The sequence below is a fragment of the Temnothorax nylanderi genome, unplaced genomic scaffold (assembly GCF_030848795.1).
Source record: "Temnothorax nylanderi isolate EJ_2023f unplaced genomic scaffold, tnyl_v1.0 TNYL_tig0484_pilon, whole genome shotgun sequence".
Lineage (NCBI taxonomy): Eukaryota > Metazoa > Arthropoda > Insecta > Hymenoptera > Formicidae > Temnothorax > Temnothorax nylanderi.
In genome coordinates, this window is record NW_027249546.1 from 1 (window position 1) to 137,559 (window position 137,559).

A 137,559-nucleotide genomic window follows, 5' to 3' on the forward strand; every position below is an offset into this window, starting at 1 on the left:
TTACGGGAGAATGCATCCATAAGCACATACGTTATGTCGATGCATTATTTATTAATGCATCTAATGTTATTTGTATCGCAGAACAGGCGAAGTATACCAGTCGCCTGAAATTTATAGGCAATTATTTAAATTTGGCAAATATACACGGAGAAAAAATAATGTTGTATCAACAGCCTGAGTCTAATTGGAAATAATCTTGTTAATTCAATACATTATGCTTTTGTTTTAATAAAATAAAACAAGATTATTTCCAATTAGACTAATGCTGTTGATACAACATTATTTTTTCTCTGTGTATATTTTATTGAGGACGAGCATGGCCTAGTAGACAGCGCACTGGTCTATTGAGCCAAAGATCCCGGATTCGATTCCCGGTAAAGCTAGAAAAATTATATTCGCTCGTTCTCCTCTCGGAAGGCAATGGCAAACCACCGAAGAGTATTCTTGCCACGAACACTTCTCTGAAAAAAACATAGCCGTTCGGAATCGGCGTTAAACTGTAGGTCCCATATACAATGTGTATAATCTACGTGTGCAACACATGTATATGAAGAGAAGTCACCACGCTCGGACACGAGTAATAAGTAACGATGATGGTGATGTATATTTTATTATATATAAAGATATTAGTTTCTTGTGCAATATTAAAATCAATTATTTAGATTTATTACATTAATTACATTTTTTAAATTTATTTTTAAAATTATTAAGAAATACAGAAAAAGACAAAGAACTAAAATAAAGTTTTATAACGTTTTTCGAATATAAGATTTTATTTAAGTTTTTTGTAACTTTTATTTTTCGTGTAGAATAAAAATTTTAAAAATATTTATATTTTTTATATACAATTGAAATAAATAGAAAATAATTTTTTATAGATAGACAATAGATAGTTTAATTACAATTATGGAATTAAAAAATAATAAAAGCTATAAGTATCTGTAGATGGAGTACAGATAGGTTTAATAAATTAAATAAATTAATTGATTATATAGATAAGAAAATTTAAATGTGTTTCTTCATTTTCTTAATTCTCTCTCTTTCTTTCTCTCTATTCCAAATATTCCTCCAGGATTAAATATTACATAAATTGGTGCAAAGAAGCAAAATGTATTAATAAATTCAATGTGCATGCATTACAAATGAAAAAGACCAAAAGATATTTTGATTCACGTTGCATATATTCCACATGAACCTTATTGTACATACATATATAGATCACGCTAAAAAGTGTTAATCGTATTTATAGTCTTGGACGATATTTATAGTCTATCCATATGTAGCTTGGCTTTGTATAAAAAAACAAAATAAAATAACGTGAGATCCAGTGAATATTTTATTGCGGGACAGAATCATTTTTCATGTAGAATTATCTCAGAATTGATAGTTTTCATATCTCAATTACATTACATTAAAATATATAATATAATCGTAGATATATGTATTTTTGATATGTCATATTATAAATATAAATTTGATAACAATTTGCGTTATAATAACGAAATATTTATATAAATATGTATATAAGAATTTGTAAAGACAAATGTTACAGCGTAAGAACTTGATGAATTCATTATATTGATTGCGATATTAATTATATGGAGAAATTATTAATCCCTTTGGATCTCACGTCATTTAGTCTGAATATCTCACTTGATATCTAAAGTGAGATTAAGTAACGATTCGTGATTCGGTTCGCGGTTCGGTTCGCGATTCGGTTTATACTTTTATACCAAACATTGTTTGCCCATTCATTAATAAATAATTGATTGATCGAGTCATCGATTAATTTTTAAATTTCTGTTGTCTCGTGTTTCTACATTGTACTATTGAAATCCAGATATTTGTGACTAATTGTGAGATATAATCACGACGATTTTTATTAGAACGCGATTAACATAAAATTCTTTCATTTCTTGATAATATAATTCTGTTTTACTTTCCATTGCTGCTGTGTATTAATTCTTGGACGAATACATTAATTACGCGTATCATTGTAAAATTAAAAGCAAAATTAAGTCACTTAATTAAGATTTTATTAACGATCCAACGTGGTTGTTTATTTTTTTCCGATATGATTAATGCGCGCTTATTAACGATCGCAACGATTCGTAATCGACCGCAACATTATAATCGTCTACCGGCGCTGTTAATCAGCCGGCATTGAAGGAATTTATCGCCTTCTCATTTTCTGGCTGACATAGAACCAAAATGGATTTGGCCAGTAACAACTCAATAGGTGAGTTCAATCTTGGTCAGAAGAAACGACGGAAACATCTCATAAGGTAAGGTCTATATTAATGACCAGAATTGAAGGTTTGTAAAGTAGTTAACATACAAAATAATTTGATCTGTTTATTTGCCCAAAGTAGGACTATTTTCTTTATATTTTCTCGCATATGTGCGAGATTGGAAAATCCCCATCCCCAATTAAATTCCAATCGCGCACGTTAAAACTCTCAATTCTACGTTTCCCAAATCTCAAGTGATCACTTTGAGGTATGGACTAACAAATTCTAAATTGTAATACGGGTAGGTAGGACAACGGATAAAGTTAAGCGTGTAAAAAATGTCCCTCTCGTGGTGTGCCACCTTGCCGTGGTGAGAGGGGCTCCCTGTATCAACGATCCACTGGGGCAGTACCTTCGGCTTACCGAAGGGAGGGCCGGTGGGGAGGTACAGGGTCTACGAGCACACCGTACCCTCCTCCCAGTTCGCTGGGAGTGACGGGTACAATGGGGTCCGGCGCTCCGTCGCGTTGTCTGCCGCCGCGAGGCATTACGCTTCGCGTATACGGTCCGTCGCGGGTCTCTCCGCGCCGCGAGACTATGTCGTCGGCTTCCCTCCCTTATACGCGTCGTCGCGGGTCTCTCCGCGCCGCGAGACTATGTCGTCGGCTTCCCTCCCTTATACGCGTCGTCGCGGGTCTCTCCGCGCCGCGAGACTATGTCGTCGGCTTCCCTCCCTTATACGCGTCGTCGCGGGTCTCTCCGCGCCGCGAGACTATGTCGTCGGCTTCCCTCCCTTATACGCGTCGTCGCGGGTCTCTCCGCGCCGCGAGACTATGTCGTCGGCTTCCCTCCCTTATACGCGTCGTCGCGGGTCTCTCCGCGCCGCGAGACTATGTCGTCGGCTTCCCTCCCTTATACGCGTCGTCGCGGGTCTCTCCGCGCCGCGAGACTATGTCGTCGGCTTCCCTCCCTTATACGCGTCGTCGCGGGTCTCTCCGCGCCGCGAGACTATGTCGTCGGCTTCCCTCCCTTATACGCGTCGTCGCGGGTCTCTCCGCGCCGCGAGACTATGTCGTCGGCTTCCCTCCCTTATACGCGTCGTCGCGGGTCTCTCCGCGCCGCGAGACTATGTCGTCGGCTTCCCTCCCTTATACGCGTCGTCGCGGGTCTCTCCGCGCCGCGAGACTATGTCGTCGGCTTCCCTCCCTTATACGCGTCGTCGCGGGTCTCTCCGCGCCGCGAGACTATGTCGTCGGCTTCCCTCCCTTATACGCGTCGTCGCGGGTCTCTCCGCGCCGCGAGACTATGTCGTCGGCTTCCCTCCCTTATACGCGTCGTCGCGGGTCTCTCCGCGCCGCGAGACTATGTCGTCGGCTTCCCTCCCTTATACGCGTCGTCGCGGGTCTCTCCGCGCCGCGAGACTATGTCGTCGGCTTCCCTCCCTTATACGCGTCGTCGCGGGTCTCTCCGCGCCGCGAGACTATGTCGTCGGCTTCCCTCCCTTATACGCGTCGTCGCGGGTCTCTCCGCGCCGCGAGACTATGTCGTCGGCTTCCCTCCCTTATACGCGTCGTCGCGGGTCTCTCCGCGCCGCGAGACTATGTCGTCGGCTTCCCTCCCTTATACGCGTCGTCGCGGGTCTCTCCGCGCCGCGAGACTATGTCGTCGGCTTCCCTCCCTTATACGCGTCGTCGCGGGTCTCTCCGCGCCGCGAGACTATGTCGTCGGCTTCCCTCCCTTATACGCGTCGTCGCGGGTCTCTCCGCGCCGCGAGACTATGTCGTCGGCTTCCCTCCCTTATACGCGTCGTCGCGGGTCTCTCCGCGCCGCGAGACTATGTCGTCGGCTTCCCTCCCTTATACGCGTCGTCGCGGGTCTCTCCGCGCCGCGAGACTATGTCGTCGGCTTCCCTCCCTTATACGCGTCGTCGCGGGTCTCTCCGCGCCGCGAGACTATGTCGTCGGCTTCCCTCCCTTATACGCGTCGTCGCGGGTCTCTCCGCGCCGCGAGACTATGTCGTCGGCTTCCCTCCCTTATACGCGTCGTCGCGGGTCTCTCCGCGCCGCGAGACTATGTCGTCGGCTTCCCTCCCTTATACGCGTCGTCGCGGGTCTCTCCGCGCCGCGAGACTATGTCGTCGGCTTCCCTCCCTTATACGCGTCGTCGCGGGTCTCTCCGCGCCGCGAGACTATGTCGTCGGCTTCCCTCCCTTATACGCGTCGTCGCGGGTCTCTCCGCGCCGCGAGACTATGTCGTCGGCTTCCCTCCCTTATACGCGTCGTCGCGGGTCTCTCCGCGCCGCGAGACTATGTCGTCGGCTTCCCTCCCTTATACGCGTCGTCGCGGGTCTCTCCGCGCCGCGAGACTATGTCGTCGGCTTCCCTCCCTTATACGCGTCGTCGCGGGTCTCTCCGCGCCGCGAGACTATGTCGTCGGCTTCCCTCCCTTATACGCGTCGTCGCGGGTCTCTCCGCGCCGCGAGACTATGTCGTCGGCTTCCCTCCCTTATACGCGTCGTCGCGGGTCTCTCCGCGCCGCGAGACTATGTCGTCGGCTTCCCTCCCTTATACGCGTCGTCGCGGGTCTCTCCGCGCCGCGAGACTATGTCGTCGGCTTCCCTCCCTTATACGCGTCGTCGCGGGTCTCTCCGCGCCGCGAGACTATGTCGTCGGCTTCCCTCCCTTATACGCGTCGTCGCGGGTCTCTCCGCGCCGCGAGACTATGTCGTCGGCTTCCCTCCCTTATACGCGTCGTCGCGGGTCTCTCCGCGCCGCGAGACTATGTCGTCGGCTTCCCTCCCTTATACGCGTCGTCGCGGGTCTCTCCGCGCCGCGAGACTATGTCGTCGGCTTCCCTCCCTTATACGCGTCGTCGCGGGTCTCTCCGCGCCGCGAGACTATGTCGTCGGCTTCCCTCCCTTATACGCGTCGTCGCGGGTCTCTCCGCGCCGCGAGACTATGTCGTCGGCTTCCCTCCCTTATACGCGCCGTCGCGGGTCTCTCCGCGCCGCGAGACTATGTCGTCGGCTTCCCTCCCTTATACGCGTCGTCGCGGGTCTCTCCGCGCCGCGAGACTATGTCGTCGGCTTCCCTCCCTTATACGCGTCGTCGCGGGTCTCTCCGCGCCGCGAGACTATGTCGTCGGCTTCCCTCCCTTATACGCGTCGTCGCGGGTCTCTCCGCGCCGCGAGACTATGTCGTCGGCTTCCCTCCCTTATACGCGTCGTCGCGGGTCTCTCCGCGCCGCGAGACTATGTCGTCGGCTTCCCTCCCTTATACGCGTCGTCGCGGGTCTCTCCGCGCCGCGAGACTATGTCGTCGGCTTCCCTCCCTTATACGCGTCGTCGCGGGTCTCTCCGCGCCGCGAGACTATGTCGTCGGCTTCCCTCCCTTATACGCGTCGTCGCGGGTCTCTCCGCGCCGCGAGACTATGTCGTCGGCTTCCCTCCCTTATACGCGTCGTCGCGGGTCTCTCCGCGCCGCGAGACTATGTCGTCGGCTTCCCTCCCTTATACGCGTCGTCGCGGGTCTCTCCGCGCCGCGAGACTATGTCGTCGGCTTCCCTCCCTTATACGCGTCGTCGCGGGTCTCTCCGCGCCGCGAGACTATGTCGTCGGCTTCCCTCCCTTATACGCGTCGTCGCGGGTCTCTCCGCGCCGCGAGACTATGTCGTCGGCTTCCCTCCCTTATACGCGTCGTCGCGGGTCTCTCCGCGCCGCGAGACTATGTCGTCGGCTTCCCTCCCTTATACGCGTCGTCGCGGGTCTCTCCGCGCCGCGAGACTATGTCGTCGGCTTCCCTCCCTTATACGCGTCGTCGCGGGTCTCTCCGCGCCGCGAGACTATGTCGTCGGCTTCCCTCCCTTATACGCGTCGTCGCGGGTCTCTCCGCGCCGCGAGACTATGTCGTCGGCTTCCCTCCCTTATACGCGTCGTCGCGGGTCTCTCCGCGCCGCGAGACTATGTCGTCGGCTCCCCTCCCTTATACGCGTCGTCGCGGGTCTCTCCGCGCCGCGAGACTATGTCGTCGGCTCCCCTCCCTTATACGCGTCGTCGCGGGTCTCTCCGCGCCGCGAGACTATGTCGTCGGCTCCCCTCCCTTATACGCGTCGTCGCGGGTCTCTCCGCGCCGCGAGACTATGTCGTCGGCTCCCCTCCCTTATACGCGTCGTCGCGGGTCTCTCCGCGCCGCGAGACTATGTCGTCGGCTCCCCTCCCTTATACGCGTCGTCGCGGGTCTCTCCGCGCCGCGAGACTATGCCGTCGGCTCCCCTCCCTTATACGCGTCGTCGCGGGTCTCTCCGCGCCGCGAGACTATGCCGTCGGCTCCCCTCCCTTATACGCGTCGTCGCGGGTCTCTCCGCGCCGCGAGACTATGTCGTCGGCTCCCCTCCCTTATACGCGTCGTCGCGGGTCTCTCCGCGCCGCGAGACTATGTCGTCGGCTCCCCTCCCTTATACGCGTCGTCGCGGGTCTCTCCGCGCCGCGAGACTATGTCGTCGGCTCCCCTCCCTTATACGCGTCGTCGCGGGTCTCTCCGCGCCGCGAGACTATGTCGTCGGCTCCCCTCCCTTATACGCGTCGTCGCGGGTCTCTCCGCGCCGCGAGACTATGTCGTCGGCTCCCCTCCCTTATACGCGTCGTCGCGGGTCTCTCCGCGCCGCGAGACTATGTCGTCGGCTCCCCTCCCTTATACGCGTCGTCGCGGGTCTCTCCGCGCCGCGAGACTATGTCGTCGGCTCCCCTCCCTTATACGCGTCGTCGCGGGTCTCTCCGCGCCGCGAGACTATGTCGTCGGCTCCCCTCCCTTATACGCGTCGTCGCGGGTCTCTCCGCGCCGCGAGACTATGTCGTCGGCTCCCCTCCCTTATACGCGTCGTCGCGGGTCTCTCCGCGCCGCGAGACTATGTCGTCGGCTCCCCTCCCTTATACGCGTCGTCGCGGGTCTCTCCGCGCCGCGAGACTATATCGTCGGCTCCCCTCCCTTATACGCGTCGTCGCGGGTCTCTCCGCGCCGCGAGACTATATCGTCGGCTCCCCTCCCTTATACGCGTCGTCGCGGGTCTCTCCGCGCCGCGAGACTATATCGTACGCTTCGCTCGCTCATACGGTCCGTCGCGCGTCTCTCCGCGCCGGGAGACAATGACGCTTCGCTTATGCGGTTCGTCGAATCCTTCATTTGAATGTTTCAGAAAATAACGACGCAGAAGATGACATCGGGGCAGCGAGGGAATCCTGCGAAGCTGACATCCCGAGCAGCCTGAGAGGAGGAGGAGGCCTAGGATAGGCATCGGGCATCGGCGTACCAACACTTCTGGTAAGTGTTACTTTTTATTTTTTTTAAAGATATTATAGAATCCCTCTTTGTGCTTATTCAGTTCCTACATTAAACCGTGTTTCGGAATTTAAATTAGTAAAAAAAGATATTTTGAAAAATTTGATTCAAGTTGATTTTAACGTAGAAACCTTTTTCGAAGAAGTAATTTAAAATATAATATTAATCTGAATAACGAATAAGATGTTCGATGCGCGTGACACGTATTTAATCGATTCGATTATTTTTATGTTACAGAAAATATCCGCGCGGGAAGGAGCATCATCTTTGCATCGAGGGAACACGAGTGACATCCCGAGCAGCCTGAGAGGAGGAGGAGGCCTAGGATAGGCATCGGGCATCGGCGTACCAACACTTCTGGTAAGTGTTACTTTTCATTTTTTTTAAAGATATTATAGAATCCCTCTTTGTGCTTATTCAGTTCCTACATTAAACCGTGTTTCGGAATTTAAATTAGTAAAAAAAGATATTTTGAAAAATTTGATTCAAGTTGATTCTAACGTAGAAACCTTTTTCGAAGAAGTAATTTAAAATATAATATTAATCTGAATAACGAATAAGATGTTCGATGCGCGTGACACGTATTTAATCGATTCGATTATTTTTATGTTACAGAAAATATCCGCGCGGGAAGGAGCATCATCTTTGCATCGAGGGAACACGAGTGACATCCCGAGCAGCCTGAGAGGAGGTGGAGGCCTGGAAGAGGCATCAGGCGCCGGCGGAACAACATGCGGTAAATATAATTGGTTTATACATATTGTGTCTTTCGCGGAAAGTTTAACCAATCGGTTTTTCAATCGAATAGTAAAGATAGTCAGAGAGTAGAAATTAAAAAAGAGTTTAATTTTTTAAATTCTATTTTGAATTCTTGTGTTCAGTAAATAGATTATACTTTCAAGAAATTAAACGTGTTTTTTTATTAAATTTATTTAATTAAAAGAAATATAGAATTCCGTGTTTTACCTTCGGTAATTATTTTTCGAAATACAGACTGTCTCTTTTCTTCCCTGCTCTAATCTGGGTTATATGTTTGATTGTTACAGAATCATCGTAGCGACGTTGCAGATACAGCTCCGCTGCTGCGCATCGGTGTCGGTGAGTTTTAGCGTAGGGAAGTGTGGAGAAATAAGCGTAGGTAGGGACATAGTTAAAACGTAGGTAGGGAATAATTTTTAATTATTTTCAGTAATTACATTCCCATTAAGTGAGAAAGGTCAAGAAACATTTCGACTATATTGCAACAACGTCGTAAAATTAATGCAATATAGTCGAAATGGCTTCTTGATTTTTCTTGCTTAATGGATGAAGTCACACTGCATTGCCACAAGTCTCAATGTGGCTCGAGACTCCTATCTGACCCGGAGGTGGAGGTGGATTTTGCGGCCGGAACAGCAGGAAAGAAAGTGGTGAGTGTAATTGATTTTTACGTACTATGTTACTTATGTCCAAAAATGTTCTATCTCTTCTGTCTTTACTTAATCGAATCGTTCATTTGAATATTTCAGAAAATAACGACGTAGAAGGTGACATCGGGGCAGCGAGGGAATCCTGCGAAGCTGACATCCCGAGCAGCCTGAGAGGAGGAGGAGGCCTGGGAGAGGCATCGGGCGCCAGCGGAACAACTTTGCGGTAAATATTATTTTTTATTTCGTGTAAAAGTAAATTTTTCCTGTTTATTCTCGAGTTGTTTTATTTCCCCGTGATTTAGAAATAATAATTAGAAGAAAAGAAGTAATTTAATATTGTAGAAATTTATCCTTGTAAAGATCCTTTTCGTAAAATGTTTCCTTATTTAAATTAATATCTAATTGAATAATAAAAAGTTTGATCCACATAGGAATTATGTTTTAAAACATTAGGTTTTTTGAACACCATTTTAATATGAATTTTATGTTTGTATATTACAGATACAACGTAGCTACGTGGCAGATGTAATTCCGCTGTTGCGCATCGGGGTCGGTGAGTAATGAATTAACATATTTTTTGAGGTAACGGGGATGTGTGGCAACCTATGAAATATATACCACGAAAAATGTATTCCACATAAATGTATATGTGGTATACCTTAAATGTATACCACATATCTAGATAAACGTATGCAATTTGATGATAACATAAGTTTATAGCATTCCATACATCTGTTGCCTTAAAATGAATCAGTTAAAACAGATTAGGATAAGTTTAATCTTGGATGTCTTTTTATTATTATATTTATTGATTAATTTAGGATGTATACGAGAATGTACTCGTATGCATACACTGTGTATAAAGACAGAATTTTTCGGAAAATTGAGAATACCATGAGGACCAAATATTATTTATTAATAATTATATTAATTAATAATGTTATTTGGTTAATATTTAGAATCAAATAATATAATTTTTAATTATATATATATGTACATAACATAATTTTTTTAACAAATATAAAAAATAAAGAAAGTAAAGTAGAATACAAATAAAGATTTAAAAATTAAAATCTTTTTAATTTAATGCTCTTATTTAAGTTTACTCATGATATTCATATCTCGGGATCAACAAATAGAAAGAATAAAATATTTATATTGTTTCATTAATCATAATATTGAAAAATATTTATTACAAATATTGTATTATAAAAGTGTAATATTGTATTATTCCTTTTCTCATCTACCTCTTTCCTATTATATCCTATTAAATATTTATCCAAGATTAAACTTTATATAAGTTAGTGCAAAGGAGCGATACATATATGTATACATATCACGTAACATTTTATATAAGTTATTGATCTCGCTTTTTTATATAAAAGACATGCTTCCAGTTATTAATTATTATTACCTTTTTTTATGCATTGACTTTAGCCTAATCTGTTATAGCTTATTCATATGTAGTGATTGATAACTGGATTTTATACCAGTTAAAGTAGTAAAGTGACGTGAGATCCGATATCTTTTTTATTATAAAATAAAAGATTTTTAAAATAATTATCTTATGTATAGAATCTATCAGTTTCATCTCGCTTAAAAATTATTTTAAAACAATATATTGTATAAAAAGTAATTTTAATAATTTGCAAAGTACAAAGTGATTATTATTATCAACAATAGAAATATTAATCAACTCTACTGGCCATTATAATCGCCAAGACAATACGACCACAATTTGGTTTGATTATCGTCAAGACGCTCTTTTAACCAATATAAGCTGCTCTAATCTTTGATACTTATATATAAGCATCTCATTTAAATAATTAAATTTATTGCGAAAGATATTACCTCAGCCAGGGTTCGAATCTGGTGTCGTCACCCATCACGGAATGAGGGAGGTTCCAGGTTCGAACCCTGGCTGAGGTAATATTTTTCGCAATAAATTTAATTATTTAAATGAGATGCTTATATATAAGTATCAAAGATTAGAGTAGCTTATATTGGTTAAAAGAGCGTCTTGACGATAATCGAACCAAATTGTGGTCGTATTGTCTTGGCGATTATAATGGCCAGTAGAGTCGATTAATATTTCTATTATTACTTACTACGCCTTTAAATGTGACTTGACACCATACCAAAACACATCATCGGTAAGCACATGCTGCAGCATGCGCAATATTGAAGACGCTACAACAATTTATATCATAACATATAATTTAATATATTTAAAATAAATTAATTTTTCTTTATTCTTATTCGTAAGTTTATAAACATAACTTTTTGTTGAGATTACATCTTGTACGGTAAGCATGTCATCTAGAAAATGAATTTCAAAATAGGATTATTGTATATGTGCGCGCATATACGTAGGTATTCTAAAACTCCCATGAAAATTTCGGTTTTCGGTTTCAGCCGAAATTACAATAAAAGAGATTGTTTCAGTCGGATTCTACATATCTAAAATATTATATCATATATTTTCTTTTACATGATTTTAATTATTTCAGAGGTAATCAGTTTTGCGATTATGTGTTTCAAAATTCTAATACTTTTTGGAAAATAATTAAAATAGTTGTACATTTATACTTAAAATTTTGAAATACAAAAACTTATTCAATTTTGATATTGGTATCTTTAACTTGAAATATCTTCGGAACTACATATAAGAATGCCGCTTAGTTCAAAAAACGTTTTAATCAATATTTAACCTTTTATAACATATTAAATACATGGATGTCTTAATAATCGCTATGTACTTTCAGTAAAATCAGATTTCAAAAAGTTATCTATACATGATGTAAGCATTATTACATGTTAGGATATTTGTTTGAAATTCTTAACTGTTTTATTAAAAGCATAGACTCTTAGGATATTTTAATGTTGATTATTTTCATTATTCTTAAGTAAATTAATTATTTCCAGACATCTGACAGTGAAAAAGAAGTTGAGGATATCAGTACTGAGATTGTCCCAGAAAAGGAAAAGACAGTATCTTCACCATTCCCATCTTCGTACATCAAGAGCTGTTTTAAAACACAAATTAAGTCAACTATACTTGACCACACCTGGAGAATTGATCAATTTATACGTCTTTCTAGGATGATGAATACGATAACGTCTCCATCATTTCCAGAAACACATCAATACTCGATTCATATAGATATTAAACGTCAAGTTGGTTCGATAAGTGTAGTAAGCTTTCACATACGTACTAGTGAATCATTTAACGGTTCATGTTTTACTATAATAATGTTTCGTGAAACAATTTTATTTTCAAATTACATTTTTGGTCCTATGTTGGATATGACATTGTTAATTAGATTCTCAACAGAGAAGCTGCAGGATTATGCGAAAGATACGCTTGTAATAAATTTCAAGTTTGAAATTTTTCATACACTGATAAGTAACGCTATACACATAAATATACCATCATCTACAACGGTATTGAATAGAGTGAAATCTCTTGAAAACTCCACCGTTGAATTTAAGTCTGAGAATGAGAAATCAGTGAAATTTATAGTAGGAGAAGAACAGTATGTTGTATCAAAAGAATTGTTGTACGCCAGCAACAGTAGCTACTTCAAAATATCTGCCTTACACATGAGGGGAGAGAAAAAAATATGACAAAGGAATTGACGAATGATGAGTTACCAAATTTTAAACAGATTTTGATATTTATTTTAACTGGCTCAATAGATTAGTGTGATTATGACATGCTTAAAAAATTGTTAAAAGCAGTTGATACGTATGATGTACCAAATTTAAAATTAATGTGTGAACATTATTTGCTACGCCACATTACCATTAAAAATGCTTTGGAACTTAGGCAACTTGCGTCTTCGTGTAATGCAATGTTTTTAGAAACGCATTCGGCAAAGTTTATTCAGTTTCATATAAAAGAAATTGTAAATGCTAAAAGAATCGAAAATTGATCACAATCAAGCTAAACATTATAAGAATTAATGTAGGTTATAAAGAAAAATTCAGAGAATTAATGTAGAAGGTAAAGGAAAATGTGAAACACATACTTGAAATCAGCACTTACCAGTTGTTTTCGTCATCACTTATGATAGATATTTGCATTAGCCAATATCATTCTTTGATTCATAATATTGCTGTCTTAAATATAATTAATGAACCATGATAAAGATATTTTTTTTGTTTAATTAGTAAACATTTTTTCTTTTCTACAAATATATAAGTTTCAATTTTTATATATGCAAGAATTTATATGCAAATAATTATATACATATGCAATTTAATACAGGTTAAAAATAATTCGTGATTTGAGTTTAGATGTACGAATAAAATTATTATTAATTATCTGTAATGTAGTTTAGTTGTAATTTTCTCAAGTTTACAGATTGATCTAAGACAAAAGGAATAAATAATAAATAAGAATCTTTACAAACTTATATTAACTGGAAATGTTTTATTTATTTTTTGCAATAGTATATCTTATTAGAAATTTTCAATCTTTTTTTTTAGATCATCCTGTATAAATATTAATCAGAATCAGAATCTTATATAGTACGTGTTTCAGAATCTTAAGCAATTAATTGCTTTTTTCAGCGAAATAGCGAGTTATTTTCATTGAATTTAAAATTAATAATTATATGCAATCGATATTGTCATTAAATCAGGTTCAATAAAATGCGATTTAGTTGTAACAGAATCAAACTCATATTTCTTAATATATAGGAAAACAAATTTAATAAACTTATATTTCGTTATTTATTAATTCTTCTACCAGTTTATTTCTATTTACCAATTCTGTCTACCAATTTATCTTTATTTCTAACTCAGAGACGTATTTGATGTTGAGCAAACTATGTACAGAGATGTTAGATTTAATAGAAATATACAATTATTACGGTGAAACTTGACCGCATAAAACTATAATAAATTTCTAATATTTTAGAGTTAATCTTACAATCAGAAAATAGTCGTGAGTTATAAAGTTCTTCATGTAGATCTAGTTGTAGTTCCTCATTGCGTCTAATCATCTTAAGTTATACCTAAAGTAAATCTCAATCACATTAAAGAATCAGTGAGCTAATTTTTCTGTTGAACGTAGCTTATACTTATAAAGGATGCATTCCGAGGTGTATTAATAGTATTAAAAATCCATAATTTATATATTACGTTTGTTACAGATTTTCACTGCCGTCAGTACATTTCGGAATACACTCGACAAAAGAATAAGGTTTCTAAACGCTACGTGGCAAAAGGAAGCATCAGTGGTCCAAAGATGATAGATTTGAATCGTAGCGTCCGCGGCTCAACCGTAAGATAGACGGAGGCAGCACATATTCCAAGAATGCTTATGCACCTATGCAAGTTTGTCTAGATTAATCTTAAAAAAGCAGCGCCAAGTTTTTTACAAGAAAAATTTATTTATTTTATTTTAATTAAATATTTTTATTTTATAATGTTACCTTTTTAATTCTTTGTGATTAAAATGATTAAATGATTCTTTGTAATATTATAATTTTATCAAGGAGAATTAAAACTACTACCACTTGGGTTGATAGAAAGATCCTCAGGAATACAAAGATACATACCACTTGGGTTGAGTTAGGTAACACAATTTTGTTTTATTTTTTAAGAGTAGTTGCACTACAATTATTTTTCAAAGCAATATATATATTCTCTTTGTAGTTGGCGTAATTTAAAGATTTCATATATTTTTTTGAAATAACATATCACTTAGGTTGAGTTAGGTAAAACAATTTTGTGATATAATTTTGTTAAGGTATATATCACTTGGATTGAGTTTGGTAACGCAATTTCGTGATATAATAATAATTTTGTTAAGGTATATATATATATATATATATATATTCTCTCTTTGTAATTGGCGCAGTATTAAATGATTTCACGTATTTTTTTTTTAATAGATACCACTTGTTATTTAGGTTTTTTCGAGGTAGATATCACTTGGATTGAATAAAATAACAATTTTGTAATTTAATAATTTTGTGAGACAATTTTTGTGAGACAATTTTGTGAGATAATTTTTCGATTGAATTTACAAAATACATTGCGTGTACTTGGCACTTTTTTTTACCTTTTTTGAAAAAGGTAATTTTGTACTGATTATACTGACCCGAGTTTGGAATACATTCTCCCGACTTTGAATTGTCCATTTTCGACATTTTGTCCCTTCTCTATCGACCCTTCCGCATTCTTTCCTAAAAATCTCGGATACTTGCAATTCGTGCGTTCGCGTAAAAGAATCACGGTGCGGCCTCGCTTCGCGTGTACTTGGCGCGAGACACTACCGTGTCTCTTGATATAAAAAAATATATATAACATCAAAATGTATTAGGTATGAAATTACAAATAAAAGTTTTTCCTTAAATAACAGGAATTATAGATCATGTAATTTTTCCATTTCTACCAATGCAGATTAACTTTAATCTCGGTTTAACTGACTTTTTATCTTTTTCTAATTCTTAAAATTAGAAAGGCTAAAAAGTAGGTTAAACCGAGATTAAAGTTAATCCGCGTTGGTAGAAATGGATGTAAGACTTAGGCAAGAAAGCAATTTAGTAATTATTCTTGAAATTTGACCTAAAATGGCTATTTATTCAATTCTTTGAGTTGTAATTGTCTGACAAAATGTTATTTTTATTTAAAGAAAAACATATTAAATATAAGGTTGTCCCAAAAATCTCTACATATTTTAAATTAAATCCGATTTCAAGTGGCTCTTATCTATACATGATGTATACATTATTGCACCATGTTAGGATATTTGTTTGAAATTTAATCAATTTTATTATAAAAGGATAGAGATTTTCAGGACATTTTCATGTTGATCATTTTTATCATTCATCAGTAAGTTAATTACTTCCAGACGGGGAAATCTAAAGAAGGAGCTGACAATAAGATTATCCTGAAAAAGGAGCAGACAGTATCTTCACCATTTTTACCTTCATATAACAAGAGCCATTCTCAAACACGATTTGAAGTGACTACGTCTGACTATACATGGAAAATGGACGTCTCTCTGCAATCGTAGATACATTAAATTCTCCACCATTTGGGGAAAACAACCAATACAAGATTCAAATGAATATTTCACGTAAAGATTTCCTATGTGCAATACGAATTTCAATACGTACTAATACAGCATTTAGCGGTTCATGTACTACTACTATAACGCATCCGCCTGAAACAGATGAGGCCAGATCGGAGGCTACTTTTCGATATACTGTTAGGAATATATCTAAGATGAAAGACTCGCAGTTGTCCCCTGCATTTTACGTTCGCAATTTACCATGGAAAATAAAGGTGATGCCAAGATCTCTTGGATTTTACCTTCAGTGTAATGGAGAGAGTGAATCTACATCTTGGAGTTGTTACGCTGTTGCTGAGCTGCGTCTTCTTTCTTGCAAAGAAGGACAAGAACCATTTAGCAGAAAAATTCAACACCTCTTCAACAGTAAAGATAATGACTGGGGCTTTAAGCATTTTATAACATGGCAGGATGTTTTAGATCCTGATAGAGGTGTCATAAAAGATGATTCAATCACGCTTGAGGTTCATGTAGTGGCTGATGCAGTTTTATGGTCAAGATCGATTTCGTGTCGTATATCGGATATGACATTGTTAATTGAAGTCTCCGACTATTCGTGCATTTCTACAGAGGCGTTTATAATACATTGCAAGATCGAACATTTTCATCAACTGATAAGTAACACTATACACATGAATTTACAACCATCCACAACGGTATTTAAAGAGGTGAAATCTTTTGAAGGTTCAACTCTTGAATTCATATCTAAGAATGAGAAATCAATTAAATTTATAGTAGGAGAAGAACAGTATGTTATATCAAAAAAATTGTTGTGCGACACCAACAGTAGCTACTTCAAAATTATCTGTCTTACACATGATGGAAAGGAAAAAGATATGACAAATGAATTAGCAACGGATAATGAGTTACAAACTTTTAAACAGATTTTAGTATTTATTTTAACTGGCTCAATAGAACAATGTGATTATGATATGCTTAAAAAGTTGTTAACAGCAGCTGATAAATACGATGTACCGACTTTAAAATTAACGTGTGAACATTGTTTGCTACGCTATATTACGTTTAAAAATGTTGTGGAACTTATACAGCTTGCGTTGTTGTCTAATGCCAAATTTTTAGAAACACATTCGACAACTTTTATTAAATTTCACATAAAAGAAATTACAAATACTAAAGAATTTCAAAGTTTGTCGCAAGAAGATTTAAATAAGGTATTGGAATTGATTGAGAAATGCAAAACGCTTGAAAGCAGCATAATTCAATCTTTTTCGTCACCACCTAAGACACATAAGAAACATAAGAAATCTAAATTAACTTATATGTATAAGAATTTATATGCGAATAAGTATTAATATGGATTAAAAATAATTCGTTTTTTGAGTTTTGATGTACGAAAGAAACTATTATTAATTGTACTTAACGTAGTTTAGTTATAATTTTCTGAATTTGATTTTACAGGTTGACCTAAAACAAAAAGAAATAAGAATCTTTATAAGCCTACGTTATCTATAAACGTTTTACTTATTTTTATCAGTACTGTATCTTATTAAAAATTTTCAATCGTTTTTTTAGATCATCCTGTGTACATATTACGGTGTCGGAATCTTTAGCAAATCTTAGCTACCTTTTTCAACGAGCAAGTTATTTTTCATAAATTTAAACTTGATTTATGTCCTTTAATGTTTATCGTAATTATAATTATACGTTTTTGATATTGTTATTAATTCGCGTTCAATAAAGTGCGACTAAATCGGAACAGAATCAAATTTATAATTATTTCTTAATACATGTAGATAAAAAATCAATAACTTGTGTTTCGTTATTTGTTTATTTTTCTACCAGTTTATTTATCTTTATTTCTTATTCAAAGGCATGTATGATATTGAGCAATTTATGTATAGATATATTCAATTTAATACAAATATACGGTCCGATCATCTGCAGATAGAAGAAGAGAATACTTCACACAAATTATATGTCGGCTACAAAAATTTGAATTAAATTTGATAACTCATCATTATTTCTTTCTTGAAATCTAGATTTGTTTTGAAAATAATAAATATAAACGAAACGTGACCTTTTTGGTTGATTTTGTATCTTTTATTAATCTAGTTTCTGCGTTTAATTCGAAATGAAACTTTATACTATCACTTATTTAGGGGAAAATAATTTGAAAGTAAAGGATAAGGCAAAGTGTGAACAGTGAGAGCTCTGTAACTCGGTAGAAGAAATTTATTTCCAAACAATATGAGCCTTTATAAAGCAGTGGATTAATTGGATTTTTACACAGTTTTCAGAGTCAGATTAGTTCAGAATTCGGATAAGTGTTTTACACAAATCTGATTGATTGAAAAGCGTTATATTTTATTTGTTTACTGCAACTGACAATGAATTTATTAATTCGCGTGATGTCATCACAATTTACACGAGAGTTTAACAAGAAATTACATATGCAAACCGAATTCGGGTTTTATGCCGAATTATGTTTTTATATGAAACCTCAGAGGAATCCTTGTATACGAATTACTCCATTGAGTCTTTAGTTCTTTGTTGGATTTAAAGTAAATCAGTCATATAGAATCATTGAGCTGATTTTTCTGCTGAACGTAGCTTATAAAGGGTGCATTCCGAAATGTATTAACAGTATTGAAAATCCATAATTTACATTACGTACGCTTATAAATTTTCAGTACCGTCAGTACATTCGGAATATACTCAACAAAAAATTAAAGTCCCTAAACGTTATGTGACAAAAGAAAGCATCGGTGCCATCGGCGGCAGCCATGCCCGCCATCGCCGGCATTGCCGGCAGCCGGCATCACTGCAGCCAGTCCAGAGTGCAGCCATATTGCGTGATTTTGCAGTGAGTGACTGCGTCTGCGTTGTCCGCGTTCATTTGTTGATTCTCATCTTTTTTCATATCTGCACCGGTTAACGTTGTATTCGCAACAGGTAACAGCTTGAGAACTCGTTTTGATAAAAGGAAATCAGAGAGATCAGTTGCCAAATTTCGTTATACACGCATTGATATAATATCATTATCTAGAGTATCTAGACAGTGTTCGAATATCATCGTAGCATATTGATAAAGAAACGCAAGATCTTGGTTCGACTGATTAAGATTTACGAAAAAGTAAGTACGCATAATGGCAAATCGACTAAAGTTCTTAACAGTTCTTTTCTCAACTTCATTGACTACATGTTGTTAGAACATTAAGGTCTTTCTACATAGAGGTCGTAAGTCGTAAGTCGTAAGAATTGGCCAATCACAGTTCATTATTCTTCGACCGCAAGGAGAATAATGGACTGTGATTGGTCAATTCTTACGATTACTTACTTACGACCTCTATGTAGAAAGACCTTTAGAGAACACATAAGACTTGAAGTATAACGAATTTAGGTCAATCCAGACAAATTTGCATAGGTGCATAAGCATATGCATAAAGAAATGGATTGGCCTATTTCCTTATGCACATGTATATGGACCAATCAATTTTCTTATGCTTATGTTTATGCGCTATGCAAGTTTGTCTGGATAGACCTTTAATCATGATTGATGAATTTCCTAAAGTATCAATTCTATGCATTCTACTACTACATAGCAAAGAAAATGCATATATTTATACGATATCGTATCAAATCTATTTTCTACTAACAGGTGAAATTTCAGTGCGATTATTTATCAGTAAAATTATTAATGCAAAAAGTTCACTTCAGATAAATCTATTGTGTCAGAATTCAAGACGGTACTCTGTTTATATGTAATATAAAAAAATATTTAAAAAATTGGACTTGTATACATATACATCAATGTGCGTGAAGGAAGATAAAATTTTAACCCTTCGCAGAACATGTATAATTTACTGCTTCCGTCGAAAATGTGGGTCATTTAGGGCAGTTAAGATTTTCAAGCTGTAATAGTGCCATAAAAAATCTGAAAAATCTTAAGTATACTTTTGAAGGCTTGAAGAATCCGGTAGCATATTTAACGGCATATTTATACCGTTAAATATGCTTGACTCTTGTTTGAGGTTTTTGTATGAGTCCGTAAAATCTCCGAAAAATTCAAAATATTGACCGGGTCCCTAAAGACCCACTTGTTCTGCGACGGGTTAAATATAAGTATCTCCTTAAATTTAACGGGATTTATAGATCGTGTAAGACTTGCAAGAAAGCAGCTCTTACTAATAATTCTTAGAATTTGACACAAATATGACAAAAGTCATCTACAATTTAGCTATTCATTCAGCTCTTTTGTGATTGTCTGACATACAATTTATTTTTATTAAAAAAAATATATATTAAATATAAGGTGTCTCAAAAATCTCTATGTTTTTTAAGTTCAATCCACAGACTTCTATATGTTTTCACTTTATTATATTTGTTATATCTACAGACTTCTATACAATATTACTGTATTTTTAGACAACGGTTAAATGAATTTCTATTCCACAATAAAGACAGCTGCTATACGAGTTAGCAGTCTCAAGTAATATATGTAGAAGTCTGTGATTAAACCTGATTTCAAATGGCTCTTACCTGAGCGTATAAGCGTATTCCATGTTAGGATATTTGTTTGAAATTCAATCTATTTTAGTATAAAAAGTATAGAGACTTTTAGGATATTTTGATGTTGATTATTTTTATTATTCATAACTAAGTTAATTATTTCCAGTTGTGGAGATCTAAAGAAGATAAAAATACTTATACTGAGACGAAAATGGAACAGAAAGTATCTTCATATATCAAGAGCTATTCTCAAACAACGTTTGAAGTGATTACGTCGGACTATACATGGAAAATTGATCAATTTGGACGTCTCTCTGCAATCGTAGATACATTAAATTCTTCACCATTTGGAGAAAACAACCAATACAAGATTCAAATGGATATTTCACGTCAAGATTTGCTATGTGCAATACGAATTTCAATACGTACTGATACAGCATTTAGCGGTTCATGTACTACTACTATAATGCATCCGCCTAAAGAGGCCAGATCGGAGGCTACTTTTCGATATACTGTTAAGAATATATCTAAGATGAAGGACACACAGGTGTCCCCTGCATTTTACGTTCGCAATTTACCATGGAAAATACTGGTGACGTCACAGTTAAGTCAGACACAGGAGAGACAGCGATCTCTTGGATTTTACCTTCAGTGTGATGGAGAGAGTGATTCTACATCTTGGAGTTGTTACGCTGTTGCTGAGCTGCGTCTTCTTTCTTGCAAAAAAGGACAAGAATCATTTAGCAGAAAAATTAAACACCTTTTCAACAGTAAAGAGAGTGACTGGGGCTTTAAGCATTTTATAACATGGCAGGATGTTTTAGATCCTGATAAAGGTTTCATAAAAGATATTTCAATCACGTTTGAGGTTCATGTAGTGGCTGATGCAGTTTTATCGTCAAGATCGTTTTCGGGTCTTATATCGGATATGACATTGTTAATTGATGTCTCGGACCACTCGTACATTTCTACAGAGGCGTTTATAATACATTGCAAAATTGAAAATTTTCATAACCTAATAAATAATACTATACACATGAATTTACAACCATCTGCACCGGTATTTAAAGAAGTAAAATCTCTTGAAGACTCAACTTTTGAATTCGAGTCTGAGAAATCAATCAAATTTATAGTAGGAAAAGAAGAGTATGTTATATCAAAAAAAATATTGTGCGACACCAACAGTAGTTACTTTAAGAATATCTGTCTTACACATAAGGAAAAAGAAAAAGATATGACAATTGAATTAGTAACGGATAATGAGGTAGAATCTTTTAAACAAGTTTTATTATATATTACAACTGACTCCATTGATCAGGGTAATTATGAGAGGCTTAAAAATTTATTAACAGCAGCTGATGAATATGATGTACGAAGTTTAAAATTAACGTGTCAACATTATTTGTTACGCAGTCTTACGATTGAAAATGCCGTAGAACTTATGCAGCTTGCGTTGTCATCTAATGCAAAATATTTAGAAACACATTCGGCAACTTTTGTTAAATTTTACATGAAAGAAATTAGGGACACTATAGCATTTAAAAGTCTATCGCAAGAAGATTTAAATAAGATAATGGAATTGATTGAGAAAAGTAAATTTGAAGTCAGCACTGATCAATTTTCTTTGTCACCACCTAAGGAATCTAAGACATAATTACCTTTGTCACCACCTAAGAAATCTAATTATAATTATTAACTTTTATATGTATAAGAATTTATATGCAAATAAGTATTAATATGGATTAAAAATAATTCTTTTTTTTTTTAGTTTTGATATACAAATGAAACTATTATTAATTATACTCAATATAGTTTAGTTAAAACTTTCTCAAGTTTACAGGTTGATCTAAAACGAAAAGAAATGGAAAATATAAGAATCCTTACAAACCTATGTTATCTATAAATGTTTTATTTATTTTTATCAGTACTATATCTTATTAAAATTTCCAATTGTTCTGTAGATCATCCTGTGTACTATTGTATCAGAATCTTTAACAGCTATCTTTTTCACCGAGCAAATTATTTGTCATGAATTTAAACTTGATTTTTGTTCTTTTATGTTTATCGCAATTATATGTTTTCGATGTTGTCATTAATTGGAGTTCAGTAAAATGCGATTAAATTAAAACAATCACATCGGTAGATGGAAGAAAGTGCTTCGCAAAAATTACAAATGGGAGTTAAATTTGCTAACTCATTATTTCGAAATCTAGAGATCGGTTTAAGAATAAAAATATTACAAATATGATCTTTTTGGTTAATTTAGTATCTCTTGTTAATCTAGAAGTTTATGTGCTTAATTCGAAATGAAACTTTATATTGTTGCTTTGGGAGAAGGTAATTCGAAAGTAAAGGCTAAAACAAAGTGAATTATGAAACCGGAACTTTATAACCGAGTAGAAGAAATTTAATTATTCCTAAATAATAATAATATTATTGAAATGTAATGTCGGATCTGTCAGGTAAAGTGAGAATTCAATGTATTCTATTTAATGTATTCTCTGTAATAAAGAAGTTCCTGATGTATCTCTCATCGAACCTATTTGTTTATTCATTATTTTGCTCTCATATTTTTAGCAATTAACAGTTATTAATGCATAAATAAGGTAGTCGACTCATTAATTATTATAGTAGAACTTGACTGCGCGAAACTTTAATAAAATATTCTAGTATTTTGAAGTTAATCTGATTGTGTGTGTCAGTGAAAATAGTCGTGAATTATAAAAGTAATTTGTGTAAATCTAGTTTTAGGTCCTTGTTGCATCTAAGTAATACCTAAGTTATACCTAAGTAATACCTAAGTTATACTTAAGTTATATCTAAAGTAAATCAATTATAAAGAATCACTGACAATAAGCTAATTTTTCTGCTGAACGTATAGATTATAATGGGTGCATTCCTAAGTCTATTAATAATTAAAAATCCATAATTTACATTTACATATGCTATAGATTTTCAGTACCGACTACCGTCAGTACATTTCAGAATACGCCTAACAAAAGAATTAAAAACGCTATGTGACAAAAGAAAGCATCTTTGGCACAGAGATACGAAGGCACATATTATAGAACTTTTCAAGATGGATTCCGATCAGAATACTTTCGTTTTTTTAAAGAAAATCTTAGAAATCTAGGAAATAATTAAGGTAGTTCGATGATGAATGACCAAAGTCAAAACAATGTTTATGATTTTTTTATTTATATGATTATAAAAAAATAGAATAACGCATCGCAAAGCTTCGTAACGACGTAAAAAGACCATTAGTAAGTAATTTTTACGTTGTAGAATAATATTTTGCCTGAAATAGATTAAAATAAAGTGTGTGTTAACGCGTCGCTTGACTAGTTTTCAATTTTAATTATTAATTAAAAAAAAACTACGGTGGATGGTGTTCACCTTCAACTATAGGCTTTCTCACAGTGTCCTCTTTCCATCGATATATATATTGTTCGGACATTTTTGGCAAAAGATTTTTCGCAAACTCGTGTTATTCATAGGAAACTATACCTCTTTTCCTATTAGACCAATGTTAAAATCATTAAAACCACTTAATTTTGAAATTTAATATCTTGAGAACGGAACGGTGAATTATCTTTTTTCTAGGCTTAATCGATTCAGGAGAGTTCCTTCTTTCGATATAAAAAATAAAACCTATCACTTTTGGCAAAAGTTGTTTCATCATCGAACTACCTTAAACAATTCCGATTGGAATTCATTCCGAAAAGTTCCATGATACGTGCCGAGATCTTTTGGCGCCCGCGATTTATCCGTGACATAGATGGAGGGGACAAGCACCCTAAGAAAGAACCACGTACATACATATAACACATACGTATGTGGCTCCTTCTTAGGTCCGTGCCCCCTCCATATATTTTACGGATTAGCCGGGGCTTGAGGCGCCTCGAATCTATTTCATTTTTGCAGTGGCTACGTTCATAATCATTTGTTCATTCGCATTCGTTTCTCGCATCATCTCGACGTAAGACGGAAGACGTTGTATTTGCAGTACCTTGGATACTTGATTTGACAAAGGAAATAAAGGAAATCAGTTGCCACATCCGTACACGCATTGGTCTAATAACTGCTTCATCTGGACGGTGTTGGAAAATTATAGAAGCATGTCGTTAGAAAAATTTAGTATGTTAAGTTTAACTGATCAAGATTCAGCGGAAAAGCAAATACGTAAAATGGAAGAGAAGCAAGTAAGTTCTCAACAGTTTTTTTCTCAACTTCGTTGACTACATGTTTTAAGGCCGGACGTTATTAGAAAACACATGACATCATATAGCGAATCAATCTTGACATTTCTCAACGAAAATAGCTGTGTTTAAGTCTTCTCCTCCTATTTGTCAATTCACATTCAACTCTTTTATTCCGATTGTATGTCATAATAAAAAAAATATAAGGTGTCTCAACAATCTCTATGTATTTTAAGTTAAATTCGATTTCAAATGGTTCTTATCTATACATGATTTATAAGCCTTATTACATGTTAGAATATTTGTTTAAAATTCAATCTATTTTATAAACCCTGCAACCGTACATGTGGGTCGTTTGCGTCCTCGGCATTTCGACTATGTGGTATTTTCCAGAGGTTCAACAATTAAATTAACAATTGCAAAATTAATTTTATAATATTATTATTGTTTAAACTTATAGTTAAGATCTCAAGAAATACCTATGAATTTTTTCAGAATTTTTGGTAGAGTTTTAGGTTGTTTAATATATCGCCGTGAACGCAAATGTTTTTATATACCGTTAGTGGGGGCCGAATAAGAGTGTACGGTTGCAGGGTTAAAAAGCAAGAAACTTGAGGACATTTTGATGTTCGTCTTTCTCATTATTCATAAGTAAATTAATAATTTTCAGATTTCTGATAAAGAAGTTGAGAATGTCTCTACCGAGAATACACCGAAAAAGGAGCAGACAGTATCTCCACGATTTTTATCTTCGTATACCAAGAGCTATTGTCAAACACATATTGAATCGACTATACTTGAACATACATGGAAAATTGATCAATTTATACATTTTTCTAAGATCAAAAATATGATAACGTTTCCGTCGTTTTCAGAAATAGGTCAATGCGAGGTTCTAATGAGTATTTCACGTCAAGGTAGTTCGCAGATAAATGCAATAAAATGTTATATACTTACTAATAATTCATTTGGTGGTTGATGTACCACTACTATAATGTATGCGACGAGTCAATACTATGATGAGACGTTGTCATCAAACTTTATTTCAGGTCATATATCCAATATGACGTTGTTAATTGAGTTCTCAGAGAGGTTTTTGTTTAATCGAACAGGTGCGCTTATAGTACATTGTAAGTTTGAAATTTTTCATAATCTGATAAATAAAACCATACGTATAAATTTACTGCTTTCGACAGAAGTTTCAAAAGACGTGACTCAATCAAATTTATAGTAGGAAAGGAACAATATGTTCCATCAAGAAAATTGTTGTGTGACTCCGACAGTAGTTATTTTAAGGGGTAACGCCACTCTAGAATTTTCAAAAAATCGATTTCTTTTTTTTGCTTAAACGATGCTTTAAGGTCTTAGAAATAAGGTACACTTGGTTTCAAAGCTCGGAAAAATCTCTATTATCCCTTTTTCGTAATCCGTCTGCCGGCGCGGAATGCATCTGTGAATGTTAACTGAAACTTTAAACGCGTTTTTCTCGAAATCGCTTTTTTAAAATCGGGCGGAATCAGAACTCGAACACCTTTTATCCGATTGACTTGAAATTTTGAGTGAAACTTTACAATAACATTATCTTTAGAAGTACCTATGGATTTTGCGATAAGTTGAACAAAATTTTTTTTATAAACAATTTTGTGCGAAATTTTTTAGCGAAAAATAAAACGTTTTTTTCCAACATGCACCATTCTTACAAAAAATGATATTTCGCAATTCCCATAGGTACTTCTATAGAAAATCTTATATATTTTTCAAAAATCTTTGAATTTTTGTTCCAACTCAAAAATTATAGGAGCTTCGATTCCGCCCGTTGGACGACTTCCGCAAAAAGGCACTTTGGATCAATGGCTCTGGCGCCGCCATTTTGTCAATAAAAAATTAATAAAACTTTTTTTTTATACTTTAATATATAGATAATAAATAGAATTAAACCGATTTTCATTTATGATTATTGTATTTCTGAAAAAAATTATCAAAAATTGGCTTTTTTTTGGGACTCTAGAGTGGCGTTACCCCTTAAGTATATCTGCAAACATAAGGAAAAAGTAAAAGATATGACGAATAAATTAATGGATAATGAGATACAAACTTTTAAGCAGATTTTAATATACATTTTAACTGGCTCAATAGAACAATGTGATTATAATATGTTTAAAGATATATTAATAGCAGCTCATACGCGTATGATGTATCAACTTTAAAATTAATGTGCGAACATTATTTGCTACACGATATTATGATTGAAAATGCTGTGGAACTTATACAGCTTGCGTTGTTGTCTAATGCCAAATTTTTAGAAACACATTCGACAACTTTTATTAAATTTAACATAAAAGAAATTATGGACACTAAAGAATTTCAAAACCTACCGCAAGAAGATTTAAATAAGGTATTGGAATTGATTGAGAAATGTGAAACGCTTGAAAGCAGCACAATTCAATCCTTTTCGTCACCACCTAAGACACATAAGAAATCTAATTATAATTATTAACTTTTATATGTATAAGAATTTATATTCAAATAAGTATTAATATGGATTAAAAATTATTCGTTTTTTGAGTTTTGATGTACGAAAGAAACTATTATTAATTGTACTTAACGTAGTTTAGTTATAATTTTCTGAATTTGATTTTACAGGTTGACCTAAAACAAAAAGAAATAAGAATCTTTATAAGCCTACGTTATCTATAAACGTTTTACTTATTTTTATCAGTACTGTATCTTATTAAAAATTTTCAATCGTTTTTTTAGATCATCCTGTGTACATATTACGGTGTCGAAATCTTTAGCAAATCTTAGCTACCTTTTTCAACGAGCAAGTTATTTTTCATAAATTTAAACTTGATTTATGTCCTTTAATGTTTATCGTAATTATAATTATACGTTTTTGATATTGTTATTAATTTGCGTTCAATAAAGTGCGACTATATCGAAACAGAATCAAATATATAATTATTTCTTAATACATGTAGATAAAAAATCAATAACTTGTGTTTCGTTATTTGTTTATTTTTCTACCAGTTTATTTATCTTTATTTCTTATTCAAAGGCATGTATGATATTGAGCAATTTATGTATAGATATATTCAATTTAATACAAATATACGGTCCGATCATCTGCAGATAGAAGAAGAGAATACTTCACACAAATTATATGTCGGCTACAAAAATTTGAATTAAATTTGATAACTCATCATTATTTCTTTCTTGAAATATAGATTTGTTTTGAAAATAATAAATATAAACGAAACGTGACCTTTTTGGTTGATTTTGTATTTTTTATTAATCTAGTTTCTGCGTTTAATTCGAAATGAAACTTTATATTATCACTTATTTAGGGGAAAATAATTTGAAAGTAAAGGTTAAGGCAAAGTGTGAACAGTGAGAGCTCTGTAACTCGGTAGAAGAAATTTATTTACAAACAATATGAGCCTTTATAAAGCAGTGGATTAATTAGATTTTTACACAGTTTTCAGAGTCAGATTAGTTCAGAATTCGGATAAGTGTTTTACACAAATCTGATTGATTGAAAAGCGTTATATTTTATTTGTTTACTGCAACTGACAATGAATTTATTAAGGTAGTCGTCTCGCTACGTGCTAGTCATGTGACTGTTTGTAGGTTTTCACGTTCAGAAATATATTTCAGGCAATTTTTGCTAAGGGAAAAATAATTTTATGAATTATGGTGTAAAATTTCATACGTGACAAAGTATGTTACTTTTTCCAAATTCTGTGATTTTTCTCATTTGACTCCGTTTTGATCAGCTGATCATGCGAGTCGTCGAGAAAGGTTACAAGTGAGAAAAATACTTGGCAACGTCGCATTTTACGTCAATTACTGAGAAAGGGTTTCAAAACGTATGACAGGGGTGTCAATCACTATCCAATTCGGCTAAGAAAGACGAGCCCCATAACCTGCAACTACAGTGATTAGCCAGCGGCGTTGCCAAGTCTTCCCAACCTAACCTCGACCAAAAAATGTCTGCTCGATTACCGCATTTTCACTAAAATAAACTAAAAAATTAGCAGCGAAATCTCCGGTAAACTATATATTTTATGGTTGCATCGGATTCTTCGAAATCTAATGTACAAAAAGCAATGTTTTTTCTCACTTCATCTAATCGAAAAATGCGAAAATATGTGATTGAAACCGTGATAGAGCCTTCTTTTTCTGGCCGTCTGTATGAAGTAATGCAAAATTTGTGATTTTCGAGATCGATTTTCTAGAGTAAATAGTCGGTAAGGAGCCACAGAAAAAATCGACTGCAAAGCTGATCATATAATTTGATATAAAATCCGAAATCGAAAAACTTTATCTAATACATGCCCTGACGAGACGACTACCTTAATTCGCGTGATGTCATCACAATTTACACGAGTTTAACAAGAAATTACATATGCAAACCGAATTCGGGTTTTATGCCGAATTATGTTTTTATATGAAACCTCAGAGGAATCCTTGTATACGAATTACTCCATTGAGTCTTTAGTTCTTTGTTGGATTTAAAATAAATCAGTCATATAGAATCATTGAGCTGATTTTTCTGCTGAACGTATAGCTTATAAAGGATGCATTCTGAAATGTATTAACAGTATTGAAAATCCATAATTTACATTACGTACGCTTTATATATAAATTTTCAGTACCGGCAGTACATTCGGAATATACCCAACAAAAAATTAAGGTCCCTAAACGTTATGTGACGAAAGAAAGCATCGGTGCCATCGGCGGTCGCCATACCCGCCATCGCCGGCAATGCCGGCAGCCGGCATCACTGCAGCCAGTGCAGCCATGCCAGCCATATTGCGTGATATTGCAGTGAGTGACTGCGTCTGCGTTGGCCGCGTTCATTTGTTGATTCTCATCTTTTTTCACTTCACCAATTAACGTTGTATTTGCAACAGGTAACAGCTTGAGAACTCGATTTGATAAAAGGAAATCAGAGAGATTAGTTGCCAAATCTCGTTATACACGCATAGATCTAATATCATCATCTAGAGTCAGTGTTCGAATATCATCGTAGCATATTGATAAAGAAACGCAAGATCTTGGTTCGACTGATTAAAATTCACGGAAAAGTATAATTCTATGGATTTTCAGTACCGACTATCGTCAGTACATTTCAGAATACGCCTAACAAAAGAATTAAGGTTTTTAAACGCTATGTAACAAAAGAAAGCATTTTTGGTACAGAGATACGAAGGCACATATTATAGAACTTTTCAAGATGGATTCCGGTCAGATACTGTATTAACAGTATTGAAAATCCATAATTTACATTACGTACGCTTTATATATAAATTTTCAGTACCGTCAGTACATTCGGAATATACCCAACAAAAAATTACGGTCCCTAAACGTTATGTGACAAAAGAAAGCATCGGTGCCATCGGCGGCCGCCATGCCCGCTATCGCCGGCAATGCCGGCAGTCGGCATCACTGCAGCCAGTGCAGCCATATTGCATGATATTGCAGTGAGTGACTGTGGCTGCGTTCGGAAACGTCACCCGAGTGCACACGAGTATACTCCCTTCTCTTTCTATCTCAGCGAGTTAGAAGGAGAAATGAGTATACCCGTGTGTGTGTACCCGGGTGACGTTTCCGAACGCAACCTGTGTCTGCGTTGTCCGCGTTCATTTGTTGATTCTCATCTTTTGTGAAAACAACCATCCGATTAACGTTCATTCGCTCAATGTGCGCGGACCTGTTCGGACGTGTTTTTTCCGGAACGAGAAAATTTTTTAAGTGTTGCGACTGATCCTGTCTGCATTGATTCTCACTCAGATTTTTGGTGATTTCCATTTAGTCTTTGCTACGCTAACAGTGATTCAGACTTTTACGCAAACAGTGGCAAATTCTGGCCATATTGACCTCGTATTAGAGGCAGGAGCCAATGCAAATATAAGAAGAAGAAGAAGATCCGATTAACGTTGTGTTCGCAACAGGTAACAGCTTGAGAACTCGATTTGATAAAAGGAAATCAGAGAGATCAGTTGCCAAATCTCGTTATACACGCATAGATCTAATATCATCATCTAGAGTATCTATAGACAGTGTTCGATTATCATCGCAGCATATTGATAAAGAAACGCAAGATCTTGGTTCGACTGATTAAAATTCACGGAAAAGTAAGTACGCTTAACAGTTCTTTTCTCAACTTCATTGACTACGTGTGGTTGGAACATTAGAGAACACATAAGACTTGAAGTATAACGAATTAAGGTCAATCCAGACAAATTTGCATAGGCCCGAGAAAAAATAATTTTGACTAATTATATATGATCATACATTATTGTTTATATGATCAGATCCGAAAATTGGCCAGGTCTGACCATGCATGCTCATACAAAATCATATAGACGGTCATATCTATTCATATTTGACCATTAAAATATAAAAATATAAAATTTATTTTTTTCGTTAAACATTATTTTATTGCCGAAAATCTTTATTATGTGCAAGCTTAATTAATTAAATTTATATTGTACTTGAAAAATTTGCTGACCACCGCTGGATTTGAACCTGGAACCCCTGGATCTTGAGTCAGTCACCTTACGTACTGTGCTACAACGTTAATTAATAAAGACGTTTCGTATTGTACTACATATGTTACACGTATTGTTAGCAGATGTACGGAAGGTGTCAGACATAGATACTGTATAGTTATCTAACAATATAATTTAATTCCACAAAAATGTAACAAATAATTGGATTAAAAATTATATTTTTCCGTAGTTTTTTCCGTAGTAGTAGATTGTTTTGTGTGCCGCTGATTGATATTGGAACATGTGTTTTACCTGGGTTCATGCACTCGGTTCTTCTTGGGATAGTAAAACAACTTATTAAATTGTGGTTTGATAAAAAAGGTCCTTGGAATATTAAAAAAAAAGAGTAAAGATATTGATAATTTTATCACAAGTATACGACCACTTCAATCATTTTGTCGATTACCAAGACCTTTAACATATTATCAATTTCATAATGCATCCGAAAATTACAATTTTTTGTTATTTTATTCTCTTATAGCTCTTATTGATCATTTGCCTAATGAATATTTTCAGCACTGGATGATGTTAGTTATAGCATTGTTTAATTTATTTCAAAATCAAATTACACAGTTTGATCTTAAACAATCAGATATTTTACTTAAATTATTTGTAAAACAATTTGAAAAACTGTACGGCATGGAACGGATCAAGTTCTTAACTATAATAGGCTTATCGTATAGCTAATTGGACCAATTTTATATATAGTAAAAGTGTTTTTATTTTTTCGTATATATATATATATATATATATATATATATATATATATAACTTCGTTGTTTATTGAATATATATATAAATATAAATATGAGCGCCGCGTGTGTGTATGTGTGTGTGTGTGTGTGTGTGTATGTATATGTATATATGTGATATATGTACATGATACCCTGAAGATATATATATTATATAGTCATACATGAATTCATATATACAGTCAGGTATGAGTCAGGCTTGATTAGGTCTAATCATATATGAATCTGTACCTACTCATACGAATTAGAATATATTAGTCATATCAGCATAGAAATGGTCAGATCTAAATACGAACAATTATATATAGATATATATCTAGTTATATATAAATTTACATATAGTCAGGTGCGAGTTCATATTAGCCAGTCATGATTAGATAGAATCATACATAGATTTAAATATAGTCATATATGAATTCATATACAGTCTGGTATGAGTCAGGCTTGATTAGGTCTAATCATATATGAATCTGTACCTACTCATACGAATTAGAATATATTAGTCATATCAGCATAGGAATGGTCAGATCTAATCATATATGGATCCATATATAATCATACAAGGAGCAAGATGTAAATATACATGATCATAAATATACCCATATATATTCATTTATGATTCTATACATAATCATATACAATTATATATGATTAGTCAAAATTATTTTTTCTCGGGGGTGCATAAGCATATGCATATAGAAATGGATTGGTTATGCTTATGTTTATGCGCTATGCAAGATGCAAGTTTGTCTGGATAGACCTTTAATCATGAAATTTCCTAAAGTATCAATTCTATGCATTCTACTACATAGCAAAGAAAATGCATATATTTATACACGTATCAAATCTATTTTCTACTAACGGGTGAAATTTCAGTGCAATTATTAATCAGTAAAATTATTAATGCAAAAAGTTAACTTCAGATAAATCTGTTGTATCAGAATTCAAGACAGTACCTACTCTGTTTATATGTAATATAAAAAAATATTTTAAAAATTGGACTTGTATACATATACATCAATGTGCGTGAAGGAAGATAAAATTTTAACCCTTCGCAGAACATGTATAATTTACTGCTTCCGTCGAAAATGTGGGTCAGTTTTTAGGGCAGTTAAGATTTTCAAGCTGTAATAGTGCCATAAAAAATCGGAAAAAATTCAAGTATACTTTTGAAGGCTTTAAGAATCTATTTATATCGTTAAATATGCTTGATTCTTGTTTGAGGTTTTTTTATGAGTCCGTAGAATCTCCGAAACATTTAAAATATCGACCGGGTCCCTAAAGACCCACATTTTCTGCGAAGGGTTAAATATAAGTATCCCCTTAAATTTAACGGGATTTATAGATCGTGTAAGACTTGAGCAAGAAAGCAGCTCTTACTAATAATTCTTGGAATTTGACACAAATATGACAAAAGTCATAACTTTCAAGTATTTATTAAATTGATCTTGATCAACGAAAATAATCATGTTTAAGTTTTCTCCTACAATTTAGCTATTCATTCAACTCTTTTGTGATTGTGACATACAATTTATTTTTATTTAAAGAAAAATATATTAAATGTAAGGTGTCCCAAAAATCTCGATGTTTTTTAAGTTCAATCCACGGACTTCTATATGTTTTCACTTTATTATATTTGTAACATCTATAGACTTCTATACAATATCGCTGTATTTTTGGACAACGGTTATATGAATTTCTATCCCACAATAAAGACAGCTGTGCTATACGAGTTAGCAGTCTGGAGTAATATATGTAGAAGTCTGTGATTAAATCCAATTTCAAATGGCTCTTATCTGAGCGTATAAGCGTATTACATGTTAGGATATTTGTTTGAAATTCCACCTATTTTATTATAAAAAGTATAGAGACTTTCAGGACATTTTGATGTTGGATCATTTTCATTATTCATAAGTAAGTTAATTATTTCCAGTTGTGGAGATTTGAAGAAGATAAAAATATCTGTACTGAGACGAAAATGGAACAGAAAGTATCTTCATTATTTTTACCTTCATATATCAAGAGCCATTCTCAAACAACGTTTGAAGTGACTACGTCTGACTATACATGGAAAATTGATCAATTTGGACGTCTCTCTGCAATCGTAGATACATTAAATTCTCCACCATTTGGAGAAAACAACCAATACAAGATTCAAATGGATATTTCACGTCAAGATTTGCTATGTGCAATACGAATTTCAATACGTACTGATACAGCATTTAGCGGTTCATGTACTACTACTATAATGCATCCGCCTAAAGAGGCCAGATCGGAGGCTACTTTTCGATATACTGTTAAGAATATATCTAAGATGACGGACTCGCAGTTGTCCCCTGCATTTTACGTTTGCAATTTACCATGGAAAATAGAGGTGAGGTCACAGTCAAGTCAGACAGAGGAGAGACAGCGATCTCTTGGATTTTACCTTCAGTGTGACGGAGTAAGTGAATCTACAGAGAGTGAACTTTGGAGTTGTTACGCTGTTGCTGAGCTGCGTCTTCTTTCTTGCAAAGAAGGACAAGAACCATTTAGCGAAAAATTTAGCAGAAAGCGCCACTTTAACAGTGAAAGTACTGCCTATGGCTATAGTAATTTTATGACATGGCAGGATGTTTTAGATCCTGATAGAGGTTTCATAAAAGATGATTCAATCACGCTTGAGGCTCATGTAGTGGCTGATGAAGTTTTATTATCAAGATCGATTTCGTGTCTTATATCGGATATGACATTGTTAATTGATGTCTCGGACCACTCGTACATTTCTACAGAGGCGTTTATAATACATTGCAAAATTGACAATTTTCATAAACTGATAAATAATACTATACACATGAATTTACAACCATCTGCACCGGTATTTAAAGAGGTAAAATCTCTTGAATTCGAGTCTGAGAAATCAATCAAATTTATAGTAGGAGAAGAAGAGTATGTTATATCAAAAAAAATATTGTGCGACACCAACAGTAGTTACTTTAAGTATATCTGTTTTACACATAAGGAAAAAGAAAAAGATATGACAAATGAATTAGTAACGGATGATGAGGTAGAATGTTTTAAACAGATTTTATTATATATTACAACTGACTCCATTGATCAGGATGATCAGGATGATTATGAGATGCTTAAAAAATTATTAACAGCAGCTGATAAATATGACGTACCAACTTTAAAACTAACGTGTCAACATTATTTGTTACGCAGTCTTACGATTGAAAATGCCGTAGAACTTGTACAGCTTGCGTTCTCGTCTAATGCAAAATTTTTAGAAACGCATTCGGTAACTTTTATTAAATTTCACATAAAAGAAATTAGGGACACTGAAACATTTGAAAGTCTATCGCAAGAAGATTTAAATAAGATAATGGAATTGATTGAGAAAAGTAATTTTGAAGTCAGGACTGATCAATTTTCTTTGCCACCACCTAAGAAATCTAAGATATAATTATCTTTGTCACCACCTAAGAAATCTAATTATAATTATTAACTTTTATATGTATAAGAATTTATATGCAAATAAGTATTAATATGGATTAAAAATAATTCTTTTTTTTTTAGTTTTGATATACAAATGAAACTATTATTAATTATACTCAATATAGTTTAGTTAAAACTTTCTCAAGTTTACAGGTTGATCTAAAACGAAAAGAAATGGAAAATATAAGAATCCTCACAAATATTATCTATAAATGTTTTAATAATTTTTATCAGTACTATATCTTATTAAAATTTCCAATCGTTCTGTAGATCATCCTGTGTACAATAGTATCAGAATCTTTAACAGCTATCTTTTTCACCGAACAAATTATTCTTCATGAATTTAAACTTCATTTTTGTTCTTTTATGTTTATCGCAATTATATGTTTTCGATGTTGTCATTAATTGGGGTTCAATAAAATGTGATTAAATTAAAACAATCACATCGGTAGATGGAAGAAAATATTTCGCAAAAATTACAAATCAGATTTAAATTTAATAACTCATTATTTCGAAATCTAGAGATCGGTTTAAGAATAAAAATATTACAAATATGATCTTTTTGGTTAATTTAGTATCTCTTGTTAATCTAGAAGTTTCTGTGCTTATTTCGAAATGAAACTTTATATTGTTGCTTTGGAAGAAGGTAATTCGAAAGTAAAGGGTAGGTAATACAAAGTGTGAACTGTGAAACCGGAACTTTATAACCGAGTAGAAGAAATTTAATTATTCTTAAATAATAATAATAATAATAATAATAATAATAATAATAATAATAATAATAATATTATTGAAATGTAATGTCCGATCTGTCGAGTAAAGTGAGAATTTAATGTTTTCTATTCAATGTATTCTGTTTAATCGTTTCATGTATTCTGTGTAGTAAAGAAGTTCCTGATATATCTCTCATGGAACCCATTTGTTTATTTATTATTTTGCTAGCATATTTTAGCAATTAACAGTTATTATTGCATAAATAAGGTAGTCGACTCATTAATTATTATAGTAGAACTTGACTGCGCAAAACTTTGATAAAATATTCTAGTATTTTGAAGTTAATCTGATTGTGTGCGTCAGTGAAAATAGTCGTGAATTATAAAGGTTCTTCATGTAAATCTAGTTTTAGGTCCTTGTTGCATCTAAGTATCTTAAGTTATACCTAAAATAAATCAATTATAAAGAATCACTAACAATAAGCTAATTTTTCTGCTAAACGTATAGATTATAAAGGGTGGATTCCTAAGTCTATTAATAATTGAAAATCCATAATTTACATTTACATATGCTATGGATTTTCAGTACCGACTATCGTCAGTACATTTCAGAATACGCCTAACAAAAGAATTAAGGTTTTCAAACGCTATGTAACAAAAGAAAGCATCTTTGGTACAGAGATACGAAGGCACATATTATAGAACTTTTCAAGATGGATTCCGGGCCCAGTGCTGCCCAGTAAGTTGCCACGATTATAATCATTGCCAGTATATAGTCAATTAAAAATTCTTAATTGTGTTAATTATTCTCTGGCGAAGCAAATGTTACTTATTTGGTCAGGACTGATCAATTTTCTTTGCCACCACCTAAGAAATCTAAGACATAATTATCTTTGTCACCACCTAAGAAATCTAATTATAATTATTAACTTTTATATGTATAAGAATTTATACGCAAATAAGTATTAATATGGATTAAAAATAATTCTTTTTTTTTTTAGTTTTGATATACAAATGAAACTATTATTAATTATACTCAATATAGTTTAGAGTTAAAACTTTCTCAAGTTTACAGGTTGATCTAAAACGAAAAGAAATGGAAAATATAAGAATCTTCACAAATATTATCTATAAATGTTTTAATAATTTTTATCAGTACTATATCTTATTAAAATTTCCAATCGTTCTGTAGATCATCCTGTGTACAATAGTATCAGAATCTTTAACAGCTATCTTTTTCACCGAACAAATTATTCTTCATGAATTTAAACTTCATTTTTGTTCTTTTATGTTTATCGCAATTATATGTTTTCGATGTTGTCATTAATTGGGGTTCAATAAAATGTGATTAAATTAAAACAATCACATCGGTAGATGGAAGAAAATATTTCGCAAAAATTACAAATGTGATTTAAATTTGATAACTCATTATTTCGAAATCTAGAGATCGGTTTAAGAATAAAAATATTACAAATATGATCTTTTTGGTTAATTTAGTATCTCTTGTTAATCTAGAAGTTTCTGTGCTTATTTCGAAATGAAACTTTATATTGTTGCTTTGGAAGAAGGTAATTCGAAAGTAAAGGGTAGGTAATACAAAGTGTGAACTGTGAAACCGGAACTTTATAACCGAGTAGAAGAAATTTAATTATTCTTAAATAATAATAATAATAATAATAATAATAATAATAATAATAATAATATTATTGAAATGTAATGTCCGATCTGTCGAGTAAAGTGAGAATTCAATGTTTTCTATTCAATGTATTCTGTTTAATCGTTTCATGTATTCTGTGTAGTAAAGAAGTTCCTGATATATCTCTCATGGAACCCATTTGTTTATTTATTTTGCTAGCATATTTTAGCAATTAACAGTTATTATTGCATAAATAAGGTAGTCGACTCATTAATTATTATAGTAGAACTTGACTGCGCAAAACTTTGATAAAATATTCTAGTATTTTGAAGTTAATCTGATTGTGTGCGTCAGTGAAAATAGTCGTGAATTATAAAGGTTCTTCATGTAAATCTAGTTTTAGGTCCTTGTTGCATCTAAGTATCTTAAGTTATACCTAAAATAAATCAATTATAAAGAATCACTAACAATAAGCTAATTTTTCTGCTAAACGTATAGATTATAAAGGGTGCATTCCTAAGTCTATTAATAATTGAAAATCCATAATTTACATTTACATATGCTATGGATTTTCAGTACCGACTATCGTCAGTACATTTCAGAATACGCCTAACAAAAGAATTAAGGTTTTTAAACGCTATGTAACAAAAGAAAGCATCTTTGGTACAGAGATACGAAGGCACATATTATAGAACTTTTCAACATGGATTCCGGGCCCAGTGCTGCCCAGTAAGTTGCCACGATTATAATCATTGCCAGTATATAGTCAATTAAAAATTCTTAATTGTGTTAATTATTCTCTGGCGAAGCAAATGTTACTTATTTGGTTTGAATATACACCTTTGACTGAAAAGCGGTGTTCCATCTTATATTGTTTGTCATCTTAATACATTGTTATTGCGATAAATATTACCACATGCCTCGGTGGTCGAATTGGTACGACGCCCGCACGGAATGAGGGAGGTTCCAAGTTCCAACCCTGGCTGAGGTAATATTTTTCGCAATGAATTTAATTATTTAATTAAGACGCTTATATATATTATAAGCATCTAAAATTACATCAATTTAAATGACCAGGAATCCTTGGTCGAAACGCGGCGGCGATTCGTCACGACGATTATAATCGTTGCCACGATTATAATCATTGCCAGTATATAGTCAATTAAAAATTCTTAATTGTGTTAGTTATTCTCTGGCGAAGCAAATGTTACTTATTTGGTTTGAATATTATTATTGTTTAAACTTATAGTTAAGATCTCAAGGAACACCTATGAATTTTTTCAGAATTTTTGGTAAAGTTTTAGGTTGTTTAATATATCGTCGCGAACGCAAACATTTTCATATACCGTTAGTGGGGGCCGAATAAGAGTGTACGGTTGCAGGGTTAAAAAGCAAGAAACTTGAGGACATTTTGATGTTCGTCTTTCTCATTATTCATAAGTGTTAGAGAATGTGAATGCATTTAAGTCTGTATTTGAATCCGGCGCTATACTTTGATTCACGTTGTACCGTGCTTATATATATGTATATCCTGTATCATGCCTATTCGTTTCCGTAATACAATATAGATATTCACTTCCTTCTATTCAATGGATCTGGTGTGTACGTTATTTCATCCCCGCTCACAACAATAAGTAAATTAATTATTTTCAGATTTCTGATAAAGAAGTTGAGAATATCTCTACCGAGAATACACCGAAAAAGGAGCAGACAGTATCTCCACCATTTTTACCTTCGTATACCAAGAGCTATTGTCAAACACATATTGAATCGACTATAATACTTGAACATACATGGAAAATTGATCAATTTATACATTTTTCTGAGATCAAAAATATGATAACGTTTCCGTCGTTTTCAGAAATAGGTCAATGCGAGGTTCTAATGAGTATTTCACGTCAAGATAGTTCGCAGATAAATGCAATAAAATGTTATATACTTACTAATAATTCATTTGGTGGTTGATGTACCACTACTATAATGTATGCGACGAGTCAATACTATGATGAGACGTTGTCATCAAACTTTATTTCAGGTCATATATCCAATATGACGTTGTTAATTGAGTTCTCAGAGAGGTTTTTGTTTAATCGAACAGGTGCGCTTATAGTACATTGTAAGTTTGAAATTTTTCATAATCTGATAAATAAAACCATACGTATAAATTTACTGTCTTCGACAGAAGTTTCAAAAGACGTGATATGTTCTGAAGATTCGACTTTTGATGAGTTTCGGTCTGGAGATGAGGACTCAATCAAATTTATAGTAGGAAAGGAACAATATGTTGTATCAAGAAAATTGTTGTGTGACTCCGACAGTAGTTACTTTAAGTATATCTGCAAACATAAGGAAAAAGTAAAAGATATGACGAATGAATTAGTAACGGATAATGAGGTAGAATGTTTTAAACAGATTTTATTATATATTACAACTGACTCCATTGATCAGGATGATTATGAGATGCTTAAAAAATTATTAACAGCAGCTGATAAATATGACGTACCAACTTTAAAAATAACGTGTCAACATTATTTGTTACGCAGTCTTACGATTGAAAATGCCGTAGAACTTGTACAGCTTGCGTTCTCGTCTAATGCAAAATTTTTAGAAACGCATTCGGTAACTTTTATTAAATTTCACATAAAAGAAATTATGGACACTGAAACATTTAAAAATCTATCGCGAGAAGATTCAAATAAGATAATGGAATTGATTAAGAAAAGTAAATTTGAAGTCAGCACACATAAATTTTTGTCACCACTTACGACAGATGAGATATTTACATTGGCTAATAACCCAGAATAGAGTGATGTCAAAGGACGTATTAATTCCGTCTTAATGACGTCTTTAGACATCATCTTGCTACCTGGGGATTGATTCATATATGATTACAGTCTTAAGTATAAAGTTATAGATATTTTTCTTATTTAATTTAGTAAACATGTTTTCTTTTCTACAAATATAGTCTAGTTTTAAGTTTTATACAGAGTTGTTTAAAGAGATATTGTCATTAATTCGAGTTCAATAAAATGTGATTTATTTGAAACAATCAAATTCATAATTATTCCTTAATATATGTAGATGAAAAAATAAATAAACTTATATTTTATTATTTATTTCTTTACCAGTTTATTTATCTTTATTTCTAATTCAGAGACGTATGTGATGTTGAGCGAATTAAATACACAGATGCTCGATTTAATAGAAATATACAATTCGATCACCTGGAGATAAAAGAAAATGCTTCACAAAAATTTATAAATCGGCTAATTTGAGTTAAATTTAATAACTCATCATCTCGAAATGTAAACATTTCGTTGTAAATATTTTGAAATAATAAGTTATTCTTTAAAGAATGAATTTATTAAATTTATTCTTTAAAAAAATAAAAATAAAAGTTTTTTTGATTGATTTTGTATCTCTTGTTAATCTAGTCTCTGTGTTTCATTCGATATGAAACTATATCGTCGTTTTAAGAGAAGGTAATTCGAAAGTAAAGAATAAGAATTAAATAATTAAATAATATCCTAATAATTATTACGATACAAGTGTGCAAAACTTTAAAAAAGTATTATATTTCTAATTTAATTTCACGATCAGCGAAAATAGTCGTGAGTTATAAAAGTTTTTCGTTTAGATCTAGCATCTGATTATTCAGCTCCTTTCGGCAACTGCAAATTTTATACAAAATATTTCACCGGAAGAAATATTGACTGTTTTTAGTAATGATAAATGGGTTGATCATTTTCAGATTTCTCTAATAAAAATAAAAATATTCGAGATTGTGATAGCTTAAGGATAGCGATAGATTCATAGCAGGCGTTGCGACATTTTATCGATTTTCTTATCATAACGAAACTTGAGCTGTTCTCGGGGCTTCTTCGGCAATCGATGATTTAAACGCGTGTTGATTTCAAACGTAATCAAGACAGGACCAAACGTAAGCTGCTATCTCGCTGTGTTCGCGAACTTAGTCATAACAAATCGAATAGTAACATTTACTTCGCCAGTGAATAATTAACAGTAGACTTTTTAATTGACCTTATTAACTATAACGTTTTTTCAAGTCGTCGTGAAAACGATCATCGTGAATACGATCATTTTTGTCAATTAATTGTCAACACGTTTAATTTATTGCGCAATAAATTATTTAAATAGGATTCTTATATACATATATATATATATATATATATATATATATATATATAAGCATCAAAATTATATCAATTTAGAAGGACCAAAACTCATGGTCGAAACGTCTTGACAATTAATTGACCAAAACCATGCAATGATCGTATTTTCACAATAAAAAAAAAAATTATAGTCAGTAGGGTCGATTTAAAAAGTCTTTACTGTTAGTCATAACGATTCCGAGAAGCCAATAGATCTATCGTTTCCGCTCGCTGTTGCCAAGGGTTCAAAGTTTCTGGTATATTTTTTGTTCATTTCGAGTATAAAAAATCGCGGGACTTTCTTACGTCGGTCAATCATCAGTCAATTAATTGTCAGTCATTACCTACTTTTGGTCGCGAACAGTCTAAATTACAGTAAACGGAAATGTAACTCTAAAGGCTGATTTATACACGGAGAGAATTTTCTTTTAAAATTTACCCTGAAATCATGGTAGATGTGGGACAACATGTACCACCAAGAATTTTATGCGAGCTATTCTGATTAATATCCACCATAATAAAAAATATTAATATCTATATTACATTAAAATATAAAATATGTTTGATTGATTTTATTAAAATATATCTAGAAAATTTCAATAATTTTTCAAAATTTACCAATCTGCTTGGTAATTTTTATCACGTTGTTTGTAAAATGTCTTTTGTATATTTTAAAAATTCCTTGGTTGCCAAGTTGTCCCAAGTTTGTAGTGAATTTAAGGGTAAAATATAAGAAAAAATTCTCTCCGTGTAGAGGCCGTAATCGTTGATTTAAGCCATAATCTTTAAGAAATTGACCAATCACAGTCGAATGTGAGAAGAACAATCGACTGTGATTGGTCAATTTCTTAAAGATTACGGCTTAAATCAACGGTTACGGCCTCTATAAATCAGCCTTAAACGAATTTGATCCGGGACACTCGCCGTTCGGTCTACCTCTAAATTCTAAACTTCATGTAAATTTTTCTTTTTTCCTTTTGTATATTTAGGCTGTTTAGTAAAGTGACACGTTACGCTTATATCTTAATTTGCATCAGTGTTAGTACGTTCCTACATAACATCTACATAACTCGGCATCATCCATCTTCCTTCCTCACGCGTCACGCAAACAGATATCCCTACTAAAGATAAAAAGAGAAAAGAAACACACACAGGCTGTATTTTCATCATCCGTCATACGACAAGATTTATTATTGAACATTGTTTCAGTCGAGTATATTTAAATATATCTGGACATATTTTTTGATCGTTCTATGAGCCCTTATAATGCAGTGGGTTAATTGATTTTTTACACAGTTTCCAGAGTCAAATTAGTGCAGGATTGGAATAAGCATTTTACATAAATCTGATTGGTTGAAAAGCGTCATAAGATTTTATTTGCTAACTGAAACTGAATAAAGGGACAACCAACCCTTGCGACCCTTTAAATTTTGCTAAATTTCGCTTCCTCATAGAGGAAAATTTAATATGTTACGGTACACCTCATTCACTAATATAAGATACAGTAATTCTGTCCAATGCGTAACAGTTTATAAAATATTAATGTTTAAAATTTGTCGTGTGAGTAATTGTTTTAAAATTCTGCAAAATAAAGTTTATTTATGTACTATAATAATTGTATTATAAATAAGAAAAAAACATAATTATAATGACGTTGCAAAGTAGTACATCACAATTAACAAAAACACATTACATAACAATTAATTAAACTTCAGTGTCGGAACTTTCAATTTGAGCACAATCAATATCATGATCACATTGTATATACGTTTTTGGATGCTATCTATCATAGAAAATAGAAACATTTCAAACACATAATTTAACCGAGCGCATTTTATGAATGCATCTTCGCTTTGTATAAGCATAATTTATTTATCATTGATATTAAAAAAAATACATATTTTGAACATTAATATTTAATAAACTATTGCGCATTGGACAGAGTTACTATAAGTATCTTGTATTAGTTAATGAATGGAGTGTACTCTGTAACATATTAAAAATTTAGCAAAATTTGAGGGATTAAAGGATGGTTGTCCCCTTAATTGTAAGTCATAAATCAAAAAGAATCCTATGACAAGCAGATTACTGTATTGAGATTGAGAGTAACCGTAAAAAAATTTCTGTCACATGTGTCACGTGTGTGTGTCACGTAAATACGTGGCTCTCTTTGTCGAGCTCCACGTGTGAAGCTTGCTCAGTCTGGACCCCGCGTTCCTGTCGGCCATCCCCGGGCTGTGCGCTGTGCGTGTCATTGAGCGTCTGCCTACCACCGTCGGCGTCCTTTCGCGACTGACCAGCCGGCTGCAGCGATATCCTCCTCGGGGTGATGCTTTGCTGGCCGCTTAACCTCAAAAACGTCTTTCGCTGACTGTTCTGCTGGCTCAGCAGGCGAATCGACTGGTCGAGGTTCTCCTTGACGTCGGTTAACGAATCCATCTTCCACCTGGACAACCGCAGCCAACGCGGTTCGACAAGAAATCTCGGCTCGGCGTTGAAAGTTGAAAGTTGAAAACGCCACGTGACCTACAAACAAATACGCCGGTAATACGCGCGCCTCTACCTCGATCGCTAATCGCTAGTTCAGTTAAAACTTTAAAACGAACAGGCTTACTTATTTTATAATTTTATGGATGAGCAGAGGTTCGAATCTACACGAGGCAGTGGCCATGTTCGTTTGTTCATTCGCATTATCTCTCGGATTATCTCGACGTTATATTCGCAGTAGCTTGGAAACTTGATTTGACAAAAGGAAATAAAGGAAATCAGTTGCCACGTCTGTACTACATACACGCATTTGTCTAATAAATGCTATTATCTGGACGGTGTTGGAATATTAGCATATCATTAGAAAAACGCAAGATCTTAAGTGTGACTGATCAAGATTCAGCGGAAAAGCAAATACGCATAAGCAAATATGGCATTTAATAAGCCAGTGCTCAAGGCAAATCGAGTAAGTTTTTAACAGTTTTTTTCTCAACTTCGTTGACTACTGTTTTATTAGAACGTTAGGAAACACATAAAACATTGATGTGTAACAAATTAATTATGACATTTCCTAAAGCAACAATTCCACGCATTCTACATAGCAAAGAAAATGCATAAATTCATACACGTATCAAATCACCTTTCTACTAGCATGTGTAATTTGAATACAATTAAAAATTATTAATGCAAAGAGTCTACTTCACATGCATCCATTACTTTTATCAGAATTCAAGGATAGAATCCTGTTTATATGTAATAGATGTAAAAAGCATTTTAAAAATTGAACTTATACATACATATGTATATCAAAATAGCAAGAAAGAAGTTTAGTAATCATTCTTGAAATTTGACATAAAATGGCTATTTACTTATTCAATTCTTTTTTTTGTGGTTGTTTAACATAAAATGTTATTTTTATTTAAAGAAAGATATATTAAAGTTGTCCCTAAAATTTCTACGTATTTTAATTTAAATCCAATTTCAAGTGACTTTTATCTATACATCTATACATGATGTATAAGCGTTATTACATGTTAGAATATTTGTTTGAAATTTAATCTATTTTATTATAAAAAGCATAGCGACTTTGAGGATATTTTGATGTGTGTGTGTTGATCACATTTTCATCATTTATAATAAGTAAGTTAATTATTTCCAGATGTCGTCGAGGTCTAAAGGAATGAAACATGAGAATACTGACAATGAGATTGTCCCGAAAAAGGAGCAAACAGTATCTTCAACATTTGTCGAGCCATTTGTAGATTCGTATACCAAGAGCTATTGTGAAACACGATTTAAAGTAATATTTGTTTGAAATTTAATCTATTTTATTATAAAAAGCGACTTTGAGGATATTTTGATGTTGATCACATTTTCATCATTTATAAGTAAGTTAATTATTTCCAGATGTGGTCTAAAGAAATGAAACATGATAATTATACTGACAATAAGATTGTCCCGAAAAAGGAGCAGTCAATATCTTCATCATTTTTACCTTCGTATACCAAGAGCTATTCTCAAACACGATTTGAAGTGACTACGTCTACGTCTGACTATACATGGAAAATTGATCAATTTGGGCGTCTCGCTGCAATCGTAGATACATTAAATTCTCCACCATTTGGTGGAGTAAACAACCGATACAAGATTCAAATGAATATTTCACGTCAAGATTTGCTATGTGCAATACGGATTTCAATACGTACTAATACAGCATTTAGCGGTTCATGTACTACTACTATAATGCATCCGCCTGAAACAGTCTTAGCGTCAAGATCGATTTCGTGTCGTATATCGGATATGACATTGTTAATTGATGTCTCGGATGATTCGTACATTTCTACAGAGACGTTTGTAATACATTGCAAGATTGAACATTTTCATCTACTGACAAGTAACACTATACACATGGATTTACAATTACAACCACCACCCTCAACGGTAAGAGATAAAGAGATAAAACTTTCTGAAAACCCAACTTTTGATTTCCAGTCTGAGAATGAAAAATCAATCAAATTTATAATAGGAGAAGAACAGTATGTTATATCAAAAAAATTGTTGTGCGACACCAACAGTAGTTATTTTAAGTATATGTGCCTTACACATAAGAAAAAAGAAAAAGATATGACGAATGAATTAGTAACGGATAATGAGGTAGAATCTTTTAAACAGGTTTTATTGTATATTACAACTGGCTTAATAGAACAACCTTATTATAATCCGCTTAAAGATTTATTAATAGCAGCTGATAAGTATGATGTACCAAGTTTAAAATTAACGTGTGAACATTATTTGCTACACCGTATTACCATTTACAATGCTATGGAACTTATACAGCTTGCGTTGTCATCTAATGCAAAATATTTAGAAACACATTCGGCAACTTTTATTAAATTTCACATGAAAGAAATTAGGGACACTATAGCATTTAAAAGTCTATCGCAAGAAGATTTAAATAAGATAATGGAATTGATTGAGAAAAGTAAATTTGAAGTCAGCACTGATCAATTATCTTTGTCACCATTTAATTTGTCACCAGTGGTTTTGCCATCACCTAAGAAATCTAATTATAATTATTAACTTTTATATGTATAAGAATTTATATACAAATAAGTATTAATATGGATAAAAAATAATTCATTTTTTGATTTTAATGTACGAATGAAATTTATTATTAATTATATTTAATGTAGGTTAGTTATAATTTTCTTAAGTTTACAGGTTGCTCTAGAACAAAAGAAAATAAGAAAATATGAATCTTTACAAACTTGTGTTATCCATAAATGTTTTATTTAATTTTATCCGTACTATATTTTCTTAAAATTTCCAATCGTTCTATAGATCATCCTGTGTATATATTATAGTGTCAGAATCTTTTTTTTTAGGTGCTCCCTTTTTCAACGAATAAGTTATTTTTTAAGTTATTTTTTAAATTTAAACTTAATTTTCGTTTTTTAATGTTTATCGTAATTATACATTTTCGATATTGTCATTAATTGAGGTTCAATAAAATGTGATTACATTAAAACAGAATCAAATTCATAATTATTCCTTAATATACATATGTAGAGAGAAAACTTAATTTTATTTATTTTCTAACAGTTCATTTATCTTTATTTCTAATTTAGAGACATGCGATGTTGCGGTACAAATTAGGTATAGAGTTATTCGATTTAATAGAAATATACTGTCTAATCATCGATAGATGGAAGAAAGTGCTTCGCAAAAATTACAAATGGGAATTAAATTTTATAACTTATTTCGAAATCTAGAGATTGGTTTAAAATTAAAAATGGGACAAATATGATTTTTTTAGTTAATTTAGTATCTCTTGTTAATCTAGAAGTTTCTGTGCTTAATTCGAAATGAAACTTTATATTGCAATGTTGCTTTGGGAGAAGGTAATTTGAAAGTAAAGGGCAAGGTAAAGTGTATACTATGAAACCAGAATTTTGTAACCGGGTAGAAGAAATATTTATTCATAAATAATAATATTATTGAAATATAATGTCGGATCTGTCAGGTAAAGTGAGAATTTAATGTATTTTATTTAATATATTTTATATAAATATATAATCTATATCTATATAATAAAGAAGTTTCTGATATACCCTTCATCACGAACCCATTTGTTCTTTCATTATTTTCCTAGCATATTTTAGCAATTAACAGTTATTATTGCATAAATAAGGTAGTCGACTCATTAATTATTACAGTAGAACTTGACTGCGCGAAACTTCAAAAAGATATTCTAGTATTTTGAAGTTAGTCTCATTGTGTGTGTCAGTGAAAACAGTCGTGAATTATAAAAGTTCTTCATGTAAATCTAATTTTAGGTCCTTGTTGCATCTAAGTATCTTAAGTTATACCTAAAGTAAATTAATTATAATAAAGAATCATTAAGCTAATTTTTCTGCTGAACGTATATATTATAAAGGGTGCATTCCTAAGTTTGTTAATAATATTGAAAATTCATAATTTACTTTTACGTATGCTATAGATTTTCAGTACCGTCAGTACATTTCAGAATACGCCTAACAAACGAATAAGGTTTTTAAACGCTATGTGACAAAAGAAAGATAGGTACAGAGATGCCAGATCTCATGGCGCCTGCGGGCCCGCCGTAACATGGGGGAAGGGATACCCTCTAAGGCCCAGTTTCACAAGTGTCGGTTAACTTTTAATCTTAGATTAACTCACTCTTCGTCTCTTTCTAAGGGGGGCGTTCTAACGTCCCCCTTAGAAAGAGACGAAGAGTGAGTTAATCTAAGATTAAAAGTTAACCGACACTTGTGAAACTGGGCCTAAAAGAGCCACGCATGTATACTGGGGAGTGGGGACTGCCACGTCTGCCACATTTATTTGTTCATTATTTATCTCGCATCGCCTGCAGTAGCTTGGAGATTTGATAAATTCATTCGAATACTTATTACCGATCAAGCATGTCATTAGAGAAACGTGAGATCTTGAGTTCAACTGATCAAGATTCAGCGGAAAAGCAAGTACACACAATGGAAGAAAAGCAAGTAAGTTCTTAACAGTTCTTTTCTCAACTTCATTGATTATGTGTTATTAGAACGTTAGAAAGCACATAAGATTTTGTATAAACGAATCGATAGATTAATGACACTTCCTGAAGCGACAATACCATACATTCTGCATAACAAAGAAAATTCATAAACATTCATATCAAATTTATTTTCTACTAACATGTGTAATTTGAATGCAATTAAAAAATTTAATGCAAAAAAACACTACATCAGACGAATCCATTACGTTTATCAGAATTTAAGATAGAATTCTATTTATATGTAAAAAAATACTTAAAAAATTGGACTTATTCATATATAAATATATATATATCTCAAAGTGCGTGTGTGTGTGTGTGTGTGTGTGTGTGTGTGCGTGTGCGTGTGTGTGTGTGCGTGCGTGTGTGTGTGTGTGTGTGCGTGTGCGTGTGCGTGCGTGCGTGTGTGTCTCCTTAAATTTAATAGAATTCATAGATCGTGTAAGACTTACAATTAGGCAAATAAGTAATTCACTAATTATTCTTAAAATTTGACGCAAAATTATGACAAAACTTTTTATTTAAGAAATCGATTGTCATCAACGAAAATAGCGGTGTTTAAGTTTTCTTCTACAATTTGGCAATTTATTCAACTTTTTTTATTGTCTAATAAAAATATTATTTTTATTTAAAAGAGACAATTAAATATAGGATGTTGTTTGAAATTCAATCTCTTTTATTAAAAGGCATAGAAATTTTTAGGACATTTTGATGTTCGTTCTTTTTTCATCATTTATAATTAAGTAAGTTAATTATTTTCAGATTTCTGACAAAGAAGTTGAGATTATCCCTAGTGAGAATACTCTGGAAAAGAAACAGACAGTATCTTCGCCATTTTTACCTTCGTATATCAAGAGCTATTCTCAGACAGATATTGAATCTACTATATTTGATCATACATGGACAATTAAACAATATAAGCGTTTTTCTACGATCAAACATATGATTCCGTCGTTTCCAGAAATAGGTCAATGCGAGATTCTAATGAATGTTTTACGTGATGATAGTTCATCGATTGAGGGAATAAAATTGAATATACTTACTAATAATTCATTTCATGGTTCATGTACCACTACTATAATGCGATGGTCTGGAGAACCTGTATCATCAAAATCCATTTCAGATCATATATCGAATATGACATTGTTAATTGAGTTGACAACACAGGACCTTAATCTTGGAAATACTCTTGTAATAAATTGCAAGTTTGAAATTTTTTGTAATCTGATAAATAAAACTATACGTATGAATTTACTGCCATCGTCAACAAAACTTTCAAAAGATGTGACATATTTTAAAGACCCGAGCTTTGATAAGTTTGCGTATAAAGATGAGGAATCAATCAAATTTATAGTAGGAGAACAAAAATATGTTATATCATCAGAATTGTTGCGGTCCACCAACAGTAGTTACTTTAAGAGTATCTGCCTTACACATGATGGACAGGAAAAAGATATGACAGATGAATTAGTAACGTATGAAGAGGTAGAATCTTTTAAACGTATTTTATTATATATTATAACTGGCTCAATAGAACAACGTTATTATGACTATTATGACGCGCTTAAAGATTTATTAACAGCAGCTGATAAATATGATGTAGCAACTTTAAAATTAACGTGTGAACATTATTTGCTACACTTTATTACTATTAACAATGCTATGGAACTTATACAGCTTGCGTTGTTGTCTAATGCAAAATTTTTGGGAACACATTCAGCAACTTTTATTAAATTTCACATAGAAGAGATTAGGAATACTGAACAATTTCGAACACTACCACAAGAGAATTTAATTAAGATAATGGAATTGATTGAGAAAAGTAAATTACCTGAAGACAGTACTCATCATTCTTTGTTACCGTTTAAGGCAGATAAGGAACTTGCAATATTTGCAAATATTAAAATGCAATATTGCATGTAATATTGCAGTCCTAAATTCATAGAATATGATAAAGATATTTTTCTTATTTAATTAGGATATTTTTTCTTTGCTACATATTCTAGCTTTTAACTTTTGTACAAAGTGTTTCTGAAAGAGCGCCCATTAATTACATAGCGCTATTTTTCGTCAAAAATTGAATCGAAGAAATCTGAACCATTTTTTTTCTATAATCCATAATTCTAATGCATAATTTATACAGCAGTAATTATTGACTAAAGTCAATTCAATTAGCACCATTCTTTAACCGAGCGTACGCTCACTGACGTACTGATTCATAATTTTTCAACTCAATTTTTGATAAGAAATAGCGTTATGTAATTATTGGGCATTCTTTAAGAAACACTGTGTGAGAATTTATATTCAAATAAGTATTAATACAAATTAAAAATAATTCGTTTTTTTTTTAGTTTTGATGTACGAATGAAACTATTATTAATTATACTTACAATTAGTGTAGTTTAATTATAAGTTTATCAAGTTTACAGGTTGAGTTAAACAAAAAGAAATAAGAATCCTTACAAGCCTATGTAATAAATGTTTTACTTATTTTTATCAGTACTCTATCTCTATCTTATTAAAATTTTCAGTCGTTCTGTAGATCATCCTGTGTACTATAGTATCAGAATCCTTAACAGCTATTTTTTTCACTGAGCAAATTATTTTTCGTAAATTTAAACTTGATTTTTGTTCTTTTATGTTTATCGCAATTATATGTTTTTGATGTTGTCATTGATTGACGTTCAATAAAATGTGATTTATTTGAAAAAATCAAATTCATAATTATTCCTTAATATATGTAAATAAAAAATAAATAAACTTATATTTTATTATTTATTTTTGTACCAGTTTATTTATCTTTATTTCTAATTCAGAGACGTATAGCCGTCGTGGTTGTCCTCTTCGGCCGCCATTCAACGCTCAGCTCAGAACTGGCACGGACTAGGGGAATCCGACTGTCTAATTAAAACAAAGCATTGCGATGGCCCTCGCGGGTGTTGACGCAATGTGATTTCTGCCCAGTGCTCTTCAGCGAATTACATACACACTGATGTTGAGCGAATTACATACACACACACACACACACACACACACACACACAGATGCTCGATTTAATAGAAATATACAATTCGATCACCTGGAGATGAAAGAAAATTCTTCACAAAAATTTATAAATCGGCTAATTTGAGTTAAATTTAATAAATTCAACAAATTTGAGTCAAATTTAATAACTCATTATCTCGAAATGTAAACATTTCGTTGTATGTAAATTTACATTTTGAAATAAGTGTGCAAAACTTTAAAAAAGTATTCTTATATTTTTAATTTAATCTCACGATCAGCGAAAATAGTCGTGTTATAAAAGTTTTTCGTTTAGATCTAGCATTTGATTATCAGCTCCTTTCGGCAACTGCAAATTTTATACCAAATTTTTCACCGGAAGAAATATTTACTGTTTTTAGCAATGATAAATGAGTTGATCATTTTCAGATTTTTCGAATAAAAATAAAAATATTTGAGATTGCGATAGCTTGAAAATAGCAGGCGTTGTGACATTTTATCGATTTTCTTCTCAACGCTTGTTATCATAACGAAACTTGAGCTGTTCTCGGGGCTCCTTCGGCAATTGATAATTTAAACGCGTGATGATTTCAAACGTAATCAAGACGGGACCAAACGTAAGCTGCTATCTCGCTGTGTTCGCGAAATTAGTCATAACAAATCGAATAGTAACATTTACTTCGCCAGTGAATAATTAACAGTAAAGACTTTTAATCGAACTTACTTTGACCAAAACCATGCAATGATCGTATTGTCACAATAAAAAAAATTATAGTCAGTATATGGGTCGATTTAAAAAGTTTTTACTGTTAGTCATAACGATTCCGAGAAAACAATAGATCTATCGTTTCCGCTCCCTGTCGTCAAGGGTTCAAAGTTTCTAGTATATTTTTTGTTCATTTCGAGTATAAAACGCGGGACTTTCTTACGTCGGTCAATCATCAATCAATTAATTGTCGTCAGTCATTATCTACTTTTGGTCGCGAACAGTCTAAATTACAGTAACTCTAAATGTAACTAAATGAATTCGATCCGGGACACTCGCCGTTCGGTCTACCTCTAATTTCTCAACTTCGTGTAAAATTATTTTCTTTTTTCCCTTTTGTATATTTCGGCTGTTTAGTAAAGTGACGCGTCACGCTTGTATCTTTGCATCAGTGTCAGTATATGTTTTCTACATAACATCTACGTAACTCCAGCAGTCTAGCTTTTTTTCTTACGCGTCACGCGAACAGATATCCTTACTAAAGATAAAATTAAAGAGAAAAGAAACACACACACAGGTTGCATTTTCATTTTCATCGTCCGTCGTACGACAAGATTTATTATTGAACATGGTTTTAGTCAAGTATATTTAAATATACCTGGACATATTTTGTGCTCCATGGAGCCTTTATAAAGCAGTGGATTGATTTCTACACAGTTTCCAGAGCCAAATTAGTGCAGGATTCAATTAAGCATTTTACATAAATCTGATTGGTTGAAAAGCGTCATAACGTTTTATTTGCTTACTGAAACTGGATAAGGGAACAACCAACTCTTGACCCCTTGAATTTTGCTAAACTTTTAATATGTTACAGTACACCCCATTCACTAATATAAGGTACAGTAATTCTGCCCAATGCGCAATAGTTTATTAATGTTTAAAATTTGTCGTGTGCGTTTTAAAATCCTGCAAAATAAAGTTTTATTTATGTACTATAATTATGTATTATAAATAATAAGAATAGAATTATAATGACATTGCAAAGTAGTACATCACAATTAACAAAAATACAATACATAACAATTAATTAATCTTCAGTGTCGAAACTTTCAATTTGAGCACAATCAATATTAATGATATCACATTGTTTATACGTTTTTAGATGCTATCTATCATAGAAACATTTTTCAAACACATAATTTAACCAAGCGCATTTTATGAATGCAACTTCTTTGCATAAGCATGATTTATTTATCATTGATATCGAAAAAAGTATTTTAAACATTAATAATTCGTATTATCTCTCGCATCATCTTGATAGCCGTTGCACAATGCTAGGCGATAGCGATAGCGATAGCAATAGGCCTGTTCGTTTTCGCTGCACTTCTCGAACTAGTACAATATATGTTAGAATAAAAGAAAATATATTTGTTTCAATCTTACTTATTGCATTAGTTCAGAAGTGCAGCGAAAACGAACAGGCCTAATAGCATTAAAATATAATCTAAATATATGGTAGACTCGAAACATTAATTTTTAATAAAATTAGCTGGAAACGCGCGTCTCAGAAAAAATCTGAACGCTGATTGGTTGGCTACAAGGCAATAGATACAGAATTCCAACTCATCGGAAATTTGTCGCTATCGCTATCGCTATTGCTATCGCCCAGCATTGTGCATCCAGCTTGACGTTATATGACGTTATATATTCGCAGCAGCTATGCCATTATCTGGAAGGTGTTGGAATGTTACCGAAGCATACCATTAGAGAAACGCAAGAGTTTAAGTTTGACTGATTTTAAATGGCTCTTATGTGAGCGTATAAGCGTATTACATGTTATTGTAATATTTGTTTGAAATTCAATCTATTTTATTATAAAAAGTATAGAGACCTTTTCAAGATATTTTGATGTTGATTATTTTTATTATTCATAAGTAAGTTAATTATTTCCAGTTGTGGAGATCTGAAGAAGATAAAAATACCTATACTGAGACGAAAATGGAACAGAAAGTATTTTCATTATTTTTACCTTCATATATCAAGAGCTATTCTCAAACAACGTTTGAAGTGACTACATCTGATTATACATGGAAAATTGATCAATTTGGACGTCTCTCTGTAATCGTAGATACATTAAATTCTCCACCATTTGGAGAAAACAACCAATACAAGATTCAAATGAATATTTCACGTCAAGATTTGCTATGTGCAATACGAATTTCAATACGTACTGATACAGCATTTAGCGGTTCATGTACTATACTACCATAATGCATCCGCCTGAAACAGTTTTATCATCAAGATCGATTTCGTGTCTTATATCGGATATGACATTGTTAATTGATGTCTCGGATGATTCGTACATTTCTACAGAGGCATTTATAATACATTGCAAAATTGAAAATTTTCATCAATTGATAAATAATACTATACACATGAATTTACAACCATCTGCACCGGTATTTAAAGAGGTAAACTCTCTTGAAGACTCAACTTTTGAATTTGAGTCTGATAAATCAATTAAATTTATAGTAGGAGAAGAACAGTATGTTATATCAAAAAAATTGTTGTGCGACACCAACAGTAGCTACTTCAAAATTATCTGTCTTACACACGATGGAAAGGAAAAAGATATGACAAATGAATTAGCAACGGATAATGAGTTACAAACTTTTAAACAGATTTTAGTATTTATTTTAACTGGCTCAGTAGAACAATGTGATTATGATATGCTTAAAAAGTTGTTAACAGCAGCTGATAAATACGATGTACCGACTTTAAAATTAACGTGTGAACATTATTTGCTACGCTATATTACGATTAAAAATGCTGTGGAATTTATACAGCTTGCGTTGTCGTCTAATGCCAAATTTTTAGAAACGCATTCGACAACTTTTATTAAATTTCACATAAAAGAAATTACAAATACTAAAGAATTTCGAAGTTTGTCGCAAGAAGATTTAAATAAAAGGTATTGGAATTGATTGAGAAACGTGAAACGTTTGAAAATTGCACAATTCAATCCTTTTCGTCACCACCTAAGACACATAAGAAATCTAATTATAATTATTAACTTTTATATGTATAAGAATTTATATGCAAATAAGTATTTATGGATTAAAAATAATTCGTTTTTTGAGTTTTGATGTACGAAAGAAACTATTATTAATTGTACTTAACGTAGTTTAGTTATAATTTTCTGAATTTGATTTTACAGGTTGACCTAAAACAAAAATAAATAAGAATCTTTATAAGCCTACGTTATCTATAAACGTTTTACTTATTTTTATCAGTACTGTATCTTATTAAAAATTTTCAATCGTTTTTTTTAGATCATCCTGTGTACATATTACGGTGTCGGAATCTTTAGCAAATCTTAGCTACCTTTTTCAACGAGCAAGTTATTTTTCATAAATTTAAACTTGATTTATGTCCTTTAATGTTTATCGTAATTATAATTATACGTTTTTGATATTGTTATTAATTCGCGTTCAATAAAGTGCGACTAAATCGGAACATAATCAAATTTATAATTATTTCTTAATACATGTAGATAAAAAATCAATAACTTGTGTTTCGTTATTTGTTTATTTTTCTACCAGTTTATTTATCTTTATTTCTTATTCAAAGGCATGTATGATATTGAGCAATTTATGTATAGATATATTCAATTTAATACAAATATACGGTCCGATCATCTGCAGATAGAAGAAGAGAATTCCCTGCAGGGGAACAAAAGGAGAGAGAGAGCTTACGCGTTCGCGAGAGAGGGAGAGAGAGAGGAACGACCGACGCGGCGTCGGCGACGGCGGCGGCGGCGACGTCGACGACGACGACGACGGTCGCGTGGTATCGATTCGTGGCCGTGGAAAGCCGGCGGCGAGGCGGCCCAGAGAGAGCTTTTTTTTCGCTCTCTCCCTCCCTCCCCCGCGTATCCTCCTTTTCCTTCCCCTCCGCGAACAACACGTTTAAATATCCCGTCTACGCTTCGAGTGAGCGAACGCGCTCTCCGTTCGCGCTCCGAGGGGGGTGTACCGCGTGTATCGCGTGTACTACGAGATCGTTTCGGAGTACTCTACTCCCTCCTCTCCCGCCCCCTGGCGTGTATTTAAGAAAAATTTGAATTAAATTTGATAACTCATCATTATTTCTTTCTTAAAATCTAGATTTGTTATGAAAATAAACGAAACGTAACCTTTTTGGTTAAATTTGTATCTTTTATTAATCTAGTTTCTGCGTTTAATTCGAAATGAAATTTTATATTATCATATATTTAGGAGAAAATAATTTGAAAGAGTAAAGGATAAGGCAAAGTGTGAACATTTAGAGCTCTGTAACTCGGTAGAAGAAATTTATTTCCAAACAATATGAGCCTTTATAAAGCAGTGGATTAATTGGATTTTTACACAGTTTTCAGAGTCAGATCAGTGCAGAATTCGGATAAGGGTTGTACACAAATCTGATTGATGAAAAGCGTTATAATATTTTATTTGTTTAGTGCAACTGACAATGAATTTATTAATTCGTGTGATGTCATCACAATTTACACGAGAGTTTAACAAGAAATTACATATGCAAACTGAATTCGGGTTTCATGTCGAATTATGTTTGGTAAAACTTCAGATTAAGGGGGACCTTACCGATTTCAATGACCTTGATATATGTTGTCAAGGTCATGACCCCGAGTGACCTTTAGAAGGTTTCCATACTTTTTTTGTTAATAATTTTTTAATGAGCGACGGCTAAACCTTCTGAAGGTCTCTCGGGGTCATGACCTTTACAACATATATCAAGGTCATTGAAATCGGTGAGGTCGCTTTTAATCTGAAGTTTTACCTTATGTTTTTTTATGAAATCTCAGAGGGAGGAATCCTTGTATACGAATTGCTCCATTGAGTCTTCAGTTCTTTGTTGGATTTAAAGTAAATCAGTCATATGGAATCATTGAGCTGATTTTTCTGCTGAACGTAGCTTATAAAGGGTGCACTCCGAAATGTATTAACAGTATTGAAAATCCATAATTTACATTACGTACGCTTATAAATTTTTAGTACCGTCAGTACATTCGGAATATATTAACCCAACAACAAATTAAGGTCCCTAAACGTTATGTGACAAAAGAAAGCATCGGTGCTATCGGTTGCCGCCATGCCCGCCATCGCCGGCATCACTGCAGCCAGTGCAGCAATATTGCGTGATATTGCAGTGAGTGACTGCGTCTGCGTTGTCCGCGTTCATTTGTTGATTCTCATCTTTTTTCACATCACAGATTAACGTTGTATTAGCAACAGACAACAGCTTGAGAACTCGATTTGATAAAAGGAAATCAGAGAGATCAGTTGCCAAATCTTATTATACACGCATTAATCTAATATCATCATCTAGAGTATCTAGACAGTGCTCGAATATTATCGTAGATATTGATAAAGAAACGCAAGATTTTGGTTCGACTGATTAAGATTCAGCGGAAAAGTAAGTACGCATAATGGCAAATCGACTAAAGTTCTTAACAGTTTTTTTCTCAACTTTATTGACTACGCGTTGTTAGAACATTAGAAAACATATAAGACTTGTTGAAGTATAACGAATTAATCATGAAATTTCCTAAAGCGTCAATTCTATGCATTCTACTACATAGCAAAGAAAATGCATAAATTCATACACGTATCAAATCTATTTTCTAATAAAGGTAAAATTTCAGTGCAATTATTTATTAATCAGTAAAATTATTAATGCAAAAAGTCCACTTCAGATAAATCTGTTGTATCAGAATTCAAGACAGTACTCTGTTTATATGTAATATAAAAAAATATTTTAAAAATTGGACTTATATACATGTACATCAATGTGTGTGAAGGGGGATAAAATTTTAACCCTTTGCAGAACATGAATAATTTGCTGCTTCCGTCGAACATGTGGGTCTTTTAGGGCAGTTAAAATTTTCAAGCTGTAATAGTGCCATAAAAAATCTGAAAAAATTTAAGTATACTTTCGAAGGCTTTAAGAATTTATTTATATCGTTATATATGCTTGATTCTTGTTTGGGGTTTTTTTTTTATGAGCCCGTAAAATCTCCAAAAAATTTAAAACTGAAATATCGACCGGGTATCTAAAGCCCCACTCGTGCGGCGAAGGGTTAAATATAAGTATCTCCTTAAATTTGACGGGATTTATAGATCGTGTAAGACTTGAGCAAGAAAAGCAGCACTTATTAATAATTCTTGGAATTTGACACAAATATAACAAAAGCCATAACTTTCAACCATTTATTAAATTGATCTTGATCAACGAAAATAATCATGTTTAAGTTTTCTCCTACAATTTAGCTATTCATTCAACTCTTTTGTGATTGTCTGACATACAATTTATTTTTATTTAAAGAAAAATATATTAAATATAAGGTGTTCCAAAAATCTATATGTTTTTTTAAGTTAAATTCATAGACTTCTATATGTTTTCATTTTATTATATTTGTTACATCTACAGATTTCTTTACAATATCGCTGTATTTTTAGGCAATGGTTAAATAAATTTATATCTCACAATAAAGACAGCTGCTATACAAGTTAGCAGTCTGGAGTAATATATGTAGAAGTCTGTGATTAAACTCGATTTTAAATGGCTCTTACGTGAGCGTATAAGCGTATTACATGTTATTGTAATATTGGTTTGAAATTCAATCTATTTTATTATAAAAAGTATAGAGACTTTTTCAGGATATTTTGATGTTGATTATTATTTTCATTATTCATAAGTAAGTTAATTATTTCCAGTTGTGGAGATCTGAAGAAGATAAAAATACCTATACTGAGACGAAAATGGAGCAGACAGTATCTTCACCATTTTTACCTTCATATAGCAAGAGCTATTCTCAAACAACGTTTGAAGTGACTACGTCTGACTATACATGGAAAATTGATCAATTTGGACGTCTCTCTGTAATCGTAGATACATTAAATTCTCCACCATTTGGAGAAAACAACCAATACAAGATTCAAATGAATATTTCACGTCAAGATTTGCTATGTGCAATACGAATTTCAATACGTACTGATACAGCATTTAGCGGTTCATGTACTACTACCATAATGCATCCGCCTGAAACAGTTTTATCATCAAGATCGATTTCGTGTCTTATATCGGATATGACATTGTTAATTGATGTCTCGGATGATTCGTACATTTCTACAGAGGCATTTATAATACATTGCAAAATTGAAAATTTTCATCAATTGATAAATAATACTATACACATGAATTTACAACCATCTGCACCGGTATTTAAAGAGGTAAACTCTCTTGAAGACTCAACTTTTGAATTCGAGTCTAAGAATGAGAAATCAATCAAATTTATAGTGGGAGAAGAAGAGCATGTTATATCAAAAAAAATATTGTGCGACACCAACAGTAGTTACTTTAAGTATATCTGTCTTACACATAAGGAAAAAGAAAAAAATATGACAAATGAATTAGTAACGGATGATGAAGTAAAATCTTTTAAACAGGTTTTATTATATATTACAACTGACTCCATTGATCAGGGTGATTATGAGATGCTTAAAAAATTATTAACAGCAGCTGATAAATATGATGTACCAACTTTAAAATTAACGTGTGAATATTATTTGTTACGCAGTCTTACGATTAAAAATGCCGCTGAACTTGTACAGCTTGCGTTCTCGTCTAATGCAAAATTTTTAGAAACGCATTCGGTAACTTTTATTAAATTTCACATTAAAGAAATTAGGGACACTAAAACATTTCAAAGTTTATCGCAAGAAGATTTAAATAAGATAATGGAATTGATTGAGAAAAGTAAAACACTTGAAATCAGTACTCAACTTTTTTCGTCACCACCTAAACCTAAGACAAAGACACATCAGGAATCTAATTATAATTATGATCAAGATTATGATTATTAACATTTATATGTATAAGAATTTATATGCAAATAAGTATTAATATGAATTAAAAATGATTCGTTTTTTTGGTTTTGATGTACGAATGAAACTGTTATTAATTATACTCAACGTAGTTTAGTTAAAACTTTTTCAAGTTTGCAGGTTGATCTAAAACGAAAGAAAATGGAAAATATAAGAATTCTTACAAACCTATGTTATCTATAAATGTTTTATTTATTTTTATCAGTACTATATCTTATTAAAATTTTTAAACGTTCTGTAGATCATTCTGTGTACTATAGCATCAGAATCTTTAACAGCTATCTTTTTCACCGAGCAAATTATTTTTCATATATTTAAACTTGATTTGTATTCTTTTATGTTTATCGCAATTATATGTTTTTGATGAAATTTATTCTTTGAAAAAATAAAACATAGCTTTTTTGATTGATTTTGTATCTCTTGTTAATCTAATATCTGTGCTTCATTCGATATGAAACTATATCGTAGTTTTAGGAGAAGGTAATTCGAAAGTAAAGAACAAGAATTAAATAATTAAATAATATTATAATAATTATTACGATAAAAGTGTGCAAAACTTTAAAAAAGTATTCTTATATTTTTAATTTAATCTCACGATCAGCGAAAATAGTCGTGAGTTATGAAAGTTCTTCATGTAGATCTAGCATTTGATTATTCAGCTCCTTTCGGCGACTGCCAATTTTATACAAAATATTTCATTGAAAGAAGATTTATTGATCAATTTTAGCATTGATAAATGAATTAATAATTTTCAGATTTCTCGCATAAAAAAGATATTGTTCGAGATTACGGTAGCTTAAGAATAGTGATAGATTCATAGCATGGCATCGCGATTATTTTCTTGATTTTCTCATTAACGCTTATCATAACGAAACTTGAGCTGTTCTCGGAACTTCTTCGTTAAACGACGATTTGAACGCGTGTTGATTTCAAACGTAATCAAGACAGGACGAAATGTAAACCGCTATTTCGCTATATCGCGAACTAGCCATAACGATTCCGAGAAGCCTATTGTTTCCACTCGCTGTTGCCAAAGGTCCGAAGTTTCTGGCATATTCTTTGTTCATTGCGAGTATAAAAAATCCCGGAACTTTCTTACGTCGGTCAATCATCAGTCAGTGCAGTCGCGATGAGTCATTATCTATTTTCGGTCGCGAGCAGTCTAAATTACAATAAACGAAAATGTAACTCTAAACGAATTCGATCCCAGACACTTTCGCCATTCGGTAAACCTCTAAATTCTAAACCTCGTGCAAACTTATATTGTTGCTTTCTTTTTTCCCTTTGTAATATTTCGGCTGTTTAATAATAATGTAATGCGTCACGTTGCATCTTTTCAGTGTCAGCACGTTCCCACATCTACCTCCATCTTCCTTTCTCTCGCGCCACGGGAACAGATATCCTTACTAAAGATAAAAAGTAAAGAAAAAAAAAACAGGCTACATTTTTATCATCCGACGTACAAGATTTGTTTTTGCACATTGTTTCAGTCGAGTATATTTAAATATATCTAAGTATATTTTAACCGCTTTATGAGCCTTTATAAAACATTGGATTTAATTGATTTCTACATTGGTTTCAGAGCAAAAATCAGCGCAAAATTCGAATAAGCATTTTACATAAATCTGATTGGTTGAAAAGCTTTATAAGATTTTATTTGTTTACTGAAACTGAGTTTATTGATTCGCGTGATATATTTATAATTTACTCGAAAGAGTTTCACAAGAAATTATACATATAAGTCCAATTCCGGTTTTATATTGAATTGTGTTGTTATATGAAACTACAGTGGAATAGTTATATACAAATTACTCTATTTGATTCCTGCCTTTAGCTTCTCATTGCATCTAACAATATAAAGTATCTTAAGTTATACTTAAAATAAATTAATCATATTAAAGAATCATAAGTTATAAATTTTTTTGTTGAGTATAACTTAATTATAAAGTATAATGTATTCCGAAATGTATTAATAGTATTGAAAAACCATAATTTACATGTATCCTATATATTTTCAGTACTGTTAGTACATTTCGGAATACAGATATGAATGTATATCCTTCTCTCTCGCAGAATTTTGCCAGAACTGTCAAGTTGGCCAGATGGCTCTGATTAGAGGGATTCTAACTCATAAAATAAGTGGAAGAAGCACGCACCAAAGAAAGAGCCAAGGATCTGTGATAACATGTACATGGCTCTTTCTTATTGTTAGAATACATGTCCTCTCTTGTACATACACGGCTTGTACATGTGTGCGGCACGTGATCGTCGCGATCCGTTCCTTCTATGTGCTACCGCATGCTATTGAGGCCGGTTTCCGCTACCTCTCCATATATCTTGCAGGTGAGTTGGAGCTCGAATCTGACATCTTAGCAGTGGCCACGTTTATTTGTTCATTCACATTGTTTCTCGCACATCTTGACGTTATAGTCGCAGTAGCTTGGAAACTTGATTTGCTAAAGCTAAAGGGAAGAGGAAAGAAATCAGTTGCTACATCTGTACACGCATTAGTCTAATAATATCATCATCTGGAAAGTGTTCGAGTATAATTAAAGCATGTCGTTAGAGAAACTTAAAAGATTAAGTTTAACTGATCAAGATTCAACGGAAGATAGAACGGAAGGTTCAACGGAAGAGCAATTACATAAAATGGAAGAGGAGCAAGTAAGTCCTAACAGATCTTTTCTCAACTTCGCTGACTACGTGTTATTAGAACGTTAGAAAGCACATAAGATTTTGTATAAACGAATCAATACATTAATAATATTTCCTAAAGCGACAATTCCATACATTCTACATAACAAAGAAAATTCATAAACATTCATATCAAGTCTATTTTCTACTAGCACGTGTAATTTAAATGCAATTAAAAAATTTGATGCAAAAAAACTCTACATCAGCCGAATCCATTACGTTTATCAGAATTTAAGATAGAATTTATATTTATATATTTATAATTATTAATTTGTATTTATTAATATTTATAAGTTCTATTTATATGTAATATAAAAAATACTTAAAAAATTGGATTTATACATATGTGTATACGTCAAATATACGCATGGGGTATATAAAGTTATAAATATAACTGTCTGCTTAAATTTAATATTATAGGATTTATAGATCGTGTAAGACTTACAATTAGGCAAGAAAGTTGACTAATTATTCTTGAAATTTGACGTAAAATTATAATACAACTTTTTTATTTAATAAATCAATTGTCATCAACGAAACTAGCGGTGTTTAAGTTTTCTTCTACAATTTGGCAATTTATTCAACTTTTTTTTATTGTCTAGTAAAAATGTTATTTTTATTTAAAAGAGACAATGAAATATAGGATGTCCCAATAATCTCTATGTACTTTTAGTGAAATCGGATTTCAAATGGCTCTTATCTATATATATAAATATGTTATTATATGTTAGGATATTTGTTTGAAATTCAATCTCTTTTATTAAAAGGCATAGAAACTTTTAGGACATTTTAATGTTCGTTCTTTTTTCATCATTTATAATTAAGTAAGTTGATTATTTTCAGATTTCTGACAAAGAAGTTGAGCTTATCCCTAGTGAGAATACTCTGGAAAAGAAACAGACAGTATCTTCGCCATTTTTACCTTCGTATATCAAGAGGTGTTCTCGAACAAATCTTGAATCTACTATATTTGATTATACATGGACAATTGAACAATATAAGCGTTTTTCTACGATCAAACATATGATTCCGTCGTTTCCAGAAATAGGTCAATGCGAGCTTCTAATGAATGTTTTACGTGATGATAGTTCATCGATTAAGGGAATAAAATTGAATATACTTACTGATAACTCATTTCATGGTTCATGTACCACTACTCTAATGCCAGTAATGCTACCATCTGGAGATTATATATCGCTCTCAAGATTCATTTCAGGTCATATATCGAATATGACATTGTTATTTGAGTATTACTTGATACAGAACTCTGGTCTTGGAGATACTCTTACAATAAATTGCAAGTTTGAAATTTTTTGTAATCTGATATATAAAACTATATGTATGAATTTACTACCATCGTCAACAAAACTTTCAAAAGATGTAACATATTTTGAAGACCCGAGCTTTGATAAGTTTGAGTATAAAGATGAGGAATCAATCAAATTTATAGTAGTAGAAAAACCATATGTTATATCAAAAAAATCGTTGTGCGCTATCAACAGTAGTTACTTTAAGAATATCTGCCTTACACATAAGGAAGTAGAAAAAGATATGACAAATGAATTAGGAACGAATGAGGAAATAGAATCTTTTAAGCAGATTTTATTATATATTACAACTGGCTCAATAGAACAACGTTATTATAACACGCTTAAAGATTTATTAACAGCAGCTGATAAGTATGATGTACCAAGTTTAAAATTAACGTGTGAACATTATTTGCTACACTTTATTAATATTAACAATGCTATAGAACTTCTACAGTTTGCGCTTTCGTCTAATGCAGAATTTTTAGGAACACATTCGGCAAATTTTATTAAATTATACCTAAAACAGATTAAGAATACTAAAGAATTTCGAGATCTACCACAAGAGAATTTAAATAAGATAATGGAATTGATTGAGAAAATTAAATTACCTAAAGGCAGTACTCATCATTCTTTGTTACCGTTTAAGGCAGATAAGGAACTTACATTTGCGAATATTGGAGTGTAATATTGCATGTAATATTGCAGTCTTAAGTTCATAGAATATAATAAAGATATTTTTTTTATTTAATTAGTGTATTTTTTCTTTGCTACATATATTCTAGCTTTTAATTTTTGTACACAGTGTTTCTGAAAGAGCGTCCATTAATTACATAGCGCTATTTTTTGTTAAAAATTGAGTCGAAGAAATCTGAACCATTCTTTTTTTATAATGCATAATTCAAATGCATAATCTATACAGCAGTAATTATTGACTAAAGTCAATTCAATTAATACCATTCTTTAACCGAGCGTACGCTCACTGACGTACTGATTCAGAATTTTTCAACTCAATTTTTGATAAGAAATAGCGTTATATAATTATTGGGCATTCTTTAAGAAACACTGTGTGAGAATTTATATTTAAGTAAGTACTAATACAAATTAAAAATAATTCTTGATTTGAGTTTAAATGTACGAATAAAACTATTATTGATTACACTTAATGTAGTTTAGTTATAAGTTTTCTCTAGTCTACAGGTTGATTTAAAACAAAAGAGAATAAGAATTCTTACAAACCTATGTTACCTGTAAATATTTCATTTAATTTTATCAGTACTATGTCTTATTAAAAATTTCGTTCTGTAGATTATTCTGCATATTTACACATTATAGCGTCGGAGTCTTTAGCAACTACCTTTTTCAACGAAATATTAATTTTTCTTAAATTTAAGCTTGATTTTTGTTTTTCAATGTTTATTTGCGTTTTCGATATTCGTTTCGCCGTCCATTTGTCCGAGCGCTTGGCAGCTTGGCAGTTGTTGTTGAACCGTCTGGGCAGAAATCACATTGCGTCAACACCCGCGAGGGCCATCGCAATGCTTTGTTTTAATTAGACAGTCGGATTCCCCTAGTCCGTGCCAGTTCTGAGCTGAGCGTTGAATGGCGGCCGAAGAGGACGACCACGACGGCTCGCGCCGCCACGGAAGCCTCGCAGCTTCCGCTGCGTCGTTATCGCCCGCGGAATCGCTCTCACCATCGCTCTCGCGCGTTTATAAAAAACATTTTAAAAATTAGACTTATATATACATTAATGTGCATGAAGGGGGATAAAATTATAAATACAAGCCTCTCCTTAAATTTAACGGGATTTATATTAGATCGCGTAAGACTTAAATAAGAAAGCAGCTTACTAATAATTCTTGGAATTTGACACAAAATTATGACAAAAGTAATAACTTTCAAGTATTTATTAAATTGATCTTGATCAACGAAAATAATCATGTTTAAGTTTTTTCCAACAATTTGGCTATTTATTCAACTCTTTTTTGTGATTGTCTGACATACAATGTTATTTTTATTTAAAGAAAGATATAAAAATATAAAGTGTCCCAAAAATTTTTATGTTTTTTAAGTTAAATCCGCAGACTTCTATATGTTTTCACTTTATTATATTTGTTACATCCACAGACTTCTATACGATATCGTTGTATTTTTAGACAACGGTTAAATAAATTTCTATCTCACAGTAAAGATAACTGCCATACGAGTTAGCGTTCTGGGGTAATATGTAGAAGTCTGTGATTAAATCCGATTTCAAATGGCTCTTACCTGAGCATATAAGCGTATTACATGTTAGGATATTTGTTTGAAATTCAATCTATTTTATTATAAAAAGTATAGAGACTTTTTCAGGACATTTTGATGTTGATAATTTTCATTGTTTATAAGTAAATTAATTATTTCCAGATGTGGAGATCTAGAAATGATTCTACGGATAATTCTGAAGAAAAATTTTCGCTTTTTCGATTTTATGAATCTTTAGACTTGTCTTTCTGAAGTATAACAAAATTTATTTTAATACAAAGATAGACTTTTCTCGAGCAACGGTAAAATTTTTTCTTGTAATTGCAAAAATAAATTAGACGGCCGGGTGTAGCCTACACCCCACGCGACCTTCCGAGGGTTAAAGCGAGAATGTATAATGTATCCTACATAATGAAGGAAGTTCGTGATATATCGTTCATCGAATCTATTCGCTCGGTTATTTTGCTAGCATACTTTAGCGATGCAATTAACAAATTATTATTGCATAAATGAGGAAGTCACAACTTATTAATTATTACGGTGAAACTTGATATATATTACGTATGTTATAGATTTTTACTGCCGTCAGTATATTTCGGAATACACTCGACAAAAGAATAAAATAAGGTTTCTAAATGCTATGTGGCAAAAGGAAGCATCAGTGGTCCAAAGATGCCAGATTTGAATCGTGGCGTTTGCGGCTCAACCGTAAGATAGATGGAGGTAGCACATATTCTAAGAAAGAGTCACGTAAACATACATGTATCACACGTATTGTACGTGACATCTTGACATTCGCAGTAGCTTGGAAACTTGATTTGGTAAAAGGAAATAAAAGAAATCAGTTGCCACATCTGTTCACGCATTAGTCTAATAAATTGCTTCATCTGGACGGTGTTGAACTATTACCGCAGCATGTCATTACAGAAACTTAACATGCACAGTTTAACTTTAAGTGATCAAGATTCACCGGAAAAGCAAATATGTGAAATGGAAGAGGAGGAAGTAAGTTCTTAACGGTTCTTTTCTCAACTTCGTTGACTACGTGTTTTTGTTACTGCCCGCAGGAGGATTGGATCGCAATTCCTCCGATTTCTTGGACCCAACGCACCCACGGATCGACCCGAGTTCACCACACCGAGGACACTCAATTAAAGGTACACGATACATACACACATAATTATATATATACATATATATAACATCAAAATGCATTAGGTATAAAATTATAAATAAAAGCTTTTCCTTAAATAACGGGAATTATAGATCATGTAATTTTCATTTCTACCAATGCAGATTAACTTTAATCTTGGTTTAAGTGACTTTTTAATTCTTAAAACTAGAAAGGATAAAAAGTAAGTTAAACCGAGATTAAAGTTAATCCGCGTTGGTAGAAATGGATGTAAGACTTAGGCAAGAAAGCAGTTTAGTAATTATTCTTGAAATTTGACCTAAAATGGCTATTTATTCAACTCTTTGAGTTGTAATTGTCTGACAAAATGTTATTTTTATTTAAAGAAAGATGTATTAAATATAAGGTTGTCCCAAAAATCTCTACATATTTTAAATTAAATCCGATTTTAAGTGGCTCTTATATATACATGATGTATACGTTATTGCACCATGTTAAGATATTTGTTTGAAATTTAATCTATTTTATTATAAAAGAATAGAGATTTTCAGGACATTTTCATGTTGATCATTTTTATCATTTATCAGTAAGTTATTTACTTCCAGATGGGGAAATCTAAAAAAGGAGCTGACAATAAGATTATCCTGAAAAAGGAGCAGACAGTATCTTCACCATTTTTACCTTCGTATATCAAGAGCTATTCTGAAACACAGATTAAGTCGACTATAGTTGACCATACATGGAGAATTGTTCAATTACATAAATTTATGTCTCTTCCTAATATAAGTATGATAAAGTCTCCACCGTTCCCAGACACAGGTGAATACGTGATTCAAATAAATGTTTCACGTCAACCTGATACAAAACATGTATTAAAATTTTATATACTTACTAGTAAAACATTTAGCGGTTCATGTACCACTACTATAACGTTACCGTTTCAAAATGTTACGTCATTAAAATTCGTTTCAGGACATATATCGAATATGACATTGTTAAATGAAATCTCGACATTTATTTATTCATCAGATACTGTTATAGTACGTTGCGAGTTTGAAATTTTTCATGATCTGGAACATAAAACTATTCAACGCACGAATTTAACACCATCTTCAACAGTTTTTTCAAAAGACGCTAGATATTTTGAAAATTTGATCTTTGACGAGGAATCTAAAGATGAGGAATCAATGAAATTTCTAGTAGGAGGAGAATACTATGTTGTATCGAGAGAATTGTTGTATGCCACCAACAGTAGTTACTTTAAGAATATCTGCCTTACACATGAGGAAAAAGAAAAAGATATGACAAATGAATTAGTAACGGATAATGAGGTAGAATCTTTTAAACAGATTTTATTATATATTACAACTGGCTCAATAGAACAACGTTATTATGACACGCTTAAAGATTTATTAACAGCAGCTGATAAGTATGATGTACCAAGTTTAAAATTAACGTGTGAACATTATTTGCTACACTGTATTACCATTTACAATGCTATGGAACTTATACAGCTTGCGTTGTTGTATAATGCAAAATTTTTGGGAACACATTCGGCAACTTTTATTAAATTTTACATAGAAGAGATTAGGAATACTAAACAATTTCGAGATCTACCACAAGACAATTTAATTAAGATAATGGAATTGATTGAGAAAAGTAAATTACCTGAAGGCAGTACTCATCATTCTTTGTTACCGTTTAAGGCAGATATGGAACTTACATTTGCAAATATTGGAGTGTAATATTGCATGTAATATTGCAGTCCTAAATTTATAGAATATGATAAAGATATTTTTCTTATTTAATTAGTGTATTTTTTTTTGCTACATATATTCTAGCTTTTAATTTTTGTACACAGTGTTTCTGAAAGAGCGTCCATTAATTACATAGCGCTATTTTTTGTTAAAAATTGAGTCGAAGAAATCTGAACCATTCTTTTTTTATAATGCATAATTCAAATGCATAATCTATACAGCAGTAATTATTGACTAAAGTCAATTCAATTAATACCATCCTTTAACCGAGCGTACGCTCACTGACGTACTGATTCAGAATTTTTCAACTCAATTTTTGATAAGAAATAGCGTTATATAATTATTGGGCATTCTTTAAGAAACACTGTGTGAAAATTTATATTCAAGTAAGTACTAATACAAATTAAAAATAATTCTTGATTTGAGTTTAAATGTACGAATAAAACTATTATTGATTACACTTAATGTAGTTTAGTTATAAGTTTTCTCAAGTCTACAGGTTGATTTAAAACAAAGGAAATAAGAATTCTTACAAACCTATGTTACCTGTAAATATTTCATTTATTTTTATCAGTACTATGTCTTATGAAAAATTTTGTTCTGTAGATTATTCTGCGTACATACACATTGTAGCGTCGGAGTTATTAGCAACTACCTTTTTCAACGAAGTATTAATTTTTCTTAAATTTAAGCTTGAATTTTGTTTTTCAATGTTTATTTGCGTTTTCGATATTGTCATTAATTCGAGTTCAATAAAATGTGATTTATTTGAAAAAATCAAATTTATAATTATTCCTTAATATATGTAGATGAAAAAATAAATAAACTTATATTTTATTATTTATTTTTTTATCAGTTTATTTATCTTTATTTCTAATTCAGAGACGTATGTGATGTTGAGCGAATTACATACACACACACACACACACACACACACACACACACACACACACACACACACACAGATGCTCGATTTAATAGAAATATACAATTCGATCATCTGGAGATGAAAGAAAATTAATGCTTCACAAAAATTTATAAATCTGCTAATTTGAGTTAAATTTAATAACTCATCATCTCGAAATGTAAACATTTCGTTGTATGTAAACATATTAAAATAATAAGTTATTAAATTTATTTTTTGAAAAAATAAAAATAAAGTAGTTTTTTTGATTGATTTTGTATCTCTTGTTATAATCTAGTCTCGGTGCTTCATTCGATATGAAACTATGTCGTCGTTTTAGGAGAAGGTAATTCGAAAGTAAAGAATATGAATTAAATAATTAAATAATATAATAATTATTACGATAAAACTGTGCAAAACTTTAAAAAAGTATTCTTATATTTTTAATTTAATCTCACGATCAGCGAAAATAGTCATGAGTTATAAAAGTTCTTCGTTTAGATCTAGCATCTGATTATTCAGCTTCTTTCGGCAACTGCAAATTTTATACAAAATATTTCACCGGAAGAAATATTGACTGTTTTTAGCAATGATAAACGGGTTAATCATTTTCAGATTTCTCGAATAAAAATAAAAATATTCGAGATTGTGATAGCTTAAGGATAGCGATATATTCATAGCAGGCGTTGCTACATTTTATCGATTTTCTTCTCAACGCTTATTATAACGAAACTTGAACCGTTCTCGGAACTTCTGCGGCGATCGATGATTTGAACGCATGTTGATTTCAAACGTAATTAAGACGGGACCAAACGTAAGCTGCTATCTCGCTGTGTTCGCGAACTTAGTCATAACAAATCGAATAGTAACATTTACTTTGCCAGTGAATAATTAACAGTAAAGACTTTTTTATCGACCTTACTAACTATAATTTTTTTTTAAATCGTCGTGACAATACGACCATTTTTGTCAATTAATTGTCAACACGTTTAATTTATTGCGCAATAAATTATTTAAATAGGATTTATGTATATATAAGCATCAAAATTACATCAATTTAGAAGGGTTAAAACTCATGGTCGAAACGTCTTGACAATTAATTGACCAAAACCATGCAATGATAGTATTGTCACAATTAAAAAAAAAATTATAGTCAGTAGGGTCGATTTAAAAAGTCTTTACTGTTAGTCATAACGATTCCGAGAAGCCAATAGATCTATCGTTTCCGCTCGCTGTTGCCAAGGGTTCAGAGTTTCTGGTATATTTTTTGTTCATTTTGAGTATAAAAAATCGCGGGACTTTCTTACGTCGGTCAATCATCAGTCAATTAATTGTCGTCAGTCATTATCTACTTTTGGTCGCGAACAGTCTAAATTACAGTAACTCTAAATGTTACTAAACGAATTCGATCCGGGACACTCACCGTTCGGTCTACCTCTATAAAATTCTAAACTTCGTATAAATTTTTTTTTTTCCTTTTGTATATTTAGGCTGTTTAGTAAAGTGACACGTTACGCTTATATCTTAATTTGCATCAGTGTTAGTACGTTCCTACATAATATCTACATAACTTGGCATCATCCATCTTTCTTCCTCACGCGAACAAATATCCCTACTAAAGATAAAAAGAGAAAAGAAACAGGCTGTATTTTCATCATCCGTCATACGACAAGATTTATTATTGAACATTGTTTCAGTCGAATATATTTAAATATATCTGGACATATTTTGATCGTTCTATGAGCCCTTATAAAGCAGTGGGTTAATTGATGTTTACACAGTTTCCAGAGCCAAATTAGTGCATTCGAATAAGCATTTTACATAAATCTGATTGGTTGAAAAGCGTCATAAGATTTTATTTGCTTACTGAAACTGGATAAAGGGACCAACCCTTGCGACCCTTTAAATTTTGCTAAATTTTTAATATGTTACGGTACACCTCATTCACTAATATAAGATATACAGTAATTCTGTCCAATGCGTAATAGTTTATGAAATATTAATGTTTAAAATTTGTCGTGTGCGTAATTGTTTTAAAACTCTGCAAAATAAAGTTTATATATGTACTATAATAATTATGTATTATAAATAAGAAAATACATAATTATAATGACGTTGCAAAGTAGTACATCACAATTAACAAAAATACATTACATAACAATTAATTAAACTTCAGTGTCGGAACTTTCAATTTGAGCACAATCAATATCATGATCACATTGTATATACGTTTTTGGATGCTATCTATCATAGAAACATTTCAAACACATAATTTAACCGAGCGCATTTTATAAATGCAACTTCTTTGTATAAGCATGATTTATTTATCATTGATATAAAAAAAAATACGTATTTTGAACATTAATATTTCATAAACTATTGCATTGGACAGAGTTACTATATATCTTGTATTAGTTAATGAATGGAGTGTACTCTGTAACATATTAAAAATTTAGCAAAATTTGAGGGATTAAAGGATGGTTGTCCCCTTGCAAGTCATAAATCAAAAAGAATCCTATGACAAGCAGATTACTGTATTGAGATTGAGAGTAGCCGTAAAAAATTCGTGTCACATGTGTTACGTGTGTGTGTCACGTACATACGTGGCTCTCTCTCTTAAGCCTTAGGCCTGTTCGTTTTAGCTGAACTTCTCGCACTGCGGTTCATCTTTCCTCTTTTTCTTTTCACGTTGGAAAGAAAAAGAGAATAAATGAACTGTGCAAGAAGTTTAGATAACACGAACAGGTCTCTTGTGTCCACGATGCTAGAAATCGCCCCGAGATCTCAAACGGAGAAAAAATTAACCAATCACATTGGTTAATTGAGCCAATTGTTTAAATGTGAATGGCCAATTCTTTCTCCGTTTGAGATCTCGGAGCGATTTCTAGCAACGTGGACACAAAGGCTTTAGTATGCGTGTCCCCCACCACTAGGCCTGTTCGTCTTAGCTGAACTTCTTGCACTATTCATCTTTCCTCTTTTCTTTTCACATTGGAGAGAAAAGGAGAAAAGGAGAAGAGATGACCTGTGCAAGAAGTTCAGTTAAAACGAACAGGCTTACTTATTTTATGGATGAGTCGAGGTTCGAATCTACACTCTGCAGTGGCCATGTTCGTTTGTTCATTCGCATTATCTCTCGGATTATCTCGACGTTATATTCGTAGTAGCTTGGAAACCTGATTTGACAACAGGAAATAAAGGAAATCAGTTGCCACGTCTGTACTACATACACGCATTAGTCTAATAAATGCTATTATCTGGACGGCGTTGGAATATTAGCATATCATTAGAAAAACGCAAGATCTTAAGTGTGACTGATCAAGATTCAGCGGAAAAGCAAATACGCATAAGCAAATATGGCATTTAATAAGCCAGTGCTCAAGGAAAATCGAGTAAGTTTTTAACAGTTTTTTTCTCAACTTCGTTGACTACTGTTTTATTAGAACGTTAGGAAACACATAAAACATTGATGTGTAACGAATTAATTATGACATTTCCTAAGGCAACAATTCCACACATTCTACATAGCAAAGAAAATGCATAAATTCATACACGTATCAAATCACCTTTCTACTAGCATGTGTAATTTGAATACAATTACAAATTATTAATGCAAAGAGTTTACTTCACATGCATCCATTACTTTTATCAGAATTCAAGGATAGAATCCTGTTTATATGTAATAGATATAAAAAGCATTTTAAGAATTGAACTTATACGTATATGTATATCAAAATGCATAAGGTGTAAAGTTATAAATAAAAGTTTATTCTTAAATTAACGGGAATTATAGATCGTGTAAGACTTAGGCAAGAAAGCAGTTTAGTAATCATTTTTGAAATTTGACGTAAAATGGCTATTTACTTATTCAATTCTTTTTTGTGGTTGTCTAACATAAAATGTTATTTTTATTTAAAGAAAGATATATTAAAGTTGTCCCAAAAAATTTCTACGTATTTTAAGTTAAATTCAATTTCAAGTGACTCTTATCTATACATCTATACATGATGTATAAGCGTTATTACATGTTAGAATATTTGTTTGAAATTTAACCTATTTTATTATAAAAAGCATAGCGACTTTCAGGATATTTTGATGTTGATCTCATTTTCATCATTTATAAGTAAGTTAATTATTTCCAGATGTGGTCTGAAAGAATGAAACATGAGAATTATACTGACAATGAGATTGTCCCGAAAAAGGAGCAGACGGTATCTTCATCATTTTTACCTTCGTATACCAAAAGCTATTCTCAAACACGATTTGAAGTGACTACGTCTGACTATACATGGAAAATTGATCAATTTGGGCGTCTCGCTGCAATCGTAGATACATTAAATTCTCCACCATTTGGAGAAAACAACCAATACAAGATTCAAATGAATATTTCACGTCAAGATTTGCTATGTGCAATACGAATTTCAATACGTACTAATACAGCATTTAGCGGTTCATGTACTACTACTATAATGCATCCGCCTGAAACAGTCTTAGCGTCAAGATCGATTTCGTGTCGTATATCGGATATGACATTGTTAATTGATGTCTCGGATGATTCGTACATTTCTACAGAGGCGTTTATAATACATTGCAAGATTGAACATTTTCATCAACTGATAAGTAACACTATACACATGAATTTACAATTACAACCACCCCCAACGGTATTTAAAGAGATAAAACTTTCTGAAAACTCAACTTTTGATTTCCAGTTATTTAATGAGAAATCAATCAAATTTATAATAGGAGAAGAACAGTATGTTATATCAAAAAAATTATTGTGCGACACCAACAGTAGTTATTTTAAGTATATGTGCCTTACACATAAGGAAAAAGAAAAAGATATGACAAATGAATTAGTAACGGATAATGAGATAGAATCTTTTAAACAGGTTTTATTATATATTACAACTGACTCCATTGATCAGGGTAATTATGGGATGCTTAAAAAATTATTAACAGCAGCTGATAAATATGATGTACCAACTTTAAAATTAACGTGTCAACATTATTTGTTACGCAGTCTTACGATTGAAAATGCAGTAGAACTTATGCAGCTTGCGTTGTCATCTAATGCAAAATATTTAGAAACACATTCGGCAACTTTTTTTAAATTTTACATGAAAGAAATTAGGGACACTATAGCATTTAAAAGTCTATCGCAAGAAGATTTAAATAAGATAATGGAATTTATTGAGAAAAGTAAATTTGAAGTCAGCACTGATCAATTTTTTTTGTCACCACCTAAGACGACAAATCAGAAATCTAATTATAATGTTCCAAAATAGCTGTGTTTCAAGTCCGACAAATTTGCGGCGCGCAGTCTATTAAGTTGGAATATATGTATATGTACAGTATGTATATTATAATTCGTTACTTCTTTACTTAAGTATAGAATATACGAACACCAACACCTTGTTACGGCTCAACGCTCCATTTTTCTTCGATTGATTTGTAATTATAATTAGACTTCTTTATTATTATTATTAACTTTTATACGTATAAGAATTTATATGCAAATAAGTATTAATATGGATAAAAAATAATTCATTTTTTGATTTTAATGTACGAATGAAATTTATTTATTAATTATATTTAATGTAGTTTAGTTATAATTTTCTTAAGTTTACAGGTTGCTCTAGAACAAAAGAAAATAAGAAAATATGAATCTTTACAAACTTGTGTTTAACTTTTTCAACGAATAAGTTATTTTTTAAGTTATTTTTTAAATTTAAACTTAATTTTCGTTTTTTAATGTTTATCGTAATTATACATTTTTGATATTGTCATTAATTGAGGTTCAATAAAATTCGATTACATTAAAACAGAATCAAATTCATAATTATTCCTTAATATACATATGTAGAGAGAAAACTTAATTTTATTTATTTTCTAACAGTTTATTTATCTTCATTTCTAATTCAGAGACATATGTGATGTTGGCAAATTATTATACAGAGATATCTGATAATAATGGAAATATACTGTCCAACCATCGGTAGATGGAAGAAGATGCTTCACAAAAATTATAAATCTACACAAATAATATATAAAGATACACGAATTAAATTTGATAACCTATTATTTCGAGATCTAGATTTGTTTTAAAAATAAAAATAAAACAATCTTTTGTATCGTTTATTAATTAATTTCTGCACTTAATTCGAAATAAAACTTTATATTGTCGCTTTGGGTGAAGGAAGATAATATGAAAATAAAAGGTAAAGCAAAGTGTGAGAGAACAATGAAAACTCTGTAACCGGGTAGAAGAAATTTATTTTTAAACAATAATAATATTGTTAAAATATAATGTTGGATCTGTCAGGTAAAGCAAGAATGTAATGTATCCTATATACATAATATAAAGGTAGTTTGTGATATGTCATGCATCGAATCTATTCGTTCGTTTATCTTTTCGCTAGCATATCGTAGCGATGCAATTAACAGTTATTATTGCACAAATGAGAAAGTCGAGAGAAATACTCATTAATTATTACGGTAAAACTTGATAAAGTTTTAACCGCACAAAACTTCAATAAAATATTCTAGTATTTTTAATTGAATGTTATTGTGTATGAAAATAGTCGTGAGTTATAAAAGTTCTCCATGTAGTTAGGTCTAGCATTTGATTATTCAGCTTACTTTCGGTGACTGCAAATTTTGTACAAAATATTATTTCGTTGAAAGAAGATTTATTGATTCTTTTTAGCATTGATAAATGAGTTAATGATTTTTAGATTTTTCGCATAAAAAGATATTGTTAGAGATTACAATAGCTTAAAAATAGCGATAGATTCATAGGGTGCATTTCGTTTCACGCACGATGCGCATAATGCATCATTTATCCTTTTGTTGTCCATTGAATGTTAAACAAGGATAAATGATGCATTATGCGCATCATATGCGTGAAACGGAACGCACTCAGAGTATAGGCATCGCGACATTTTATCCATCTTCTTTTCAACGGTTATCATAACGAAACTTGAGCCGTTCTCGGAACTTCTGCGGCGATTGATGATTTAAACGCGTGTTAATTTCAAATGTAATCAAGATAGGACCGAACGTAAGCCGCTATCACGCTGTGTTCGCGGTACATCGTAAACTTATTGCTAGTCATAACGATTCCGAGAATTAAGACAATAGATCTATCGTTTCCGCTCGCTGTTGCCAAGGGTCCGCGAAGTTTCTGGTATATTATTTGTTCATTGCGAGTATAAAAAATCCCGGAACCTTCTTACGGCGGTCAATTATCGGTCAATCGTCGTCAGTTATTACCTACTTTTGGTCGCAGTCTAAATTACAGTAAATGAAAATGCAACTCTAAACGAATTCGATCCGGGACACTCGCCTGTCTCGCTATTCGCTCTACCTCTAAATTCTAAACCTCGTATAAACTTGTTGTTTTCTTTTTTTTCCTTTGTGTATATATATATATATATATATTTCGGCTTTTTAATAATGTAACACGTCACGCTGCATCTTTGCATCAGCGTCAGTACGTTCCCACATCTATCTCCACACGGAGAGAATTTTCTCTTAAAATTTACCCTGAAATTATGGTGGGACAACATGTACCATCAAGAATTTTATGCGAGCTATTCTGATTAATATCTACCATAATAAAAAATATTAATATCTATTACATTAAAATATAAAATATGTTTGATTAATTTTACTAAAATATATCTAGGAAATTTTAATAATTTTTCAAAATTTACCAATCTGCTTGGTAATTTTTATCACGTTGTTTGTAAAATGTCTTTTGTATATTTTAAGAATTGCTTGGTTGCCAAGTTGTCCCAAGTTTGTAGTGAATTTAAGGGTAAAATATAACAAAAAATTCTCTCCGTGCGTCTTCCTTCCTCTCGCGCCGCGCCAACAGATATCCTTACTAAAGATAAATACTAAAGAGAAAAGAAGTAGGCTGCATGATCATGCGCCTCGAAGAGCGTCGCGCGCGATTATTCGTCGAGGCACCGCGACAGGAACACGTGTTCGACGCGCGAGCATTAGCAACCCTGTAATGAAAAACTAAAGCTTGAAAATAGAGTCACGCTCCGCGTGATTGGCCGAAGAAGCGTATTCTCCGGTTTTCCACGGCGCGACCGCCGAAGGGAGAGTCTCGGAGCAGGCAGAAGACTTTGAATCGTCGGCTCGTTCGTACGGTAGCTGACGATCCTTGATAAAATCTCGTGTCGTGCGTTGTTCTGTGATTCTGAAATTGGAAATTGTTTGCGTGCGGTAACACTGAGTTCGTGAGCTGACGCCCGTATCATTTTCGCGATCGTCCCCGGCCTCGTGATCAAGATCTCCGTCGGCCGCGAGCAAGATCTCCGACTGCAAGATCTCCGACTTCAAAATTTCCGACGGCCTTGTCAGAAGGACGAAGATTTCCGCGCGTGTACGCGAATTGCTCCGGGCGTCGCCTGCTCTTCTTGTGCACAAAATAAACGTTTTTTGTTAATAACGACACGAACTCTCGAGTTCCTCTTCCGCTCACGAATCCTTCAGCGAATCTGAGGATTCGCGCAACCGACTGTCTTCGCGCTCATCTCTGGGCGTATCTCGGCATTTCAATCGGGACGATCTCGTCGAGATCGGCTCCTGAACAATCTGGAAGGTGTTGGAATATATTAACAATCGAAGCATGTCGTTAGAGAAACGTAAAATCGATAAAATCTTAAGTTCAACTGATCAAGATTCAGCGGTAAAGTCAATACCTGTAATGGAAGAGCAGCAAGTAAGTTGTTAACAGTTGAAGGGTGCAGAGGAAAAAGAATCAAAGTTCACTTTTTGTCGAAATTAATCTGATCATATATCTTCTGGCATTTTCAAACAACTTTCATATTTCTTATCTGTTTTGATCATTGAAGAACAGTTACAATTCATTGGAAAGGTACCGTCGATGTACCGTGCTGGGAAAAGAAACAATCATAATCTACGCGCTTGTGGGGAAAACCATCAGAGTCCAACATATGTTATGTATAACCATTATGTAAATACTAAATAAGTAAACGCTGAAGCTGCGTTCCGATATTCACTAAATTTCCTACAATTTTTTTCAATAGCTTCCTAAGATATCTAATGTCTTTTGCACTTAAAATTGCATTTTTTTTTAAATTACTCTGGGTGGATATTGATCGTTTTTCCTCTATACCCTTCAGTTCTTTTCTTATTTGAAAAAAGATATTAAATATAGGGTGTCTAAAAAATCTCTATGTATTTTTAAGTTAAATTCGATTTCAAGTGGCTCATATATCTATACATTTAAACATATATATATTATTAGATTGAAAGTCAATCTATTTTATTAAAAAGCATAGAAACTTTCTAGAACATTTTGATGTTAGTGCTTTTCATCATTCATAAGTAAATTAATTATTTTCAGATTTCTGACAAAGAAGTTGAGAATATCTCTACTGAGAACAAAGCACAGACAGTATCTTCACCATTCTTACCTTCATATGCCAAGAGTTATTCTCAAACACATATTGAATCAACTATACTTGACCATACATGGAAAATTGATCAATTTATGCGTTTTTGTGAGATCAAGAATACGATAACGTTTCCGTCGTTTCCAGAAATAGGTCAATGCGAGATTTTAATGAATATGTCACGACAGGATAATTGGCAGATAAATGTAATAAAATGTTATATACTTACTAATAATTCATTTTGTGGTTCATGTACCACTACTATAACGTGTGCGCCGAGACAATATTTCTCATCAAACTTTATTTCAGGTCATATATCTGATATGACATTGTTAATTGAGTTCTCGACAGAGAGGTTTTCGTTTGATCGAACAGGTGCGCTTATAGTACACTGCAAGTTTGAAATTTTTCATAATCTAATAAATAAAGCTATACGTATGAATTTATTACCATCTTTAACAGAATTTTCAAACGACGTGACATATTTTGAAGATTCGACCGTTGATAAGTTTCGGTGTAAAGATGAGGAATCAATCGAATTTGTAGTAGGAAAAAAACAATATGTTATATCAAGAAAATTGTTGCGCGCCACCAACAGTAGTTATTTTAAGTATATTTGCCTTACACATAAGGAAAAGGTGAAAGATATGACAGATGAATTAGTAACGGATAATGAGATACAATCTTTTGAACAGATTTTAATGTATATTACAACTGGCTCAATAGAACAACGTTATTACATGCTTAAAAATTTATTAACAGCGACTGATAAGTATGATGTACCAACTTTAAAATTAGCATGTGAACATTATTTATTACGCTGTATTACGATTGAAAATGCTGTGGAACTTATACAGCTGGCGTTCTCGTCTAATGCGAAATTTTTAGAAACAAATTTGGCAATTTTTATTAAGTTTTACATAAAAGAAATTACGGACGCTAAAACATTTAAAAGTCTATCGCGAGAAAATTCAATTAAGATAATGGAATTGATTGAGAAAAGTAAACCACTTGAAATCAGCACTCGTAAATTTTCGTCACCATTTATGGCAGATAAGAAATTCACATTGGCTAATATTGGATTCACGTAATATTGCAGTCTTAAATATAAATTTATAGAACATGATGAAGAGATATTTTTCTTATTTAATTAGTAAACATATGTTTCTGACTTTTCTACAAACACATTATAATTTTTAATTTTTATACATATAAGTATGTAAGAATTAATATGAATAGATATTTTTTAATGGTATTATTAGTACAAATTAAGAATAATTTGTTTCTTAGTACAGACGTACGAATAAAACTATTATACTGAATAAAGTTTAGTTATAATTACACATGTAGTTTAATTTTTTCCTATCTACAGGTTGATCCAGAACAAAAGCAAATGGAAAATAAGAATTGTTACAAACCTATTATCTATAAATGTTTTACTTAATTTTATCAGTACTACATCTTATTAAAAATTTTCAATCGTTCTGTAGATGATCCTGTGTACTATAGTTCTTTGAGAATTTATTTTAATAACTCACAATCTCGAAATGTTGATTTTTTTTTAAAATAAAAATAAAACAATATAGTCTTTTTAATTAATTGTATATTTCTTGTTAATCTAGTTTCTGCTTAATTCGAAATAACATTATATTTTCGCTTTGGGAAAAGGTAATTCGAAAGTAAAGGATAAGGCAAAGTGTGAACAGTGAAAGTAATCGGGTAGAAGAAATTTATTCCTAAACAATAAGAATATTATTATTGAAATGTAATGTTGGATCTGTCAGGTAGAGCGAGAATTCAATGTGTTCTATATAATAAAAAAGGTAATTCGTGATGTATACCACTTCATCGAACCTATTCGTTCGCTTATTATTTTGCTAGCATATTTTAGCGATGCAATTAACAGTTATTATTGCATAAATGAGAAAGCAAATACACGTATTAATTATTACGATAAAATTTAATTACGCAAAACTTTAATAAAATATTCTAATATTTTGAAGTTAGTCTTATTGTGTGTCAGTGAAAGTTATAGTTGTGAGTTATAAAAATTCTTCATGTAGATCTAGTTTTAGTTCCTCGATGCTAAAGTAAATCTCAATCAGATTAAAGAATCAGTGAGCTAATTTTTCTATTGAATGTAGCTAAATTATATATAAAGGGTGCATTTCGAGAAATGTATTAATAGTATTGATAATTTATAATTTACATTACATATGCCACGGACTTTCAATACTGTCAGTACATTTTAGAATACAGTCAACAAAAGGATAAGGTTTTTAAACACTTTGTAACAAAAGAAAGCATCGCAGTGGCACAGAAATGACCTGTGGGGCTCGATTCTTGAATTTATTCGCGAGAGAAACGTATGCGCAAATTTTGTTCTTACAGAAACGTTATAAGTTGATTGGTTAAAAGTCAATGCGATAGCCAATCGACTTGCAACTTTTCTGTAAGAACAACATTTGCGCATACGTTTCTCTTGCGAATAAATTCAAGAATCGAGTTCCTGACCTATCCGTGGCGCCCGCGACTCTTCCGGAAGATAGGTGGAGAGGGCACATATCCTAAAAGAGAGAGCCACGTGTTAACATGTAAGTGGCTTTTTCTTAGGATATGTGCCCCTTCCATCTATTTTACGGGTAAACCTGAGGGCCCTGGGGCGCCGGGGCTCGAATCTGATATCGCTGCAGGGGCTGCTTTCATTTGGTTATTCGCGTTACTTCTCATATTATCTTGACATTTATATTCGCAGTAGCTTGGAAACTTGATTTGATAAAGAGGGAAGTAAAAGAAATCAGTTGCCACATCTGTACACGCATTAGTCTAATAATTTCTTCATCTGAACGGTGTTGGAATATTACCGAAGCATGTCGTCTCCAAGGAAACGTAAAATCTTAAGTTCAACTGATCAAGATTCAGCGGAAAAGAAAATACGCATAGAGAAGCAAGTAAGTTCTCGAGTTTTTCTACCAGTTTATTTATCTTTGTTTCTAATAGCGTTTTCGATTTGTTGACTCGACCCTACTCGGGCCAGATCAAAATTTCGGTTTGAAATTTGATTACTCTCTAAACTGACAGAAAGCGTTTCTTTATAACCTTCATCAAAGATTTTTAGCATTATCGTGGCATATTATCATATTTCGTGGCATATTTATCATTATCCTTTTTCTGAACTTTTAATCTGACCCGAGTTGACCCGAGTCGGGTCGAGTCAACAAATCGAAAATGCTATAATTCAGAGACATGTGTGACGTTGAGCAAATTATCTCTAATTGTTTTCCCAAAAATAGTCCTTTTCTCAACTTCGCTGATGAAGCTGATTACGTGTTATTAGGACATTAGAAAACACATAATAAAGCTGGATATAATACACTTAGCGAATAAACAGCGAACGCGAACGTTCAGACATTCGCGTTTGTATTCCTAGATTGTTAGTTCTTTTTTTTTCGGTTGTACCAAACACCAGAATTCGACCACACTGAGAAAAAAAAATCGTTGATTCAAAGAAATATTATTTGATTCAACTAAATGCAGCGGTCACGGGCTGTCAAGCTAACATTTGTTAATTCAACAAATATTATATAAAATAAAATAAAATATTTCTTGATATTACTCACGTATATTTGATTTAAATATATTAATATTTACATTAAACAAATCACACCAACTAAACGAGTTTAGTCAAATTAACAACATTTTTTTCTCAGTGCAGATTCGATGTTTGCGTTCGCTGTTCGTTCGCTAAATGTATACCCTGCAGCTACAGACTTTGTATAAGCGAATCAATACATTCATGATATTTCCCAGTCGACAATTCCATGCATTCTACATAACAAAGAAAATTCATAAACATTCAGACACTTGTCAAAACGGTTTTCTACTAGCATCCGTAATTTGAGTGCAATTAAAAATTATTCCTATTTAAGATAGGACTCTGTTTATATATATGATATGAAAAACGCCTTAAAAATTGGATTTACCTATATATATAGATATGCAGATAAAATAAAAGTTTTTTTCTTAAGTTTAAAGGAGAATTATATATTGTTTAAGACTTAGTTAGACAAGAAAGCAGTTTATTAATAATTCCTGAAATTTGACGCAAAATGACAAAACTTTCAAATATTTATATGAAATCGATCGTGGTCAACAAAAATAGTCGTATTTAAATTTTCTCCAACAATTTGTTTGTTCAACTTTTTTTTGTGATTGTCTGACATAAAATATTATTTTTATTAAAAAGTGATATATTAAATATATATATTACTTTTAATTATACATCTATTACTTTAATTACTTTTAATATATCACTTTTTATAGAACTTCTAAAAAATCGTTATGTGTAGTTTCACTAAAATCAGATATCAAATAGTTCTTATCTATATACATGATGTAGGTATTATTATATGTATATGTTAAGAGATTTGTTTGAAATTATCAGTCTATTTTATTTCAAAGCATAGAGATTTAGGACATTTTGAACATTTTCATTATTCATAAGTAAATCAATTATTTCCAGGTGACTGAAGAGGAAGTTCAGGTTATCTCTACTGACAAGATTATCGCGGAAGAGGCTCGGACAATATCTTCACCATTTTTACCTTCATATATCAAGAGCTGTTCTCAAACACAGATAAAGTCGAAAATTCTTGACCATACATGGAAAATCGATCAATTTTTGCGTTTTTCTAAGATCATACGTACGTTAAAGTCTCCATCGTTTCCAGAAACTGGTCAACACGCGATTCAAATGAGTGTTTTACGTCAGCCTGGTACGACAGGTGTAGTAAACTTTTATATACGTACTAGTAAAGCATTTAACGGTTCATGTACCACTACTGTAATGTATCCGCCTGAAACAGCTTTATCATCAAATTCGATTTTGGGTCGTATATCAGATATGACATTGTTAATTGGAATCTCGACAGCTGAGTTTCAGTTTAATTCTACAGATACGCTTATAATACATTGCAAGTTTGAATGTTTTCATAAAGTGGGAAATAACACTATACATATGCATTTACTTCCATCCTCAACGGCGGTATTGAAAGATATGAAATCTCATGACGACTCAACCCTTGAATTTAAGTCTAGGGAACCAATCAAATTTCTAGTAGGAGGAGAACAGTATGTTGTATCGAGAGAATTGTTGTATGCCACCAACAGTAGTTACTTTAAAGATATGTGTCTCACTCATGAGGAAATAGAAAAAGATATGACAAAGGAATTAGTAACGGACAATGAGGTAGAATCTTTTAAACAGATTTTATTATATATTATAACTGGTTCAGTAGATCAGTGTGATTATGACATGCTTAAGAAATTGTTAACTACAGCTGATAAATATGATGTACCGGATTTAAAATTAACGTGTGAGCATTATTTGCTACGCTATATTACGATTAAAAATGCTTTGGAACTTATACAACTTGCATTTTTATGTAACGCAAAATTTTTGGAAACGCATTCGGCAAATTTTATTCAGGTTCATATAAAAGAAATCATGAATACTAAAATAATAAAACATGATAAAGATATTTTTTTAATTTAATTAGTAAACATTTTCTTCTTTCCTATAAATATGACTTTCAATTTTGACATATGTAAGATTTTACATGCAAATAAGTATTAATATGGATTAAAAGTAATTCGTTATTTAATTAGGTTTAGATGTACGATTGCAACTATTATTAATTATGCTTAATGTAGTTTAGTTATATAAAGTATCTCAAGTCTACAGGTTGATCTAAAACAAAAGGAAATGAAAAATATAAGAATCCTTACAAACCTATGTTATGTGTAAATGTTTTATTTATTTTTATCAGTACTATATATCTTATTAAATATCTTATTAAAATTGCCAATTGTTCTGTAGATCATCCTGTGTATACATATTATAGTGTCAGACTCTTTAGCAACTATACCTTCTTCAACGCCCTTACGGAAAGCAAATTATATTTCATTTTAACTTTATTTTTGTTTTTAATGTTTGTCAGAATTATACGTTTTTACTATTTTTATTAATTAGGGTTCAATAAAATGCGATTAAATTAAAACAGTGTAATTCACATTTATTGCTTAATAAACATATGTATATAAAGAAAAAAATCGGTTATTGAACATGTCATTGAATGTATAATGTCGGATCTGTGTCAGGTAAAGCAAGAATTCAATGTATTCTATATAATAAAGAAGGTAATTCGTGATATACAGATATACACCTCATCAAACCCATTTGTTCGTTCATTATTTTGCTAGCATATTTTAGCAATTAACAGTTATTATTGCATAAATGAGGTAGTCGGTACTGATTAATTATTACGATAAAACTTGACTGCGCGAAATTTAATAAAAAATATTCAAATATTCTGAAGTTATAATCTCATTGTGAAAATAGTCGTGAGTTATAAAAGTTCTTTATGTAGATCTAGTATTAGTTTCTCGTTGCATCCAATTATCTTTATATCTACTAATGTAACTCAATCATAATGAAGAATCGTTAAGCTAATTTTTCTGCTGAACGTAGCTTATATAAAGGGTGCATTTCGAGAAATTAACAGTATTGATGATCCATAATTTACGTTATATATGCTACAAACTTTCAGTACTGTCAGTACATTTTAGAATGCAATCAACAAAAGGTTTCTAAATACTTCGTAACAAAAGAGAGCATCAGTGGCACAGAGATGCCTGACCTAATCCGTGGCGCCCGCGGCTCATCCGGAGACCAGAAGATAGGTAAAGGGCACATATCCTAAGAAAGGGCCATGTATGCATGTATTAACTATTAAGGGGTTATACTACCTTGGCGCACTGAATAATGAACCCTTCTTTGGGAATTTTTTTCTCGAAAACTACTCAATGGATTAAAATGAAATTTTGAGACTTTATTATACATGTATTAAGGTATACAAAAATAATTTTTATTTAAATTTAAGATACAAAATGGCGTCGTGGCACTAGGTAACTTGAACACATGTTTTGTCCGAGGAGGAAATCTGCGTACACTGTAGAAGTCTCTGTACACCACCTATAGCAAAAAAAAATTTTTTCCTTAATCTACATTAGTTTTTCATTCGAAGTACGTAGGATTATAATTTTATTTTGAAAATTCGCGAATTGACATCAGTTTTAATTTTGTTTTTTCATTTTTGGGTAAAGAATCGACCTTAAATTGTTTATTGCAAATGTAATTATTTATCAATCTTAAAAACCTTACGTACTTCGATGGATAATCTGTCTAAGAAGCTACAGTTAAAATTTCAAGTCAATCCAATAAAAATTGAGCGAGCTACGATGTACGCAAATTTGAAAAACGTGGTTTCGAGAAAAACGCGTTTAAAGTTTCAAAACGTATTTACTATATGAAATATTCAAAATATAGGCTTGCCAATTTTTTTACCTTTAATCTGCTATCCCAGCACCGTATAACTGCCCTTCCAAGCATGTATTTTTCTCTTCAGCCTTTTTTCTAAGCGACGTAATGTCTTTCCGAGCGCTTTTCCGATTTTTCGATGCTGAGCGGTTTGCGGCTGTAACTCGACGTTGATCAACTTCCATGGAAAAATGGTATAATTCTGAGTTAATCTTCAGTTGAAGCATGCTCATAACATCTAACAGTCCTCGAAAACCACAATTGTATGATATTACAGCGATGTTTGTAGCAATGTCAATCACTCTTTTGCCGCTGGATATCGCTTTCGGCGCTATTGACCAAACGACGGCATTTAAACTTTTATTGACATTTTATAACTGATTTATACCGGCAAAAACTACCAACAGAGCTGTAATACACTTAAAATGCTGCGCGCAGCAAAGCGGCTTTTTCAAACGTTTCGGAGCGCTCAAAGGCGTCTCGGAAAAAAAATATTGTTGTCTATTTCACGGGTGGCCCCGGAACTCGAATCTAGCTATCTAGAGTATCTAGCTAATCTATAGCATCGCTGCGATCGCCGCCTTCATTTGTTCATTCGCATTGTTTCCCGCCATTCGCTCAACGTGCGCGGACCAGTTCGGACGTGTTTTGTCCGGAACAAAAAAATTTTTTTAAGTGCTGCGACTGTTACTGTCTGCATTGATTCACACTCAAACTTTGTAATTTCCATTTAGACTTTGCCACGCTAACGGTGATCTAGACTTTGTTAATCAAACAGGGGAATATCTGGCCGTATTGTCCGCCGTTCGGCGGCAGGAGCCAAAAAATTTAAGAAGAAGAAGAAGAAGAAGCATTGTTTCTCGTATCAGCTTGACGTTATACGTTACACGCGTTTAGCTTGGAATCTTGGTTCGCTAAGGAGAATTAAAAGAAAATCACTTGCCACATCTGTACACGCTACACACGCAAGTCTAATTGCTTCATCTGGCTGGTGTTGGAGATTAGAGAAACGCAAGATCTTAAGTTCGCGACTGATCCAGATTAGCGAAGAAGCAAATACGTAAAATGGAAGAGAAGCATGTAAGTTCTTAACGGTTCTTTTCTTCTTTTCTCAACTTCGTTGATTACGTGTTTTTAGGGCGTTAAAAGGCGCATAAGATTTGTATGAGTAGACGAATCGATACATTCATGGTTTCCTAAAGCGACAATTACATACAGTCTACATAACAAAGAAAATACATAAACGTATTCATACATCTATACCTATCAAATCTATTTTCTACTAGCAATGTGTAATTTAAATGCAATTAAAAACTATTAATGCAAAAAGTCTTGAAACGAATCTGTTACCTGTATCAGAATCAAGGTAGAACTCTGTTTATGCAAGAAAACAGTTTACTAATAATTCTTGAAATTTGATGCAAAATTATGACAAAACTTTCATATATTTATGAAATCTATTGTGTAAAAATGATATATAAAATATATAGGATGTCTCAAAAATCGCTATAAACTTTTATTAAAATCAGATTTCAAATAGTTGTTTGTATGTACATGCATCATTGCTTAGATGATCTAAGCATTATTATACATGTTAGGGTATTTGGTTGAAATTCTCACAATCTATTTTATTAAAAAGCATATGAGACTTGGAAAATTTTAATGTTGATCATTTTCATAATTTGTAAATAAATCAATTATTTCCAGATTTCTGACGAAGCAGCTCAGGATATCTCTGATTCTGAGACTATCCCGGAAAAGGAGCAGACGATATTTTCATCATTCTTACCTTCGTATATCAAGAGCTGTTCTCAAACACAGATAAAGTCGACTATACTTGATCATACATGGAAAATTGATCAATTTTTGCGTTTTTCTAAGATCACGAATACGATAAAGTCTCCAGCGTTTCCAGAAACAGGTGAATACATGATTCAAATGAATGTTTTTCGTCAAGCTGGTTCGCTGAAAAGTTTACATTTTTATATACGTACTGGTAAGACATTTAACGGTTCATGTGCCACCACTATAATGTTGCCGCCTGAAACAGCTTTATTATCAAATTCCATTTTGGGTCGTATAACGGATATGACATTGTTAATTGGAATCTCGACATCTAAGTTTCAGTTTATTTCTGCAGATACGCTTATAATACATTGCAAGTTGGAGAATTTACATAAAGTGACAAATAACGTTATACATATGAATTTACAACCATCCACAACGGTGTTGAAAGAGATGAAATCTCTTGGAGATTCAACTCTTAAATTTGAGTCTAATTGTAAGATTAAGAAACCAATCAGATTTAAAGTAGGAGAAGAACAGTATATTATATCAAGAAAATTGTTGTACGCCACCAACAGTCGTTACTTTAAAGATATCTGTCTTACATATGAGGGAACAGAAAAAGATATGACAAATGAATTGACGAATAATGAGTTATTAACTTTTAAACAGATTTTAGTATTTATTTTAACTGGCTCAGTAAATCAGAATGATTATGACATGCTTAAAAAATTATTAACAGCAGCTGATAAATATGATGTGCCAATTTTAAAATTTATGTGTGAACATTATTTGTTACGTTATATTACGATTAAAAATTCTTTAGAACTTATGCAGTTTGCGCTTTTGTGTAATGCAAAATTTTTAGGAATGCATTCGTCAAAGTTTATTCAGTTTTATATGAAAGAAATTATGAATTATGAAGAACTTAAGAATCGATCGCAATCAATAAATTTTTTAGATTATGGAAAAAAATTCAGAGAAGAGATAAAGCAAATTCAGAGATAAAGTAGAAAGTGAAGGAAAAGACTCACTTGACAGTTGTTTTCGTCATCACTTATGATAGATGAAATATTTACATTGGCTGATATCTGATTTATATAATATTGCAGTCTTAAATGTAAATTCATTGAACATGATAGATATTTTTTTATTTAATTAGTGAACATGTTTTCTTTTTTCTTCAAATATATTATAACTTTTAATTTTTATACATGTAAGAATTTATATGCAAGTAAGTTATATAATACGAGTTAAAAGTAACTCTGTGATTTGAGTTTAGTTTGTACGAATGAAATTATTGTTAAGTAATTATACTTAATACAGTTCAGTTATAATTTTCTTAAGTCTACATGTTGAGCTACGGCCAAAGCAAATAAAAATGTTAATCAGAGTTTTAATGTCAGAATCTTTAGCAATTGCCTTTTTTAACGAAACAACGAGTTGTTTTTGATGAATTTTAAATTGGTTTTTGTTTTTCAATGTTTATAACGCAATTGTACGTTTTTTGATATAGTAATTAATTTAAGTGTCTGTAAAATGCGCTTAAATTAAAATAGTATATAATTCGTAATTATTCTTCAATTTATGCGGATAAAGGAATAAATAAACTTGTATTTCATTATTTATTTATTTCTCTATCAGTTTTTTTATCTCTATTTCTAATTCAGAAACATATGATGTTGAACAAACTTATATATATATATATATACCTATATATATCATTACATTTCTAAAGTTTTATTCGTAAAAAAATCTCGTTATTTGTCTCAATTCTAAAAAAAAATTTTGTCTCAAGTATTAACAGATAATGATTCCGGTATTCATGTTAAACATGTTCTATGCGTTGGTTGCGAGACACCCGATACAATCTAAGTCGATCTCAGAAGGGAAGCATCGTTCTTTGGTGTAAACCTTCGTGGAAACCTTCCGGTGTTGTGTTGGGACGGGAAAGGGATCGGTGCGTAATAAGACCTTTCCCAAGTATTATCAACCAGCAACGCTGTTGCTGTTGCTGCTTTAACGCTCCGGCGACGACGATCTTAATTATCGCACGGCACCCCGAATAACGAGGGTTGGCACGTGGTGACGTAATGTACGAGAAGGGCCTAAATAGCCGAGACTATTGTTGTACGTACAACGCGTACGTCGGATCTGTTGAGGCATTAATAGTCTCGCGTGACGTAATTAACTCGGGGTCGACGAATTTCCGGCATTACGTGGTGACGTACGTTCAAAAGGGTGTCCTCAGGCTCATGTTTGGTACCAGAAGTAGGGTATCCACATTGAGCCTGAGGGCTCAGTCGGGCGCAACTCTTCCTTACGAAAGTTCGGCCCGAGGACCGTTTATTTACGCACAATGTGCGTAATTTAACGCGCGTGTCGGTGATGTGTGATGGATAAGATGTAGGTATAATGTACGGCGTATCCCCGATGCGCTTTGTTCCTCGGATATTACGAAAGGAAATCCCTTATATAGATATTATAAATATCAATCATCTTTTTGAACGAGACAATGTTTAATCTTCATGCTGTTATATTAAACGTTTCCAACAAACGTTTCTTTTAACAATGAACGTCATAGAGGTAATAAGGAAGAATTAAATATGATTTACAAATAATAGTTTATGCAAATTGAAAAAACCTAACAATACATTTTACTTTATACCTTTAGATTTATTAATTTCATATCATAGAAATAGATTAATTTTTATTATTCTAAATAAAAAAATATAATCTTTACATATTATATAGTTAATCAATTATTGTATTTCTTTATGAATTTTTGAATATTCCCGGATTTTTAAAGAGAAATATTCTTCAAAAGTCATTAATTATACGGCTATGAATCGAGTAAAATAAAAGTGTGTAAAAATAGAAGCATTAGATAAGCATGCATCATAAATCTAGATAAGAAAGGATGGTTTTAATCAGTTGTGGCGTTAAACGCGGCTGTAATAGCGTAAGTTGCACTTAAGCAGGCGTAAATAGTTTAGCAAATGAGAATTTCGCGCAGATGCGATCAGCACCGCCGCGGAAAACATTAATCTCCCGGCTCGCGAGGCGTGTTTTCTTCTCGGGGCCGCCACAAAAAGTCAGTCAAGTCGAGAGACAAAAGTAGGTTTCATTTTCGCCGTGTTTTTCCACCCCGTTAATGTTACCGCGTGCGACGTGGGCGAGCACATCTAATGGCTTCTCAAAGATTCACGACCGCACAAAAAGCTGCGAAAAGGAACTGAGAGGGGAAAAAACGAAATAAAGCAGCTCTATAAGCAACGCGTTCGGTTGCAAAAATGCGTGTCTGAGTTTTCTTATTAACTAAGTACGTTTTGAATACTGATACTCGGATATTCTTCTTGTCACTGACTTCGGTTCTTATCTAATAAAAGTTTCATTGTAAGATTATGTATCCTTAATATGTAGATTCATTTACGTGTTTCTTTTTTCTATTACTTTATTTATACGTAATAAAGTATACAATTAAATTAAACAGTAAATCTGTTCTTTTTAAATTATGCATATACATAGAAAAATATAAAATGCTTTAAAAATTTAAAAATTGCGATAAATAAGTCGCGGGATTTAAAGCGACGATGTGTAAAGCGACTAAGCAACATGTGAAAAAATGATATGAGAATATTTATTTATTTAACAGAGATTAATTAAACTGCACAATTGAAAATTATAGCATACAATTTCAATCCCAATCGAAATTGTAGATTCTCCAAAGTTTAAGTTGTTTAAGAGTTAGTTTTTTGTAATACTGATGTATTGTGTAAAATACATGTAACATATACTTAACTCATCGTTGCTCTAAATCCAGTATTTCACATAATTGACACGCTAGTCTAAATAGATTATCGAAAGCGATTGAACACTATCTCTGTATATAAAGGCACTTTTAATAAAATTAATTTTAATAAAATTCATTTTAATAGACTTTAAAAGACTTTTAAATTTCTCGAGAATAAATATATGCCATCTCGCCGAAACAGTTAGATACTTAAAGCAACAGGTTTGTCTCACTATTGTTCTGAATATTTTAAACTTACTTCACACTTATCTCGAAAAGTAACAAACGGATCTATCGTCTTAAAATTTAATCAGCTTCTGTGATTAGTCCTTTTTAAAATTACATTTAGTAAATTAGTCGTTTTATAGCTTAATTAGAGTTTCATTGAATAATATATAACGTTTCTTAGACACGTTAAACGGACGGATAGATATAGAAATGCATATATCTTAGACTATTTACATAAAGGAGAATTCCGGATATGCTTTTTAGATTAGCATACGGTATATGGACGGATATATAATTTAACGTATTTACAAGCTGGCTCATTAAAGTGGAACCAGAGTATACTCTTTGGCAACTTCGGAGTTGATTTTTTTCTAACGATAGTTTAACGACCGTTATAAGAATTGCATATTAAACACTAAAAATTCTAGAAAGCAACATTCTTTAAAAATAGTATAAGCGAGATTTCTCGCTTTTGAATTATTTTAATGTATTTTGAATATAAATTGAACATAGAGATATGAATAATGTTGATGGTGGTTTCACGGGAAGTCACAGTTTTGCTGAAATATATAAAAATTAGGTCAAATACAGATCTGAAAATAATTACGTTGGACTATCTCAAAATAATTATGTGGACGTTCAAGGTGATAATACTGCAAACAATTTTGACCTTTTAGCTCGTCTAATATAATTATTTAGACGGTCCAACGTGATTATTTTCAGATCTGTATCTGGCCTAAATTTCAAATATTCTAGCAAAATTATTCTGTCCGTATTCTAATCAAAATTTTGCTAAGAAGAAAATCAACTCCGAAATTCCTCGAAAAAACATCTGTGCCATTCTTTGCTCGCTCACGTTAGCTAAAATCTAAACTTCTCTCATTTCCTACAACAAAACCTCCAACATCTATTCTTTCTAGTCGCCAATATTTATCTCGTCGTTTTCGTCTCTCGAAAACTCGAGAACTCTGAAAATTTGTTTTACTTGAAACAAGATAGCGTAACAATGGCGCCGCACGTCGTGAGGAGCAGCGTGGTAAGGGACATCAGACTGGATGCCGCGTTGCAGGCGTCCTCGGAGCAGTAGCATTCCTGCCAGTAAACGCCGTTCTCGTGTACGCCCCAGTTACAGACCCCCGTGACCCCGGTACTGGCGACAGAAGCGCATCGCCGGATCACCTGTCGCCACCTGCCATCCCCTTGAACATCACCGATTAATTAATTAATTACGCACTCCACGCGCAATATACGCAACACGGCATTCGATGCTGCACATATGCGCATATAACGTATGTCAGCTAATGCATTCGATCGGTCATGTTTTCTCATAAAGCGCGTTTATTTCATAATTTCATTGTGGAAGATTAAATTAAAAGCTGTGTTTTTCTAACACGAGATTTCTCTCTATTCGAAAATAAATTTGTGGGTATTAGATCTAATTTTTTGACTTGTTATTCAAGATAAGATAATCATCTTCGTCTCTGTATTGCGATTTGCGCTTTTATTTATTGTATATTGCGTAAATATGACACGCGTAGAATTTAATACAAAAGAATACTTCTCTTATATATTGTAGTTCTTACTTTATAAAAAATTATTTTCATAACTCCAAATATTTTTAATTTTTTATAATTCTGTAAGTTTCTTTAATTGACACATATTTTAAAGAACTTGATTTATTTAATATAAATCATATTTAATTTAATTTAAATTTTTAAACACATAACTTACAATCACATCAATAAAATAAATTGCGTCCTTTTCTTTAATGAAAGAAACTTTTAAATTAATTAATTAATTAAAAATCGAAATGGTTTGGATGCATCGACAATAATAAATACAACTAATTGAGAAAAATAATTGAGGCCATTGATAGAATAGGCTGTGCCTTTTTTCTGTAAATCGACTGAATTTTATATATATAATAATATCTGAGTCGATTTTCGATTGAGAGACGAGACACGTAAGCCTATGTGCCCTTTTTCCATCAATGGCCTTAATTCCAATTATATTTCATTTGTTATAGAACCTAAAAATGAGTCACAATACTAAAATATTTCTTTCTTTTTGACTACACAATACTAAATATTATTTTAATAGGTATACTTACAGATGAAACCACGCGGGCTTTGCTCAGTGTATTTAACACAAAATGTGCCAGGCATGTGTGACTCCTCGCTGTTACATTCGATAGGCACATTCCTCTCTTTGTCGAATTTCGTGTAGGCCCCACAAAGGTCCTCCTTGTCCGGATCAGTGTCGGAGCTGCATTGGTAACAGCGTATTGCTTTAGTACCTGCGCATTCCAAAACAACGTAACAGCGTTAACCGTATGTTCGAGTTAACCTGAAGTATCTAATTAAAGTAATTAATTAAAGCAGAACTGTTGATTAATCTGAAGAATTACCAGTCCGCAGTAAACTAATCATATGTGGAATATTATGATTGGAGTAATTGATGGAAACCTCAATTCCTAACCTAGAAATTATTAATACAGAGAAAATGTTTCTATATTACGTTTTTAATCTCTTTTCTACAGTTTTGCAGAGAAACGCTGAATTTACTTTGTTGTCATTCCATTTCTACTTTTAACTATATCTGTGATAAATTATATTTCTCAGGAAATGTAAATATTTTTATATTTATGTCCCCCATTGTGCGTATATTATTTATTACATTATTATATTCTCTAAAAAGATATTCGAATGACATCCAAATATCCTCGAATAAGTCTACAGATGATTAAAATAATTGAAGGATCATATGAAGTCGTTGAAAAATTTTCACGCCCATCAGTAAACAACCAAGAATGGGTCATAGGTTTGTTTCCAAAATGGCGATCGCAGGTGGTATTTGTGCCGAAGTACTTTAAGCACGTTTTTCCTTCGATTTATCCTCAGGATCTTCGTTTGGGAAGTCTCACCTGTCGTGGCAAAGAACAACAGCACGCACAACACAATCGTGATATCCTTGCGCATCATCGTTACGTCGCTCTCTCGGTTTTTCTTTTCGGAGCAATTGACGCGAGCAATTGACGCGCGTGTTCCACCGCACTGCACGTACGCACCTGACGTCATTCATTGGGCGTAACTGCTATAAGATAAGTCGACGATCTCCCTCTCTTGACCCACGATCCCCTCCCTTAGACCTCCTGCCAACAACGGATCGTGATGCGCAAAGACCCCGAGTCTATATAATGATTCGCAGTGCCCTTTCGGAGTAATCTTCAAAGTTTCAGCTTTTAATAGAAGTTTAATTCCAACGGGATTTATAACTTTCAGTTATTCTCGGTTGATCTCACATAAATTATAATTTGGTTTTTGAATTGAATCAATCCCGATGAAATATACAGCCTTGGCCAAAATTGTTAGACACTCTTATAATGCTGTACAGAATCTAATACCAGGAAAGACTTCTATTGTTTAAAAATTGTCTACTGAAGCGTTCATTATTATGAACGTATTTATGCGTTTATATTTTTATTTCTTTCAAAAATGTTATTTTGAAAAAACTTCATTTGAATAGGGTGCCTAATAATTTTGACCAAGGCTGTATAATCGATTATAATGAAGGGAGAATTGTCTTCTGGCTCTTATTAAAGAAAGAAATGTGGTAAGAGAGGAATATTTTATGGAAGATCGCAACTAACGAAGCTCGTTAAAGCAGTGAGCCAAGAATGTCGCCATTCGCTAGGCTAAAGTTTTCGAATTAAGATAAGAGCGCCGAGAGCTTCGCGGCTTCTTCGGATGGAGGCCGGGGAATCATTGCTCGCATTCTCTCCCCGATCCTTCCCTTCCTGACAAGAACACAGATGAAACGACAATAAGAGCGGACAAAAGGTGCACGATATCATTGCAGATCGCTGCAAAATCGCTGAACAAAAGTCGCTGTCTCCAGAAAGAGCGCTCTAGAGCGTCTTATCTGCCTCGCAACAATCTCAGGACGTTTCAATTTGTTCGCGTTTAACTCGCGAGGTGTCACGCTAATAACGTAACGACTAGAGTCCCTCTAATAAGAGTCGCGACACGGAGCTGCAACTTTTGATCGGTTCGCATTTTTGGCAAAAGCACGAGAAACAGAAAGAGAAAGAGATGTAAGAGAGAAAGAGAAAGCGATATGAATGTATATCCTTCTCTCTCGCAAGATTTTGACAAAACTGGCCTTATGGCCAGTCTCTTATTATAAGGTTTCTAGTAACGACGTAGATGAGTGCAAATCCGAAGGTAATCTATATATCTAATAAAAGAGAGACCGATGGACATGAAGGATATAGGGAAAAAAGATTTATATTTTCAAGCCATTCTGAAAGAATTTTAAATAAAAATATATTAAAAGTATAATTAAAAGAATTTTAAATAAAAATTTTTTGAAGAACATTGCTACGCGAAAGGTACATTTTTCGGTGTATGAAATAATATATTCGGAATTTCGGAAACAGCACTCTTCCCTTTTATGTAAAATTATCCTGAAAGGACGAAGTATATATGTAAATAATTTTTTTAACTACGAATGTGAATCTGTTATGCGCTATTTTTTCACGTGTAACGTTGAATTTTTAAAAGTAGATATCCATGTAGCGTTGGAAGTGAATGTATAAAGTCTCTGTAATAAATTGTAATATATGTATTCTTGGTCACAAACATTTCAATATTTATAATGAATATTGATAAATAAATAAATAATAATATAGATACATATAGTATTCATAAATTCAATTTTTTATTGTAAATTTTAATAAACATTCGAGCAAAAAGTTATCAATAAAGTATTCAGGAAATATTAACGTTTATACACATTTCAAATATTTAATTTCCGTACCTTTACATTCTACTCCTCTATATTTGTAAAAATTTATGGAATGGTTTATACTTTTGACAATACTAGAATGATTCGCGATAAATTGATTTTTTTTTGCTTCCAATCACGATTACTTATCGCCCTTCGAAACGTACTTTCCGTAAGTCCCGGTATCTTTAATCGCGCAGGAAGCTCCACAGATCATTTCTTCTCAATCTCGCTACCAATCTGCACCACCCCTATTCCGAAAAGATCCGTTCCGAGCCGCTGATCGGAATTCTCCCGTGATTGGAAGTAAACTCGATCCCATCGCAACCTTGACACCTTCTTTGGCCCGTCCCCCCATCTCGCCGCGTGAAACAGATAGCCTCGGTAAATTATTCAAAACGTACCCTCTATGATCTATGGAGGCGCCCCTAAGCCTGGCACTGGCAATCTATCCTCCCTGCTCCCCTCTTCCTTCTTCCTCCCATCCCACCGACTGGCCTGTCCGTTCGTACCGCAAAACTCACCTCTTCCTCATCCCGCCCCCCCATTCCTTGTCTCTCTCTCTCTCTCTCTCTCTCTCTCTCTCTCTCTCTCTCTCTCTCTCTCTCTCTCTCTCTCTCTCTCCCTCTCTCTCTCTCTCTCTCTCTCTCTCTCTCTCTCTCTCTCTCTCTCTCTCTCTCTCTCTCTCTCTCTCTCTCTCTCATCTCTTCTTCCTCCTTCTGGATCTTGCCGATTCTCCATCCCCTCATCACCCTGTTCCCTTGGTTTTCTCGCCGTCCGTCCCCACCCCGACTCGCTCGCCGCTTCTTCTCACAACAGCGCACACCATCCCCGGGGTATTCCGACTTTTCTGACAGCCGCCACCGCATTTATCCCATCCAACGTCTCCGGACGACGAGCTTATACAAAGACGGCCCGGAATTCAATAAGTCCGATAACGCGCGAAGTCTTTCGCGATTGTACATAATAAGCTAGCCGTTCCCGATAACCGCCAACACGAACACATTTGGACCGTTACTTGTCAAATCGATTGATCAATCTATAGTCGTCTATAAATGCACGGATTTCTAAGTTCTAAATGAGGGAAAGGTTCACACAACACTCAAGCAAGAGTTAGAAATTCAAGTTAGTAAATAATATTTTGAAATTATTAATGTTATTATTATAATAATATTAATAAATAATACTAATGTTGTTACGCTAGTATTATTACATTTTTGTGTTAATAAAACTGTCATTGTTATATATTATAAAATTATCTCAAAATGCTAATATTACTATATCATATTTGGAGAACATGTTCATTGTATATTATCATTTTATCGTAAAATTTATTTGATATGTGCTATTAATTTCAAACTCTGAATAATTCTATGAAATGATAATTATATCAAAGAAGGAAATATAGATAGTCGCTACATTAGCACAGATATAATATTAATATCAAATCAAATGGCGTTGTAATGTATAAATTGGATGTGTTATCCACATTCAGAATGTGTAACGAAGAGCCAGCGCGCGCTCTTCACCGACAAAGACCGCGAAAACGCTTTTGCAAAATGACTACATCGTGTATGCGCAGCGAAGGGAAAATTGGTGAGGCAAAGGCGGAGCTCGATAACACACGGCGTCGTATATTCGCCTATTTCAGATGGGCTCCTTCGGAGCGTGCCTTCCCTCGTAAAACGGAAAAAAACGTGTCTCGCGCGTGCTGCGTTAAATTCTTTTTCCGCGGCAAATTGCCGCACCGGCTGCCAGTGCACTCGCCCTCGAAGCCGTCCCGCAGTCAAGTATTTTCGCGGATAATATTGTATCGAGCAGCGCACACACCGCGCGCGATGCACGCGTCAGATGCTGACAAGTATCGGCTTTACATCGTATCTCTGCCGCCCGATTTTTACACGAATGCATTCGATCATTGTGTTTTCACTTGTGTTTTACAATGCGAGATAAATAGATAAAAAATTAGGATTTATTTATTAAACAAATAAATCCTAATTAGCACAATTTATTTATTAAATAATGAAATAATAAGAAATTAGATGATAAGACACAATAACCAAGAAAAACGTGTATAAAAAAATATTGTTTTCTTAAAACAAAAAGTAGTATATAATATAATGCCGAGGATATGCACTCGTGTTTATATAACATGTCAAACTTTTATATTAAATTAAATTTGTCACATGCCCAAATGAAGTAAATTTAGACACCGCGGATTAATTATCCCCGCAGCTCGATTCGCCGTTACGACTTCGCCATCCGCCTATGCAGCAGCATTCGCTTACTCGCGAACGAATGTTATTGTGACGTTTTGCGTTTACGCGAGGAACACATCGATCCGCGTTTGTCGCGTTCCGCCAAATACGATGCCATTGGAAAACGATAAGAGGAGCTCCCGCATGCACTCCCGCCCGCGCCGCTCGCCCGGGAAGCTGCAAATCGATGGGGTGCGTATTTTATTTAAATTCGCGCGACAGAGAAAGACAATGAGAGCGCGCGAGGGAGGAAGAGAGAGACGGGACGCGACGCAAATTTGCAATTTCAAAATATTTCAGTGAAAAAGGGAGCGCTCGGTGGGAGGAGGAGATGAATTGGAGGGATAGGGGGCTGGAGGGATTTAAATTCCCTCGCGTCGTCCTCTCGTTCTCGGCGCAATTGTTATTTTAATTCGACTTTTTGTCATTAGCCCGCCCGCGCCGCTAATTCGGCCGAACTCGCCGTGCTTCCATAATGCTTCCTTATCGCCGCTCTCTTTTCTCTCTTCCGGGCACTTCTCTCTCCCTTTCTCTCTTTCTCTCTCGCTTAGTCACAGTCTCATTAAAACGATGTCAGATTGGCGACAGAGTTCTCAGACGGAACTGGAGTGCACACAACTCCTGCCGGTTCAAGAGCAAAAAAATTACTTTGTGCCTCACCCAGACGAATGACAGTCCTTCTTGTCCGCTCGCTTCAACGGAAAATGTGCATTTTCTCGATTTGGCGAATTAATTCGCGACGCAAAGCGGCTTTTCAGCGTTGCTATTAGGCGTCTTACGCAAACAAAAGCTACGACGTACAGAGCACTCGTAAGTATATACCATTGTTAGTACCATTTTTAGTATAAGTGTAAGGAAGTTACTTAATTGGCAGTATAACAACTTTTTAAATTATTTTAATATTTTAAGATAATTCAAAGTATTACACTATTTTAATAACAATAATAACGGTAATAAATAATTAATATGTCAATTGCCATGTTTATGTCTAAAATTATTCATTTCTGAAATTGTTAACAATCTCCTACAGTGTTTTCTGTGTCTAGAATTGTTATACTAATAAATCACATAAATTATCCCAATTTTCCACAAGCTAGTAGTGTTTCATCGAACCTGCTTTTTATAAATAAAGATCAAATCGCCTAAGCATCAGTTTTGCCCTTTTAAAAGTTTCAATGTATACGCACGCGACCGTGGACAAAAGGTGACGCGACAGTCTTTTTACCAACGAGTTTTACGAACGCATACGGAAAACCCACGAGATCACGATTTTTCCACGTTCCGAAACTCATCAAAGGGAGACAGGCGTCACGTTCCTTTTGCCGTGTAACGGCTATTCAGATGCAGAAAGGGGGGATGAAAGTTGCAAGCGTGTAAGCCGCGCGAACGCGATGGTCCATGTATCTGTGCTATCGGCACCTAGGTCTCGAGCTGAACCCGTGGTGTGGACAGAGACGAGAAAGTGATAGCCGGGGAAATGAAGAAAAATAACGCATCCGGCCGACGAGACGCGGACAACGACGCCGGCTCGTCGCGACGAGACGGCGGCGGCGACGGTTGCGTTCCTACAAAAGCAATAACGACGTGGCCCGTGGGCGCGTTGAATATTTCATAGGGTAGCCACTATGGAGAGAACCGCGAATGTTCGACCCATTCCTCTATCTAAGCGCACCCCCGTCGCCGTTCACCTGTAAGCTCGTGGCACACGCGTGGTGCAAAAGGACACGGGTGTCCTTTTGCTGCGGCCGAGAGTCTGCGTCTGCGAAGAATGAAAAAATACATATATACTCACGTCTAACATTTTAATAAACTTTTGCAGTGATATTATTACAGTTATAATCCCTAATAAGAAGAAATATATCGTGTATATGATTATTTTTTGCAATAATTTTTTTACAGTAATTTTAAAAAGGATGCTTATATTTATTAGCATCAAAAGTTAGGTCGAATAAAAAATCTTTATTGTTATATTAATTATTTACTGGTGAAGTAAAAGTCTCTGATTTGATTTAAAATGTTTTTATTTGTGAAAACGTTGTTACTGCCATCTCGTTAATAATAATTAAAAAATTTGTTAGATGAGATATGGCCATAAGATTATTCTAGATGTGCCGATTTATTGGGAAGCAGTGATTTTTGTGAAGCTAGTAAATGTGTGGTGATTTTTAGGGGAAGCCCTGCTTTATAGTCTTCCCCACGCAACACTTAACTTCAAAAAGGTTCTTTAGGTCCCTAGAATGTTTCGAAGCGTTTCTCCACGTGGTGCACACTGCACAGTGAAATCTCATCGTGATGTTCGCTTCCAAGCTCTTGTTTTATTAATAAAAGTGCTGATTTTATTGTGCGATATTAGAGTTGATATTAAGATATTTTATTCAAAACTTCTGTTGCAAGTAAAGGATTGTTAATACAACACGGAAGAGCATCGAGTAAAACGAAGGTTGAAGAATTTGTCGTGAATCATAGCCAATGTGAGTAGTCGTGCATGTTATGATAAAATAGTGATGTAAATAAATCGTAAATAAATCGTTGTGGAATATTTCTCATATATTCTGTGTGCCTTTCAACAAATGTATCGCGAATCGGCCGGTGATCCTAAAATTTCTTCTCAGATCAAAAAGAAAACTTTTGAGATATATAATGTTGTGCCGTAAAGAATTTCTGCTGGACATATCTTCAAAACTTCTTTATAATATCTAATTGTGGAACAGCGGGTGGGTGAGCGATTATATTGTTGCCTCGGTAAATACTTGTATTTTTAAGAATAATGCCACGTCATTCCATTGGATTGGAAGATAAAACTGAGATCTATGTGTTCTCGCACGAATGCACGTAATGTACAGTTATGCTTTTTTCATTGTTAAAAGACGATTATTAATATTTATTTTCACGATCTCCATTTTTTGAAATAAATTAAATTCATTTCAGAAGGCCTTGTTTCTAATTAAAATTACGAGTGATTCTGATTTATCCAAAAATATGCGTTTTCCAAAATTAATACAACTGTAATAAATGTAATTAACTCTATCAAGTTCTATCAAGAATTATTATTTCGACGATTTCTATAAATTCAAGAAACTCATCTTTTATTCATATTTATTGTAAAAATTTGTTTTCTTATTCAAACAATTTGCTTTAATCTAAACTTATTACAAAAAATTTATAAATAACAATAGTTATTTAATTTATTGAGTATTATTCGCAACTAACATTGCGTGCACGTTATTAATTTTTTGCAAGGAAAAGTTGGCTCCTCGGATATCTTTCGCTATAAATCTAGATATCTAGGATGTTTTGCTACAAGCGATCGATCTTTTCTTGCCTCACTATCTTCTACAGATGATTTTAGACCAATACCTCGCACACAGTAATCCACATAACTTCAAACAAAGCTAGCGCTAGGCCATGCAAGATAGCACGCGCTGCAACTTGCAACTGCAGCGTGCAGCGATCGAGATATCTTCTGTGTGTGCCACGGGCTTTATTCCGTCTCTCGTACCGAGCCACGTGTATACCGGTAAAACGAGGATAGCACACGTACGAAGCGAAGCTTATAGAGAGAACGGAGGCGAGCGAAAACGCCCGCTCGTAACGGAACCGAAGTGGTTGTCGGGGAATTTGCAATTCCCATCGGGCATTCGGCCGCCGCTCTCTCTCTCCGAATTTTGGAAAATTCCATCCCGGAACCCCCGGCGGGCTGGTTAAATCGCGCTACTTACATCGATCGATCGCGCAACGAAGCAGCTAACCCCCCCCCCCCCCTTTGGCGTTCAAGACACGCTTCATTGTGATTTGGATCTAAACGATCCGCGAGATCACGTTATATCGTTTAGTATCGTGAATTTATACGGGATAAAGTTGCAGTGATGTTGAGTCTTAAACAAAGCGCGTATATAATGACATATATTATAAATATAAAATAAATAAAACGATACACACATATATATATACACTATGGTTAAAAAGTTTGGAGGTACTACTTTTTTAAGAAAAACAAAACAGTGCTGCTTCCAAAGAAAAATGTCATATGAGAAACTTTACTGTCTGTTTCAACTAATCAACACAGAATTATTTGTTTCTAATCATTTTCCAAGGAAGTATTTCATTTAAAGAATTTTACCGAGTAAACATGTTATGCCATTCTTTACCATCTATTATGAAGAAAGAGCAGGTTTTCATGGTTTGAGTTGAAAATATAATAAATATGAAAATAACAATTGTCACAAAAAATCTTTAATTATATTAGAAAAAAACCATGTACTAATATTAATAAGTAGAAGAAATAAAAAATAAAATTATCGACAATTTAACGTTAAATAAGATATATCAGAAATAAGATTTATACATGCAGAAATAAAGATCACTATTCTGCGATTATTTTCACAAAATCCTTAGATGAATATTCTTTTCCATTGTCGTCTCATTCCTTCTTTTTTATCTATCTAGAATATTATTTAGCCACATTCTGTTAAAGCAAGACTTTTTGCTAGTTCCAGAACGTGCTCTTTTATTCGGAAACGGTTACGTTTGTTTAATCTACCGCATCCGGCCTTCGAAAGTACAATACAATCCTCGTGATGCACTAAAATGAATTCCCTGAAAAGAGAGAGAGAGAGAGAGAGAGAGAGAGAGAGAGAGAGAGAGAGAGAGAGAGAGAGAGAGAGAGAGGGGGGGGGGGAAGAGACAGAGAGAAAAAAATAGAAAGAAGAAAAGGATTCAAGCTCCCGTGGATAATGTTTTTGTTCGTCAGTTAAAACGTGAACAAAAGCGACGGTAATGTTCAGCATTCCCAATGGGGTTTTAGTCATAATAAAGCATTGGGTTTGGTGTAATAGTTATCCTAAATTTTAAGAAACGAGTTCCAAAAGCATGGGAACAGTTCCCGTTTTCTCCGAGCTACTTTTTCTAAGCTTCGTTATCGGCAATTTTCGCGCGATTTTGATTTCACCTTTCGCGTTTTGCTTGCGGGGAACATCGTAGCCTGCAGTGGCCGATAAAGAGACGAATGGCGAAGCTATAGGTAATTGATGTATCGTCCTGACTCCGCGCGACCGTTCGACCCCCTTGTATTTCTGACGTCAGGCCAAACCACGACCATTAGTTACTTGGCGCTTTAGACACCTCCCCATGATTCCTCCGACTTGTCGGTAGTAGAGTCAGGTGGCCGTGAGATTTTGGTGAACTTATGGTTGATTGCCGTAAATTGCAGCGCAGCTAACCAATATTGAGTGAATGCTCTTCTTATGTGTATATAAGTTTATAGTTCAAGTCAGTATTTAGAAATTTAGCGAGCAGGTAAGTATAGAATAGATTGACTTGCGTTTAACAATCAAGAACTTGCGCTTACTTTCATCTGGCTTTGATCTCATCAGGAAACAGATGCAACTTTTCGAAACAAATATTTCCACACTAACTACTGCGTATTCCAAATAAAATCCTTCCTTAATTATGAGATTATAATTCAGAATTACAGATTTTTTAAATTGAACTTAAAAATATAATTATCTTTTAATTACCTATTAATAAGGAGTTAGCAATAAAATTATATATTTTATATTTTACAAATCAATGAATTAAATTTTAGATATTATAAAAATTTATAGAAAGAAATTAAAGACTATTTATTTATTTCATATAAACGATATATTTGTAAAGAAAAATCAATTTTGTTTAAAAATTTATATTGAAATTCACCTAATAATGTCTAGTAAGGTGAAGATACATAGTGATAGTATCTATATATCGACAAATAAAGTGTTATTACACTTTCATCTATTTATCTATACAATTGGCACGGTGAAAGATTGATATATATAAACCGATTATCCTTTAATCTACATTACCTCCCGTAGCGTGCTGCAATTGAAAATCAATTTTCCAAGCACGATACATTAATTCTATAAACGCGTTCGAGTGTCAAGACGAATTGAACGCATTTTGAACGTATTGTAGGCGGGAAAACGAGAGAAAGAATTCGATCATCGCCAGCTATGTTCCCGGCTATGGGATATCAGACGCAAAAGCACGGTATAATTCATTCCAATTTCGACGCCCGATTTGTCATCCGCTTGGAACACAATTCGTGCAGTAGGTATTACGATGCAGTGTTATACGGTGTCGCAATCATAGCTATCACTGCTATCATAGAATTTTTAGATTCTACGGTACAAAACTTCTTCGAGATAATTCTCTAACAAATAATACTTTATATAATATCATATCTTCAATATAATATTAGATCATTTATCGCGCTATCCGTATTGTAATTTTAAAGATAAGAAGTAGTTTCCCAACTCCGAAATTTGAAAACTCCGAATAGGACTTTCTCAATCACTGACTTTTATCCAATTTTTATCGCCTTTTCTACAAATTCTATAAAATTTTATCTTCGAAATTGAATTAATCTTTTTTTTTTCATTATTAGGGCATGTCGTATTATTTGGTTACGATTATTTTAACAAAGAACCGCCTTGTTTATTAAGCGAAGATTTGCCTTGAGCTCAGCCTCAGTTCGCGTTAGCAATTCATAGCAAACGAACCTTCGTCTTCGATGCGTTACTGTATTGTAATCCTATCTGAATAAAGCTTGAAATAGTGTTTTACCATTTTCAACCCTTCAGAATATTACGCTGCGTTTCGCACGAAACGGCAGGCGGCGACGCGAAACAAGTCGTCGCTGACGATATAAATTTCCCCTATATTGAAAATCGACTGAGATCGACCCGGTTGTGTTAAGGCGATATGCTCGCTGAGTTTCGCGTATATATCGCGTATATATCGTAATAATGTCTCGGAAGCAAGAAGATTTTTCTTGCAACATACAACATTGAAAAAGCAGGCATAATCGAAATATAATTAATAGACACAAATAAACAAATTGACTGCGTAATAGATACGATAGAGGCATAAGATACGAGAAGGGCTTAGAACAAAAGCGAGAACATTGCAAAAAGCGATAATGTCGAAGGCTAGAGGCTCCAGATCGGTGGTTTCAGTTGAATTTGATACGGCATCTCTGAGCAAAATATTTTCTTCTTGCTCAGCTATTTCCGAGGCAAATATTTTCACTAAACTCTTATAGCCGTGAGGTTACTTACACATTGTAATCATAAACAAATATTGTACCCGATAAAATTTAAAACTTAGTCACGTAGCATTTGTTGTGATATAAACAGCGCCGTTAACGTCTGCTCCCAAGAACATTATCAACGTTGTCGTTAGCGTCAAGAAACACACTCGCTCATCGATATGAAACCTGTGAAAAATGATTTGAAGGTAATAGATATGGTGTACATGTAAAAGATGTATAAAAATAATACATATAAAAAATATGGTAATAGATCCGGTAATAAGGTACATTCCATCACACTTGCAAAAATATAGAGGAGCATCATCACTAACATTACCGTATATCTTTTTATAGTGTCTCTGTTCTGTCGACAAGCCAATAGAAACAAGCCAAAATTTAATTGGTGACAAAGATCCGATTCCTGAGGAAAATATTGGAGACTCGATTTTGAATGCATTAAAATCTAAGCCGAATTTCATCGGACAGGTATATCAGTTTCTAACGACAAAAATTACTTTGTGCTACGCGGACAAAGGACGAGGAAGCATTTATTAATAAACAAACGCGAGAATATATAAGGTACTACTACTACATAAAATATGCAACATTAATTAAAAAGAATGCGTTTCGCAGGTGAATGCGGAGACGGAGGAACAAATTACGTTCCAACAGATGAGAGAGAATAGCGTGAAGTGTGCATTATGGCTAAAAAAAGTAGGCGTAAAGAAAGGCGACGTAGTAACAATATGCACGCGCAATCCATCGGTCGTCTATATACCGTTTTTAGCGAGCATATATATCGGCGCTATTGTTAATCCGTGGGAGGAGAAGTATTTCAGAGGTATATAGATTTATCATTTTCTGAAATTCAGCACAATTTGTTTTCACGCCAATGCCTACCTATTTAATTATCTCCTACTTATTCGAATGTTTTTAGACATGATACGAGTTATGTACTTTCTGGTGATAAATGAACCAGACGTGATCTTTGTCGATCGCGACAATTTTACTCAGCTTCTCTTATCCATAGTGATCTTAAAAAGTATTAAAAAAGTAATTAAAATCGTAACCATCGGTGGGATTAACATTTCAACAAGGTTAAACTCCCTGGAAACTATTCTGAACGACGACTTTGATAAGGCCGAGATCGACCAATTTTTCTGCGAGAAGAACCATATGATGGATACCGCGATTAGGACATTTTCTTCCACTGCGAGAACTTATCCCGGTCAGGTGGACGTTCCTTACATAGCGTTTACATCTCCGTCAAACAAGCAGACACCCGTTATGTTTCCCGGTGCTATCGGTCTATGGTACGGATCTTTATGTTGGACTCACGGTCCGCTCTTGACCGTTCATGCTATACTTTCACGTGTGACAGCGATAAAATCTGCGGTGCTCAGCGAAGTTAATTTGTATAAGACGATAAAGAAGTATGAGGTAATATGCGGAAGTATCCGAATTGTTTTGAGAGATATTGAATAAAATATTTTGCATGTGTGCTTCTCAGGTAACGTGGGTGTTTCTTGAAAGCGACGTGTGGAATCCGTTGTTCCTGTTCCATCAAATCCGCGGCAAGAACTTACTTTCGAAATATGACGTATCTACCTTAAAGACAATACTGTACGATAATTGGACAATACACTATCTTGTTCACGAAAAACTTATTTCATCGCTGCCAGACGTTTCTGTCATTCGAGTATACAGTGCGTATAAATTATTATAATTACACTCATCGTAATCAATAATTAATGAAATTGCGAAGCAAAAATGTAAAATCGATGATTCTTGAATTATGGGCTATGTAATGGGCTATTTCAGGTAAACCAGAAATTGGCGTAATCGCTTATCAACGAGACAACGAGCTAACAACCGGATCTGCAGGTTATGTAGCTAAAAATGTACAATTATCGTTTATTAACAACGATATGGAACATTCGGCTCCAAACAAAGGATTTATGCAAGATGCCAAGATCTATTGCAAAACTCCGTATATAACACGTTGTAAGCACGGAACAGAACAACGTATGTGACACGAAATGTTGACTCGATAATCCGTAACAGTTTTTTTTTTAATTGTTCTTATACACTTTGTAAGATAACTGAAATTCAGAAGTTTACAAATGATTACGAACCATTAATGAAGAAATACTAACGATATTGCATCTTACAGCGTGGTGTTTTATCGGAGATAGGGGCTTTTATAGTGAGGATGGCAACATCACCGTTACCACTGATACAGCCCTACAATTTATTGAATATAAAGGGGGCCAACTCTATCCAAGAGTTATCGAAACCACGCTACAGCTCCATCCAGCTGTGTCCGAGGTCATTGTAACAGCTGTGCGACATCCTATTGATTTTCTGCATCTTGTGGCTTATGTTAAGACAAAGCCCGGAGCAAAGGTTTAAAGCTGGTTGTTTTTGTCAAGTATTTATGAAAGTTCAACGTTGAAAGATTTCACGTTATGTCTTAGGTGACGGCGACGAAGTTGCAGCAATTTGTGGAACGTCTTACATTTAAACTTCACGAAGTGCGTTTTATTACGTACGATATGCCACGGCTACCTAATGGAAAAATAAATCGAGAGTACTTCCAATTGCTCAATAACTGATCATTATGATATTTCTACTGTAATCAATAGAAATACATACATATTCAAGTATGAATGAATATATAATACTATGATGCTAATAATACTAATCTATATAAGATCAGATTGCAACTGAAGCATGCATAATACTCTAATATTGTATATACTTATATTTTGTTATTCATGTAACGAAAAAGAAGATATACTTTTTGCGGATATTATTAAAAATTTAAAAGTTACCGAGAATGTAAAGATTGGAATTAAAAAAAATGCGCTAAATGTTGGATGGCTGTGACGGATGACATATTGACTGGAAGCATCGCCAATGACATTGTTGCTCCCGGCAAATATGGAATTTCTACAAAATTGGTTAAAAGAATTGACAGCGATTTTCACAAACGTGTATTATTAGAATGTAAAAATTGTAAATGCAATAGTAATAAAAGACTACGTAAAGCAAATACAATTATATTATTATAATTAATTATATTAATGTAATACATAATAAAGTTACGATCTAAAATTTTTGTATAAAATACATTGCCTGAAATCCTTTCGATGCCAAATTACAATACTATAATTTCATGTCCGTGAACAAAAAAATCGTAAAGTGCGTTTTTCCCGATGCAGTTGGGAAAAATTGGTCTTTAATACAAATATGACTAAATGAGACAATCGGTCAAAATATCTTCATACTGAAGAAAAGAAAGAAAAAAAATGTACACCTTCAATTAGCCATCGGATTTTTATAGCAATACGGAAAAAGACCCGAAAATCGTAGTACTTAATAACAATGAAAATTTTGACTCCCTCGAATTGATTCTTAACGGCGACTTTGATGAGATCGAAATTGGCGAATTTTCCTGCGTCGACAAATTATGTCGACAAATTGTCGATAATGATTCGAGTCAGTAATTTTGAAAAACATAAAATCACCCATTTTTTACATTTATGAATAATTCTATATTACTTAACATGTTATTATTTGATTAATAAATCGAGAAATAAAGAAAATATTTTTATTTTTCAGCGAAATAAACATTTCAAAGCTGCAAGTGGCAAAGTGTATTGAATTAATGGAATAAATCAAATTTGAAGAGTTTAGAAAATTAGCCGGCTATATTTCAAAGACGCGAAATATATAAATAAAACGCAAAACAGAAAAGAAAACATTGTCACGTAACATCAGCTAGAAGCAACTTGATTAAGGACATCTCTAAACAAAACAGAATTGTTTTACTTATAGCTGTAACGCCATTTCGTGCGCACACATAAATAAATATCAGTAGAAATTGAAACTTGTGTCCGTTGCGATACAAGAAGAGCTATTCGATACTTCTGTGATTTCAATAAAGTGTTCTCAGCATTATTAATTTAAACAATTTAATAGCGATATGGAGCCTAAGGTAACAGATATATATAAACATAATAGAACTCATTACATTAGTGAAAATATAAAAGCTTATTAGTAACATCGTGCTTCTTTTAGGATATACCTTCACCCGAGGATATACCTTCACCCGAGGATATACCTTCACCCGAGGAAAAAACTAATGTACTGTTCGGGGAAGAAGAAGTAGTTCATAATATAAATATTGGAGATATGATTTTGGACGCATTTAAATCTAAGCCGGATTTTATCGGTCAGGTAATAATAAAACTCTTTTCAATAATAAAATTTATATTGTACGCAGAGAAAGCATTCTAATAAGAAAACATTAAACGAATATAACATCTTATTAACAAAAATGTATTATAATGCCGACGTATTAATATCTTTAATACCAATGCGACTGATACGTCTTGTAGATAGATGCAGCGACGGGAGAGGAAACTACATTCCGGCAGATGCAAGAGAACAGCGTGAAGTGTGCATTGTGGTTACAAAAATTACGCTATGAAAATATCGTAATATCAATATGTACGTCATGTAATCAAATGCTCGCCTATATACCGTACCTAGCGTGTTTATATACCGGTATTATTATCAATCCGTGGGATGCGAGCTATTTCGAGGGTACATCGATCTCTTTCTCTAAAATTCAGCGTAATTTACCTCTTCACATATATACCTATATATCTTTTATTTACTAAATAATAAATATTTTCTAGATGACATACGACTTATGTATTTTCTGGTGGAATACAAACCGAAAATAATCTTTATCGATGGTAACAATTACAAGACGCTCATACGAGTTATCAGAAGCTTAGTTAATAAAAGAGGAATAACTCCTCCGAAAATTATAACTTTCGATAGGGTTGAAGGTGTCGATTCTCTCGAATCAATTCTGAACGCCGACGTTGACGGAGCCAAAATTGACATGTTTTCCTGCGACGAAACGGATCCTATGACTATTATGGCAGAAATGTTTTCTTCCAATGCAATAAGTTATCCTGGTAAAGCGACCGTTCGTTACTTCGCGTTGGCGTTTCCGTCGAATCAGGAGGTACCCGCAATGTCTCCCGGTGACTTTGGCCTATGGTATAGATCTCCAGTTTGGACTTACAGTCTGATATTGACCGTCCGTAGCATAATTTCGTACGTGACAGTGATAAAATCCTCCAATTTCTCCGCTGAAGACATGTACGAAACGATAGAGAAGTACAAGGTACATAAAAACAATCAAATTTTTTTGTTTCGAAAATTAATGAAGTAACGGATTTCAGGTGAAATGGGTGTTTCTTGAAAGCAAAATGGGCCACCAATTGTTTCAAACCGATGTTCGTATGTATGATATCTCTTCCTTGAAGCAATTGATTTTCGGTGATTCCGCCATCGAGCAGAGTACTTACGAAAACCTCATCGAGTACTTTACAAACGTGTCTATCATTCAAGTATACAGTGCGTATAATTTTAACCAACTGTCAATAATAAGAATGTATTGTGTGAAATTGATATTTATTGGATTTTTCAGGCATACCAGACTCGGGCATAATTGCTACTTATCAGCGGGACAATGATCCGATCGCGTCCAGCGGTTATTTGGCTAAAAATATTCAATTAATGATTCTTAATATACAAACGAAAGAAGCTTTAGGCGAGATGGGTTTAGGCCCAAATGCACTAGGCGCGATTTGGTATAAATACACGTGCAAGTGGTGCGACGCTGAAACATGCCAATCGCTATTTTGTTGTAATAACAATAACCGAGTGAAAAAGAATAAGACTAAAAATAAGAATAAAACGAAGCAGTGCGATAGTGCTGCTAGTCAGTATAATGATTTCTCTTAATTAACGTATTGTATGCTTGTAAAAGGCTTGCAAAAACCAAGTATTAATTAAAAAATAAAATAATATATGTTTTCAGTTATATCTACGTGGCAATGTACCGAAGATTACGGCTACTACGAAAAGGACGGTAAACTCATCATCATCGATAATATAAAGCGCCTTATTAAATATAAAGAATTTCATATCTCACCTCAAAGAATTGAGAAAGTGTTACAATATCATCCGGCTGTGGCGGAAGTCACTGTACTGCCTGTGCCAGATATTAATAATGGTCAACTTCCTAGAGCTTTTATCGAGATAAAACATGGAGTGAAGGTTCGAATCTGATTGGTTTTTTTTCCCCCGTAAAGAATAAGTAAGAGTTTCTGTTTACGAAAAATTCACATTGTTGTATCTTAGGTGACAGAAGAGGACCTAAACCAACTTGTAGAAGAACATTTGCCCGACATCTATAAACTGCGCGGGGGAATATACGTCACGACACTCATGCCACATCTTCCCAATGGAAAAATCGATCGGATGCTGGTCCAGCGCCGGTCACTGTCCACTCTGTGATTTAACGTTAACAGTATTATATTTTTTTTTACAATCGATAGAAGTGTTCCAGTAGACAATTTTATAAACAAAATGCCAGAAAATCATCGAATGCCATATTTCAATGACAGATTCTTTAGTCAATTTGAGATGACCAAATGATTTTTAAATAATTTTAAAATGACCACTTCCTTATCAAAAGGAAATGATTCAGAAATTATGACTTGTTGCAATATTTCAATTTATTGCTACATATATAGTTTTATAACTAAAACTGAAATTAAAAGTCTATTGAAACAAATTCCTTCTGAAGATTACTAATGATTGTAATTTAGTTAAGAGTTATTCAGCCTAAGTTTATTTCGCGAAAATTCAATGCTCTTTTTTGTCAAACATTTTTAAGTTGTTCGTAAATTTAGAAATAATTTGACATTTAAGGGAAGCTGAACATTGTTTAAAGAATCTCCATTAAAAGAAATATATATACAACGATTTTGGAATAAGGTCGAATTAAATAGTACAGAAATCATGAAACTCTTCAATATAAAAAAGTATTTTTGTATGATATTTCACGATAAAGCGAATTGTTAGTGTAATTTATCAGTCTATAATATTTTGTGATATAAATGTATGCAGTATTAAATGACTTATAGTATTAAATGACTTTCTTATTTTGTGTAAAAAATATATTAATAATGCAAGTTTTTAAATTGCATATGTAATTACGGAAATGCTTTAGACAATATTAGTAGTTTGACAATAAAGTTTGAAAATATAAGAAATGAAGAGAGAACTACTACAAGCAGTATGTACATGTTACAGTTTTCTTTCATTCGTTTCTATATTTTCAATCTTAATAGATAAGACAAAAATGGATAAAAATATTATAGTTAAGATCGAATGGTTCAGAACTCTCTTTCATTTTCAAAGTCTTCTTGTCTCAGATTCCCTTAATGGGTTAATATTGCCGAGTTGCAATATTAACTTTATAAGCCCGTCAATGAAGAAAAACTCACAGTAACACACTGTTTTTATATTGTCAAAATATACTCAATTTGAGTCATTTTTAACCATTTTTCCTAGGTCGTCACTGCTCCTACTCAATGTGTCATTAATTTAACTAAACCAATGGAGTTAAAATAATGCTGTTTTGCGTTAAAATAAATTTCGACACGCATGATAGTTAAAAATAACAAAATGTTATTTAACTAAAGATATTAATTGGTTTAAATTTCATCCTTTTAATATTTAGTAGTGAATATAGGCGCGTCGGTAAAAATGTTTGCGATATTACCTATTTTAATCATCACATCATTCGTAAAGAATGGTTAGGAATGGGAGAATCACAGTGAAAATATGTCAGGGCTAACGAATTTTTTTTCACCTCGAGGATGGCAGATATCCGAGCAATGTCACTATACGGTGAGACTATTAATCAGCAATCTATCGTCAATCGTAACGTCTGGCATTCACGCGAACTAAACGCAAATAAAAGATGAAAGGTACCGATCAGACGAACGCGCGCGCGCGCGCGATAGTAATCACTTCCAATAAATTGCATTCCTTGACATGTACGTGCAAAAAACGTCATAAAAACATCATCAATCTACGCTACGATTTAAGCGAATTCTTACGAAGTTTTCAGACACCCTCAGATATTAAAATTTTAAAAGATATAAGTAAAAAAAACCAGTTTTTTCGTGTTAGAAGAAAATATTAATAAATAAAAATAATTACAAGTATAATTCTTTTTTATCTTAACTTTCGATGTGTGTAAGTTCGCGATGTTTTTTGTTATTATATTATATTATATCCTCCTGTATACATATATTACCTCGATTATCATTAAACATTTCACATACACGAAGTGTGATTTATGCGACCTACACGGGCACGTCGATATCGAAATAAGTCAGCAGATCGGATTTGTCGTTCACTTATACCGCATGTACGCTTTACATGATTTACATCGATTCTGGTGGAAATTTCGACCGCCCCCGGGAGTAGGAAAGTTAAATGCGATCTCAAAGTGACGGTCGGTAATGGAGGCGGATTACAATTTTCTTGTGCCTCGAGATTTCATTGAATATGAAACTCGCCCTCCGGCCATTCGAACGATAGCCCTCCCGCATGAGATTCGGCTATGTAAAATAGGGGTCATATACGGGGTGTTCTGCTCCTCTCAATATATATAACGAAAGGTCTCCCTATATAAGCGTAACTTAGCTCTATTTATCTTCCAAGTAATTCCGCTTGCCTAATGAGGGAAAAATGGTATCTACATACAAAATTGTTAAAGTTAGTTAAACAATCGTGTATTAAATAAACTTCAAAGTAGGTTAAAAATTACATATGATATTAAAAAATATATTTATTTGAAATTATCTGAAAGATAAGCTTTATTTCCTCTTTGCGTTCTTAAGTTTCTCACAGATTTTGTTTCATAGAGTCTTATATTTTAGAAGACTATTCCAAACGCGGTACTTTGTATTCACTGTTACTATAAAAGTTTGAAATGCGTCTTGTTAAAGAATTGATTCCACATCGATCATGCAGGATCAATAAAGCCAGTAGCGACTTCGCGACACCTCGTATATAAACAACATGCATTTCACAAGCCGGCGATAACAATCGCGTCCCTTATAAGTCGGCCGGGGTCGCGAACTCGATCGACGCGAACTTTCGTTATAATGCGACTTGTAAAACGCATGAGAGAAGGCGGTGCCGTTTAAAGTTTAAACGCGCCATCGCAAGTTCTCGCGAGCGGATTCAGCGAGCTCGCCATTATCCGCCAAGTTCCGGCTTGTTCTGATGTCCTCGCGCGGATTTACACCCCGTGTGCAATTCGCGTTGGCGTGCATCTAAAAACAACAGTCCGGCTCTGCGTCGGTCCTAGGCTGGGTTGATACAAGAGAGAAGACGCGTGTATGCGATGGCGACGGTCGCAAAGCCGGACGAGAGCTTTGTGGTGTTAACGCGCGAGTTTCGCGCGAAAACGAAGCGAACTTTCGCGACTGGCCCGACCGGTCATAAATATTCCCGGACAAGATTGAAGCGATAAATTCGCAAACTTTCTCGATCGCCGGTGTTTTAATGGCCGCGACGAGTCTTTGGTGATGCCCGCCGCCGAATTGCATGCGGGATCACTGACCAAAAAGTTGCAATAAAAGTGCGACGATTCTGCGTAGTCATGACGATCTTCAATCCTGTATATCTTAATTTCTGTAATAAATTGAGCGAATTTGTTGATCAAGTTCTGGTAAAAAATAACAAATTGAACATATTTAATAAATTCAAATTTTTATTTGCTGTCGTTTTTCAATTTTATCAGTAGCAATTTGAAAACTATTTTACTACTTTGACATTTTAATTAATTAGATGAAATAAGATTATTATATATAAATTTTGGAATTTATTAATTATAGTATAATAACTATACACTAAGTATATAAGTATAATTATATATTCATATGCAATTTTAAATACTAGCGAGAATAGATTGTGACGTAATGGCAAAGACGATGTTATAAACGTTCTCGGTAATATCAGGTTCTCAAAGAAGGATACATGACTCGGGTCAGTACAGTGAGAGAATATAATCTTTATTATACTTTCGAGAGACAAATTAATCGTACCGATAGCTTTCGTGGTCTCTGCGCTACTACTGTCGCCGAGCGGACGCTCCCCATTCTCTAACTCCATTCCCTCTATTTTTCCAGGACAACTGAAGACTTGAATTTATTTATCTCTTGGATAAGGTACTGATTTGCGAATATAGTACAGTGTAAAAAATTCTGTTAAAATTACCCAGTGTTTTATTTCCAGTGGGTCGATAATCTATCATGCACGAAATTATAATACGGATCGCTCCTTAGTATGAAGTGTGTATAATTGATATATTTAACATTATTTTTTAAATTTTATTTCTAATTTTAACATTTGATCTATTTTCAGGGACTGTTTCATTTTTCACAAATTAAAATAAAAAAGGATATGTTAACTTGGAAAGAAAGAAACAGATCTGTTTTAATAGACGACAACGCCGCAAGTTCAACGATGAATTATGGCAGGGCAGTTCGGATGCATTTGGTCTACGGAGATTATTTGGTTCTAACGAATCAAATCAGAATTAAAAAGAACTAAAAATTAAAAATTAAATTTTCTTTTGTAAATATTTTAAAATAAAAATTTCATAATGTACTTCTCACTTATCTTTTCTGCTTTCTTTTCCTATAAGTAAAATAGTAATAAAAAATAAATCAAAAAATCATTTATCAAAAATTATTAATAAAATAAATACCACAATGAAGGGAAAGAGAATGCATATGAGAAGAGAATCAAAGTTAGAGAAACTTTTTCTGCTGATAAAGTATTTCGATAAAATAATTGTGATAAAATGTAAATATGTATTGTCCAAGTTTATTTCTTCGGTATGCTAATAGACATATAAAATGCACTGCGAGCACCGGTCATCGTCGGTACCAAAAAGATCTCAATGTCCTCCTTCGTGGATAACAGATTTTTACAAGTTAAAACACGAGAAGGCTCTTTCGAAGTAAGATTTCAAAGTGCTGGAGAGACTGCCGGATATCTGAGAGTAAAAGTGGCTTCGATAGTCGATTCTCAAAAGTCTTCGTAGGGCGAGGCGAGCGGAGTCTCGACTAGATTGTCGAGAAGGCGCGCAACTTTCACGCTTATCGACAACGAGGCGCAGTTCCGATACGTGCTCTAATCGCGAGCTTTGATATAGGACGAATCGATAGCTGCACGCTGGTAGCGATTGCTCACAAGGGATTCAACAAGAAAGAATCTTCTTCCGGTTGGTAACTTGCACTCTCTCGCCGCTTTTACGACCGGAAGATTAAATAACAAACAGGAAGCAGTTTTTAAATCTTTTTTAATCTTTTTGAGTCAAAGACGAAAACATTTATGAAAGAGAATGTGCATATTTATGCCACTCATTTATAAAAAATACGGTCAATACAAAGTATAAGATAATTTAAAATAAAATTGATGTTTAAAAATCAAAATTAAAAAATTAAAATTATTCTGACATTATTGTTTATGTACAATTATTATATAAAGAAAGATATAGAATTTATGTGTATCTCTCCTAATATAGAAATAATTAATTTTTTCTAAAAAAAATTAAGTTTGTTAATTAAGAAGAAATCCTAAGTATTATCTAGACATTTTGTGACACCCTGTGCATACGGTTGCGATAATCCGCAAATCCGGCGGAAATTCATTATTACATCGTAATGATAAGCAGGCGAGAGGACATCTGGGAATATCGTGGCATCGATTTCCATTCGATTAATAATGAATGAAAGCGCAAAAGCCGAAGCGAAAGGGGTTTCGGCCGTGATAATGATAAGGACACAATAGAGTGCAATCGGTGCAACTGGGCACAAGCGAGCTAATTTCGAGCGGCTGGCCGATAGCCCTCGGAAATGCCGATCCAATTAAGCCGGCGCATCGCGTTCATTCATCGCCAATTTCCGCGAGTTAGACTACAGACCGCGATATAATAGCTTGCGTTTTGCGATTATTTCGACGCGTATCAAATATACAAAGTATTCGCAGAGGAAGTGCGAGATATATGTATATTTGCAACCAAGTTTGCAAAACGCTTGGCAATATCTGAGATTTTGTTCTGTAAGAAAACTATACACACACAATAAGAGGTCAAAATTAATAAATTATCCATTAAAGTATAAATTTAAAAAAATTGCAATTTGTTCAAAACAAAGATACAATACACTGTTAAATTAAAAATAAAATAGGTGTAATATGTATAGCAATTTTAATAAAACAGTAACTAATAAAACAAATAATTAAAAAAAGATTTGTAAAATTTTCTTCTTCAATTATTCTTATGCGCGAGCTTTGCCTTATTTGAAATTCTCTTGAGAATATTACTCTTATATTAGTATCTTTATTAACAAAATTTAAAATCAATTTTATCACTAAGATATTTAATACCGACAGTAAAATAATGTCGCCCTATTAAATTTTTGTTTGTAAAAATCCTGCCATTTCAAAATTTATCTCGGACTTTTCGAGCAAGTAGTCGCAGCTTTCAAACACCCGGTACAATGTAACGCTGCTGCACTTCGCGAGCGCGTTCAGCATTAATAATTCTTATCTTTTCATCCGATACCGTCCGAGAGAGAAGCTCGCTTCTCGAGCTGCAAGAACGGCGACGCTCGAGAATATTTCGCAGTCTTTCCTCTCGACAATCCCCCATCTCCCTATCTCGATCTTCAGCTCCTTTTCCTCGAAATGTATTCGAGGATGCAGCGTGACTTCCGGTGGGCGAGCGGAAGTTGCAGAGAAAACAGAGTGGAATATTTAAGGTAATGCGCAACAAAGAGAGAGAAGAGAGAAGAGAGAGAGAGAGAGAGAGAGAGAGAGAGAGAGAGAGAGAGAGAGAGAGAGAGAGAGAGAGAGAGAGAGAGAGAGAGAGAGAGAGAGAGAGAGAGAGAGAGGGGGGGGGGGGGGCGCGTGAACCGAATTTCTTCACGAAACGCGAGGGTGAGAAGAGACAATGCAAGACAGGAAAGGAGGGAAGGAAGAGAAGGGTCATTGGTCGATGGCAAAGGCAAAGACAGAAGGTAGCCAAAGAAAAGCCGGTCTTATTTTCCGTTCCTCAGATGGTCTCTTTTTCTTCCGGCGAAATAAGATTGACCCACACCTCGTTAGAGAATCATTAACAACGCTTGCATTGCCACTTCCGACAGACGGAATTCCCCATTTCCTTCGCGGTTCTTTCTTCACCCACTGTTCTTTTCGTCACGATCAATATAAATTCCCAGATCTTTATCTTTATAAAAGGATATATAGTAACTGCTTATAACAAAGGTAATAAATTTTAAATCGTCTCTCAAATTTTAAGATTTTCTCGCTCGTCAAATTAAAGAAAACGAAAGTAATAACATTACTATCCTCTTGTAAGTATATAAACGGCTTTTTCTAGTAAAAAGTTTATCTGACAAATTAAATTTTTTTTTTATAATCTTTGTTAATAATTAAAGACAAATTCATAAATTCTTTGCCAATGATATTGTATTTTTCCGGAGCTGTAATTATTTTTTCTTCTATTTGTTATTAGATATCTTCGTACATTTGGCAGAACATCTATCTTCGCGCTTATATTTTTCTCGATATCATATTTTCTAAGGTTCTCAATTTTCTTTGCTTTTACATTATTGAACAGTTTCGCGTTTATTGTGAAGTTCTCTTGTACCTCCGTCGCATTTTGGCACGGAACATGATCTAGACAAATGCATCACCGGGGTTCTTGTTACGGTGACTTGTCCGTTTAACCGCTACGATACGATATATCGCTATGACAGCGATATGTTTGCGTCTGCGTCTCCGAAGAGGACTTCGAACGCGCTCTCGCCTAATTACGGTCTAGACGAATTCCTCATTGTACCTGGCATCTCTCTTGGCGTTCTCTCGATGATTAGCGCGCTCGCGACGACGACGACGAAGAGATATGTACATGGCGCGTCACGTAATTCTAGCTGCGAACGCAGCCGGCAAGCTTATTGCTCCGGGACGCTGAGCTCGAACAAAATATCGCCGCGGAGCACCTTCGAGATAATCCTGACTTTCGATCATGTTTAACGCGAATCGCATTTTTGTTGTTTCATATGCGGGAGTTAATGTTCTGCACTGTTTTAATTTTTCGGACTAAAATATTCGGACAAAAAACCTTGTTATGTATTATTGTATATTATTATAATAATAGATAACAAATATTGCACGATTGTCAGTATTTTTGCTTAAAAGTATAAAAAATTAACAAATTAATTAATAAAAAACAAATTAATTAAATTGTGATATATAATGGTTATTAAAAAAAATTGACATTGCAGGAATTTGAATTCTCGTCGACCACAAATGAAAAAATATAACATCGTACATTTTCAGTTCCCTCAGCCACAACACTTCTTCTTGCCGTGACAGAGTTCTAATATTTATCTTATAGCTGGCCAGACACACACACACACACACGCACGCATGCACGCACGTACATTCGCGTGCACACACGTAGAAAGTGTTGAGGGACAATGAGGGACGAGGAGTGATTGTGAGTAAGAAGTGAGAGTGTATGCGCGAAAACAAAACGGCAGCAATATGATCGTTTGGTTATCAGTTGAGACGCTATACTCGCTACGCTACGACATATATAGTACAGCAACGGAGCGAGAAATATTATATGCCTGTTCTTTTTAGCTGAACTTCTTGCACGGTTTATCTTTCCTCTTCTTCTTTTCACGTTGGAGAGAAAAAGAGAAAAGATAAACCGCGCAAGAAATTCAGCTAAAAAGAACAGACCATATGACACAATAGTATAGTTGTAACGCGTAAAAACGTGTTATATTTAAAAAATTAAATATTGTGTGTTACGCGTGTGTGACAAAACAATGGGAAATCAAAGAAGGCTACATATGGTCGATCTAGATTTAATATAGTTTAACATTTTATAATTTTAAAAATGTTAAAGAAATATATAATAATAATAATTGGATAACGCGGTGAGAATTAAGTAACAGGTTAAATAATAGGTAATGATAAACTATGCTGTATAAAATTACTTCTTTCATGAAGTTCAAAACTTGGAAAGCATATTTTGTCGAAAGTGAGGAAAATATTCATATCAGATTAAGAAATAAATCTCTTATGAATATTACATAGATAAAATTCATAATAAAAATTTCTTCTTTATTAGAATATATGCAAGTTCTTCGTGAAATGAATGATATAGAAAAATAATATAATAAAAAAGTATTCAAGATCAAGAAATGGATCAACGTTGTGAGAATAAGCTGATATCACAAGCGACTGGTACAAGCTTCCTGCAACATCAGCTAGTATCTCAGCAAACGTTTTTCCTTCCAATTTCCTTTCATCGCACGCCAAAGTTTGTTTACTTTAGTTATTGGTCGTCCCTCATGCATTTAACGAGCAGAACGATGCTTAGCCGGAACCACTGTCGTTTAGCGTAACGCTCGTGACGAGGGGTATTTTTCCAGGATTTTTTTGTCGGTGGAAAACTTAGCGGGGGGAAAGGAAGTAAGTCTTATCAGCTGTGTGTGCGCGCCGGACAGCGCTACAATACCGGTACTGGATCGTCGTCTTTCGGTTCAAGCCTCTGAAAGGTTTCCGAGTATCAGCCGCCGCATTGTGGCAGAATCCTCTCGCTCTTTCTCTTTTGGGGAATTACTCGGGGCCTTTTACTTCTCGGTTACCCTCAGTATAGCTCCGGCTTGCGTCTCTAGATTTTCCACTTTGACTTTTGGAACGAAAGCGAGAGCCTCCTTGGCGAGATACAAAGGGTAATTGGCGAGAAATTTAGAGGTGAAGTTGATAAGGATGGACGGTATAATTCTTACTATTGTTATGGATAAGTTAAAGATTATTTTGACCTGAAAAAAGTATAATTTTTATGCGGCGATTATAATATTTTTTTCTTTAAAAATACAGCTGCGTATAAATTAATTATAAGAAATTATGTATAATTAAATTACTCCAAAAGTACTATATACTGATTTTTCTAACTTATCTGTTTCTACCTCATGTAATATTATATAACATGTATAAATGATACAAATGCAATTAGAAATACATAACATTTTAATTGCATGTTTTTAATTCAACAAACTCGACGCGTTACAAATACTGTTTGTCATTATACACATCGTGCAATAACCTATCATCCCAAATTATTCTGGAACGACGTTACTAGTATGATTTATCTCACGTTAAAGCTCTCACGTCCGATCCGCAAGCTAGTTTACGAAACTTGGCGAAAGTGGGTGCACGACCGAGGAAAGAGAGAGAGAGAAGGAAGATCCTGTGTGTGGTGGAACTTACTAATAAAAGTTTATACGTCACTCCTAGGTAAGTAGCACCATTTCAGACGTTGATGCTCGCATGAAATATTCCAACGAATTCACTTCCACCTCCCACCTCCCATCATTCGCCGTCGTCGTGCCGACAAAATTCGAATGATATACAAATCGCTCCGCGGCATCTCTCTCTTTCTCTCTGAAAAGTTTCCCGAGCACGATACAAATACTTCTGACTTTTCTGCATAATTTTTTTTTTCATTTTTTCCTTTATCCTCTTTATGTATCAGCATGTATATATTATTAGCATTTATTTCCGATATATATGCGTATTTTCTTCCCCATTTCATCTTCCTGCCTCGCAGGATCGCAGGACTATATGTATACCACAAATTACATTAATACATTTTCAATTCCTCTCGTCGCGCTGCTAACTTCGATATCCTCTCAATAAAGACACACAATACAAGCTCTCAGGTTATTTCCGCTCTTCGGGAGCGTAGCCGATTATTTCGCAGCAGTTAGGCGAATATCGATCGTACCATTTACAAGCGACCAACTACCGACCCGCGTAAGGCGAGGGCCAAGAGCAAATAGAATTTACGAAGCTGCGGCATTAGAGCGGCGAACGAGCGAGCGACTTCGACTCGTATAATGCGATGCCCGTCCCACTCGAGAGGAGCGGCGGGTCTCGCAAGGAACTTCAAGAGGACGGATCGAGCGAAATTTAAATAAAAATACCGTCTCGCGACCGGCCGAGGGAGATCCCATGGGAGGCAAAATAAAACTCGATGTTGGGAGGGGCACGCGGGGAAGGGAAGGGAAGGATCGCGGAGGAGAAAGGAGGGCAGAGGACCGAACGATGGGAATACGCGTCGAGTAATAGCTAGATTTTCCGATACACGATACTAGATTCCGGATCACGTATTTTCTACCTACTTGGCTATTCCCTCCGAACATCGACCGATACACTTCAACCTCGCCCTCCCCCTCCTCCGAGTGAGAACCGTACGAATTTTTCGCTATTGCCTCCTCGCGTTATTATTTAGATCGCTAAATGCGACTAGCGAGTTTTACCGTGAGGAATATTCGTGAATTCTCTACAACAATAGAAACCTCGTGCGAATGTAGAACGGCTCGATACAAACATATAATTGGATGATGAACTTCTAAAGCTTGTTGCTTCCAGTTTTACATAATGATCGTTTTGGAGAAACAAAATTCTTATTAGTTGTAGCTTAATAAACGTTTAATTTGAGACTCGTAGTAAATGTAGTAATAAAGTGTAGAGAGTCCTACGGAATCCTAAGAATTCTCGAATACGAATAGCTAGTCGACGTCGCATACGACGACAACAAATACGCGTACTTGTCCCGATCCCGTCGATAGCGGTGTCGAGTGCGACTATCGTAGGATTTATTAGACGTCGGACTATACGCGCGAACATCCAATTTTGTCGACGGATGTCGTCACGAGGCCGACGCGCCGCTTCGTGCCAAGCCCGGCGTCGTAATACAGCCTTAACGAGCTATACAGCCAGTCCTAACACATCGCTCCGCTGCGGTCCTCTGCGTTTCCCGCGTCCCCGTAAATAACCGGGGGGTACCCTCAGGACCGTCTTCCGTCGGCGACGCGAGCTAAACGCCCGTTAACTCGTCGGTTTCGCTCTCCTACTTCGCCGTCGGATGCTTGGCAGATATAAACAGAGGGTCTTTATACTAAACTGCAGCCATTTAGGGGCTGCAGTTGTCCACCCGTTTTGCCACTTGCTTGGTGGCAAAATTGGAGTAATAATGATTGCATTACGTACAGTCTATTTCTGGCCTACTTCTTTGTTCATAAATTTGATCAATTTGATCAAATTATTCTTTTGGTTAAAAAATATATATTATACATATAAACGAATAAGATTTCTAGAATACATTTGATAAAATTACAATATTATGCAATAGAAATTGTGGACATGTAAAATTGGTCAAATAAGGCCGGGAAGTAAAAAGTAATTAATAAAATTTATTATAAAATCTATTTTAAATAAATCAATTTTTTAATAGTAAAACTGCTTTGAATTCCTTTTATTAATAAGAATCTTAATCATAAGCAAAGAATACATATGTATAAGGAAAAAATTGAGATTTGTCAAAAAACTCAGTTGTAATATTTCATATTTAATCTCGAAAAAGTATTCTGGATGTTTTTTGGGGGAGAAGGGAATAACTTTCCTCTGTAATTTCCAACTTCCGATGAAACAACGAGAGGCTGACACGATAGGACACCTCCATACGTCTTTCGGCCGAGGCCATCCCTCTCGAGGTACGAATCATCGTCGGTGATCGTTGTCTTTCAACGTTTCCTGATCGTTCCCGAGGAGGGCGAGCACAATGACGGTCGAACGACGCTTTATCGCGAGCCGGGACCGTCAAGTTTATATCCCGATCGCGTCGAGAACAGGATCCACGTAGCGGACATAACGGCGGACGGTATTACGACCGGGATGGGCAGTATCACCTGCAGGTAGCGAACGAGGCACAGAGAGAGAGAGCGAGAGTGAGAGAGAGAGAGAGAGAGAGAGAGAGAGAGAGAGAGAGAGAGAGAGAGAGAGAGAGAGAGAGAGAGAGAGAGAGAGAGAGAGAGAGAGAGAGAGAGAGAGAGAGAGAGAGAGAGAGAGAGAGAGAGAGAGAGAGAGAGAGAGAGAGAGAGAGATTTCTACCTCCCCTCGTGTGCCGCGAGGAAGAAACGAAACGACCCGGCGAGAGGAGAAACGGCCGTTCGCGCAGCCTTATCACGTGCGAAATCCCTCTACCGAACTCATCTCACGTGTCTGACTGTGCAGCTACCTGCTCTACTGCGCGCCCACCGCGGTGCGCTGATGGTTTATCTCCGGAGTGACGTAAATCCGAATTTCTTAGATGTTCGTGAAACATGATAATGCAAGATGGCCTATTTACGGATGACCTAAATAAAATATCACTAAAGACTCCATTTTCTGGGGAGAAAATTAACATTAGAATCATCAAGATTTCAAGATCAATAAGATACGAGTAATTAATAAGTAAATCTTTAACGTGATAATAGTGGCAATATACCATTTAATTATTAGTTATAATTATCACATTAAAGAATGTATATTTTATATTATTTTAATATAATATAAATATAATACAAATTTAATATGATACAATAGTATATTGTGCACCAAGGGGCGAAAGTAGCGTTTTTCAGACGAGTGTGAAGTTTGCCGCCCGAGCCGAAGGCGAGGGCGGCAATCACACGAGTCTGAAAAAGCTTTTGCCCCGAGGTGCACACGATATTTTTCACAATACCTTTACGTAAAGTTCGACTTCCATGCCTAGAGAGAGGCGAGAGTGGTCAATTTCACGCCAAGGCGGCATAGCGGGCGGAAAGTAACCACTTTCCTCCCTAGGGAGGAAAGTAACAACTTTCCTCCCTGTTTAGCGGGTGGAAAGTGGTCACTTTCCGCCCTAGGGAGGAAAGTGGTTACTTTCCGCCCGCTATGCCGCCTTGGCGTGAAATTGACCGCTTTCGCCCCTCTCTACAGGCATGGAAAGTCGAACTTTCCGTAGAGGTGTTGTGAAAATAACATTAACTTTATTTTTATGAAAAAATTAATACTTTGTAATGATTAAAATTCAATATAATTAATATAAATATTACAATAGGTAATTGATACAAATATGTTGTATATAAGTAATAATGTACAATTATTATTAGGACAAGTTTATAGTTATTAAAATGAAAGATGCACTTGGTCTAATTCAGTTTAACGTGTTAATTAGCTTCTAAAAGCAAAGCAAATGCGAGAGACGTTGCACTTATTAAGTTATGTTGACATTTGACCAGAGAAATGAAAATCATATGCGGCATTTTACATCGCATTGCGGCAATTAGCACGATTGCGACGAATTTGCGGTAATTACAGGCGATTTGGTGACAAGATACCATACGAGGGCGAGCTGTGATATATGTGTATTATCGACACGCGCGGAAGAAATGTATGAGCGCGATAAAATTGCGCGGGTAAACAACATTTGAGGGGGGGGGGGGGGGCGCGCGTTTTTACGCGACCTAATTTCGCAACTGAATTTCGCCGACGTAGTCGCTGCGAGCGCAATCGCAATGCGATTCGCGTGTCGATAAACAAAATTAATGACGCAATAAATCGGACCCGTTTATCGGCCCAACTTATCTCTCTTTTTCCCACCCCCCTTTTCTCCCTCGATACCGCCGAGTCTCGGCGGTAATAAAAAAAATCACTGATCGTCCATATAAAAAATGGTTGCGGAGAATGGTAGTTGCGATCTGATGAAAAACGAGCAAGTGTATATTTTTCCGTCCGTATATATCGACGTAACATGAAGATGCTGAAGAATAATGCGAATGAAAAAGTGTCGAAGTTCTCAATTGAATCTCGCAAGACCTCATTTACGTGCAGACATTTCAATGACGACATCTCTGAGACAACGGCGATTTATCTCAATTTACGTGCGCAACGTTTCTAAAGAAAATTCTAGGAAGTGAAAAATTCATGAAGGAAAGAAGCATTTTGAAGATGTCGTGAATCGAAAGCACTGAGCAATTTATTATCGAGCGGATTAAACATTCGTTTCTTATCAAGTTTTAACGTCTGATTTACTTTCCATCGTTTCCTTGCTCTAAAATATAATGTTGCAGCCTGAAACCATACGGCGGAAATCCATCGGGATGGGTGGGCAGAAACGAAGAGAGAGATAGAGAGTCACGAGTTAGTGCTCACCGTCGCAATCTTATCGAGAACCGCGCGATCGATTAACATTTCGCGATTGCATCGCCTCTATCGTTCCACTCGAGCTGCCTCCTCGAAGCGTTTTTCTTTTGTCCGCTCTCTCGCGGAAAAGAAAAGTTTCCGCCGCGATTACGCGACAGACACACGGGAGGGTCTGGAAGAGGAGCGAGCTGCGGGCGGCGAGAAAGGGAGAGACGACGGGGAAATTGGTTTTGCATTACAAAGCCGGTGGTCCGTGACAATGGAGCACTCCGCGAGAGCGCAAGTACGCGAGCGCTTATTCGCTATGAATTATCCAATTACATGATTATCCGAGACCCGCGCCTTCGATCGCCGGGCGCGATGCTCGTTAAATTCGATATCCCGCCGATTTTCGCGCCAAGAAACGAGATTCCTCCTGTCATGACGCCGATTCCGTTCTGTTACGCGTCCGTTTTTCGCGATAAAGCGCGGTGGACAATGGGTATTTGAAAATATGATCTCGCAAAAGAATAATTTTACGCGCGGATATATACAGGCGCGGAAAATAAAAGCCCGGCGGGATATGGTATGGCCGAGAGACAATGAAGAATTGGATTATTCAGCCGGCAATTTGGGAACGCGTGATTAAGGGCGCGATAATAATGCCGATCCAAAATTATTCACATAGAAAATATTCTCTGCAGGGATAAGAGTTTTATATATTTATTACAATTATAATTATACAGTACAATCATATTATACCGTAATCATATTACGAGTTTGTGTTTATATGTATTAACATTTTTATCAGCAATTAGTAATTTTGCCGGATTTCATATATTATTGTTAATTTCTATATTGTGTTATTTTTGTAAAATTTTGTATTAGGAGATATTTCCGAAATAAATCAAATTACTGTTACTATTTGCGTTTTATTAATATATGCATATATTCGATAAAAATAAATAAAAAGACCTTAATTCAGGAATTCATTCGCGATATTAAACTATCTTTTTATCGAATATGTATGCGATTTGCGAATGCTATCCCGAGTACATATATCTTCATATTTCCTTCTAAATTCGACCTATCGTACGGAAGAGCCTTCGCCGTGGGCCACGAGATTTCCCTTTGCTCGCATAATCCACTCCGGTCTTCCCTCCGCACGATCGGAAAATGCAACACGCTCGCGTCTCGCTATATAGCCTTAGGACTCCGATATGTGTGCCCTATAAAACGTGAAGCGCCTTGGTGAGTTCCTGGAAGGCGGAACGAACAGCGGAACGGCGCGGCGGAAGCGGAGCGGAGACGGGAAGTGGAAAGAAGCGATCCAGACTTTTCAATATCGGGCAAAGACGCGCGCTCGCTGGACCGTGACAAGCATCGAGGACATAATAAAGTCTGGATAAACGAGCGGGGCATCTCGCCGCGACGATGAAGCCCGAAAGTTTAGTCTCGCGCCCGCGAGTTTGCTTTGCTCGTCCGGCAGTATGAATATGTAAGTTCGGCAATAAGTCGAAATATTGTCGAGACGTGAACAGTCAAAGATAATTATAACAAAACTTAAACTTCTAAAGATAATTTTAAATAGGTCTCATCTCGATATAATCTCAGTTAGAGAACTTCGAATCTTGTAATTTCGGTGGGCGAACATTACTATAATATTATTGAATGTTATTGATGTAACGTTATTAAACTTCAGCGCACGCATATCAAGAAAAATAAGGAACAAGAACAATAAAAGAGAGGAGCAACGCGCGACCCATTCCATCGGTCGTCCTTTGAAAAATCATACTCTGTATATGCGCCGTGTCGTCCTTTCCGCGGGATATTTGCCGCTTCGTTGGTTCCGTATGATGAACGGATTCCCGGGTGGATGCCAGCAGAGAATATACGGGAAGGAAAAATAATAAAAATAGCGATCTCGGATTTTTTCGACGTAAATTCGTTCAGAATCTCGCCCGGGCTATCAGATATTCTATGTCAGCGCTCGAAATCGGAAACGTTAAAGCGAACGAGCATGCACTCGGTTATCGTTATCGCTCGTTTACGTGTCGTGCAGTGTCCGCGGGACACACTCAAGATCGCGTTAAAGAAAATCGTCAGTAATAGCCGTTTCAAATATTGGGATTTATTGTTAGCGCGATGATCGATACCAATAGACGTAATAATAGCTTTATCTTTGTCGTATTCTTCTTCGACATTATGTAATTTCAGTTACATTTTTTCATGAAAGCGATAATTGGTAATAGTAGCAATAATAACAAGAATTTAATTAATGTCTCCCTTATTAGTTGGATCTGGATTTTGAATTCGCATCCTGCAAATTATTATCAATCACGTATTATACACGACACCCCGTGTGCGCAGCTGCTGTCCCGGCTTTCCCAGTGCTTGTTGTACGGCGGCTCTTTACGATGTAACGTTATTCCGGCGGCAGCAGGCAGTTATGCATAAGGCAGGTCGGAGCGATACTACTAACATGCGATTCGAAACGTGGTGCAACATGCATCAAATTCATGTTGCACATGAATCGCGCGCGCATCGATTTTGACAAAGATTCATGTTCGATACGTGTTGCATCTCGAATCGCGCATCGCAGATTTCACACCGTGCTTGCTTTGACATTTGTATGTCGCGTTTCGATTATTGGATGACGTGCAGCTCTGACAAGGCGTTCCAATCTCTCATTGGCCGCATTCAGGGAACACAACTGTTGAGTGAGCGGTCAGTGATTCTTTAATATGATTGGTTCTTACCTTTGGTTCTTCTCCGGATCTAAGTGTAAGAACCAATCATAATGAGCGCTCACTCAACAGTTGTGTTTCCTGAACGCGGTCATTGAAAAATATCCTTGTCTCCCCGAACGAACAATTAGTTCGAAAATAATCGCGCCGAACAGAATTTGCATTTTAGTTAAGAGAAATTAAAAAGAAATTATTATTAGATTTATTACGTAACTAATAATTTCACAGATAATTATTTATCAGGCATTTTTCTATTTTCCTCTTAAAATGCGGTGAAGGGCAGCACGTCGAACCTTTCCTATTAAGGGCGATAAACACGTTTACGGTGTTCGCTTTCACCGATAACCATTTTTAGCCGGCTAATGGCTATATTTACTAAGCGTGTGAACCGTGATGCTGCAACCGCGGCAGACATGTATTATTCCACGTTGGGGGCGCGACGATATCCCGGAGTGGCCACTGAGTGTCGAGCCGTGTTTACGGCGAGATCGGTTCCCGTCGCCGCTAATGCCGTCGCCATCAGTTTTAGCATAAATATCACTATCGTCCCGAGACTGTCGCCATGAGCGACAGGGCGATCCGGCTTTTGATCGAACTATATACGCTATATCGCTTTCTTTCACTCCATTTGCGCGTAAATCCTCCCCGAAAGGTAAGACTATTTTTTTTTCAAGCTTTATTTTAGAAGATAAAAAAATAATGAAAGACTGAGGAACTTCTTTAGACAGAATAAATGAACGCGGGAGCGAAGGAGAATTATACTCTTTAAGTTTGGAAGAGATTTAAGAGTCATCATTTAAACTTGTTTCTAACTAAAGTAGAATGTATGAAATCATTTTTGTACTATATATAAATTATACTGCATTGTGAAATTTATTTATTAAAATTTATTTCTTAGAGAAATTGATTTATTTATAAATATAGATAACGATTAATAATAAGCGGGATTAATAATAGCGGGTGATTTATGTCAGAGTATCAAGTGTACTACACAAAAAAATGTGGTTTTGTTCTCGCGGTGCAACCGCGATTAATCGTCGGAGGCGCGTACAATACTGTTATTACTACCCTATGTCTAAATTAAGGGAACGTTAAGAAAGCCGCATGTACGCCGTGGCTGCCGTTTGCGAATGCCGCGGGACGTAAGGCGAGGCCGAAAGAGTCGTCGCGCCGCGGAATACGCGGCGATAAATAAATTAGCTAGGCACTAATTGACAAATTGCTAATCCTCCGGGCCATTACACGCGCCCGCAATGGTAACAAATGCGGGCAATAACGTCGGCCGACCGACACTGTGCACGAAATACGGAGATCCCTCGTCGCGTTACATTAACCTGGCTGCGAAAACCGACCGGGATGCGTCAGGAGACTAAATGCCAACACTGACAAAATAGTCATGTAATTCGATAATTAAATAAAAAAAAATAAAAAATACGATATAAGAGTTCTTATATATTACGTGTGATCAAGATTATAAAATCAATAAGTCACTTCCATAAAAAGGTCCTACGAATTTTTCTCTTTTTCGCAACAAAACATCATTTATTATTTAAGTAGCTTCAATTTTTAAATTTCTGATAGCAATTCTTAATCTCTGTGGACTGACTACGTATCGGAACCATACATAGTAACCCGTTCGATTGCGAACGTCGCGATAAATTAAGTCTACGTAACAAAGTCCGGGAGATTATTCTTTCCTATGGACTTCGTTATACTGAATAAGCGGAATACGTTTCGCGAAACTTTCCCGACGATGCGCACCCGCTGCGGGCGGAATCGTCCAATAAGTCAACTGTTTTCCTACTCGAGACTTCGTTTTTCCGGCTGTAAGCCGGCGGGTGGTTTATTGGCTCTTTCTCGACGAGAAGGCTAATGTAGCGCCGCTGACAAATCAGTGCCTCCGCCAAGGACCCTAAGCAAGAACAACACTCCTTCGTCTCGCTTTCCCCATCGAAAGCGTGTTTATGGACCCCCGGCGTGATGGCGCCATTCTTCCCGGCGAGAGACTTGAGGCTATCATTGATTCACAAAGTCAGTGAATGAAGATGTACGATAGCAATTAATATTAAGATTAATGTTGAAAATGTTCAATTATCTTTAATAACAAATCTTTCTTGAATCTAAAGATTATTTGTGTTTTGGTGAAAAAGAATTATATAATTAATACAAAGAGTTTTGTGTAAACATTGAAATTAAAAGATTGATGTAAAAGAAATTCTAAATAATGACGTGTGACTTTAGTACGCTCTGTATCGTATATGTAACGTACATGTGTTCTGACTGCACTCTGCTTGTTTCTACTTCCTGCATTGTGTGTGCACATGGCTACCCTGTTCCACCCGTATTTCACTAGTTCGATGATCCCTGGTGTATATCGCCGAAATGCGCGCTGCAGACAGGTTCGTCGATATCGACATGTTTTGCGAAAGGTGCGAGGAAAGGAATCGCGACTTGCGAAGAATAGTAAAACATGTCTGCAAAAACGCGTTTTGCACGCGTTCTCGGTATTCATACCTTTTCTCGCCGAATCGAGGAAATGAGAATGAAGCCAAAAACTCAATTGGCGAAAGCGTGCTTTCGCCAAATTGAACTTCGAAGGCAAGGGCGAATCCTTTGGAACTGATTATGTTTTTGCAGATGTATCTATTTTAAAACAAAGTGCTTAAACTCCATAGTTACCTAATTACAACTATTTTATTTAAATGCAAACATGAAAAAATTTATAGATCGAAGGAAAATGTGATTTCGTTGTACAGTCATTCAAGTATTAGAAATTCTAAATTAAGCGTAAAATTTGATATTCAAATACACATTAGATATTTGAATTATAAGGATTCATATATATTTCATATGAATTAATATGTATTATAATATTTAAATACATATTAGATATTCGAATTATAAAGATTCATATTTAATATAAATTAATATGTATTATAATATTCAAATACAAATTAGGTATTCGAATTACAAGAACTCATATTAATATGGATTAATATGTATTATAATATTAATAAATTTGAAAACCAGCATAAAAGTATATGTAGTTGAAGTTTGGAGCGTTCTCGGAGTTCTCTTCTAAATATAAAAATATTTATAATATCATTACCTAATAAAAAAAGTGGAATGGAAGAAACGAAGAAAGAGTGGAATATGGTGGTCAGGATATAATTAGGTATATCTTTTTTGTTGTACACTCGATTATTACTTGCTAACGTAAAACTGATGAGAATATCAGTGTGTGGATGAAGCTTCTTTCTAAATCTCAAAGGTCATAAAGCTGGAACAATATTTTCATTAAACATTTAGATTAGAATCTGGGAAAGAGAAGATTGATTCTGAAAGCCGTACTCCCTGGAGATCTTATGGATCCATCTCTGTGTTCGGTTAGCAACTTTCTGCTCGCGACACTCCAGGGAGGAGTGCCGGACCGCTGATAACGATAAGGACAACCGCGTATTACGTTCACAATCGTATTCGTGAGAGTCACGTAGGTTTGGCAAAAATGAACGTGGGTGTATTCAATCTCTGAAAGTTGCTCATGCTATTCAACCTGTTATTATTCCGCGTAAACTCAATTCCGACGTCAGTGAGAGACTGTGCGATTCATAGCCGGTCGAATAAATTTAGAAGTGCCAATCTGTTTTTTTTTATATATATAAAAACATTATCGTATTTTATTAATATTTAATATTTTTTAATTGTTTAGTAATATCTCTTGAATACAAAGATTATATTTGATATTTTATTTTATGTGAAAAAGATTTCACACACAGAAACAAACATTATTTAAATATAAATCACTCGAATCCATTACAATTATATTATTCTCCATTTCATTTTCTATATAGATTTGCATTTGTCATACTTTCATATCTCTCAAAAACTTATAATTTTGTTTTCTAAAATATCTATATCTTCTTCTAAAATATCTCTATTTTAAATGATTTACTAAAGATTACTAAATTTATAGTGTGTATTATGTATGTAATAGTATTACAATTTACTTGCTTCAAATTCATTTTAATTTTTACCTTATGATTGTAATTTTACATTATGATTTACGGGCGCAAATATATATTGCAACAACAGGAGATTTTGTGGTTCTGATGAGCAATTCAATAGCAAATACAAAATGGAAAGGTATGTTTACTATGTAAAGCGCTATATGCGGTTACAAGGATGCGCTGATATTATCATCGCAAACTTCCGTACGATATTTTGCAAGTTATTTTCGTTGTATTCATCGATGGGTTGATATCGTACAATGACACGATCACAATGCTTTCCTTGTCGCACTTTTCCCAAAAATATTTACGGAGAAAAATACGTTCATTAATCTACATCATCCGCATTGATAACTTTTACTATTTATTACCATTTTTACTATCTTATCTATCCTTTATTATCAACTATTATTTATTCATTCAGGATGTTATAAAGATTTAGAAACATTCTATTGCTTCTATCTATAAAAAGAAGTTAAATTTTATCGAGTCATTTTATTGAGTCATCTTTTTATATTTTGTATATAAAAAATCAAATATTTAAACAACATCCTAGGTAATTAATCAAGACACCACTTCCTGCTTTCTATTTTTTAATTCTTTGATCGCTGAAGGGCGACGCTGCTGCGCGATTAGTAAGTTTCGCATATGTTCTCGGACTTGGCTTTACCCGCTAGCTTTCTGTCATGAATCACGCGACAAGCTTCAGGATCGAGAGGAAACTTTTCGATCCTACGGAATATACAAGGAACGTCACCGAGACGCGACCCTATGACCCTTCGGGACTTGGCTCTCTGCCTGCCGAGGTGTACCGAGTTTTGGAGGATTACTAAAGCTGCGAAGGATTACCCAGGCACCTGAGAAATAGCTGATGTGACTTAACGTGACACCGAACCTTTCATCTTACCTACGGGAAAGGTTGAAACAGATTTCAATATTTGATCATCCACCTCCTTTTCCCGAAAAGTTTTTTCTCCGTTATTCATATAGGTATATTTCATATATATATTTTTTTGTGTACGAATACAATTTACGTGCATATAAACGAAAAACGTACATTTTAAAAAATTATTGTGTTTTTAATACCCCATTGCCTTACGCGTGTTTAAAGTTATATTAAATATCACTAGAGATACATTTTAAGAGTTCAATAATAAATGGTAAATATTAAACAGCAAACATTGTATCAAATCTATATTTATTTTCAAGTTAATATTTTGAAAGGAAAGTTTTGGATTAACTTTCTCTTACCTAAGTATCGCTCTATTTATATACCTATATATAAAGTATAATGTTTATCGAATATTTATATAATAATCATCGTTGTACTCTGTAAATTTTCCATCCCATCCACAATACAAGAGAAACAACTCGAAAATAAAATCGCTATACTGGTTTTTCCAACACGTGTCACGTAATCTTGCATCCTGACGAGGTAAGCGCGTTCGACCGCTTCTCGGAAAAAGGAACGAATCGAAATCGACAAATATTGTCGTCACGTATCGTGTCGGCGATAAGTCGCGCTCGTTCGATCTGGCCTCTCCCCTCTCTCTCTCTCTCTCTCTCTCTCTCTCTCTCTCTCTCTCTCTCTCTCTCTCTCTCTCTCTCTCTCTCTCTCTCTCTCTCTCTCTCTCTCTCTCTCTCTCTCTCTCTCTCTCTCTCTCTCCCCCTCTCTCTCTCTCTCTCTCTCTCTCTCTCTCTCTCTCTCTCTCTCTCTCTCTCTCTCTCTCTCTCTCTCCTCTCTCCCTCTCTCTCTCTCTCTCTCCCTCCCTCCCTCCCTCCCTCCCTCCCTCCTCTCTCTCTCTCTCTCTCTCTTCTCTCTCTCTCTCTCCCTCCCTCTCTCAGGAGAGATATCCAGGACGCAAGGTTCGCGAGAATGGTCGGAAGAATAATGAGATTTTGTCGAGACACGTCAGTGGATCCGCGCATTCTCGCAGTCATTCGTCGAGGACGTGAGTAAATATTGATGCGCGTGATCCGATCGCGCGTCCAGGATAAACGAGCTGCGGGTGCCGATTGCGTTCACCACGTGTGTATGCCACGGTGTTTTATGACCACGATTACTATAAATATATAGTGCGATTAACCGCGTTTAAAGAAGCGATTGAAAGTTGTCCCATAACGAAAATGTCAATCTTAAACGATCAAATCTAACATATCTTCATTAAACTGCAGATTTTAGATGAAAAATTGATTTTAATTCGTTTCTTATAGATTTAAGCTTCTATCAATGAATAAAAGAATCTTATTCACTTTATAAATCCAACTTGATTTTCTGCAGAACTTTAATTAGTTGATTAACAAGATAATTAAAATTAAATA

General features: G+C 34.4%; 14 protein-coding genes, 3 long non-coding RNA genes and 1 pseudogene across 20 annotated transcripts; 15 read left to right on the top strand and 3 right to left on the bottom strand.

Moving 5' to 3' along the window:
• The first annotated feature begins 7,134 nt into the window (after window positions 1-7,134).
• Window positions 7,135-9,610, top strand: LOC139783264 (uncharacterized). The gene is made up of 6 exons (XR_011721184.1): window positions 7,135-7,546; window positions 7,802-7,924; window positions 8,180-8,300; window positions 8,611-8,973; window positions 9,073-9,196; window positions 9,475-9,610. It is a non-coding gene; the product is annotated as an uncharacterized lncRNA (long non-coding RNA).
• LOC139783263 (uncharacterized) lies at window positions 9,191-11,601 on the bottom strand. Its single transcript, XR_011721183.1, has 2 exons — window positions 11,082-11,601; window positions 9,191-9,576 (listed from the first exon to the last, which is right to left on the bottom strand). It is a non-coding gene; the product is annotated as an uncharacterized lncRNA (long non-coding RNA).
• Window positions 11,602-15,972: 4,371 nt separating this feature from the next.
• On the top strand, window positions 15,973-17,489 carry LOC139783269 (speckle-type POZ protein-like). Its single transcript, XM_071722419.1, has 2 exons — window positions 15,973-17,342; window positions 17,480-17,489. Exons 1-2 carry the CDS (start codon window positions 15,973-15,975, stop codon window positions 17,487-17,489), a joined length of 1,380 nt encoding a protein of 459 aa, XP_071578520.1.
• Window positions 17,490-18,902: 1,413 nt separating this feature from the next.
• LOC139783268 (uncharacterized) lies at window positions 18,903-23,068 on the top strand. The gene is made up of 2 exons (XM_071722418.1): window positions 18,903-19,154; window positions 20,697-23,068. Exon 2 carries the CDS (start codon window positions 20,742-20,744, stop codon window positions 22,182-22,184), a length of 1,443 nt encoding a protein of 480 aa, XP_071578519.1. The 5' UTR covers window positions 18,903-19,154; window positions 20,697-20,741; the 3' UTR covers window positions 22,185-23,068.
• Window positions 23,069-24,648: 1,580 nt separating this feature from the next.
• LOC139783255 (uncharacterized) lies at window positions 24,649-25,960 on the top strand (annotated as a pseudogene).
• Window positions 25,961-30,382: 4,422 nt separating this feature from the next.
• Window positions 30,383-39,455, top strand: LOC139783262 (uncharacterized). The gene is made up of 2 exons (XM_071722412.1): window positions 30,383-30,866; window positions 33,969-39,455. The coding sequence occupies exon 2, from the start codon at window positions 34,014-34,016 to the stop codon at window positions 35,478-35,480; it is 1,467 nt and encodes a 488-aa protein (XP_071578513.1). The 5' UTR covers window positions 30,383-30,866; window positions 33,969-34,013; the 3' UTR covers window positions 35,481-39,455.
• A 3,734-nt stretch (window positions 39,456-43,189) lies between these two features.
• Window positions 43,190-44,700, bottom strand: LOC139783267 (uncharacterized). Its single transcript, XR_011721185.1, has 2 exons — window positions 44,648-44,700; window positions 43,190-44,559 (listed from the first exon to the last, which is right to left on the bottom strand). It is a non-coding gene; the product is annotated as an uncharacterized lncRNA (long non-coding RNA).
• Window positions 44,446-48,144, top strand: LOC139783266 (uncharacterized). The gene is made up of 4 exons (XM_071722417.1): window positions 44,446-44,577; window positions 44,675-44,986; window positions 45,680-45,820; window positions 45,928-48,144. Exons 2-4 carry the CDS (start codon window positions 44,951-44,953, stop codon window positions 47,098-47,100), a joined length of 1,350 nt encoding a protein of 449 aa, XP_071578518.1. The 5' UTR covers window positions 44,446-44,577; window positions 44,675-44,950; the 3' UTR covers window positions 47,101-48,144.
• Window positions 48,145-55,066: 6,922 nt separating this feature from the next.
• On the top strand, window positions 55,067-56,023 carry LOC139783256 (speckle-type POZ protein-like). The gene is made up of 2 exons (XM_071722407.1): window positions 55,067-55,767; window positions 56,014-56,023. The coding sequence occupies exons 1-2, from the start codon at window positions 55,067-55,069 to the stop codon at window positions 56,021-56,023; spliced, it is 711 nt and encodes a 236-aa protein (XP_071578508.1).
• A 3,591-nt stretch (window positions 56,024-59,614) lies between these two features.
• Window positions 59,615-63,255, top strand: LOC139783257 (uncharacterized). The gene is made up of 2 exons (XM_071722408.1): window positions 59,615-60,611; window positions 63,083-63,255. Exons 1-2 carry the CDS (start codon window positions 59,615-59,617, stop codon window positions 63,253-63,255), a joined length of 1,170 nt encoding a protein of 389 aa, XP_071578509.1.
• LOC139783265 (uncharacterized) lies at window positions 62,888-70,658 on the top strand. 3 transcript variants are annotated; one of them, XM_071722414.1, is made up of 4 exons: window positions 62,888-63,082; window positions 63,170-63,403; window positions 68,055-68,144; window positions 68,725-70,658. In XM_071722414.1, exons 2-4 carry the CDS (start codon window positions 63,296-63,298, stop codon window positions 69,862-69,864), a joined length of 1,338 nt encoding a protein of 445 aa, XP_071578515.1. In that variant the 5' UTR covers window positions 62,888-63,082; window positions 63,170-63,295; the 3' UTR covers window positions 69,865-70,658. The 3 variants fall into 3 exon arrangements, with proteins under 3 accessions (XP_071578515.1, XP_071578517.1, XP_071578516.1); XM_071722416.1 differs by lacking the exons at window positions 68,055-68,144; window positions 68,725-70,658 and adding an exon at window positions 64,277-65,491; XM_071722415.1 differs by lacking the exons at window positions 62,888-63,082; window positions 63,170-63,403 and adding an exon at window positions 67,566-67,992.
• Window positions 70,659-73,808: 3,150 nt separating this feature from the next.
• Window positions 73,809-76,344, top strand: LOC139783261 (uncharacterized). The gene is made up of 2 exons (XM_071722411.1): window positions 73,809-74,172; window positions 74,923-76,344. Exons 1-2 carry the CDS (start codon window positions 74,137-74,139, stop codon window positions 76,066-76,068), a joined length of 1,182 nt encoding a protein of 393 aa, XP_071578512.1. The 5' UTR covers window positions 73,809-74,136; the 3' UTR covers window positions 76,069-76,344.
• Window positions 76,345-78,720: 2,376 nt separating this feature from the next.
• Window positions 78,721-81,558, top strand: LOC139783259 (protein roadkill-like). The gene is made up of 2 exons (XM_071722410.1): window positions 78,721-79,520; window positions 80,169-81,558. Exons 1-2 carry the CDS (start codon window positions 79,428-79,430, stop codon window positions 81,306-81,308), a joined length of 1,233 nt encoding a protein of 410 aa, XP_071578511.1. The 5' UTR covers window positions 78,721-79,427; the 3' UTR covers window positions 81,309-81,558.
• A 1,088-nt stretch (window positions 81,559-82,646) lies between these two features.
• On the top strand, window positions 82,647-87,628 carry LOC139783252 (uncharacterized). Of its 2 annotated transcripts, XM_071722403.1 has the most exons (3): window positions 82,647-83,168; window positions 84,740-85,592; window positions 86,845-87,628. In XM_071722403.1, coding segments are annotated over exons 1-3 (936 nt in total). In that variant the 5' UTR covers window positions 82,647-83,087; the 3' UTR covers window positions 86,847-87,628. The 2 variants fall into 2 exon arrangements, with proteins under 2 accessions (XP_071578504.1, XP_071578503.1); XM_071722402.1 differs by lacking the exon at window positions 86,845-87,628 and having other exon boundaries at window positions 84,740-86,148.
• Window positions 87,629-88,140: 512 nt separating this feature from the next.
• On the top strand, window positions 88,141-92,276 carry LOC139783253 (uncharacterized). Its single transcript, XM_071722405.1, has 2 exons — window positions 88,141-88,675; window positions 89,303-92,276. Exons 1-2 carry the CDS (start codon window positions 88,661-88,663, stop codon window positions 90,386-90,388), a joined length of 1,101 nt encoding a protein of 366 aa, XP_071578506.1. The 5' UTR covers window positions 88,141-88,660; the 3' UTR covers window positions 90,389-92,276.
• Window positions 92,277-92,816: 540 nt separating this feature from the next.
• On the bottom strand, window positions 92,817-96,478 carry LOC139783254 (UPAR/Ly6 domain-containing protein crok). The gene is made up of 3 exons (XM_071722406.1): window positions 96,325-96,478; window positions 95,512-95,697; window positions 92,817-94,600 (listed from the first exon to the last, which is right to left on the bottom strand). The coding sequence occupies exons 1-3, from the start codon at window positions 96,476-96,478 to the stop codon at window positions 94,383-94,385; spliced, it is 558 nt and encodes a 185-aa protein (XP_071578507.1). The 3' UTR covers window positions 92,817-94,382.
• An 11,214-nt stretch (window positions 96,479-107,692) lies between these two features.
• On the top strand, window positions 107,693-110,577 carry LOC139783258 (uncharacterized). Its single transcript, XM_071722409.1, has 8 exons — window positions 107,693-107,719; window positions 107,868-107,999; window positions 108,147-108,354; window positions 108,451-108,953; window positions 109,024-109,219; window positions 109,335-109,538; window positions 109,687-109,919; window positions 109,991-110,577. Exons 1-8 carry the CDS (start codon window positions 107,693-107,695, stop codon window positions 110,126-110,128), a joined length of 1,641 nt encoding a protein of 546 aa, XP_071578510.1. The 3' UTR covers window positions 110,129-110,577.
• Window positions 110,578-111,143: 566 nt separating this feature from the next.
• Window positions 111,144-114,492, top strand: LOC139783270 (luciferin 4-monooxygenase-like). The gene is made up of 8 exons (XM_071722421.1): window positions 111,144-111,513; window positions 111,597-111,755; window positions 111,917-112,124; window positions 112,220-112,719; window positions 112,778-112,952; window positions 113,026-113,319; window positions 113,419-113,657; window positions 113,742-114,492. Exons 1-8 carry the CDS (start codon window positions 111,502-111,504, stop codon window positions 113,895-113,897), a joined length of 1,743 nt encoding a protein of 580 aa, XP_071578522.1. The 5' UTR covers window positions 111,144-111,501; the 3' UTR covers window positions 113,898-114,492.
• The last annotated feature ends 23,067 nt before the right edge of the window (window positions 114,493-137,559 follow it).

Bases quoted from the DNA above. Each gene is read 5' to 3' on its own strand.
- LOC139783261 (XM_071722411.1), top strand. From the start codon at position 74,137: ATGGCATTTAATAAGCCAGTGCTCAAGGAAAATCGA. The intron at 74,173-74,922 runs GTAAGTTTTTAA...AATTATTTCCAG, and splicing joins CAGTGCTCAAGGAAAATCGA to ATGTGGTCTGAAAGAATGAA.
- LOC139783254 (XM_071722406.1), bottom strand. From the start codon at position 96,478: ATGACGTCAGGTGCGTACGTGCAGTGCGGTGGAACACGCGCGTCAATT. The intron at 95,698-96,324 runs GTGAGACTTCCC...TGGAATGCGCAG, and splicing joins GTTGTTCTTTGCCACGACAG to GTACTAAAGCAATACGCTGT. The intron at 94,601-95,511 runs GTAAGTATACCT...GTGATGTTCAAG, and splicing joins AAGCCCGCGTGGTTTCATCT to GGGATGGCAGGTGGCGACAG.
- LOC139783259 (XM_071722410.1), top strand. From the start codon at position 79,428: ATGTCGTTAGAGAAACGTAAAATCGATAAAATCTTAAGTTCAACTGAT. The intron at 79,521-80,168 runs GTAAGTTGTTAA...AATTATTTTCAG, and splicing joins CTGTAATGGAAGAGCAGCAA to ATTTCTGACAAAGAAGTTGA.
- LOC139783256 (XM_071722407.1), top strand. From the start codon at position 55,067: ATGCATCCGCCTGAAACAGTTTTATCATCAAGATCGATTTCGTGTCTT.
- LOC139783252 (XM_071722402.1), top strand. From the start codon at position 83,088: ATGTCGTCTCCAAGGAAACGTAAAATCTTAAGTTCAACTGATCAAGAT. The intron at 83,169-84,739 runs GTAAGTTCTCGA...AATTATTTCCAG, and splicing joins AAATACGCATAGAGAAGCAA to GTGACTGAAGAGGAAGTTCA.
- LOC139783269 (XM_071722419.1), top strand. From the start codon at position 15,973: ATGGAAAATGGACGTCTCTCTGCAATCGTAGATACATTAAATTCTCCA.
- LOC139783270 (XM_071722421.1), top strand. The intron at 111,756-111,916 runs GTAATAATAAAA...TACGTCTTGTAG, and splicing joins AGCCGGATTTTATCGGTCAG to ATAGATGCAGCGACGGGAGA. The intron at 112,125-112,219 runs GTACATCGATCT...AATATTTTCTAG, and splicing joins GGATGCGAGCTATTTCGAGG to ATGACATACGACTTATGTAT.
- LOC139783265 (XM_071722414.1), top strand. From the start codon at position 63,296: ATGTCGTTAGAGAAACTTAAAAGATTAAGTTTAACTGATCAAGATTCA. The intron at 63,404-68,054 runs GTAAGTCCTAAC...TACTGCCCGCAG, and splicing joins ATAAAATGGAAGAGGAGCAA to GAGGATTGGATCGCAATTCC. The intron at 68,145-68,724 runs GTACACGATACA...ATTTACTTCCAG, and splicing joins CCGAGGACACTCAATTAAAG to ATGGGGAAATCTAAAAAAGG.
- LOC139783266 (XM_071722417.1), top strand. From the start codon at position 44,951: ATGGCATTTAATAAGCCAGTGCTCAAGGCAAATCGA. The intron at 44,987-45,679 runs GTAAGTTTTTAA...AATTATTTCCAG, and splicing joins CAGTGCTCAAGGCAAATCGA to ATGTCGTCGAGGTCTAAAGG. The intron at 45,821-45,927 runs GTAATATTTGTT...AATTATTTCCAG, and splicing joins ATTGTGAAACACGATTTAAA to ATGTGGTCTAAAGAAATGAA.
- LOC139783268 (XM_071722418.1), top strand. From the start codon at position 20,742: ATGGAACAGAAAGTATCTTCATATATCAAGAGCTATTCTCAAACAACG.
- LOC139783257 (XM_071722408.1), top strand. From the start codon at position 59,615: ATGGAGCAGACAGTATCTTCACCATTTTTACCTTCATATAGCAAGAGC. The intron at 60,612-63,082 runs GTAAAACACTTG...TATATCTTGCAG, and splicing joins AATGGAATTGATTGAGAAAA to GTGAGTTGGAGCTCGAATCT.
- LOC139783262 (XM_071722412.1), top strand. From the start codon at position 34,014: ATGGAACAGAAAGTATCTTCATTATTTTTACCTTCATATATCAAGAGC.
- LOC139783258 (XM_071722409.1), top strand. From the start codon at position 107,693: ATGAAACCTGTGAAAAATGATTTGAAG. The intron at 108,355-108,450 runs GTATATAGATTT...GAATGTTTTTAG, and splicing joins GGAGGAGAAGTATTTCAGAG to ACATGATACGAGTTATGTAC. The intron at 109,220-109,334 runs GTGCGTATAAAT...GGGCTATTTCAG, and splicing joins TTCTGTCATTCGAGTATACA to GTAAACCAGAAATTGGCGTA.